Genomic DNA, 144,179 nt, shown 5'->3' with positions numbered 1-144,179 from the left:
TCTAGGCTGAGCAAAGTATCCCTCCATAGGGAATAGATTCCAAACAGCCAGTTCACACACTAGGGTTAAATAAATACTGGACCCACTGCCAGTGGACCCACAAAACTGACCAAACCATATGACTCTCACTCACATTCAGAGGGCTTAGTTTCGTCCTGTGGCAGTTCCCTAGTTGCCAATCAAGAGCCAGTGAGCTCCCACAACCTTGGGTCAGCCATTTGTAATGGAAACTGGCAATTGGTTAAGTAGGGGATACAAACAGAGTGAGCTCTTCTGCTTGCTTTACAAATGGATAACAACTAGCTAGTTACCTTGAACCATCTAAATTCAACATTAGGAGAGACAGGGGCAGACTTGACATAATTATTACACTTAATAAAACCATTAGTAACTGTAATTTTAATATTGTCAGAACCAAACTCAAATGCTCTTTCTTTTAAGCCTAATCCAACTTGGTTTCTAAATTAATATTAGCTATTATATATGATCAAAGTGAGTCATTGGTCAAGGGAGGTCTTAGCAGGGAGACAGATCTCAAGTGATTTTAATAAACAGACATTCAGTTGCCAGACATCTTCCAAGATTTCAGTCAAAATCATTAGCATATAAATTGACAATGATTAATACAAATGTAAATTTTAGACTAATGTCGAAATTTTAGGCTGATACAGAAAGTAAATGGTACTGTAATGAGTGTGGCAACCATGGAGTTTTCCCCTTGGCGTGAAGGGACCAACATCTTGGATACGCAAAGGATTAGAATACAAACCACAATATACAAACCACAATATCACTAACAGAAATGAGATCTTAGCATATTCTTGAGTCAAAATAAAGCAAAAGGGCAGTTGTTTCTATGCTTCAAAGATGTGACTGAAATAAAAACAGACATCACTTTTACAATGTTAGATTTGCATAAAACCATATTAATACACGAGTTTTCCAGAACCCATTACCTGGTGATTGCAGTGTAATGAGTATAAAATCACCACCTGATCTAGATAATGTCAGTTCCCCAGGCTAACAGAATACTAGGCAGAAGTCTTCATGAAGAGCTACAGTCAGACATGCTGATAAATGACACAGGCTTCAAAGGCACAAAGATGATGCTTAGCTTAGGAGAAAGAAAAAGCTCACATCACAATGAGTTTTTCTCCATTTTCATTCTGAACTGATAAAAACCAATCTCTACCTCTATCTCTGTTTTCTCTCCTCTCTCTCTCTCTCTCACACGCACATCTTTTCATTAAAAAGCTAAAACACACACAGAGACACAGACACACACACACACATATGCCAGCAGTTCAGAGCCCTTAAATTGCAATCCTATTGATCTGAGTTCCATCCCAGAGAACACAACAAACAACAAGTGTCTCACATACGTAATCTCAACACCCCTAAATCCAGATTGGAGACTGAGAGAGTAGAACAGCTCTGAAACCTACAAACCAGCCAGACTGGAACACACAGAGGCACAGAAACATTGAGAGACCATGTCTCACCCAGTGAAAGCAGAGAGCCACCTCCTGAAGGTTATCCTCTGCCCTTCACACACACACACACACACACACATGCATGCATGCACGTATACACACACGCACTAGCATAAGACAAACTGGCATATTAATTCAAGCACACAAGCAAACACACACTCCAATAGTAATTTTTAAGATGATACAAAATTGATTAGTCAGATAATAAATCATGTCTATATATTCATGTGTACTCTGTTGTGTAACTAACATATAAGGAAAATATTTCCAGGGTCTTCTCAGTCATCTTCAGTGTTTCTAATTTCCATGTGACATGTGTCCTGGAAAACTATACTTGTACCATGTGGCCCTTTCATTCCCTTTTTATAACTGGCTTAAGCATATTTAGTTAATGATGAAGCAATGAGTGAAACATACGGCGTGTGAAAATGTGTCTAAAGCTCACAAATCTTGAGCTTTGATGTGTTCACGGTCATCATTCTCAAGGAAACCAATGAACTGAACATTTTCACATGATGCCCTTAAGCAGTTTGGACACACATGTAGTATGTGTACTTTCTCATTTGTTTTCCTTTACAAACAATGCTTCTCAAGCTATTTTGTTTATCATCTGCACGTTACATTGTTTGATCATGTTGGGTAAGCTTTGGAATGTTTGAGTTTTACACATAAGTAGCACAAATCCTCCTCAAACCTGGTACAGAAAGGTAAACATAGACTACTAAGTTAGGAATCTCCCTGAGATGTCATGAATGATTAAGGCCTAGCATCATTATTTGTAATTAGAATAAAAGTTGGGGAGGCTCCCCTCTGACAAACAGCATCAAATACATTTTCAAAACTGTCACTTCCTAAATGTATCTGATTAAATCAGGTGGTGTTCTTTGTATCCTATCTAAGCAAACATGGAATTGTCTCAACTCTTTTGGCATAATCCACTGTGAAATACCCCTTCATCCCTTCAAATGCATCCTTCAGGCTCTGTCTATGTCATTGGATGATGGTTAGATTATTTTCTATTGCTATAATAAAACACCATGCCCCAAGCAACATCTAGAAGGAAGGGTTTATTCAGAGTGTGGCACATGGTTCCAATGGGATACATACAATTTTATCACCACCATGATTCAGACCGGCAGGCATGGTGCTGTAGCAGCAGCTGAGAGTTACATTTAACTCTATACAAGAAACCAAGGGCTCACTAGAAATGGCACCAGTCTTCTGAAACCCAAGACCACACAACTCCTTCAACAAGGCCACACCTCCTAACTTTCCCCCCAAATAGTTCCACTACCTGGAAACCAACATTCAAATATATGAGCCCATGAGTCTGTTCTTATTCAAGCCACCACAGAGATGCTGGAACAGGCCATTGCATTCATCAGCCATATATAAAAACAGTCATAGCTAAGGAGTAAGAGTTTGGATGGCATCTCCCAGAACCCTTCCTTCAGCCCCAGAGTTTCCATCTGCTGTGGGTAGTGGCACACTTTATTCATGCATTTCAAAAGTCACCCTCACTATTCTGTTACCCGGGGAACCTAATGGGCAATTGTGAAAGCCATGGGGAAAGCAGTAGTGTGGTGCAGAAGAGCGAGGTTCTTTTTGTTTCCAAAGCCCCCAATTGTCACATTCTCTTAATCTGGATGGAATGTAAAATCATTGTCATAAAGACAGAAGAGGACACATTGTGTCTTTTTTTTCTGTCTTCCCATTATAGAGAGGTAGCAAAGAACAGAAGAAAAGAAGGCATAAAGCTGAGCAGGTCCTCTTTTAAGATTCTCAAACTCTGGGCCTTTGACTAAACCAGAATGGAAGCAAAAGTTTCAGGATATCAGCGATTATAATGATAAAATTAGCCTGAGAAAACAAACATTTGGGAACTCTAAATCAAGACATTAACAGATAAGCTCTAAAATGAACAAAAATAAGTGAAGTTTTCAATGAAATCTAACATCTCAAAATTTCCTTAAAGGTTGAAACAAAGAAGGGAGAAGGTTTCCTTCCTCCATCCAATATGCATGACATCGTGCCCCAGCCTCCTGCCCATGCCGATGTGACATCAACTTCTCATGTTAGTGAAAGAAGTGACAATCGTCAGTCATGTGAGGATACTACTGTTAACACCACCAGCGTTAGTGAAAGAGGTAACAATCTTCAGTCATCTGAGGAAAGTAGTATTAACACCACCAGCGTTAGTAAAAGAGGTGACAATCTTCAGTCATCTGAGGAAACTACTGTTAACAACACCAACATGGATCACACATCTTCTCTAAGTACTTATACTGGGCATGCAAGGGGGAGAACACATGCTATCCCTGAGCTTGCTCCTGGTAGCCACACTGGTGACACCATGGACCCTGTGCAACATTCTGACCCTGTTCTTGATACCTGCTTAGAAGAGAACACAGTGTCTTAGCTTCACTACTGACCAGGAATCTGCTCTTGTTTGTATCCCAGCTGACGCGTTGGACCCTCAGAATGCTTGTATGCGGGTTACTGCTTCAAGTACTGCTGACTGCACCAGCTATGCAGGAAATACTCGCTCCAAGGCGTTTTCAATTTGGGCAGTAACCACATCCTTGCTCCTCCTAACATCGTTAATGTGGTTGCTGCAGTTGGTGGCTTTGATGATGACGTGGGTATGGAACCTAATTTAGAAATCCTGCACAGTTAAAGTTACAAGGAGCTTAACAAGGTAAGTTAGACCACACCAATGGATTAAAATAGATAAACATTTCTGTGCAGGAAATCCAATTCTCTTTGGCTCTAATATGCATGATGATAAATAAATTTCATACTTTGTATAGGACTCTTTAGATATTACCTATAACTAGAAAAAATGATTATCTTTTCTAGTCATATTGACAATGCATCACATAAAATTAACAAAATCAGTTTAGTCCAACCAAACTGATCAAGTAAAGTTGGTAAGCACACAGTTGTCTTTCATGCTGAAATGAGGAAATGATTTTCACCCTTAATGTGAAACTTGTATTTTCTGAATGGCTAAGCAGGGAAATATAACTGTTAGATATTAGTTGTTATTTTTCTGTGTCCATACACTGTGACTTATGTGGACAGCAGTGTTTTGGAAACAAACACCCCAAAAGAAACAACCTCTGAGAATAAAACTAATGAAACAAGACTCCACATTCTCACCGTTCTCAAATACAATGATCCTCATTGTGACATGACACTACATAGGATTCTACGGGTGATGCCTCTGTTACTGCTTATCTTGACGATGCCACCAATGATGTTCTTGATACTACTGATAATTCTTCCTTTTCTTTTTAGTTTCTGCTGAACAACCTATGAGGAGCTCCTGTCATCAAGTGACAATTTGTCAGAAATATTTTTTGAAGTTTTCTTTCATTTTATTGTTTGAAGAATATTTTCAGTTTACTCTTTGACATTTTAATGTATGTAGTTCAGATCATCCATGTTGCTCAGATCTTCCCCATCTCTGTCCTCAGCCTCCATCCCATCCCCTAACTTGTCCTCATCCCATTTTTTATCATTTATCTTAAGGAATAAGACTTCCAGTAGGATTCCCCACAGCCAAGTGCATGTGGACATTATCAGTTGGACTAATTGAGTTATTAAAAAAGGGAGAGAGACATAACATCCATCTTTCACCACTTTTGCAGATAAATTACATATAGTGTTTTGTTCCTTGAATTACTGGCCAGGCATTAAAACATTAAATCTTATCTGATTCTACAGACCTTATTATGCTTTCAGAACATGTAAAGCTTGCTAAACTTTCATTCACCTATTTAAAGATGTACTGAACCTGCATCTCCAGAGAGATGACACAACTCAAGGGGATACACAATTCAATAGGAATTTGACTTTATCTAGTGGAACATACTGATAAATTCTGAAAGATAAACAAAAACACTTTGCTACTTGGACTTTCTCCCTTAGTCCTTGATCAGAGGTCTTCTAGTTGTGCAGAATTCTAAGGAGATTAAAGAGCTGTAATGGAGAGTTGAAAGGAACAAAGGGTCAAAAATATTTCCAAGAGGTCAATAAATTCATTATTCTGCCATCCGATAAAATATTGAAATCAATTTCTTTCTAGAATGAATTTTATGAGATTTCCAGAAAATGAGTAGAGTTGCTCATTTGTAACAAAAGATGACAAATATTAGATGCCGAGTTTGCCACATCTTTATGAATACAAATACAGATATGTATGGATTCCTTGGCACCCTATTGTTCAACATTCTGGAATTAAAAATTCCACTGAGAATTGTTGAAGCTAAGAGGCCCAGCTAGGGCTAGAATATAAAAATCAACATGGCATATGTCTGTGGGGGTTTATATATGTACAATTAAAATACCTGGTCTTTTAAATGAGCTCAAATTTATTCAGAATGCATGATTTTAAAACTGTGTTTTTGAGGAAGCATGTGGAATATACTGCAGGGGAGGAAAGAATACTATCAAAATATGTCATAAAAATAAATTATAATGTATTTCTGGTAGCATATAATAATTTAGTTAGTTCCTTTTTAGTCCACCTCCTTTTGTACTATTCTAAAAAAAAACTATTAACCTGTTGTACATTATTTTGAAAGATTAAAGATATAAGACACCTATAAAATGATGTTATTATGATGTTATTACATTGGCTTTCAAGTGACAATCTGTCAGAAATATTGTATAAAATTTAGAAAATTTCCTCATTTGGACTTTGGGAGCTCAGTCCAGTGCTCCAATGTGGGTCTCTGTCTCTATCTCCATCCATCGCCAGATGAAGGTTCTATGGTGATATGCAAGATATTCATCAGTGTGGCTATAAGATAGGACCAGTTCAGGCACCCACTCCTCAGCTGATCAAGGAACAAACTGGGGACATCTCCTTGGACACCTGGGAACCTCTCTAGATTCCAGTCTCTTGCCAACCCTAAAATGGCTCCCTTAATTAAGATATATAATTCCCTGCTCCCATATCCACTCTTCCTCAATCCCAACCGTTTTATTCCCCCAAGCTTTCCCCACCCTTCCCTTCTCACTCTCTCTCCCCCTCTCCCCTTACCACCACCTAACCCCCACCCCCAAGCTCTCAATTTTTGCCTGGCTATCTGTCTACTTCCAATATCCAGGAGGATAACTACATGTTTTTCTTTGGGTTCACCTTCCTATTTAGCTTCTCTAGGATCACGAAGTATAGGCTCAATGTCCTTTATTTATGGCTAGAATCCACTAATGAGTGAGTCCATACCATATTCATCTTTTTGGGTCTGGGTTGCCTCAGTCAGAATAGTGTGTTCTATTTCCATCCATTTGCATGCAAAATTCAAGATGCCATTGTTTTTTACCACTGAGGAGAGAGAACATGAGCAAGGAAGTCAGGACTGTGAGGGGTGCACCCACCCCCTGTGATGGTGGGACTGATCTAATGGGAACTCACCAAGGCCAGCTGGACTGGGACTGATGGAACATGTGATCAAACCAGACTCTCTGAACATGGCTGACAAGGAGGGCTGACTGAGAAGCCAAGGATAATGGCACTGGGTTTTGATCCTATTGCATGTACTGGCTTTGTGGGAACCTAGTCTATTTGGATGCACACCTTCCTAGACCTGGATGGAGTGGGGAGGACCTTGGACTTCCCACAGGGCAGGGAACCCTGACTGCTCTTTGGACTGGAGAGGCAGGGGGAGGGAGGATGAGGGGAGGATGAGGGGAATGGGAGGAGGGTAGAAGGTGAAATTTTTAATAATAATAATAAAAATAATAATAAATAAATAAATAAATAAAATCCATACTTATTCTCAGAAAAAATAGAAATTTTAATGTTAAATATTTCTCTGAAAATTGATACATTGAATTTTGTATATAAGTTTTTAGTAGCTTTTCATTAAAATGTGCTATGAAAATATTTTAAACTGCTTCTTTGTATTGTACAAGCTAATGGCATGACCTCTTGGTGACATGTTTAAGGAGAAAGCTTCTAGTATAGCTATCAGAGATAGAATAGACAGCGGCATATCAAATTACACAGAGCAAAAATAGATGTTGGCTGAACATAGTCAACTGCACCTGCCTATGATAGAAGCAGAAGCAGAGCAGAGAGGCAGATGGAGAGAGACAGAAGAGGAGACACAGAAAGACGGAGAGCAACATAGAGACAGGAGGAGACAGAGAAATAGGTTTAGAAAGAGAATGAGAAGCTGGGATAGGGATGCTTCTGAACTGGAGGGAGTTTAGGGTAGGGAGCAGGGTAGAAGACATAGAACACGAGCATGGACTCTGACATGTACAGTGGGTACTAGTTCTACTGAAGGAGCCTGGAGGCTAGTCTGTACCTTATTATAGTAATAGCCACCACAGATAGTCAACTTTTCCTACTGCCAGTGATAAGAGAAATGACCCCTTTGAGAAGAGGAAGTAGCTTCACAAGAATGTTGGATTTATCTATGCTCCAGAAATCTTCCAAAAGTCCAGGTTGAGCCCATTTCTGGGTATCTGGGCCTGCAATTGCAGTTTTGGAAACTGGAGTTCAATAAATTTTAGTGGATTTTCCAAGGCACAAACCAGTCATGTTGAGGTTTCCATTCTCACACTGCTCTCACATGAGTAAAAACACCACCCGAACTACTCTATTGGCCTTAACATCCATAGAGGTAAACTGTGGCTGCTTACCTGCATTCCCTCTTTACTTTTTATGACATTTCATCACCAGCACATATTAAGTGAGCAAAGTCCCTCACTGAGGGTGGAGCCTTATGAGCCCCTTCCTGTGTATGATTATCATTGTGTCCTGGACATCATTTCACAGAAACAATCTACAACCTCTGCCTCTCTCTTCCAAAGTGGTCCCTGAGCCTTGCAGTGTGTTGTAATTCAGATGTCCTGCTGAGGTCTGAGAACTGCACAATTAGGTATTCTCTAAATTTTGGCCAGGTGTGAGTCTGTACAGTCAGCAGAGTCCACTTCCTAAAGAAGCCTCTCTCATTAGGGATCACAGTTGCTCAAATGTATAGGTGTCAGGGAGAGTACGTAGAAGGCAGCTTGATGCCATGTAATTTTAACAAAACAACAACAGAGGGCCTATTGTGTGGATTCACCACATCAGTGATTAACTCAGAGTCACCACTACTGCATCAGCATGGCAGCAATGACTTCCACTGGGAGTCATTTCCAGGTTTGAATTTTCTCCATGTTCCCTGTCTTCCCTCCAAATCTGTGCCTTTCTGAAGAAGTGTGTCTGTCCCTTTGTCTGGTTTTGTGTGTGTGTGTCTGAGTCTTTGTCTGTCCCTCTGTCTGTCTGTCCCTACATTTGTCCCTATGTGTGAATTTGTGTGTCTGCCCCTTTCTTGCTCTCTCTTTTATTGAATTTCCCCCATAAGAATCACATGGGGAAGGAGTGGGGTACTTTACAGAAATCATTCATGGAGTCTTACAAGGGATTAAGGTAGTGAGCACAACTAAACCCAATTCATCCAGACATAAAAAAAAAATTACAAATACCATGATTGCCCAGTAATGCTGCTGTGCCCAACTGTTTTGGTGGATACTCATTTAGAAGTGTTTTCAACCTCTATGTTTGCTCTTTTATACAAATGATATACATGAATTGTTCTGGATCAGGGGCACAGAAGAAGACATAATTTAACATTACAATTAAGTATTAGTTTAGTTTGTAAAAGGCGGCTATTATGAAGACCAAGGAAAGTGGTGGTAATTGTTACATTTTTCTCTTAAAAGTTGGATAAACAATCAATTTGAGTACACAGTAGGATAGCAGCCTTATGTTTTAAGTGACCTCAAGATGTGTTATGAACTCTGGCTGTGATGTCAAGCAAATGTTCCAGTCTCTAGAATAAGACATATTTTCATATTACATCACCATGGCCTCAGTCATTGGGCTCTTAACCAAGTTTATAGAACCAGCCAAGAGTTCCCTACTGTGTGGTAGACCTAAAATCAAATCACAAATTTCATTGTTCCTATAAGAGTCAACACACAGAGAATATCTTGCCAGGCAAGTTGTCACACGCAGGGTCACACGCAGATGGGTAGAGTCATTGCCAACTTCCCTCATCCAGTAGCTTGCACAGAAGTTCTAGTACTGTGAAAGCTAGCCAGCATGGACATAACATGACTTCTAAATATCCTCTATCCCAAGTGTGTAGTGTGTTCAAAAGAGTCCTACAATCTAAGTCTCATGTGTAAATGAGGACATTGGCAAGAGCTTGTAATGTTTGACAGGAGCCCCTCCTTGCTTCACAGCTCAGAGGGAACTATCCTATAGTATTGGGGTCTTTGTTTAATAAACTTAATCTTCTGGGAGGAACATTATCCATGCATGCGGGGCTCCTTCATTCAGTTGTTTTACTTAGGCTTCCAAGGATGAAGCTTCATTCATTAGGCTTGGTGACAAACCACGGTCCATGTATGGAGGTCAGAGAATCATTTTCTGGGTCATTTTCTTATCTTTTACTATGTGACTTCCCAACATCAAACTTAACATTATATGGTTGGCATCAAGAACCTTAACATGCTAAACTTAAACAACTTAAAATGTAATATTTGTCCAAAAGGATTTTTTCCTCCATGCATACTTTTGGTTACCCCTTTCCCCAACACCACACTTCTTCCATCCCTGGTTAAACCTTTCCACTTGCAACATTCCCTCACCCCGTCCACAGTGCATTTCTTCTGCCATCCCACTCCCCTCAAGGCCTGTTCTCCTCTAAGGATCCATTTCATGCTTTCTGGCTTTAACAGGTATTCTAAATTAAAAACATTAATCTGAGAATTCAAAGCTTGGAACCACATGTAAAACAGAAGGGACACAGAAACATTCAGTCCATACAAAGAACCAGGGACATCATTGGCAGCGTGACAGATCCCTAATTACCAAGGCATCTGGGGCAAGCTTAAATTCAAGGGCATTTGAGCCACACCCTCATCTCATTTGACCTAGGACAATCCTTACCACAAACAATCCAGGACCACAGCATGGCATGAAGCAAGACAAGGACCCGTTTTAATGACCAAGCAACATGGCCATGCCTTAATACAAAGAATGTATAGGGTGCTCCAGATCTTATCGTGACATCAGATATTTTTTTGCCAAATAAGATGCTATATTGCTTGAAATTTTTTTTGGATATCTAAGCTGTGAAGAACAAAGAAACTTTGGAGCATCAGAGGAAAACAACATGAGAGAAGGTGTTAAAATGGACTAGAAGAATAAATCTTGCATGAGAGAATTAGGAGTGAAACATCAAGAGTAAAGACAGAGTTAGAATGAGAGATGGATAAAGCAGGGAGGGTAACAAAGGGGCATCATGAAAGCACCATGAAAGAATAAAGAAGGAATCCCTCAGAATAGGTCTGAGTGTACATTTCCTAAGCCCTCAGATAAAAAAGTTTCAGTTTGTGCTACACTGTCGACTTTCCTTTCGGCACTGTCACCAGCCTGGAAGCTGGTTCTTTCAGACTGTTACAGGCATCTTGCAGTGCACGCGCCATGCTTGCTGGTACAAGTGTCAGTCTCACACAGGATATGCACCATGAGTGCTGCTGCAGTTGTGTCAGCCTCCTGCAGTACATGCAATGGAAGTGCTGGGCTACTGGTTTGCATTTGGGGCAGTGCATTCACAGTGAGTGGTGAGACATAGACATGAACTTCTGACAGTACCTGCCCCATGAGTGATAGGTTAGCTATGTGAGTCTCCATCCATACATAAACCATTGGTTCTTCAGTCTTGCTCAGTACATTCACATTATTGCTGGAGTTTAGGCATGATCCTCCCCCAGCACATGCATCATGAGTACTGTGAGACTCATCTAAGTCTCCCACAGTACATACACATTCAGTGCTGGTTTCCACCCATAAGCCCACAATAATTCCTGAACAATGAATTCTTGGTTTTAAGTAAGAGCTTCCAGCAGGACATGAACCATGAGTGCTAGATACAACCATGATCCCAGCACATTAAAGGGAAGCTCATGCTTAAAATCCAGCACTCATTGTGAATGTTATGTGTGAGACTCAAACCAGTAACTGAGCACAAGTCATGTGTATACAGCAAGAGCCTCATGCCTATATCCAAGCCTTCATGGTACAAGCACTATCGTGGGCTCGTGGTTGTATCCCAACACTCACTGTGCATGTACTGTGGAGGGCTTACACGTTTTCAAACACACATGGTGGTGTACTGTGACAGGGTCATAATACATCCCAGCATATACTGTGGTGCTGTTATGTCTAGCTCTCAGCATTAATAGTGCATTTACAATGGGAACTGGGCAGCTGTATTGCAGCACTTATGCTGACTCAAACCATCAATCCATCATTCTTATTGAAAATAGTGTAGTGGACTTGTGTCCTCAACCATGTTCTCATTGGGAATGTACTGTGCCATAATGAACTCCAAACTCAAGCTGCATGCACTGTGGGTGGATCATGCCAATAACCTGGCATCCGTTGTGCATATACAATGGTAGGCTTATAGCTATAACCCAGAACTGATACTGTATGTACTTTTGGAACGGATTTTCTATTACCCAGCATTCATGGCATAGGTACTGTTGTGGGCACATGGCTGTAACCCAGCTCTCATGGTACATACTGTGGGATGTAACAGCGTAAACGAATGCAGATAGATTGTAAAAATATATACAGCTTTAATGGGGAAATAGACTTACAGAACCACTGTTCTCACGGAGACCAGGAAAGCAGAAGTGATGGCTGGGAGCACGCTGGCCAGATTTATAGGTAAACATTAGCCTGAGGCAAAAATGCCCCCTAAGGGGTGGGACTTATCCCTACATCTCCCCTTTTTGTCTAAATAAGACAGAACTAAACCAAATACAACTATATACAATAATAACAAATAATAAATATAACAAACAATATTGAGAACAAAAGTTTTGCTAAACATTCTATCTCAAGGAGTCTAAATAATGTAGAGAGTAACTACAATTATATAATCTTCAACTCCGTCAAAGATCTGAGAAGGGAATAAACACTACTCAACAAATGAGATATATCCAAAATGTGCAACAATTGACAGAGACAACTGACTACCTGGGCAATCACCCAAAGTCTCGTTTGCAATGTTGAGTCAACCAACTTTGTCTAAGGCCTAACATAACTGACATACCATTATTAAAGGCAAGGAACTTTCTTAGAACTATCCTACCCTGTCTTGGCAGGATAAGACAATCCTGTTTCATTGTCATAAGTTGAGGTATGGGCTTTTCTTAACCCAAAGGCCAGTTCTGCCAAGAAGACAAGCTCCCAGTGGAGTGTCTTTAATGCTCAACGTTCTCTCGGGAGTAGAGTGGCATTGTCAGGAGTAATTGTGTCTCATTGGCACAGAATTCTAGGTTAGATTAAAGGCCATTTTCTACAGCTCTTCGAAGAGGCTGAAGATTATACTATCTATCTTGAAGACTAAAAGAATAAAAAACTGCAATATATGAAGACAATGATCTTCAACTGTAAACAATGTCATTACATATCAAATGTAAACAATGTTATTATATAAATAGTATCAGAGGTAGAAATGTACGTTGTAATATGGTAGATGTATCAATACAATGTAGACAAAGTTATAAGCATACTCTTATACAAAAATAGAGGTAGGAACACTCACATTCAATATTCAATATATCAATATACAGGAAATAATACCAATACAATTTTCTATAAACAGTAATTTACAAATACCAATCATCCCATCAAACCAGTTAATCCCCCCCTTTTTTTGAAAATACCCCTAATTCCATATAATATCTCCCCATCCCCTCAACCCTAAACTAACCACTAAAAGATGTCCCTAACCCTGAGGGCAAACTCTGTTGGGAGAGGGGACATCGTCCTCTAAAGTTTCTTCTACCTGACATGGGAACGACTTACTTCTTAGGGGCTCCTGTGAAAACAAATGATGGTAAAATTCCCAAATCGATGTTTTTAAAATTGCAAATACTCTCTGAGTATTTTGTGCAGGTCTGGCCAAAATGTTGTATAAGATGTGCACCATTTCAGCTAATCAAGTTGGAACTGTCTTGTGCAGATGGTACCCAAAGCAGGTCTTGTAGTAGTGTTATCAGTATCATGACGTCATATCAACCAGGTGGAGTTGTTGTTATGGGGTCCCATCTTCATCTTGGAAACTTTAAAGGTTACTGTAGGGAAAGTTGTTGTTTGTTATGGGAAATTTAAACATTAACAACAAGGACATATGCTGACATATAAAGAAAGACACAGATATGAGGGAAAGCAAAGGAAGTTTATCAAGTACATAATTATTCTTATTCTGTCCCATTTCATGGCTCCTGACCTGAGACAGAAACTCTGAAATATCTCTTATCAACAGGCTTGGGATTGAAGAGGGACTGAGCCATAGTCCAACTCCAAAACCAGCTCTACATATTTATAAAGAAATGTTTAATAAGACATATATATATATAAAATTAATACCTACAAAATGTGTCCATCCATCAGTAATTAAATATTCAGGGTCCCTTAATTTCTTTGAAGATGAGTATTTTCCTGTGGAGATAAGAAAAGAACCCTGCCCCCAACCTATCTGTATTTCTTGCCATCAGTATGCTCGCCATCCTTGTGAATGAATTGTTATTTATCTTTTCCAAGTGGCTTCTCTACTTCAAACCGAACCTTTATTAATTTTGATGGTATCCACAATTTTTCCTTACCTGTGGAGATAAGAGCAAAATGCCTTCCCCAATGCAGCACTTCTCCTGGCTTCCATTGTGAGGTCAGCACATCCTTGAAATAAACTGCTTGATTTAGTTCAGTAGACTTTTCCATTATCCAATGTCTTCCTGCAGCCGTTGTTCCCTTCTCATTAGCGCTGAGAAAATTCAAGGTTAACAAAGCATTATGTAATCTATTTCTGGGGGTGTTTTCCACCCCTTTCTGTTTGTTCAACATATCCTTTATAGTTTGATTTGATCTTTCTATGACTGCTTGACCTGTAGGATTGTATGGTATACCTGTAACATGCTTGATATTGTAATAGTCAAAAAAACAGTTTCATTTTCCTAGAGACATAAGCAGGACCATTATCTGTCTTTATTTGTGTAGGTATACCCATGATAGCCATGACTTCTAATAAATGAGTGATTACTGAATCAGCTTTTTCTGAACTTGAAGCAGTTGCCCACTGAAAGCCTGAATAAGTGTCAATGGTGTGATGAACATATTTTAATTTGCCAAATTCTGCAAAGTGGAACACATCCATCTGCCAGATATCATTCCTTTGGATGCCCTTTGGATTAGCCCCTGCAGGCAGTGGCGTTTGGTTATAGAAAGAGCAAGTAGGGAATTTCTTTACAATCTCCTTAGCTTGTTGCCATGTAATAGAAAACTCTTTCTTCAAACCTTTGCTATTAACGTGATGTTTTTTATGAAATTCAGAGGCTTGCAGTACACTACCAATCAGTAATTGATCAATTTGTGTATTACCTTGTGCTAGAGGACCTGCCAGACACATATGGGATCGGATGTGTGTTATGTACATAGGGCAAAGCCTGTTCCTGATCAAATCTTGAACCTGGAGAAACAATGAGGTTAGTTCTGTATCATCAGGTATAAATTCAGCAGTTTCAATATGTAAAATAACTTTCTGTGTATTGTGAATCAGTAACTATATTAATAGGTTCTTTAAATTCCTTAGCACCATAAGAATGGCATATAATTCTGCCTTCTGGACAGAATCATAAGGACTTTGTTCCACCTTACCCAAGTCTTCTGATTTGTAACCTGCCTTCCCTGATTTATTGGCATAAGTATAGAATGTACGGGCTCCAGTTATTGGAGCATCACAGATGATTCGAGGAAGGATCCAAGAAGTTCTCTTTATGAAGTTAAGCCTCTTGCTTTTTGGATAGTTGTTATTAATGTCTCCCAAAAAATTAGCACAAGCTCTTTGCCATGGTTCATTATCTTCCCATAATTTCTTTAGTTCATCAGCAGTGAAAGGCACTATAATTTCTGCTGGGTCCATGCTTGCTAGTTGACGAAGTCTCAGCTTGCCTTTTATAATTAACTCAGAGACTTTTTCCACATAAGTTTTCAGTTTCTTACTTGGTTTATGTGGTAAAAAGATCCATTCCAAGATAATATCATCTCTCTGCATTAAAATTCCTATAGGAGAAATTTTTGATGGTAATATGACGAGAATACAATCGAGCTCTGGATTCACCCTGTCCACATGTGCCTCTTGTAATTTCTCTTCAATCATTGTCAGTTCCTTTTCTTCTTCAGCTGTTAATTCTCTGGGACTGTTTAAATCTTTATCACCATCCAAGGTTTTGTTCAAATGAATTATTAGATCAGGTGTTATCCCAATAGCTGGTCATAGACTGGAAATGTCTCCTAACAGTCTTTGAAAGTCATTAAGAGTCCGTAGGCGATCTCTCCTAATTTGTGCCTTTTGTGTCTTGATTTTTTGCAAACCTATTTTATAACCTAAATAATTAACAGAATCTCCCTTCTGAATCTTTTCAGGAGCAATTTGCAATCCCCATTTAGGTAAAAGTATCTTTATTTCTTCAAACAGTCTGTTCAAGTTATCCATGTTTGAATCGGATAACAAAATGTCGTCCATGTAATGATATATTATCGATTTGGGAAATTTCTTGCAGATCATTTGCAATGGTTGATTCACAAAATATTGGCACAAGGAGGGGCTATTTAACATACCCTGGGGGAGGACGGCCCAGTGGTACCTCCTTGAAGGTTGAGAATTATTATAAGTAGGCACTGTGAAGGCAAATTTTTCTCTATCTTCTTTTTGTAAAGGTATAGTGAAAAAACAATCCTTTAAATTAATAACTATGAGAGGCCATCCTTTTGGTAATAAAGAGGGCAAAGGGAGTCCAGATTACAGAGGGCCCATAGGTTGAATAACCTTGTTGATAGCTCTGAGATCTGTCACCATTCTCCATTTACCTGATTTTTTCTTAACCACAAATACAGGAGAATTCCAAGGGCTGGTAGATTCTTATATATGTCCAGCATCTAATTGCTCTTGTACCAGCTGTTCTAAAGCCTGTAACTTTTCCTCAGCTCAAGGCCATTGCTTTGTCCATATTGGTTTCTCAGTCAACCATTTTAGAGGCAAGGCTGTTGGTATCTCTGAAGGGACATCAATTGCTTGTTCTTGAACAGCCTGAATGGCCGGTTTTCTCCGTTTGTAATATCTTTTAATATTATTCTCAGAAATATAGGCTCTAGAAGTAGCAGGAATGTTAATTTTGGTATTCCATTGTTGTAATCGGTCACGACCCCATAAATTCATTGCAATATTGGCTACATATGGCCTTAATTTTCCTATTTGTCCCTCTGGCCCTATACATTCAACCCATCTCATGCTCTGCCTTACTCAAGATAGGGTTCCAATTCCCAGGAGCTGAGCATTTACATTCTGAAGAGGCCAATACAGATGCCAAGATTCTGGGGTAATGATACTTACATCAGCACCTGTGTCCAGCAGGCCAGTAATAAAATGCCATTTACACACACTCTCAGCTTAGGTCTTTGATCATTTATAGAAGTTTGCCAAAACACACGTAACTCATCTTTCTGATCATTATTGCTTGTAACAGTGGGCATGGGGCTTCCTAATTGTCCTGACAAGGCCGTTCTCTGCAGTAACTGGAAATGACTGAACCATGTTTGCCATGGGGGCCTGTGAGGCCCCCCTCACGTTTCCCATCTGTATCAGGTTGCCTCGTCTATCTCTTGTAAATCTACATTCATTCATCCAATGTCTGCCTTTTCCACATCTTCAACATAACCCTGAAGGCTGAGTCCTCCTATTTCTGTTATTTCTAGAAGATGCATTATTATTATTTCTGAAAATCCGTTGTCTACAATTCCTTTTCATATGACCCATTTTGCCACAATTAAAACATTTGGTATTCTGGTGTTTCCTTATACCATTGGAAATTGCTTCTTCTACCCATGCTTCTGTGCCATAGTCAAATGTATCAACATTCAGTGTATGCAAGACCCATTCTTCCAAGGGCGCTGATCTGAACTTTAAAGGCCCCAAAATCTTTTTGCATTCCACATTTTCATTTTCATAAGCCAAAGACTCAATCATTATACATCTTGCTTCTGGATCAGATATTCCTATTTATACAGCCTTAGTTAGTCTTTGTAAAAAGTCACAAAAGGGTTCTCTCTGACCCTGTTTAACTCTGACAAATGATTCCATTCTCTGTCCTGGGTCTTGTACCCTGTCCCAAGCCCTTAAGGCTACTGTAGTACACATGGAGAGTGTGTTTTCATCCAAATTAGCTTGTTCCTGAGGGTCGGAAAAGAGCCCTTCACCTAGAATTTTATCTAGGGAAATGTCAATTCTTTTCACTTTTTCCTGCTGTTCTAAAAGTCTAGCCTCTTGCCTGAATAAGCATTTCTATTTCAATTGCGGTCCACTCTCAAGTACCGCAGAGCTCAGCTGAAGCCAGTCCAAGGGGGTTGCTCTGCTTGTTGTGGCCCAAGATTTTAGCATCTCTTTAACAAAAGAGGCGCGCATCCCAAAAGTCATGAAGCCTGTTTAATTTCTTTGAGGTCATTCATACGGACAGGCTCCCATGTATCCTCCTTGATGAGGACAGGCTCCCATGTATCTTCCTAGGGTTTCTGGAACCAATCGCCTTCTCTGTTGTTATTACTGGAAAGGCAGGTAGAGCTGTAGGTAGAGCTTTGTGGAAATTGTCCCGGAGGGATTTACCCACAAATGTCATTAAAATTTGCCTTTCTACCCTTTGCTCTTCTTCATCAGAATTTAGAAATTCCTCAATCTTTTCAATTCTATTCACTATTGCCTTCTGCAATGTCTGTGTCTCCTGTCCAGAATTATGTTCCAAAGCCTTCATTGAGGATTCTAAAGTATGAAGTTTGTCCATTAGAGATAACTTCTCATCTTCGGACATAATTTTTATGGCATAAAACGTGCCTTCTTGTATTGACAATCTTTCCACCAATCTGTCATAAGCTTTAGACAAAATTTGATTGTCACATTCAGCAGTTTTGATTCTCTCAGTTAATGTTTCAGTTCCTACAGAAAGGACTGCTGAAGCTTACGATCCAAATTCCATAGTATTGAATTTCTCCTTAACATCAGCCTGTACCTTTTCTAAATTTTGCTCAGTTAACCGAGTCATGTTAAACAAAGATCTGTTCTCTTCCTGGAGAACTTCAAACTGATTCTTGAGAAGATTGTTGTCATTCTCAATAGTTTTTAAACATTCAACCTCTGCCTTAAGAATCTTGGATTCATCTCGTAAAGACTTTATCATAATTCTATTATCAAACCTCATAGTACCAAGGAAAACTACGAATCCCAGAAAGATCCATAGATGTGGGGTGCTAGACACCTCTTGTAAAATCTTCCACATGGTACACTCAAAAAGGCTGTTAAAGTCCTGAATTGTAATGTTTTCAGACATTTTATTTATAAAAGAATTTTTTTTACCTGCAATGACCGGTTCCTGCCAGTGGTGGCGAAAGAGTCCACTTGAGTCCACGTGGAGAGCCAGTGTGAAACAACTCAAAACCAAAATTTATTGTTCTGCCTGAGGAGTTAGAGTGGTTGCGGAAGGGGTCACTTTGAATCAGACCAAATCTGCCGCTGTGGCGGCTTTTGTTCCAAAACCGCAGGTACTTGAGCTCCCGGGGTTCCGCTCCAAACGCCAAGGCAGGCAGGGAGGGGTTAATTGCTCCTTCGAGCAGGTGGGGTGGAATGGGTGTGTGTGGCCGAGTGTATCTCAGACTCGGCACTGGGACCCGAGTCACAAATCACAAACTAAAAAGCGGCACCCAGGAGCGTGCTGTGTTAGCTAGCGGGCTAAGCGCTTGGAAGGTGCTTCCTGAGCTCCAGTAGCTAATCTTGCTCTCAAAGGCGAGCTTGCGCCCCTGTTCCAGGGCGGGGGCAAGATTGCCCGATGTTGGACGCCAAAATGTAACCGCGTAAATGAATGCAAACAGATTGTAAAATATATACACAGCTTTAATGGGAAAATTAGACTTACAGTACCACGGTTCCCGCGGAGAACAGGAAGCAGAAGGGGCGGCAGATTTATAGGTAAACATTCACCTGAGGCAGACACGCCCCCTAAGGCTGGGTTTAACTCTACGTATACTTTTAGCTCCTTTATCGAAAATCAGGTGTCCATAGGTTTGTGGGTTAAAAGGACTGCTTCTTAAAATGCTAAGCACTTCTTAAAAACCTAAGCTGCAGCATTGTTATGGCAAATACGGCCCTGCCTGTTTGTTCTTCCCAGTCCATCATAGTGGAAGTCCATTCACTGCCTCTGAGACTGCAGGTGGAAGCCATGCTCTGTTGCGGGAGGTCCTCCCACTCCTCCAGCCAATAGCCGCTGAGATACCAGCCCATTGGGGCGTGGTCTCTCTCCCTTTCAAAAAGCAGCCACTTCCCTCTCCTCTCTCTCTTCACTTCCTGCTCCCCTGGTGACTAGACTCCTGATTGCGTAGAGGGCTGTTGCCTGGGACAGTGATCTGTAACTTTTTTCCCCTTTAAATAAATATCACCCTATTAATCATAATCCCAAATTGGTGTGGCATTGTTTGTGACTTACGCCTTCATTTTGGCACCCAATGTTTGGTTTTAGAACCTCTCCCGGCTCGCAGCCGCGAGTTCGGCTTGGCGGCCGGAAGTTCGGCTTGGCGGGCGCTAGTTCGGCTTGGCGGGACCCCTTGCTTCCTCAGCTGCTGCCTGTGCTCTTCTCTACCCCTGGATTCTGGGTTTCTGGTTCCGTCTCTGGAATTGATTTAATTACATTTACTTTGTTGAGAAACTTGTGTTTTCCAGTTTTTAACATCTACTAAGGCACTGAAACAGGACCATGTTTTCATCGCGATTCTGCAACAGCGCCACCTGCTGGATAATAGGTAATATGGCAATTTTCGTTTCTAACGCAAATTTTACTGCTTTGTTTTCACTAATACAATGGATTAGTAATTTTATATTTACTAATACAATGAATTACATCATACAAGGTTTATATGATTATGGGAATACCTTAATTTCCTTGTTACTAGGCTTCAGTTTTCTTTTCCATATTCTATCATTAAGGAAGAATATGGCACTCCTAAGAATGATAGAATCTTTACGAACTAATAATGAACAACTAATTGGCAGGATTAAAATTATTGAAAATCAGATGTTATCTGAACAAGTGGATACTATGACAGACAAAATTGATTCCATATCCAAGGGTATTAGAAAGTTACCTGAAAGGGTGCAGGCTGTTGAATTTGACCTTTAGACTTTATCACAAAGTTTTGATAAGGTAACAGACAGAATGTACCTCCAAGATGGGAATCTACATGATATACAAGAAAAGTTTAAGGAGGACATGTTATCTTTGAAGGAAAAAATTAAAGCTTTGGAATCACAGGTGCAGAATGGGGACCAAAAAATCGATACCTCAGTGAAATCACTGGAAATATATACAGGTCAGGAGATTCAGGATTTAAGAGAGACAATGATAAAAAGGTTTGAAAAGATTGGAGAAATTATTGCAGCTGGTGAACAGAGTAAGGAGGCACAAGGACAGGATACAATGCCTCCACCAGCTATTAGAACTGGCTTACCCAGGGTTCTAGCGACATACCCTATACTTAATTCTGACAAAGCGTCAACTTCTAAAGGCTCAAAGGGAGTCAGAGAAGCTAGATGGACACCAATAGCAATGAATGATCTGAAAGAAATTAAGCAAGCTGTTGTTAATTTTGGCTTGCACAATGCATATGTAAAGGAAATGATAAAGACTTGGGCTTCTAATGCTAGAGCGACCCCCCATGATTTCCATCAGTTAGTGTCTGCAGTTTTAGATAATGGACCTTCCTTGATGTTTGGAATTTATTTCAGAGAAGAATCCAAACATATGGAACAGCAAGGAAAAGCAAAAGGTATTGAGGTTTCCCAAGATCAAATTCTTGGTGCAGGAGAATATGCTGATCCACAGGTCCAAGCTCTTTATGACGATGAAGTACTGTGTCTATGTCACCAAGCAGCTTTAAATGCTTGGAATAGGATACAAGATCCAGCAAAAAGGGTTGAATCATATACCAGAATTAGGCAGGGACAGAGAGAACCCTTTATTGACTTTTTGCAAAGATTAATTAAGGCTCTGGACATAGGGGTAACAGACCCAGAAGCTAGACGAGTACTTCTTGAATCTCTAGCTTTTGAGAATGCAAACATAGAATGCAAAAAGATAATTGGGCCTTTAAAGTCTAGATCAGCACCTAGATGAATGGATTCAGCATACGATGAATGTTGAGACGTTTAGCTATAATGATGAATCTTGGGTAGGAGAAATGATTTCCAAAGCAATGAGGAGACATCAAACTGCCAGGTGTTTTAATTGTGGTAAATTAGGACATTTGCAAAGGGATTGCAGGCAAAGAATTTCTAGGAATAATATCTCTTCTGGGAATGACAAAAATAGGAGACCTCGGCCTTCAGGGATATGTAGGAGATGCGGTAAAGGCAGGCATTGGTCCAACGAATGTAGGTCAACAACAGATAGACGGGGCAATCCGATATCATCGGGAAACTCCTTGGGGGGCCTCTCGCAGGCCCCCAAGCCAACAGTGGCCCAGTCATTCCCAGTCACAGTGGAGAACGTGCCTCACCAAGAAAATTAAAAGCTCCAATTTCTGCTGTAAAAAGTAATACTGGTCTAAATGATGAATTACGTGTGGAGGATGAGTCAAAAAACCCAGTAGGACAGAGTAAACGTATATTTTGGCAGACTTCTATTAATGATCAAAGACCAAAGCTAAGAGTTTGTATAAATGGCGCTTTTATTGAAGGCTTATTAGACACAGGTGCGGATGTAAGTATCATTACCCCAGAATCTTGGCATCCGAATTGGCCTCTTCAAGAGGTAGATGTTCAGTTCCTAGGAATTGGAACCCTATCTCGTGTAAAACAAAGCACAAGATGGGTTGAATGCATAGGGCCCGAAGGACAAATAGGAAGACTAAGACCATATATAGCCAATATTGCCATAAATTTATGGGGCCGTGACCTGCTACAGCAATGGAATACCCAGATTAACATTCCTGTATTTCCAGGAATTCATAATTCTGGGAAGGATATGATGAGGTATTATGGAAAAAGATCACCAGCCATTCAGGCTGTACAAGAACATACAGCAAATACCAAACCTTTAGAGATACCAACAGCCCTACCTTTAAAATGGCTAACTGAGAAGCCAATATGGATCAAACAGTGGCCTCTAGCTGAAGATAAACTACAGGCATTGGAACAGCTGGTGCAAGAGCAACTAGATGCTCACCATATTGAAGAATCAACCAGCCCTTGGAATTCTCCTGTGTTTGTTGTAAAAAAGAAATCTGGTAAATGGAGAATGGTGACAGATCTAAGAGCCTATCAAAGTAATTCAACCTATGGGCCCACTACAATCTGGAATTCCTTTGCCTTCTCTGTTACCAAAAGGATGGCCTCTTGTAGTTATTGATTTGAAAGATTGTTTTTTCACTATACCGTTACAAGAAAAGGATAGAGAAAAATTTGCCTTCACAGTGCCTACTTATAATAATTCTCAGCCTAATAAGAGATATCAGTGGACTGTCCTCCCACAGGGTATGCTCAATAATCCTACACTGTGCCAATATTTTGTAAGTAAGCCATTGGAAATAATTTGTAAACAATTCCCCAAGTCCATCATTTATCATTACATGGATGACATCTTGTTATCTGATTCAAATAAAGATACTTTAGAAAGGATGTTTGAAGAAGTAAAAAAAGTCTTGCCTAGGTTGGGATTACAAATTGCCCCTGAAAAGATTCAAAGAGGAAACTCTATTAATTACCTAGGTTACAGAATAGGGTTAGAGAAAATTAAAACGCAAAAGGCACAAATCAGGAGAGATCGCTTAGACTCTTAATGACTTCCAAAGATTGCTAGGAGACATTTCCAGTCTACGACCAGCTGTTGGGATAACACCTGATCTAATAGTTCATTTAAACAAAACCTTAGATGGTGATAAAGATTTGAATAGTCCAAGAGAACTGACAGCTGAAGCAGAAAAGGAACTGACAATGATTGAGGAAAAAATTACAGGAGGCACATGTGGATAGGGTGAACCCAAATCTTAGCTGCATCCTAGTCATATTGCCTTCCAGAATTTCTCCTACAGGGATTCTAATGCAGAGGGAAGATATTATTTTAGAGTGGATATTTATACCTAATAAACCAAGTAAAAAATTAAAAACTTATGTGGAAAAAGTCTCTGAATTAATTATAAAAGGTAAGCTGAGACTTCATCAACTAGCAGGTATAGACCCAGCAGAAATTATAGTGCCTTTTACTACTGAAGAAATAAAAAAGTTATGGGAAGACAATGAACCATGGCAACGAGCTTGTGCTAATTTTTTGGGAGAAATTAATAGCAACTATCCCAAAAGTGGTAGACTTTACCTCATAAAAAGAACTTCTTGGATTCTTCCTTGAATTGTACATGATGCTCCAATAACTGGAGCCCGTACTTTCTATACTGATGCAAATAAATCAGGGAAAGCAGGTTACAAGTCAGATGAATTGAGTAAGGTGGAACAAAGTCCTTATAATTCTGTCCAGAAGGCAGAATTATATGCCATTCTTATGGTGCTAAGGGATTTTAAAGAACCTCTTAATATAGTTACAGATTCACAATATGCAGAAAGAGTTATCTTGCATATTGAGACAGCTGAATTTATACCAGATGACACAGAGTTGACTTCATTGTTTATCCAGGTACAAGACATAATCAGGAACAGGCTTTGTCCAATATACATAACACACATCCGGTCCCATACAGGTCTGCCTGGTCCTCTAGCCCAAGGCAATGCTGAGATTGATCAATTATTGATTGGAAGTGTGTTGCAGGCCTCAGAATTTCATAAGAAGCATCATGTCAATAGTAAAGGCCTAAAGAAAGAATTTTCCATTACTTGGCAACAAGCTAAGGACATTATAAAGAGATGTCCTACTTGTTCTTTCTATAATCAAACACCGTTGCCTGCAGGGAGTAACCCAAAAGGTACTAAGAGAAATGAAATCTGGCAGATGGATGTGTTCCACTTTATGGAATTTGGTAAATTAAAATATGTACACCACACCATAGACACGTATTCAGGTTTTCAATGGGCTACTGCCCTGAGCTCAGAAAAGGCTGATTCAGTAATCACACATTTATTGGAAGTTATGGCCATCATGGGTATACCTGCACAAATAAAGACAGATAATGGTCCAGCATATGTATCTAAGAAAATGAAATGCTTTTTTGATTATTACAATATAAAACACATTACAGGTATACCAAATAATCCTACAGGTCAGGCAGTTATAGAAAGATCAAATCGTACTATAAAGGATATGCTGAACAAACAGAAAGGGACCAAAAATACCCCCAGTAATAGATTACATAATGCTTTATTAACCTTGAATTTTCTTAACGCTAATGAGAAAGGAACGACAGCAGCAGAGAGACATTGGATAATGGAAAAGTCTGCTGAACTAAATCAACCGATTTATTTCAAAGATGTGCTGACCTCTCAATGGAAGCCAGGAGATGTGCTACGTTGGGGAAGGGGTTTTGCTCTTATTTCCACAGGAGAAGAAAAATTGTGGATACCATCAAAATTAATAAAGTTTCGATTTGAAGAGGAGAAACCTCTTGGAAAGGAGAAATGACAACTTATCCACAATGATGATATTCATACAGGTGGTAAGAAAAACATATAGAATGGGGGCAGGGTTCTGTTCTTATCTCCACAGGAAAACACTCATCTTTGAAAAATTCAAGGGACCCTGGATATTTGGATACTGACAGATGGAAAAATACCTGCCCAATAGGAAATATCAAGAAAACTGAAAGGGTTGTGTAAGTAATATTAAACTATATTTCTAAATTTATAAAGCTGGTTTTGAAGTTGGACTCTGGCTCAGTCCCTCTCCAATTCCAAGCCTGTTGGTAAGAGAAAAACCCAGAATTTCTGGAGTCTCTGTCTCATGTCAAGAGCCATGATATGGGACAGAAAGAAATATGAGTTTAGAAAACATCTTTGCTTTTCTTCATATCTATCATACTTTTCACTGAATATATCTATCATGCCTTTTATTGAATATATATATGTATGTATATATAGGTCTATATGATTAATGTTTAAGTTTTTCACAATGAACAATGAGTTTTTCCTGAAGTGACATTTGAAGTTTCCAGGAAGAAGATGGGGACCCACAACAACAACTCTACCTGGTTGATATGACGTCATGATACTGATAGTGCTACTACAAGACCTGCTTTGAGTACCAGCTGCACAAGACAGTTCCAACTTGGTTAGCTGAAATGGTGCACATCTTATACAACATTTTGGCCAGACCTGCACAAAATATTCAGAGACTATTGGCAATTTTAAAAGACATTGATCTTGAAATTTAACCATCATTTTACTTTCACAGGATCCCCCAGAAAGAACGTCGCCCCTATGACAGCTGGAAGTAATTCTAGAGGACGACGTCCCCTCTCCCAGTAAAGTTTGCCCTTGGGTTTAGGGACATCATTTAGGGGTTGATTATAATTAGTATATGATTGAGGGTTGGGGGAGGAATTTTATAAGCTCAGGGATCTTTTTGAAAAAAAAAAGAGGGATGATGGGATAATAGATTTGTAATTGTGAGTTACTGTTTTTAGACAAATATATTGATATAGATTCTTGTATATTGATACAAAGTTAAATTATATTGACTATTGTATGCATTCATGTTTCTATCTCTGTTTAAAACATTTTTTATGTATTGACATATATTGTATTGATATATATATATATTGTATATATTTACCATATTGCAGTGTACATTTCTACCTCTGATTAAGATACTTATATAATGTTTGTATTGATATATATTTACCTACTGCAATGCATATTTGTACATTGTTTATATTTGGAGGTCATTGTCCTCATTTGTTTCACAGTCGATTATTGTCTTAGTCTTTAAGTTAGATAGATATTGAGAATTATATAGACTAATAGTCATCTAAGTTTGTCATTTATAATTAGACTAATCAGGTTCTTTAGATATATAGAGATTATACTGAGAATAGATAGATAATCTTCAACTTCTTCAAAGAGCTGTAGAAAATGGCCTTTAATCTAACTCAGAGTTTTGTGGTAGTGAGACACATTTGCTCCTGGCAACACCACTCTATTCCCAAGAGAATGTTGAGCACCAAAGACACTCCACCTGGAGCCTTTCTTTTTGGCAGAACTGGCCTTGGGGCAAAGAAATGCCCATACCTCAACCACCGACAAAGATACAGAGCATGCATCAATGGATAAAACAGGGCTGTCTTATCCTGCCAAGACAGGGTAAGATAGTTTTGAAAAGTTGCTTGCCTTTGAAAATGGTGTGTCAGTTATGTTAGACCTTAGCCAAAGTTGGTTGCTTCAACGCTGCTAATGTGACTTTGGGTGATTGCCTAGGTAGCTAGTTGTCTCTGTGATTTGTTGCATGTTTTGGAAGTTGTTTTACTGAACTTCTTAATTACCCAGGTAACCTTATTTCCCTTCTCAGATCTTTGATGGGGTTGAAGACTATATAAATGTAGTTACTTTCTCTGATGACTTGGCCAAGTTATTTATTATACAAGACCTAAGCTAGTTAGAATAGGATATTTGTACTTATTGTATATAATTTCATAGTAGGTTTAGAACTCTCTTATTTAAACAGAAGGGGGAGGTGTTGCGGGAGGTCCTCCCACTCCTCCAGCCAATAGCCGCTGAGATACCAGCCCATTGGGGCGTGGTCTCTCTCCCTTTCAAAAAGCAGCCACTTCCCTCTCCTCTCTCTCTTCACTTCCTGCTCCCCTGGCGACTAGACTCCTGATTGCGTAGAGGGCTGTTGCCTGGGACAGTGATCTGTAACTTTTTTCCCCTTTAAATAAATATCACCCTATTAATCATAATCCCAAATTGGTGTGGCATTGTTTGTGACTTACGCCTTCAATGCTCATCACCTCAGCTCTGGTAACCAGTTGGCCCACGCTGCTAGCAAGTAACTTGCTGCACACTGCCCACAGACCCCATTTAAGTGCTCAGCCTCCTGAGAGAGCCAGAGTTCACACTGGAAGAATGGCCCATTTCAAAATTGCATGGCTTTTTTCTGCTACTGTTGAATCAGGAAAACCTCTCATAAAGGAGCCACTGTGTTAAGCCATGCTTAACTCTGTTGTTTTGTGTCTATAAATCTTTTTTAAGCTTTCTCAGGTTTTACGTTGGTGTGCCAAAAATTCTAGACACAGAAGAACTGAATTAAGCATGGCTTCTTGGTAGCAGCATTTTCTCAGGTGGGCTCTGTTTGCTAGAGGCAAGTGTGTCTCATTTAAGAGGGGCTTCCTGGTTGTTTTAGCTGCAAAAACCTTGCAGATGTTTTAAGAACACCTACCAGCAAACATTTAAATGGCATTTATGAATAGTCAACAGCATGCTTCTTGGTTGTGGCTTGGACCTTGAACTCCATAGATTTCTGGCAATAAACATGGTTCCAGCCAATACCTCCACCAAAAGGCTAGACTCTCAGCAAGCCAAGGGATGGGGTGGATCCATCCATCAAAGTCACAGCACTAATCCTAGCCATATTTCTTAGCAAATTAATGACTCATGTGGTTAGAAAATGAAAGATAAACAGTAAGGTTAGATTCAGACAAAGAAAAGCTCTAAATGATTTAGAGTATGTTTTAAAATATATGTAGTCTTGAGAGAGAAAATAAAAGGATAATGTCCCCTAAAAAAGAGAGGGACAGAGAGAAGTTGGGTGTGGTGGCACACAGTTTAAATCCCAGAATTTGGGAGGCAGAGGCAGGCAGATCTTTGTGAGTTCAAAAACAGCCTGGTCTACAGAGTGAATTCCAGGACAGCCAAAGATACACAGAGAAGCCTAGCTAGTATCAAAAGACCAAAAATTAAAAATAAAAAATAGAGTTTTAAAAAAAGAAATAGAGTTCAAAATAAAGCCACATAAAGATAGAAAATACACAGAGAGTCTGGTACTCTTTATTATTGTGTTGTCTTTGAATTGTTTGACTGCTGAGGAAGGAGCAACAGCTGCTAAAAGACATTTAATTATAAATGCTGCTGGATTAATCCAACCTATATATGTTGAAAATGTTTTGACTTCAAACTTTAAGTCAAAAGATATGTCACTTTGGAGGAGAGGTTTTCCTTTTGTTTCCACAGGAAATGAGAGGCTGTGGATTCATTATGGGTTAAGAAAAAATAGGTTTGATCAAGTAAGACCACCTGAGAAATCTCCAATAGTAGCAGATAGCCCAGATATCTGAGTTCTACATCAAGAACAGTCTCAGTAGTCTTCGGGTTTTATGTGGTTTCCCACAAGGACTGGGTGTAGTAATAGGAGTGGCGGGGCTGCGTCCCCAACACCCCAGCTGCCTGCTAGCTTATGCCTGAAATAACAACACACAAACTGTATTCATTTAAACACTGCTTGCCCCATTTCTATCTAGCCTCTTCTAGGCTAATTCTCACATATTAATTTAGCCCATTTCTAAACATCTGTGTAGCACCAGTCTTACTGGGAAGATTCTAGCCTACGTCCATCCTGGGTCGGAGCTTCATCACTTGCATCTTCCAGGGAGCTGGGAGCATGGCGTCTCTCTGAGGCATCTGCCTCCGATAGGAGAGCTGTCGAGTCTGAGCTCACTTCCTCTTCCTCCCAGCATTCTGTTTTGCTTACTCCACCCACCTATGTTCTAACCTATGAGGGCCAGCCAAGCAGTTTCTTTATTTTTTTAACCAATGACCTTCCTCCATCAGACTGGGCAGGACAGAAACCCCAGTCAACACCTTGCCATGCTCCCAGCCACCCAAGAGCACTTCAGTAAATGTAGGCATCTTTTATTTGGTCTAATATGGTCTGATTAGAATATTTGCATCAGCAGAGAGGCTCATCTTAAAATTATTTCTAATATATGGAGGTTTCCCACCAAGGGGTCTGTTTTCCCATGGGCTTAGTGCCACTTGCTGCAAAACACCCTTCTTGCACACTCTCCACCAGGCTAACATCAGCTTTGACTCAGTGGGTTCCCCTTTTGGAGTACATGGCCTCTAGGGTTAGGGGACCCATCGCTATTCAGGCTTTCCAATGAAGTCGTGGCTGTGCTGGAAGTCTGACCCATGTGGCTAAATAGGGCTTAGCTGAGATGAGACGTGGGTTATTGGAGACATCTGCCACTCATTTCTTGTGTATGTGTACCCGTTTTGGTTCAAGAGTTGTCCCAGTGGATACACTGTGATAGACTTGAGTCCCAATAGGCATGGGCTTTTAGATGGGTTCCTGCCATTCAAAGCCAATTACTCAAATGCCCGTCAGTGAGCTTTAACAAAAATCATTTCAAATTGGGGCTATCTGGCATCTAACGCAAAGCAAACAAAGCTCCAAAAGCCCATGGTTTCTGCTGCATGCTCCCACCCCACTTCCCCCGGCTTCCCCCCACTTCTATGTCCTGCTCCCCTCCCTGTTTCTCCTTCCCTGCTTCTTTGCGGCCTGTGGTTTCTAAATGTGTGCTCCTGTCCCCCTTTCTCTGCTCTCCTTCCCCACTCCTCCTCCCTGCCTCTAGCTGTTTAAAGATTCTCTAAACCAAATCTCTTTACCTCTGTCCTTCCACTCTCCTGGCTTCTGCCACCTAACTATGCCAGGATTTTAAGTTGGTCAGCTGACACAGGTTCCCCTTAGAGTGTCTGCTAAACTACACCAGGATTTTAAGTTGGTCAGCTGACACAGGTTCCCCTTACAGTGTCTGCTAAACTACACCAGGATTTTAAGTTGGTCAGCTGACACAGGTTCCCCTTACAGTGTCTGGTAAACTACACCAGGATTTTAAGTTGGTCAGCTGACACAGGTTCCCCTTACAGTGTCTGGTAAACTACACCAGGATTTTAAGTTGGTCAGCTGACACAGGTTCCCCTTACAGTGTCTGGTAAACTACACCAGGATTTTAAGTTGGTCAGCTGACACAGGTTTCCCTTACAGTGTCTGGTAAACTACACCAGGATTTTAAGTTGGTCAGCTGACACAGGTTTCCCTTATAGTGTCTGCTAAACTACACCAGGATTTTAAGTTGGTCAGCTGACACAGGTTCCCCTTACAGTGTCTGGTAAACTACACCAGGATTTTAAGTTGGTCAGCTGACACAGGTTTCCCTTACAGTGTCTGGTAAACTACACCAGGATTTTAAGTTGGTCAGCTGACACAGGTTTCCCTTACAGTGTCTGGTAAACTACACCAGGATTTTAAGTTGGTCAGCTGACACAGGTTCCCCTTACAGTGTCTGGTAAACTACACCAGGATTTTAAGTTGGTCAGCTGACACAGGTTCCCCTTACAGTGTCTGCTAAACTACACCAGGATTTTAAGTTGGTCAGCTGACACAGGTTCCCCTTACAGTGTCTGCTAAACTACACCAGGATTTTAAGTTGGTCAGCTGACACAGGTTCCCCTTACAGTGTCTGGTAAACTACACCAGGATTTTAAGTTGGTCAGCTGACACAGGTTCCCCTTACAGTGTCTGCTAAACTACACCAGGATTTTAAGTTGGTCAGCTGACACAGGTTCCCCTTACAGTGTCTGCTAAACTACACCAGGATTTTAAGCGGTCAGCTGACACAGGTTTCTAAACGTGTTTTGTTTGTCTGTCTGTTAGAATAATGGGGCACAGTATACTTGTGTAAGCTTGTAAATTTATGTTCCTGTGTGCATGTGTACTCATTTTAAGATAACTCCAGACTAAAACAGCTCTGAAGAAATACAAACACATGGGTAACCACCGTTTTGAACCCACCACCACCTTGGGTAAGAGTATCCACGTGTGCTAGCATTCTTTGACTTTTAAAATATCCCTTTTTATCTCCTTACAGTTACTAGCATGAGTAAGCTGTAACTAATTGGATAAGATACACATCTAAATTTAGCTTATATGCCCAGTAGCTTATATGGTCAGGAAGAAAGCTAAACAAAGGAGATTTGATTCAGATTTCTTGTTTTGAAAAAAAGGGGGTTGTTATGGGACAATGATCTTGTACCCTGTAAAGATTTATCAGTTGCATTGCTTTAATAAAATGCTGATTGGCCAGCAGCCAGGCAAAAAGTAGGGGTGGGGCAACAAGAGGAAAGGCTGAGTCTACAGTCATCACCCAGACACAGAGAAAGAAAGATGAGAATGCCTCATTGATAAAAGGTACCAAACCACATAGCTAACACAAATAAGAATTATGGGTTAATGAAGTTATAAGAGTTAATAAGAAGCCTGAGCTAATAGGTCAATCAATTTATAATTAATGTAGACCTCTGTGTGTTTCTCTGGGACTGAATGACTGCAGGACCCAGGCAGGACAGAAACCTCATTGGATTGCTGCCATCCTTCAGATACCAACTCCAAAGACCAAGAGACAGGTTCCAGAGTTCCTAGGTGCAGCCAGATATTGCTGCTTCTGGAAACCAGAGTCTGTGAAAACAGTAAGGCCTCTATACACTGGCACAAAAGAGGGGGCACTAAGCCCCTAATCTGGTTTATTCTAAACAAAAGGTATTTAAGGCTTTAAAAACAGTACTGACTTCCACTCCAGCCCTAGAATTTCCAGATGTCTCAAAACCTTTTCATCTGTTTCTCCATGAAACAAAAGACAAAAGGGGTTTTAACCCAGATTTGGGGCCAGGAAAATGCTCTATGACATACCTGTGCTAACGACTGGACCCTGTAGTCACACAAGGGTCCACCTGTGTAAGAGTTGTGGCAGCTGCTACTAGTTCAATGAAAGAAAGCAAACAAGTTAACTATGGGTCAAGTTCTTATACTCACTGCACCCCACAGCAAGGTTGATGTCCTCCTCTGAGGAGCATCAGAATGCTGACTGGCTAGTGACTGTGTGACCCAGTACCAGTCCCTACTGCTGGCTCACTCTCAAATCTGGTTTAAGAAACCCACTGCCATCGATTAGGCTACCCTCTTGCCTGATGACACAGGTGCTCATCCCTGACAGAAGATGGAAGATGAAACCAGGAACATGGGAGCTGCAATAGTTTCTGTGACCAAAATGATTTGGGCCCAAGCCAGGCACCTCAGCCCAGATAGCAGATCTGACCCAAGCTCTCAGATGGAGAACCATCATATACATGAACCATCAGTTGGTACAATTTTATGTGCTTAAAAGCTCCTGAGAAAGGCTCCGGGCTACAGTGGAAACCTGAACACTCAGTGTATAATAAAGTTATACAAAGACTTTCTCTTGGCTTAAACCCATATCTAAGCAGTCTTCTTTGGTGAATAATGTACAACAAAGGGGTTGCAGGAAATCCTGAATCTACCTTGTCATTGCTCTCAAGAAACTAATGTTAGCAAGATAGGTGGTAGTACGTAATTGTAACAAAGCATAGAGGCAGGAGAATCGTGGTTTGGGGGTCAGTTTGAGCTCTGTGGACCTCATCTAAATATCCAAACAAATAACTAACCGTCTAATAACTATAATTATAACTATAACTAATAACTATAAAAACAAATAACTAATACCTCAGAGTAGGGGTTCCTGGAGCAGATACGTCTGTCATGGGACTATCCTGTGCAGTGCAGGGTGTTGAGCGCCATCTCTACCTTCAGCCACTAGATAGCATCAGGAGTTCCCCATGGTCATAATCAAAAACATCTTAAGATGTCAAGTCACTCCAGTATGAGAATCAACATTCCAAAGTGATATGAGCCTGGATTCAGCTCCCTGTTGTGGGCTAGCTCAGAGCCTGGACCTTTCACGTGGTAGGAACATCTTGGCAGACTGAGCATAACCCACTGCATCTGGATGAGATTTAAATGCACTCTTTAGTGTTTATTTAAAAATGGCCCATGTTAGACTGACTAATAGATGATCTTTATCACAGGGTGCTTTCCAAGGATCACTTTGACTCTGTGTCATTTTCATCTGAGGCTTTAATTTTGGAATGTGGGGAGCAGGAGCATCATTATAGTGACTCTACTGCTCCTGGGATTCCAATAAAGACTAGTGGGGTTCAGTGTATTGTGAACATGCAGGCTGGAGAAGGGAACTGAGTGAGACTACAATGTAAAGAACACATGCATGGAACTTCCATATCCATAGTGTGTGAAGATAAAGTTTGGGATTCTGTAATAAAAAGACCAAGAAGATGGTGCCTTCAGGAAGATGGGCATTTATTCCTGTCTTATGTAATATTCCCACGTTGCAAAATCCCAAGATAGCCCCAATAATTCTGTACAATAAAGGAACTTCTGCAGGCAACACAATCACTAACTTCAAACTCTACTACAGAGCTACAGTACTGAAAACAGCCTGGCATTGGCATAAAAACAGACATGAAAGCCAATGAAACCAAATTGAAGACCTGGATATCAATCCACATACCTATGAACACCTGATTTTTGACAAAGAAGCAAAAAATATCAAATGGAAAAAAGAAAACATATTCAACAAATGGTGCTGGCACAACTGGATATCAACATATAGAAGATTGAAAATAGATCCATATCTGTCACCATGCATAAAACTCAAGTCCAAATGGATCAAAGACCTCAACATAAAACCAACCACACTGAACCTCATAGAACAGAAAGTGGGAAGTACACTTGAATGCATTGCCACAGAGAACAACTTCCTAAATATAACCCCAGTAGCACAGACACTGATAAAAAACAATTAATAAACAAATGGGACCTCCTGAAACTGAGAAGCTTCTGTAAAGCAAAGGACATGGTGGTCAACAAGACAAAATGGCAGCCTACAGAATGGGAAAAGATCTTCTCCAACCCCACAGCAGACAGAGGGCTGATCTCTAAAATATACAAGGAACTCAAGAAATTAGTCATCAACAGAACAAATAATCTAATAAAAAAAATGAAGTATAGACCTAAACAGAGAACTCTCAACAGAGGAATCTAAAATGGCTGAAAGACATTTAAAGAAATGCTCAACATCCTTAGTCATCAGAAAAATGCAAATCAAAACAACTCTGAGATTCCATCTTATACCTGTAAGAATGGCCAAGATCAAAAACACTGATGACAACTTATGCTGGAGAGGATGTGGGGTAAAGGGAACACTCCTGCACTGCTGGTGGGAGTGTACACTGGTACAGCCTTTTTTGTATATCAATATGACAATTTCTCAGAAAGTTAGGAAACAACCTACCTCAAGACCCAGTAATACCACTCTTGGGTATATACCCAAGGATTCTCAATCATACCACAAGAACATGTGCTCAACTTTGTTCACAGCAACATTATTTGTCATATCCAGAACCTGGAAACAACCTAAATGCCCCTTGATCAAAGAATGGATAAGGAGAATGTGGTACATTCACACAAGGGAGTACTACAGAGCAGAAAAAAATAATGACATCTTGAAATTTGCGGGCAGATTGATGGATCTAAAAAACATCATATTGAGTGAGGTAACTCAGGCTCGAAAGACAAATATAATATGTACTCACTCATAAGTGATTGTTAGACATAAAGCAAAGGAAAACCAGCCTACAATTCACAAATTCCAGAGAACCTAGACAACAAAGAGAGTCATAAAAGAATGTAGCCTACATGGTAAGTAGAAAATGACAAGATCTCCTGAGTATATTGGGAACATGGGGATCATGGGAGAAGGTGTGAGAGGGATGTGGAAGGGAGTGGAGAAAAATATATAGCTCAATAAAAACAAATTTTTTTTTAAAAAAATTGTGCTGTTGAACACCCAGGAAAGTGAGGAGAATGTCTCAAGGAAGGAGACTGATGTCTACTAAATGGGAAATTCACATTCCAAAGGAATCAATCACCCCTGCATCAGGAAAGGAGCTAATACATTTTAAAATAATCTATAAATGGTACAAGATTTCTTCAAGCCTTCCATTCAGTCCTAGACTTTGGGTCAGGCTGTTCAGAATCTTCTGTAGGAATCCTGAGCCATCCTGAGGTGACCCACCTCAGGGTGAGATTCTTTGGAAGCAGAGTTGAGTATTTCCTTCTTTAAGAAGCCGTGAGGAGCCTCCAGGAAATGCAAGGAGTGACTGGAAGTGGATCACATGTGGTGTGTGGCACAGAGACTAACAGACTGAGGCTGCTTCCTCAACTCTCCCTGTAAGATGGAGCTGACTCTATGTACCCAAGGCTGATGAAAACAGGAAAAATCCAAATGGATACAGCCTTGAAGCACCTTAGGAATATGTGTCTCTATCCATAGATAAGCTGCCACTCCCAGCCCTGCTCCGAAACCCTCACTTTCCGGTGAACACAAATGAACTGGAGAGGCCCACGACTGTACAAAGTGCTGAAAACAAGTGACAGCTGAGTGCTTAGTCATCAAGAAGCCATTGGTGTTATCCCCTTCCGGGCTCCAGGAGCACAGAGGGGGCACCCACAGCCAGGCATGGGTGGAGGAGGGGCTCAGCGGTCTTGGACCGACCACCATTGTTGAACTATCTCCTAGAGAGACAGAGAAAGGGGAAGTCACTGATTCCAGTTGAGACCTTCCCAGGCTCCAGTGGATAATCTCAGTCCAGTGAGAACTGAAGGCCCCAATTAAACCAAATGGGTCACCCAACAAAGCCAAAGGGCAAGAAACTGCCAGGGAGGTGTGTGTATGTGTGTGTGTGTGTGTGTGTGTGTGTGTGTGTGTGTGAAGAGATAACCAGAATGCATTAGACACCTGTAGAAAATTGTCAACTACCTGTTAGAAACCAAACAGAGCCTCTCTTTGCTCTGGGTTTTGGTTCAGGCTCCTGGGCAAAGTCCTGAATGAGATCCAGGTCTGGGAAGGTCTAGAGAAGGGAACAATGTTTGGGCTGCCTACCTCCTGGACGACCCTGGGAAGGAAATTTCTTTAAAAAAGGAAGGGGGACAGAGGACAGGTCAGAGTGGAGATGGGGAGGGAGTTGAATCCAAACATCTGAGAGCAATACAGCCCTTCCTGAGGCTCATGTTCCCCAGGAGTGAAGCTGGCCTGGCGTACATCCAAGCACAGCCAGGTCTCTAGTACCTGTGCCTCACTTCAGTTAGATGTCCCTTAGCCTTCTAACCCTCTTCACACAGCCAGTGTCCCATCCCTGCTTCCAGAAGTGCCACAAATAGTGAGAGCTGTCTTGGTCATATGACCCTTGCCCCAACCATGGGTTTGAGAAAAGAGTAGATTAAAAATACAGCCAGGGCTCCCTAAACCCTCTGTATGTAGAATCTCTGCTTAGCACAAGCAAATGACATGCAGAATTTCCCATGTTTTACAGCTTTCCATGATTCTAGAAAGGTTCTCTGGGCTGGATCTTATATATCCCAGAAAGATCAATGGGTCTGATCCACATGTGGTGTGTTCTTGGAGAGTGTGGGACCTCTAGTGGAGTCTGGGAGAGGTCTTAGGTCAAGAAAGGGCTGGGTCATTGAAGGAGATTGGGGGACCCCACCCTTCCTCCCCCCTCAGCTTCCTTGCTGTGAGGTGAATAATGTATTCCACCACAGGAGCTGCAAGTCACCTTTTCTTTTTGAAGTTGGTCATCCGGCATCTGTTACAGTCTGAGAAAACCGGCTGCCACTGAAGGGATGCTTCTATGCAGCAGCTGTCGCCTCTGTGGAGAACCAGCAAAGACTGGGATTTGTCCTCATCAACCCAGGAGCAGAAACTCTGAATCAGCATGAACAGGAATGCAGCCTTTTGAAGGTACATCGGGGCCAGGACCAGGATGTCTTCCTCTCCCTCCCAGATGGCTAAGGGAAGTCTCAGGACAGAAGATGTGATGAGGAAGGCCATCTGCAAGCTGTCCACCTGCAGGTCGGCTATCTAAAAGCTGAGTATTAGAATCTCTATAAAGGATTCCTGGGCTGTCTATCTGGCTTCTAGAGAAATGTGATTTCATGTTATTCTTACAAAAGTAAAAATGGCATGTCTGGCCCCACCTTTGTTGAACATCCCTCTGTGTGTGCCCACTTCTGCTCCAGCATGAAGGGCCATTCAGCCAGTAGTGCAGACATTTCTGGTGGGAGAGCACCGGTACTATGCCCTGGGCTCTGTGGGAGGGTCAGTCATTACTCCTCCATGGCTCATCTTTTTCTCAGCAGCACAGCACAAGGGCCACCTCCACCTTGGAGGATCCAGTTCTCCCAACTAGAGGCCCCCACTCACTCACCACATCCTCCCTGAGAAATGCTAGCCCCAGCCTGAACAAAAAAGCTGCTCGTCACAAGCCCAGGACACAAGAGCAGACTTGAGCCAGCTCGCCTGCTCCAGGCTTCCTGAAGCTCACAGAGGTGTGTACTGATTGGGAGCTTTGGGTTGAGAAGTAGGCTCACGATTGCAAAGACCTCTTGAGGCTTGAGGACCCTGATTTGTGACCCTGAGGCTCCCTTGCATATTGCCAGTAGATACTGGGCCTGGGCCTTAGCTGCAATGGGGGTGCTGGACAGCTAGGAGAGCCACTATAGAGTTAACAAGTAGCAAAAATAATAGTGGGTGCACACACTCTCTCACACACACGTACCCCTCACCACAAACATTCAGAATACACAGACAAGATGTGCAGCACACACAGCTTCCAGGTGTGCAGGACAAGTTCCTGGGACACACAATCTTTACACACAGTAGACAAGCACAGTCTTCACTCTAAACCCTACACCCTGCGCTTCTGAGGGACATTACCAAGCATTTTCAAGAACTAACCAGCAGGGGACAGCATTGCAAAGGCTTTAAAGACCGTCTTAATACCCACAGGTAATAGGCAGGAAGGGTTAGCTACATTCATGATGACATTCATGGCCTACTGCATGCTAGGCACTGTGTCTGACAGCTTCTAGTGATAAAGAAAGCAGAAATAGTCTTGTTTTCCATGATTAAATTTCTGTCTTGGTAGAGCGGTACAAGCCTGTAATGCCAGCACTCTGGAGGTCAAGACCAGACAATTTAAAGTTCTAGGTCAACCAGGGCCATAGTAAGACCCTGTCTCAGAAGGCCAATACTTGGACTAGTAAGATGACTTCGTGATGATAAAGATGACTAAGGTGCTTTTCACCAAGCTTCACAACCTGAGTTTGATTTCTGGCATCCACAAGGTAGAACCTATGGCCTCAAGTTGTCCCATGACCTTGCTGTGGCTCACACATGCAATGCATACAAATTAAATATGGAATAAATAAAAATGTTAAGATTCAAAACTAAAATTATCCAATCAAGAGGAAAGAAGACTTCATCCAGAGTTCTGTGTAGCCACGTCCTACTTGGGGTCTTCTCTCTAGCCGTACCACTGTCCTGGGCTGTATGGCTCTAGCCCTTTTCTGTCACATGATGTCCCTCCCGAGCAATATAGTACATTAGAACCAGCGTGTGCTGCAAAGAGAGTCACACAAGCGGCTAAGCCCTCTAGCAATGCCATTCAGAGAAATCGATTCAATGACAGACATTAGGTGCAGTGTAAACGTGGGAGCCAGTTTACATCCCTTCTTCCTGCGAAGTGGCCCCAGGACTGTCTGCACAGTCAGCACAGTTCCAGCGGGGATGGCCACACTGCAGAGTCCGGGGAGGACAGCCATTACCACTTTGTGTGCTTCAGAACTGGAATCCCAACCTCAAATTCCAGTCTGTTAGCATCATCTTGAGGAGCTGTTTAAAAGTGACCTAAGCAAGGACTGGAGAGAAGGCTGAGTAGACAACGTGCCTGCTGCTGCCCTTGTGGCAAGTGTGAGGACGTGAGTTCAAATCCCCAGAACCCATTGAGAAGTTGAGCAGGATAGTGTGTATCAGTAATCCTAGAACTCTTGTGGTGAGATGGGGGACAGAGACAGGAGGATCTCTGGGAGCTTGAAGACTGGATATCCTGGTGTATGCAACAGAGACCCTGTGTCAAACAAGGTGGAAGATGAAAACTGACCCCTAAGGTGTCCTCTGACACCTATCTACATGTGCATCGTGGCATGTGCATGTATACATGCGTGCGTGCTCACGCGCATGCACACACACACGCAGAGCAGTCTGAAGTTAGAATCTTCTGCACGGAGTCTCTTTTATTACTAAACATGGGCAGTGAGATGGGACAGTCGTGACAGTCTGACCCCAGCTCATCGGTCCCTGTTGTCCTCTGTGCCCAGGACATTTGCATCCCTTAGGAGGTTCTTGTCATTTTGTTCCCCGCCTCCACTGCTGTCCCTCCAGGGCAGCGCTTTCAGTGTGAACACTGGGAGATGAACTCCTGTAGTCCTCCTGTATGAGCAGAACAGAGCCAGCCTCACTGTTCCCTGCACTCGCAGAGCAAACTCCTGGGTCAGGGCACACACTAGAGTGGTTTGGTTTGTGAGACAGCACTCCTGAATGGCGCCAAGAGCAGTACCACAAGTTTAGACAAGGTTAGCCCCCATGACCTTACTCCCAGCCTCCTGAAGTCACCTCTTAAGGTTCTACAGTACATTCCAACAGCACCGGCTGGGGACCAGGCTTTTGCCACGTGGTTCTTCAGGGGCAACGCAGGCAAACAACAGCAAACCTCTTGTCCTGGTTAGCAGGATGACTACTGGCTAGCACTGTGCATTTGCCGGGGGCACACTGTGCTAAGCCCCTCCCATGCAGCCTGTCAATCCCCAGATCACAAGGTGCCACTTGCTGCAGACTCTGTCTGGCTATAAGGCACACTTCCCAGGCCGGAGTCCAAGAACAGACCCCTAAGAGCCTCTTTTTTGTGCGAGACTGTTGTGGCCAACTGCCTCACAGGACTGGGATCTCCAGCCAGGCCACAAGTGCCTCTCGCCCGAGCTCCTTCCTGGCACAAGCATACACTGCCCTCTAGTGTTTCGGTGACGCAGGCCACCTCCCCTATGTTGAGTGCTCAAGGTGTCTGTCCTCCTCCTCTCCTCAAGGGCTGCAGGGACCTAGGACCATCTAACTCTGAAGAACTCTCTGTTTCTCAGAGGCCTCTCCTACATGGCAAGGGCCCCTCGTGAATAATTTGGCTTCCATGTGCTGCCCAGGACTGCCATGCCCCTTCAGCAATTCTGCTTTTCAGATGGCACGTTTCCTCTGGGGACGGTTTTGGGCATCATTCCTCTGTATTTATCATATTAAATAATTATTAAATTATTAGAGAAGAGGGAACTGCAGTAGAGGAAATGCCTCCACCAGATTGCCCTAAGGACAAACCTGTGGGCCATTTTCTTACATAATGTTTGATGAGGGAGGGCCTAGGTCACTGAGGGCAGTGCCACCCCAGGGCAGGTTATCCTAGGGTGTGTAAGGAAGCAGGACGAGCAAGCCATAAACAGCATTCCACCGTGACTTTTCTCAATGGACTATAAACTAAGAAATGTGAGCCAAATAACCCATTGCTCCTGTGTAGGGTGGTGGCGGCACATGCCTTTAATCCCAATACTGGGGTTACAGAGGCAGGCAGACCTCTGTGCGTTCAAGGCCAGCTGGTCTACAGAGCTAGATCCAGGACAGCCGGACAGTCAGGTCAGTTGTTACACAGAATAACTCTGTCTTAAAAAAACCAAACCAAAACAAAACAAAACAACAAACCAAACAAACAAACAAACCAAAAAAAAAAAAAACCCTTTCCTCCGCAAGTTGCTTTCTGGCCATGATTTATCACAGCAACAGAAACCTTCAAGATAGCAGGTACCATAGTGGTCATCTGTCTTGGTAATCCAGAGGGCTAAGGGTCCATCACCATCCTGGCAGGGACACAGGGCAGCAAGTAGCAGGCATGGCTACAAGTATAACTCAAATGACAAGCAGGAAGCCAGGAGAACAAACTCAAATGGCACAAATCTTTAAGTTCTCAAAACCTGCCCCCAGCACCATAGTTCCTCCAGCAACACCACACCTCCTAAGTCTTCCCCAAACAGGGCCACCAACCAAGGGACATGCACTTAAATGATAGAGATTGGGTATTTATCATTTCAACCACACACTCTCTATACATCGACATGTGGCTGCATTTTCAACTTACATTTCACAAACTCCAATGCATGTCCTGGTCTCCATCTTTATAGTAACCAAATAGTTTATAATGCTGGGTATAATGCACTCATGTTATGGCGGAACTCAAGAGGCTGAGGCAGGATGGCCTTGAGTTTGAGGCCAGCCTTGGCTATATAACAAGACTTTGTCACAAAGCATGTATGTGTATGTGTTCAGAAGCAACCCATTGGATAGCATCTCTCTCTCAAGCCAATGGTAACGGAAGAATCACAGATCATGAGCAAGGTGGTCAAGGTGTATTCGTGAGCCCCACTTGGCCATGCAGATGTATGTGCTCGGGTGACACTCCTTCAGTGTGTGGTGCGTGACCCTTTCACTAAGCAACAGCTCTGTCTGTCATTTGAACTGTTGCTTCAGAGGTAAGTGAAGCCACTGAGGTGTGCTTTGGAAGTACGTAACTCAGTCATTGTAAAAAGGAAATGAAGCATTCTACAGAGGTTAGCTTTTTCTCACAGTATGTCCCTGCGTGCATGGGATGGGTGCAATTACAGCTGTCAAGCTGTCCTCAGGGAGACACACCTCTGCAGGGAAGAGCCACTCTAAAATTCTGGCGGGCGTGAACTCTGCAGCCCTGTGTTCATCCACCTAAGTTCACGCATAAAAGGCCTCTCCCAAAGACAGAGGTCAGAGGTCACACCTCACCAGTCCCTCGCTGTTCTTCCCTAGTTCAAGAGAGAAAGGGTGGATCATCGGCATGCGTGTTCTTCAGGGCAACTCAGGTGGCGGCTCAGTGATGGGTGCTTGCCCAGTGTAGGGCTTGGGATCCCAGAGAAAGAGATAGGAAGTGCCAGGGAGGAGGAAAGCCCATGTGAGGCCCTGCAGTGACTAGGTTCTATACTTATTCTCTCAACAGCAGCGACGAGTTTTCCTTTGGTTTTCTAACTTTCTCAGATTCGAGGTCCAACATCATAAATACAGTTTCCACTTTGCTAAACACAGCAGTTTAAAAACAGCGAATCTTCCGATTAAGTCGCCATCACACTTAGGCCGCTCATCATTTAACAGCACAGGTGGCATCTAGTATCCACATTGCTCTGGGAGTGGGGTGGGGCTGTGGTTTGGAGGCCACCGTCCTGCAGTGGCATCCAACATGTGACTTGTTATGTGAAGGTCTGTCCGGGGCTGGTGTGGGTCCCCACGGGACTGCGTGGGAGTCTTTGGGCAGCTGCCTTCCCTTAGCTTGACGTTCTGCCGTGAGCAGGGTGGAAGTGTTTTGTTTTTTTTTGTTTTGTTTTGTTTTTTAAATCATGCTTTGCCTTTAGAGTTCACACGCCATTGTTTTGTGACTCGCTCGTCACTTGCGAAGTTTGGCTTTGTTCACTGTTCCCAGTAACCAGGTCAGGGACCAGCCTAGGTGTCCATTAGTGGCTGCACGGATAAAATGAGGTATATCTCCACAATGGAGTATTGTTCAGCCGTAAAGAAGAATAAGGCCCTGTTGTTTAAATCAAGCTGTATGGGATTTCATCATAAGTGAAATAAATATGAATAAAATGAATAAAGATGAATAAGTATTACAGGCTGTATTTCGTATGAATAAAAGAAGACAGGAGGTCAGACACTGTGGTACACATCTCTAATCCCAACAGTCTGGAGGCAGAGGTAGACAGATCTCTGTGAGTTTGAAGCCAACCTGGTCTAACTAGTACATTCCATTCTAGCCAAGACTAAACAGTAAGACCTGCCTCAAAAAAAATAACAAATAAACAAAAAGACTTGAGGCAGAAGAGGGGCGACTGGAGAAGTATAGAGAAAAACCAGGAAGGGCAAGGAAGATAGGTGAATGATGGGGGTTGGTGGTGCCCACCTGCAACCCCAGCTCGGGAGGCTGGGGAGGGAACACAGAGGCAGGGCCAGCATGGCCTAGAGAGTGAGATTTTTTTTGTATTGACCCTCTCACCTCCTAAAACCTTAATGATTTTCTGTTATCAAGGATTTATATAGACTTTAGTGGCTTAAGGGAACTCATGTAAACTAGATTTACAAAACTAGGTTTTGTCTCTAAGTCAGTTAAAAAGCCTCACCCCACACTGGAAGAACCCTGAGCCACTATTGCAGGAGCAAGGACTCATGCAAACTCCTGCGGACTCAGCAGTGTTTGAGGGGAAGAGGTCTGCGCCTCCAGGGAGTGGATGGGAATAGGGGCTGTGTTGTAGGATATTTGCACACCATGTAGGCATATTGTTGTGACTGGTGTAATAAAAAGCTGAATGGCCAATAGGTAGGCAGGGCTTCCAGGCAGAGAGAGTATCTTTGGAGGAAGAAAGGCGGAGTTGCCAGCCAGACACAGAGGAAGCAGGACGGGCAGTGCACGCCACATGAAAGAATGTAGATTAGGAGATATGGGTTAAGTTGTAAGAACTAGTTAGGAAAAAGCTTAAGGTAAGGCTGACCTTTCACAATTAATAATAAGTAAGCATGTCATTATTTGTGAGCTGACGGTCTGAAGAAAAATCAGTCTACAGGGCTGTGTGCGCTCTGCTGGTTTTCTCCACCCCTAGATTCGTTCTCTGGCCAATACACCCAGTCCACATGTGTCCCGGGATCTGTAAATGTGTCATACAGTCCCTGTAGACTGCCCCTTTCACCCATGGCTGGTCCTTGGTGCCAGTGAAACACTCCTGAAAGTGCCCTTGTCTCTGAGCATGCTCAGTTTTTGATGAGATGGATCTTCAGTGTGCTTGGGTGGAAAAATCCTGTCTCAACAACTTTTCCCAAAATCTGGCACACACATGCTTGATGTGGGATGTCCTTCTGTATATGTGTTGCTTTTACTGATTGATGAGTAAAGCTCTTTCTGTCAATGGCTTAGCAGAGTAAAGGCAGGCAGGAAATCTGAACAGGGAGAGAGAGAATAGGCAGATTCGAGGCTACACCATGTAGCCACCAAAGAAGGAAGATGTCAGAACATTACCAGTAAGCCACAGCCTCGTGGTGATACATAGATGAATAGAAATGGGTTAATTTAAGATGTAAGAGCTAGCTAGAAATATGCCTAATTCATTGGTCAAACAGTGTTGTAATTAATACAGTGTCTCTGTGAGTATTCAAGTCTGGGCAGCTCAGTCTCCAGTCACACATGCTCCTCTGCCTGACCAGGTCCGTCTGGCCCAGGGAAAGAATGCCAAACCTCCTGGATGCCAGGCAATACCTATGGCCACTGCCTCTAATGGCGTTCACTTCCATAGGTAAGTCTCTGGACCTCCTTGGAGCTAGTTTGACCATTTGACTTCTTAGAAATGGAGTATGTGTTTATAAATGTACGACCTCCTGGAAAATTCTTCCAAGGGAATGAATTTGTCTGGGGGAAAATTTTTCTCGATAGCTATGTAGCAAGTGCTGGTGAAAGCTGGCACTCCAACACCCGTCTTGGTCCATGGGGTTCCTTTAGGATGGAAGCAACTACATGAAGATTCTGGGACAGAATCTCCATTTTACAAAGAGGCCAGGCCTGGACTGCCTACTTCTATGTTCATTCAAATGGTGATAAAAAAAATAAGCTCCCAACTTGCTTAAACAAGTTGAATGCTGTACTGGAATGGATAACTGCACCATGGTCACAAACATGCAGTATTGTAAGAACTCTACCTTCGTAGTTTCTAATTAAATAGGGTTCTCTTATCTTGTCAGGAAATAGGAGGCTAAGATGAGCAGCATGCACATGGCTGAAGAAACGGCTTGGATCCTGGATGGCTGCAAATGATGTGCCCAAGCAGTCACTCACCCTCCCTCAGCCCGCTTGGTGCCCATTAGACTAGTCAACACAAACAAGATGTGGCACAGATAATGCTTGTTTCTGTCTTCATGTTGTGTGTTTGGAGTGCCCCAAACAAATGCTAAGTAAAGAAAGGCACAGTATCTCTCCACAAATATAAGCTCAGAGTATTCCAGCAGGGCTGAGCTGGGCAGAAACAGTAGCAGTCAAGGCTGCAGGAAGCACAGGACAGAGTCAGTGAAGAAAAGAAATAGCAAATGGAGGGTCTGGACTCTGTTTAAACTCAAACTATAGTTGGGCTCTCCAGCTGAAACCAAAGCAGTGGCCACCGGACCCATGGACCAACACTGGTCCCCACGGAATGCTGTCTCCCGATCCCTGCATTATTGTAAATCCAATAATTTACAGCCTGCAGACGACTGACTGAATACCCAGAAAAAAGGTCACATGTGGGTTCTAAGCAAACCTGACAGGAGCAACTCGGCTGCTGAGAGCATGTGAAGACCTCAAACTCCACACTGCAGGACAGGCCATCTGCAGGGACCACTGACTGCTGTGCTGAGGGCTGCAGTCAGGCTCATAAACACCCCATGTCCTGCCCCCAAATTCAGTACCACCAGCCCTGAGTGGATGCAGAGTTACAATGAGGCAAGAGAAGTGGGAAGAGGACCACCCTGGGAGGTAACAATAGCAGGGCTCCAGTCCTCACGTCCGGATTCAGACCCACATAGCCACAACTTCCAACTATCTTACTTTCTTCCCTGCAGGCAGGGCAAAGATATCTATGAATTCCAGGCTTGCCAAAAACTAGTCACCGAATCCCAAGCTGGAAAAAAGATCATAGAAAGTTCAAACCCCTTTTCCCATTCCAGGGTGGGTGACCAATTAAAGGCTGGTTAAGAGCAGAGTCAGTTCTAGGGTGGGACCACCAGGCCTAGGAATTGTGTTTAATTTTACAGTGTTGCTTTGGTGAGGAGACTTTTCATTTGTACCTTAATCTGTGAATTAAATTATCAACCAAGTGGGAGAAAGTTCTTACTTTGAAACTGACATCTTAATGTGAACTGAAATTTTGGATGGCCTCCAAGGTCCCAAACAAGCAAGCCTGAGCCACACACACATGCCATCTTGGCAGAGAGGAGACCAGCCTATAAAAGTCAACGGAGGAGACAGAATTTCCAGCTGGAAGGAAGGATGCATTTCTGTTTAAAGTTGTGTGTGTGTGTGTGTGTGTGTGTGTGTGTGTGTGTGTGCAAGAAGTTTTCTGTGGATTCACTGATGTATGTGTTGTGTGCATCTGTCTCATAGCACACACGTGGGAAGCAGAAGTCAGCCCTCTCCTTTCACCATCTTGGTCATCAGGCTTATGGCCAAGCACCTTTACCCACAGAGCCATTTCACTGGCCAGTTTTTAAAAAGCCAAGAATAGCAGCTTGGTTTACTATTCTAATTAGCAGCAACAGCAAGCCAAGAGCATGATGGGACATGGAGTTCCTCTGAGCTTACAAAACAGTCATGATGGACAAGCAGAGCCCCTGGAAAACAAGGATCCTGTAGCAGAAGCCTGCAAAGTTGTTGACAGAGATCAAAGAAATACACAGAGGTCTAAATTAATCATAGACTGGTTGGCCTATTAGCTCAGGCTTCTTATTAATGAATTCTTACATCCTACATTAACCTATAATTCTTGTCTATGTCAGCTACATGGCTTGGGATCTTTTATCAGTGAGGCATTCTTATCTTGCTTTCTCTGTGTCTGGCTTCCTCTCTGATGACTGCCAACTCTTTCCTCTTCCCAGAATTCTCCTGTTCTGGTTGCCCCACCTCTCCCTCCTGTCTGGTCATCCTGCCTCTACTTCCTGCCTGGCTACTGGCCAATCAGCATTTTATTAAAGCAATATACCTGATAAACCTGTACAGGGTACAAGATTATTGTCCCATAACACTTCCCCCACTTTTTTTTTTCAAAACAGTAACTTTGAATTAAATTTCCTTTGTTTAGCTTTCTTCCTGACCATTATCCATAACAACTTGTAACCAACATTCTAAACAAAGAAAAACATCCATAATCCATTTTTTGGAGAATGTGGGCATAGTTTTCTAGGCTACTTCCTGCTGATTGGGGGCACTGATAATCTTATGGGGACCTAAAGAAAATTGAGAATTATGATCAACCCTGACCGGAGTATTCTGTGAAGCTTGATCAACTCAGTCAGCAGTCTTGAAACTGTTCTGGATATAGAACTCAGACATCTAGGCCATCTGCTACTATTGGAGATTTCTCAGGGGGTCATCCTTGATCAAACCTGATTTTCCTTAACCCAGAATGAATCCACAGCCTCTCATTTCCTGTGGAAATAAAGTAAAAACCTCTTCTTCAAAGTAACATATTTTTTGAGTTAAATTTTGAAGGCAAGGCATTTTCAAAATACATATGTTGGATTAATCCAGTAGCATTTATAGTCAAATGTTTTTAGCAGCTGTTGCTCCTTTCTAAGAAGTCATATAATTCAAAGACAACACAGTAATATACAGTATCCAGACTCTCTGTGTATTTTCCATCTTTGCATGGATTTATTTTAAACTCATTTTTTTCTTTTTAATTTTTATTTTTTTGAGACAGTGTTTCTCTGTGTATCTTTGGCTGTCCTGGAACTCACTCTGTAGACCAGACTGTCTTTGAACTCACAAAGATCTGCCTGCCTCTGCCTTCCAAGTGCTGGGATTAAAGGTGTGCGCCACCACATTCAACTTCTCTCTACCGTTTTTAAAGGACTCTATCCTTTTTCTTTTCTCTTCCAAGCCTACATATATTTTAAAACACACTTTAAACCATTTAGAGTTTTTTTTAAATCTGAATCTATTTTTACTGTATATCTTTATTTTCTGACCACATGAGTCTTTAATTTGCTAAGCAATATGGGTAGGATTAGAGCTGTGACTGTGATAGCTGGATCCACCCCATTCCTTAGCTTTCTGGGAGTCTAGCCTTAGGCGGAAGTACTGGCCAGAGCCTTGTTTATTACCACAACTCTATGGAGTTTCAAGGTCCCTGCCACCACCAAGAAGCATGCTGTCAGCTATTCATCAACACCATTGAAGTGTTTTGTGGCAGAGCCTCTTAAAAGAGAACCGCAAGGTTTTTGCAGCTAAAGCTGAGTCAGAAAGTCTCTCTTACACGAGAGCACTTGCCTCTAGCACACAGAGCTCACCTGAGAAAATGCTGCTACCAAGCTGTGTTTAATTCTGCTCTTCTGTGTCTGAATTACTTCCTGAGCTCTCAGATTTTATGTGAATGTAGTTGTACATGTTGGTGCCATTGTTGTAAGGAGGCTGCTTATTTATTCCCAGCTGCCCAGACTCCCAAAATAACCATTCAGAAACTGTATTAAATCACTTCTTGGCTCTAGCTTCTTATTGTCTCTTACATATTAATTTAAGCCATTTCTATTAATCTGTGTATCTCCACGTAGCTGTGGCTTACCAGTAAGGTTCGGGCATGTTTGTTCCCAGTAGCAGATAAATGGCATCTCCTGACTCCACCTTCTTTCTTTCAGCATTCAGCTTAGTTTTCCCCCAACTAGCTCTATTGTACCCTATCACAGGCCAAGGCAGATTCTTTATTCATTAACTGATAAAAGCAACACATATACAGAAGGACCTTCCACACCACAAAGTGCCCTAGCAGAACTTTCTCCACTATGTCAAGCTTGGCTGCATTCTCCATGCTTTGGGTACCCATTCATGCAAGGGTCATTTCTCTATGTCAGATGGCTCTATCCTTGCAAGAGAGGTAGATAAGGAAGCCAAGAACTGATAGTGATCCAGGAGTGAGTAGGAATTTTTACCCAGTCCTTGGAATGATCCATAAGTTACTCATCAGTGAGTCCCTGTGGAAGACGTCACACTCAGAACCTTAAACCCTAATGAGTCCTGGTGAAGAGCAAAGGTGCCTTGTCGTCACCTGTGCCTGCAGCACCATACCCTGAGCCACTGCACTTGGTATACAGGCAGCTTCTGTACCAGTCAGATCGTAGACACACACGGCTTTGTGAAAGTTATCCAGAGCACAGGTTAGCCATCCTGAGATGCTGTAGAGAGAAGCATGCTCTTTGGAGGCCTCCCTCCTGCCATTCCACCTGCTGCTTTGCTGTTTTGCTTTGCTCGGTGTGACCCTTTCTCACCTGCCTTGACCTCCCATTACTCAAGAGTCTCCTGGACTGCCCCATTTGGAGGTGACCACAGGGCAGTCTCCAGAACCCTTTCCACTTGCCTTAAGAGCTAAGGAAGCTGGGCAAAAGGGTGAGCATGCACGGTTCTTCTGGGTTCCAGGGCCTTACCACATTTTATGATTTTTGGCATGCTCAGTTTGCCTGACAGGCCTCAGGGGAAGCTGGAGTGGCAGCTGACCCAGATGGTAAGTTATTCATGGATGTTTACCATCTGGATAGAGGTCACAGGTTTCCCTGACTCTGACATGTGCTCTTCATTGCCTGGTTCTGCTTCTTGCCCTGAACTTGCCTTGGTCTCCCTCTTGTTTAGTGTCACCTGGGCTCTGCTGTGAGGTGTGGGTGCAGAGAGGAGGACAGGGTAGAGGCTGTAGCAGCAGGACAGCTCTGTCCTATGAGAAGGCTTGCAGCCTCCTGAGCCCCTCCCTCACCTCTATTACATTAATAATTCCAGTTGAGATAGATGCTCTCAAAGTCAAGGCCACCAACGGCAGTAGTTCAGGCTGCCTTTCACGATGCCGCTGAAGCCTGGATTGTTGTAGTGAGCAGGCAGTCACACCACAGGGACCTTTTCAAGGGGCTGCGGTCTGAATTTATAGACTTGACCTCACCATTCTTCTTTTAACAAAACATACAGGCTGGGAGCAGTCTTTCTATGGTGGTATTTGATCATTTCCCCCTTCTTCCAATTGAGGGTCACAGAGTGAACCAACCCACGGTCTGGGACAAGGACCCTCCACCATTCAGGCTCTTCAAGGGCTATTTGGGATGTGTCTCTTAGATCCTGTCCTCCCACACACAGACGTGCAGGAGGTACAGTCAAAAACAAAGCAGAAAGCAGATGACCCCCTGCTCTAACAGCTTTGGCAGTGCCTCACCCTGACTCCAGGTGCCCCCCACAGCCAATCCCACAGCCGGTGCACCCCAACACTAACAACTGCTCACAAGATGTCTACTCCCCTGGTAACTCTGGAGGAGGTGTTGGGCTGTCAGTGATGTATTTGTTACTTAGTCATTTCAAACGAACAGTGAACAGTTCACTTGGGCAGACACACTCTGGGCGCCACAGGCTGACGGCCAGCAATTCTTCCCCGGCTTTCTGCTCCGTCAGAACCCAGTAAGGGAGCCACACTACCAAAGGTGATGCACATTACCTTTATTAATAAAGGAAATAAATGTCTATAATTATGGAAATAATTCTGATGGTCCCATCCAGGGACTGGCTGCATCCCTAGAGGGTTTCCTGGGATTACAGAAACACAATTGAATATGGTAAAGGCTACTTCATCTTCAATCTTTCAGAAAGTTTTCCCCAAAGAGGCCAAAGACCACCATTTCCCCCTCCCTTCTGCAATTCCAGAAACAACACAGGCACAATCCCTGCTATAATTTTTAGATAAAATGGTCAAAATTATAACTTTTAATTTTATAAGCTCCAAATTATGTGTAAGAGAAAAACAATTGACAAACACAGAATACGAAAAACTTTCAACCAACGGTCATGGGCATGCGTGGAGTTTACATAGGGAATCATGGTCAGTATTGAACTCAAGACCTCAGCAAAACAATTTTTGACCAGATATTCATTACCTTGGATACGAAAAGTTAAAGGTCAAATTTTCAAGTTACTAAGTTCAATGTTACCACTTTCTTCCAAAAATAAAAAAAACATTTCATATGGGCTTAAATCTGGAAAATACTGAGGTTAAAGTATAAATATTTGCTATTTTGACTGATGGCTACAGGAAAGCATGACATATATGACTTCGAACAAGACAAAATGGAAGAGCATCCCATTCTAGACTGAGATACGTAAGGCACGACAGCTTTCCTTCAGGATCCTTCTATTTCTCCTAAACAGTCTTTAGATGGTATCGGGTCATTTGACGGGAAGTCAGTACAGCACCAGTGTGTACACGGACATGCCCTGGGGTCTGCATGTGTGGGCATTGCACATCACCAACCTGCTAGCCTGCTGCCCCAGGGAGACCTAGTCCCATATCGGCTTCAGGAGCAATGGTATGGACTTGGATTCTGCTCTGTGTGGTCCAGCCAGAACACGTGAAGTTCTTAGGAAATAAAATAATATTATGTAGATACAAGGCCATGAAAGTCTGTCTCGGGGCCAGAGGACAGACCAGCCATGGACTCACACTGGAAAAATCTGACGCGTCTGAAAACTGATTAACAAAATGTCTCAAAACTTAATATAAAGAGGGAAACAAAAAAGAGGAAAGGAGAGAGAGAGGGGGAGGGAGGGAGGGAGGAGGGAAGGAGGGAGGGAAGGGATAAAACCTTTGGAAAATGTTAGCTAGCAAGAATACGTTCCTCAGACAGAAGGGCGAAATGCATGAAGTATGCAGGCAGATGCGGGAGTGGAACCCTGGGCCTCCTGACCCTTCCATCATGGCATATGCATGGAGAATGCTGCCTAGGTACGGTTTCTAAGCACTTGTTAGAATATGCAAGATTAGTTCATCAGGATCATTCTAGACAAAAATATATCTTTCTGTAAAGGAGCAAGGTGGCGGGCAAGAGAAAAGTTTCTTTCTGGGGCAGATTCCCCACAGAAATACAAGATGAAACTATGGAGTTTTGGCAAGTCATGGCTGCAAAACGTCCAGGAAGTTGTTGGTCACCTGGAGAGGAGTGACTTGAAGTGTAAGCCCACAGCTCCATCTGCGAAAACATCTTTGTGAGTCTGACGAGCTTGAGATCAGTCCTCACTAACACTGTGAAACTGAGTCGCAAGGAACAGAGCTGAGGGTGGAGCAGGGATACGGCTTTAGAGCCACGGTGGGTCCTTTTGGGTCCCTCATATACACAGGTATAGACTCTTAAATAAAATAGCACTTCCTTAAAAATCTGCCACCTAAGAACTGTTTATACATCATAGAAAAATAGCAACTTTATAAAAAGAAATATAGTTACTTTGTTACCATGGTCTGTTTTAAACCAGCAATTATTTTTCATATAAAGAATATCTAAACATTCACACAGAAAGTAAAACCTAGGGAAGACTGAGTGCAAAGCAGAGCGCGGCATGTTTGCTTCAGTGCCAAGTGAATCACTTCTGGGTGAGTTACAGCCTGAGTGTGACCCTAGGAACACAAAGAAGCTGCTGGTAGCAGTTACTTAAAGTTACCCCACGCTGCTGAAGGTCGAGTAATAAAAATGGGTCATACACACTCACTCACATTCCCCTTAAACCGTATGTGTCCAAATACCACGCAGTTGCCCAGGACACTTCTAAACATGAGCATGGGCTGGGCAGATGCGGCAGGGAACGAGTGACATTATGGTCCAATCAAAATCACCCACCATATTTGATTTTTCACATAAAACTGGATTAACACCAAGCTATTTACCCACTTGGCCTAATCCACCAGGAAGGGGAACTGATGTGAAAACTCTTTTCTAAATATAGGAATTATGTATCCATGCTATAAAGCCATATGATGTCAGCACCCCAATGCTTTAGCTCCACAACAATTCTGCAGGGATGGCCGATTTTCCACTGATGGGGAAGGAGGAGTTGAGACACTGAAAACCCACAGCTTCCAGCTTAGCCTGGACGAGACACCAGAGTTCACAGAGAACACTCCGTTAGCCAAGGTGGTAGGGGCTACAGCAGCATCCGTCACACCCTCTCCACTCGGCTAGGATCATACGAATCTGAAAACAAGAACGAAGGAAGGTCAGAGGGACATTCACCTGCCATATTTTATGTTTAAATTCTCCAACTCTACATAAATTGGAGAACAAAACTCACAAGTATAGAAAACTGATTTGTAGACACTTCAGCAAACTTTGTTCACCAGGGAGTAAAAGACTATGGCTGAAACGTGTAGTTATTCAGTATACTGATGGCCCTCCCTGGTGCTCATAGTACAATATAAATATAAATATAAATAATACACTCACCGGCCCTTTACCATCAGCAACGTCCTAGCCTAAGGCTGAATCTTTCTGCTGTTTTCTTTGTGTGTGTTCCTATGTGTGCACCCAAGTGTGCACAGAGGCCAGAGGTTGATATTGGAGGTCTTCCTCAATTGCTTTCCACTTTGTGCCCACGTTATTTTTAAGGTAATGTCTCTCGCTGAACCTGGAGCTCACTGGCCTGATCTCAGCATTGAGAGTACAGGCATGCTGCTACGGCTGGCTCTTCTGTTATAGAGATGTGAACTCTGACCCTTGCATGCCTATCCCTCCTTGAGAGGAAATGAAAGCATCTTTATGGACAAATCCTTTTTTTCCAGGCTTGGGGAACCTGAAATGTCAAATGCATGGCCAGAAGGAAGAGATTTCCTATCTCTAGCTGCTCCAGCCAGCAGGCAGGACTGGGACGGTTGCTTGTCCGTCAGCACACCTTCTAGACCTTCCACAGCCTGCACTGGAAAGTCTCACGTTGAGCTCTGGTGACCTGGCTCTCCCTAATGGAGCAGGTACCGTGGGACAGTAAGCCCAGCTGCCATGGATTGGGAAACACGTGCTGCTGAGCAGAGCTCTGGAAGCCAGGCCCACCGTGTGCTTCCTGAGCTCAGAGTTCCTGCCTTAGCATTCTTAAATTTTTATATAAAAAAGGTGGCTAAATCTCTAAGAGTACAAGATAGCTATTAAAACAGAGATTCCTCAAAACATAAAGCAAAAGTAGAAGTCCTCTATGATTCAGCAATGCCACTACTGGGAAAGGAAATCAAAATGACCGCACATCCATGCTCTCTGTTCCGCTTCTACAGCACTGCTCATGCCAAGAACAACCCATGTGTCCGACAGCAGATGAACAAGTAAAGAAAATTTTTGTCTATACATAAATATACACACAGTGGAACATCATTCAGTCTCAAAAAGGGGGTAGGGACCTTGTCAGTTAAAATGACACATGATGAACCTTGGGGACATTATGCTAAGCTGAGAAAGCACAACACTGCATGCCACATGTAGAATTTTTTTAAGTGACAACTGTATTCCAGGAGCTGGGGTTGGGGAAGGGAGGAGGCACTGGAAGAGTATAAACTGCAACTGTAAGATGCACAGGTGCCTGAGGTCAGCACATCAGGGTGGATGCAGTGCACAGCGCACGGATTCTTGACTCCATCAAGAGGCGGCTGGATGGTGGATATGCTAATGAACTTGATCATCTGACTTAGCATACACTATATGGTCACTCACACACAATGTGCATCTTAAAGATGCTCTTAATGTCAATACCTCAACAGGGATAGAGAAAAAGTAACAGCAAGGCTTACCATAGCCTAGACGGTGATTTGTAAAAGCCTGCAGGATGGCACGATTTTATAGAAAACAATTAGGAAAGAAAGCTCCGAAATGCACCTGGAGAAAGATGCCATGTGAAGGGCCTCCTCCCACCGCCTGCAGCCTAAAGCCACACCACGTCCTGTCCCTGACTGGCACACACTTGCATGCCAGGTACTGTGCTGGAAGCACACTGCAGGTGCCACATGCTAGAGAGACAGGCTAGCACTCGGGGAAGACACTCGAGCCTGCTCATGTGACAGAGCGCCCCAAGGCCACCTGGCTAAAGGAAGTAGAGTTCCCACAACTTAACACCTCTTGACCCTGCCTTAGAAACACCACATGACCACACTAGAGGAGAGTTATTGCTCAGTACTATATGTGGGGTTCAAGGTATCTGATTCTGAGGATACAGTGGAGTTGCTAATGACGGAGAATGTGAAGCGCCTCACCCCTAACCAGGGAGAGGGAGGCCTGGGAGGGACCAAGCCTCAAATCACACAGGCACTGGGCACTAAACTGCTCCCTTCAGTTTCTGGTACACAATGTACCCGTATCCTAAGACGGACTCAATGGAGTCATGGAAAGAATTCTCTAGAACAATAAGTTCTTTAGCTCACAGACAGTCTAGGTCCAACAAAAACAGTGTGGGCCATGTAATGTTATTTTACAGTTTCTGATAACCACATTAAAACAAAAAGAAGCAGGTGAAATTATCTTTAATAACATACTTTATTTCACCAAATATACCTAAAATATATTATATTAATCATTCCAGAATATTATCATTCAACATGTAACATTTCAGTGTAAAAGTATTAAGGTATTCCAGGTTCTTCCGTATGGAGACTTTGACAGCTCCGTGTGTATTTTATATCTCTACAACTGTCTGGCACTTCAGTTTCAGGGGATCTGATGCCCTCTTCTGGCCTCTGTTGGCAGACAGATCTTCGTGAGTGGAGGCCAGTCTTTCTACAAAGACAGACCTCATCTCAAAACAACAACAAAAAGTAAAATAACAAGCTGACAAAGAGCCATCGGCAGGGCCACTGGCAGGAAACAAGCGCACAAACGTTCCGGATCCAGCATGTGGCCCTGCGCTGCGGCGGCCAGGCTGGAGCGCTCCATCCTCAGAAGCTGTTTACAAGGACAATTTCATGTGATGTGTTCTTAGCCAACTAAAACAATAATATAATCATTCAGAATACAGGACAAGATCTTGATTCTTAATTGAGAAAGCTTCTGGGTAAACTCATTATTTAAAAATGAGTTTGATTGATTTTTCATGTATTCATTATTCTTGTGCATGTCTGCAGACCCCTGACTCTATGAGCTGGGTTCTCTCCTGGCTTTTACCTGGGGCTCAGAGATGCATGTAGCCCTGACTGGCCTTCAAGCCTTCAAGTTCTTTCCATATCAGTGTCCTAGGTGCTGGGACGGCAAGCGTGTGCCACCACCCTAGCAAGAAGGATCTCTCTATGGAACCATTGCCAGCATTGAGCCTAGGATACCCAGGGAGCTTAGGACACCCAGGAACTAGTCATGCTACTCATGGTCACATGGCTGCACAAGCACCCACTCTCCAGCCCAACTCCTCACCTGCACACCACAAGTCCTGATCAGACAGCTTCTTCCTTAGCACTTCTGGATGCCCATTTTCTTCTTGCGGGATGACACCCTGAGAGACATGACTCTTGGTGGCCTTTAGGTGGTCGGGCTCCTCCGTGGAGTCCGCACTCCTGGAGCTCAGACACCTCATCCGAGACAAGGAGCTGATCTCCCTCATTCTCACCAAGCGATCTGTGTCTGCCCTCCTTGGGGGTGACCCCAGTTTCTCCTGCAAACTCTCGATAACTTTGGAAGGGCTTCGGAGCCTCTTTTCGGAGCCTACCGCGCCTGCAGTCTTCTCCATGAAGTGGAACAGAGTGGACTTGAGGGGTGCCTTTGCCTCCTCGTCCTTTTTCTCAGGCTCAGGACTGGTGGCATGGCTTCCCGGGAACCCGTCTACATCTGAGCACACAGAAGCCTGGGGGGCCCTTTCCCCTACAAAGAGGGGACTCTCAGTCCAGCCACACTTTCTCCTGCCATAGAAGGCGTCAGTGCTCACGGAGGAGCCCCCGGATGGTGCCAAGTTGGGAGATGAGTCCTCTCTGGACGACTCTGGGCTGCAGGCACTTGCACCGTGCTCAGGGAGCTGCCTCTGTCCTCCTCTCCCGGCACCTGGCAGGAGGGACTCCACAGCTACTTCAATGCCCAGGATCCTCTCCGCCCTCTCCTGCAGAGACTCACTTGGGAAGACTTCCACTGTACTCTCTATACTCAGAGGTTCTGGTTTGGAGACCCTCTGCTCTTGTCCCAGTGGGAGCCCCAAAGACCACAAGTCTGGGGTTGAGAGGCCTCGGTACTTGTCAGCGAGAGGCAGGAGGACCTCCGTGTCTCTTTCCTCACCAGTATTCACCTTTGGAGGGGTCTCTCTGTCCAGCTGCACGGACCCTAAAGCATCACTGACTTTGGTGAGTTCTTGACTTCCTCTCAGTTCTGCCAGATAGAAAAAGGGGGCTGTTTCTGTGTCACTGGGAGCCATCCTGCTTAGAGGACTCACGCTAATGTCCCGCTCATATACCCCATTCGGAACCTCCCGGCTTCGCTGCTCTGCAACCAGGTTTTCATCTGCCCACTGGACAAGCACGCCTCTGCTGTCTTCCTCCCGTGACTGGCCCAGGGACTGAGGATGGGCACTTGGGGAGCCAGGTTTTGGTTCCTCTCTCCAGCTCTCTGCCTGGAACCCTGCCTCGAGCGCTGGTGCTGCAGGCTGGGGCTCTGTTCTCTTTTCCTGGCTGGTTTCACAGCTCCGGGTCTTGGCTCTGGAGTCAGGACTATCCTGGGGCTGTTCGGCCTCGCTGCCCTCATTACTGCTCCCACCGCTAGCACCATGGCTTTCTTCCTCTTCCTGAAGCTCCTTGTTAAAGCTTTCTAACTGACTTATCAGATCCCAGGGCCTGCGGCTAACTGGTTTCAAGAGAAACTGACCGAAGAGCTGTGTGCTGTTACACTGGCCTGCTGTAGGCTCCCCCTTCACCACCTCTGGCTTGGGTGCAGGGCTGGCCCTAGGAGGCTGACCAGAGGCCCCTTTTGGCACAGATGCCTGGTTTGAGGCTGAGGAAGTCCTTGAGAAAGCACTGTTTCGAGATGGGCTGAGGGACATCTGGCCTCGGAGGTGAGGTCCACTGGGCTTTTGATTTTGGTCGCTAGATGCTGAGGCTGCATGCACACGTACTTCGGAAGCAGTGGGCTCTGGGCATGTTGGGGTCAGGGCTGCATTGCCGGGCTCTCCCGGTTTTATGGCAAGGGGGAGAAGTGAGCTCTTGGTGTCTTCAGGGAAACTGGTTTGGGTCTGCTGATCTCTGCACTGGTAGCCTGGCCATGAGCCAGGAGGCTGGAGCTGGCTGGGTTTGGTGAGGTGGAGGATTCTGAGGTCATCAGTTTGACTCAAGTCGTCTGGCTCCCCCATACCTTGCCTTGGGGATGTTCTTCTCCAAGCCATGTTTCCCATTAGGGCTTGCAGCTCCAGGTCAGTGGAAGACATACTCAGCAGACTCTGCTCTTCCAGGGCTGCACCCTGACACAGTCTATGTGTCTTATCGGCCCCCAGCTTCAAGTCATTGTTGTTCGTATCCGTGTCTGGCAGAAGTGACTCAGATTTAACTGGGACAGAAACCAAACAAAATATGGTTGCGTTGGTTTTCTTCTTTGAACTTTTCTTGGTCTGAATCCCAGTTTCAAACTTTCTAAGCTTAGTGTAGGTTTTGCAGGTACCCTCATTCTGTGGCTGTGGGGAGGAGGCATGACTTTCTGCCGGACTGTCTCTTACATCAGCCCCTAGTTCTCTCATGACACGCTCTTCTGCTTGGCTGGGGAAACCTCCATGTTCAGCATCCATGGGGACATGGCCATGCAGCCACCGCGGACTGGAGCGGGCAAAGGCTGAGCTCTGCTCACTGACTGACAGGGGTGCTGGCTCCTGGGCAGCAAGGCGAGAGCTGTAGGGTCTGTCGTCAAGCTTCGCCCCCTCGTAGAGTTCCGGCGGCTGAGCAAGCTTGATGTGTCGGATCCGCGGGTCATCAAATGGGATGTACTGAACAGAAGCCCCTTGGGTGGCAACATAGGGGTGTGGAGGACGACCTTGACGGGGAGAGCCAGGCGTGGCACTGTAGAGGTTCCTAGCTGCAAGGGAGCCAGAAGGAAGTGGACAACTGGCCTCAGCCTTCTCAGGCGGTCGCTGCTGTTGACTCTGGCTGCTGCTCAGATGCCTGGGCACAGGATCTTCAAGGTAGGGGTTGGGAATGTGCTGGGGGGGTGACTTGTATGAAGGTGGAGGCACATACACTGGAGGCTCCAAGCCAGTATCCAGCATACCCGGCTCAAGCCTGGAATCCTTACTTCTTGTTCGGTAGGAGCCACGTGGCTCCCTGTGCTGGGGGTCCTGAAATCCATCTTCTCCCTTGGGCTGTGGCTGAGAGCGGTGACACTGGGTCTTAAGGGGTTTCCCAAACTTAGGCCTAGGAAAAGGGCCTGAAGAACTAGACTTTTCAAGGTTCTTTGTGGGTTCCAAAGGTGCTGGGCAGCTGGGAGTGTATGGTGGCGCTTTGGGGATACCTGTTAAGTGCCCATCACGCAGTGGAACAGGAATTTCTGTGAAACTCAGGCTCTCAGGAGAAAGAACTCGAGGCAATGACTGGGATTTTTTTTTGCTCTGAGATATGGGCATGTGGTCTCCTTGAACGAACTGGTACAGATCCCGGAACATTTTCTCTCTCTCACCATCAGACACTTGCCTCCCTAACTTCCTTGGCTGCTGCCAGGTTTCTGGGCACACATTCTGCCACTTGGCAGGAGCTGGCATCCGTAGCTCTTCTTCCCAAACAGCCTTTCTCATCACATGCTCTGTCCTTCCTGCGACTTCCCATGGACTCTCTCTCACATGGATGGGTAGACTGTGCGCCTGAGCCATTCCTCTGATTTCTACGTCTTCTCGGTCCCTGGAACCCTCCTGCCTTCCTCTGCTCCTGTAGGTGTGGTCACTACCAATATGAGGCTGAGAGGACCATGCTAAAGAGGGTTGATTTAAAAACCTAAAAAACAGAGAGGCAGATGTTATGTGAGGCAAAACACACCCTTGTCGACTTCAATGATGGACACTGAAGGTCAGGCTTGGGTTACCCCCACCTTTGAAAAACTGGTCTCTGCAGTAGTTTGAATAAGGCCCCCATAGGCTTAGTCACCAAGGAGTGGGACTATGTGAAATGATTAGAAGGATTAGGAGGTGTGGCCTTGGTAGAGGAAGTGTGTCACTGGGGGTGGGCTTTGAGATTTCAAAAGCCCATGAGTAGCCCAGAGTCTCTCTCTGCCTGTGGATCATGATGTAGCTCTCAGCTACTGCTCCAGTGCTGACTTGCCAGCATGCTCCCTGCCATAATGATGATGGACTAAACCTCTGAAAATGTAAGCCAGCCCCCAATTAAAGGCTTTCCTTTCTAAGAGTCCTGGTGTCTCTTCACAACAGTAGGACAGTGATTAGGACAGTCCCCAGTCACAGGACTTTGCCAACTGTAAACAGGAAACCTGTGTGTTGTCACCAAGGGCCAAGTGGCAGGAGCAAGCTATCCACAGGAACACCAGGGATTCTGGCTGTACTAGAGAGGACACAAATCTCACAACTTCCGAACCCTTGGATTAAGGGAGCACCCCAGAGGAGCAGCCTAGATCACTTGCAGCGCAGGCCAGGCATAGCCCAGATCAACTGAGCAATCTGAGGAGTCTGCTCTTCAAAGCACTGCACCACAGCACGTGAGAGAACCATTGAGGGACACCTATGAGGCACTCCGCCAGGTTCCAGGGTACCTTTCCTGTCTAGCTCAGTGCTACTGGATAAGATACCATACTATACATGGGTTATGTATACTGTCCTCTCAGCCCCGTATTGGTAGCGACCACACCTACAGGAGCAGAGGAAGGCAGGAGGGTTCCAGGGACCGAGAAGACATGGAAATCAGACTGTTGTCTTGGGAACTTACTTTGCCAGGGATTGCACATTTGAATCCAGGGGATTTTAAAATCCTAGTGCCCAGGAGTATCTTAGTATATTATGGAATACTGTTTATCCAGAGAAATGAAAGGAGAAAGCCCAGGCAATTGGCCACTGTGTTCTGTTTTATTCATTTGAGTTTTTCTATTGCTGTTTTATTAATTTGTTGATGCAAGGTCTCAGGTAGCACAGGCTGGCCTTGAATGCCCAATCCTTATGCCTCTTCCTCCCAAGTGCTAGGATTACAGGTACACACCACCAAGTCCACTAGCACTTGATGTAAGTCTCAGTTCATTGAGAATAAAGTTTTACAAAAGGAATGAGTAGATCCTGGAACACGCTGTCAAATTCACCTTAGATAAACAACTCCAATTTATAGTCGCCCTGGTATGTAGAGGACAGACAGGCTTGCAGAACTGTCTTGGCTCTGCTTATAATCACTTTTTTCCTCATAAGATAAGTGAAATCAACCTCTCACTATTTTAACTTCTATCATTTTGATTGCTGGTAAATCCCGCCCCCCACACCACCATGTGCTCTCCCACCCCTTGTCTGGAGGTGTAGCTGCAGAGTGATGACCCGAAAGCCACCAGTTCTGCGTGACTACAGCACACCAGCACATAAAGGTCTGGGAATGGACCGGGCAGAACACAGCTGCTATGCATGGGGTCCTTGGTGAAGTTATATGTTACTCTGACCATTGCTGTTCTTCCTTTGAAGTTATTGACTTCCCTCAAAGACAGAGTAGGCGTCCAAACAACAGGCGGAACAGCCGCTGTCTGCAAACCTTCATCAGTGCTGGAGGTTGAGTGTGCCTCGCTGAGAGGTCTACTGCTTCTGCGCTTGCTGCCTGGATAAGCCATCAATCTTTCGCTGCCTTCTCAAGTTTTTCTCATTAGCTTCTGAATCCTCAACAGAGAACTGCCTAGATTAGGGTCTATATGACTCGTCACTCTGGAAGCTATTGCCAGTGGTTTCCTTGAACACCACCTACCCATGCAGGTAAGCCAGCCTGGTAGTTCTAGAGCCTGCAATAGACAGCCAGTTCAGTCCAGTGACCCTGACTGGAGGGCAGCAGTCTCACTTCTGGCAGCAAGTGTGCTCTGTCTCCTACCATTCTCACCCTCAGTGGTCTGCCCACTTTATATGGGGCTTGCTGACTTTTTAGAGGACGTCACAGTGTGGGTCTGGCTTCATGGTGAGCAGGCTTAGGGAGGAAGCTGAAAACCCAAGGTGCTGTTTGTGCATGCATATGCCATGACCATGACCAGAAACAGACAAAAATGACATAAACAGGGTGAGAATATCAACAGAGTGTGACAGTTTTATGCTCAGTGCAGAAAAAATGTTATCATCTTCACTTTGTCAAAAGTAATCAAAATCACTAAGTATCCCGGGTTAAATTCCAAGTTACAGAAAATCCAGATCCATCTGGGGTATTTAAAACAAACTATTTTCTTTTTATAATTTTATTTATGTGTACATTTACTTGTGTGCATGCATGCCAAGAGTACAAGTGTCCATGGGACAGAAGAGGGTGTTGGATCCCCTGGAGCAAGGCAATTGTGAGTAGCTTAATATGACTGCTAGGAACAGATTTAGGTCACGGGTGCTCTGACTGTGGAACCATCTCCCAGCCCCATAAATAATCTATTTTAAATATCAGTCCATATAATACAGAAAACTGTGATGCATTCCTAGACATAGCAGAGCACACCTAGAACCCCAACACTTGGGAGTTTCAGGTAAGATATAACTACATAGTGAGACCCTGCCTCAAAACACCAAACAAGGGGCAGGAACGTCTTAGTAAGAAAAGGTGCTTGCTGCCAAGCTTGATGGTCTAAGTTCCATTCCTAAAACCCACATGGTGGAAGCAAAGTTCCAACTCCTGAAGGTTGGACTCAATTTCACACCCTCCCCACTCCCACCCCACACGCACGCACGTGTACACACACACACACACACACACACACACACACACACACACAATCAGCAGAACCCACACAGGGCATGTTCTGTAAGATCTCCTTCAGACAAATCACCATAAGCATATTCTCATGAGTCAAGTGCTGCCTCACTGCACTTTCAAAGCCACAGGGATGTTCACTAAGGCTTTTGAAAACAGACAAGGGGAGATCAAATTTCTCTTTAACAAAAAACAAGAAACTAAAGATTTAACACAGATATTGTTGACAATGGACTCGACACAAGCGTGCTGGGCACACTGCTACAGGGTGGGAGAGAGCTGAGACGGCGCGGTGTGAGTCCAGGTGACACCCGCATACACAAACACACACGCGCACACACACACACACACACACACACACACACACACACACACACACACACACACACACAGGGCTACGCCGAGTTCCCAGAGGACAGGATGGGGAGGAGGCAGAGCAAGCCTTGCTACCAGTCCGACATTATCATGGGCCAGAGTGATGAAGCCAACAGAGTAACTGATAAACTGCCTGGGAAGTATCTGAAATACAAACATTAGAAAAATAACACATCTCAAGGAAATTAGCAGACCTACTCCCTGGTTCTGTAAGGTAACTAAGAGAAAAGTTAGGAGGAATCTGTGCTCCATCACAAGACTCTTTTCTCAACCAGAGAAAAGACTGGGTTGTTTTTTTTTTTAATTTTTACCTTGTTGTTTTCTGCAGTGTCTAGGATCAGACCTACAGTGTTACACATGCATGGCAGCACTGAGCCCGAGCTCCGCCCAGTCATGTAAGATGTTTTATTCTGTGTGACTGTTTTGGGGGGATGCACATGGAACAGTGCATATGTGAGAGTCACTTTTCTCCCTCTACCATGTATGTGTCTGCGCTTAAACTCAAGTCAGAGGGCTTGGTGACATGGATCTCTACCCTTGACCCACTGAGTCATCTTGCTGGGGCACCCTGCCTTTTTTAAAAGCAAGTCTAGAGGTTAGGAAAACAAGATGGCATCTAGGTAAAGCTCGGGCTGAGTGAGCGCTAGGACTAGTTACACACATAGTTCAGGATGGGTGTGGCAGCCCACCTGCAACCCCACAGGTCGGGTGGCAGAGGCAATGCACAGGGCAAGCTGGCTATCAGACTAGAGAGTCAGCGAGCTCTGAGTTCCCAGGGAGAGCAATCAAAGATGACACATGATATCACCCTCTAGCTTCTCCACACACATGTATATGCACCCTCATACACATGCCTCCACATACATACACACATTCACACACACACCACATACACAAGCTAAAAACAAAAAGATAAGTCTAGTACTCAGAATGGAAAGCACTGGTTTTAACTGTTGTCACATGCTCTGCCGGGATTATCTCCTCAGTGCATTCCAGGGTCATTATGACTAACTTGTGACCATCTGGGCACAGGATGTATGTGTGGTCTAGTAAAACAGCCAAGAAGCAGAGTGCGGCCTGCAGACAGACCTGGGCTCTGTGCAAAGGGAAACACAGGCTGCAGGGGCAGCAGTCTAGCAGGAAATGCTACCACTGACTCTTTATCACTGAGCCCGCTTTTCACTATGTCACCAATGGCTGCTATCAGAGTACATGATGGTATTTTCAAGAATTTATTGTTTTTTAATTGTATATATTTGGACTTTGAAAATATGCTAAATGGAGACATTAAATGAGGAGTGAGGGAAGTCTACCCAGGGACTCAGGTAGTCAGTGTGCACAGTGGCAACTTTGGGAAACACAGGTTGCTAATACCTATACAAAAGCCTATGAAGTCAGTGAGCAGCATCAACCTGTGGAGTCCTGCACAGGGGCTTGGGCTCCACCAACAGAAGCTCATACTAGGAAGAAAACGGGCATCTGGAAGCCATCCCTGTCACGGTGTTGTAGGGCCACAATGTCTCTTCCACGCTGAGGTAGCCCTGGGCTTCAGCTGCTCCCACATGAATGCCAAGATTCTTCTGAATCACCTCACTGCCTACTGGTGCAGTAACAAGGAAAGGACAATCTTGGGCCAGTGTGATGGCTCAGTGGGTAAAGATACTTGCTGCTGAGCCTAGCCACCTGACTTGGTGCCTGGGCCCTCACATGGTGAAGGAATGGAACTGACAGGCTGTTCTGACTTCTACTCATATGCCATGACATGTAGTGTTGAGACACTACAAATAAACATATTTTTAATATAGAAAGATAGAGGAGCAGTAGGGAGGCAGGAAAACGGGCACAAAAAGGACCTAAGACCTGAGTGGCAGCAAAATAAAAACAATTTGGAGGGGCAGGCCACCAGAGCCCAGTGGCTGCTGTGCAGGGTGGGCTTCAGTGCACATGTGTTTCATATGTCTTCCTGAGAACGCATGCTCCACCTCCGAGTCATGTAAGATGTTCATAGGAGTTCCCCTCATCTTACTGATTAAGTGACAAGGTCATACTGATGACGTTGGAGTGAGCAGGAAGGAGACACTTTTCAGACTCTGTGAGGACCTGTGTCTAGGCTCCTGTGCCCACCGGCATGCTAATGGCAGATCACCTTCTCACTCTCGGGGAGCAATAAACCCCACAGTATAACCAGTCTCAGGGCATCTTTTCAGGGAGAGAGAGAGGCATCAGAGCATTGACTCCCCAGTCACACCAGCAAGGAACTAGCAGGGCAGAGGCTGTTCCTCGTGTGGCGTGGCCTTTCACATCTGGTGCTGGTAGTAGCACCCAAAGCAACGTTTACTGGCACCTCTCTGACTTAGCTTTAGGGAGGTGAGCAGACAGGAAACCAAGACAACGATGCCAGGAGTGTGAGCACTTCCACCCTGGCTTAGAAGGGCAGCATGGGTTTTAAGTGTCAACAGCACAACTTGCTGACTGTGCACACCTCCTGCTGAGTCCTTAACCTCCCTATCGCCAATGCCTCACTTCTACAGTAGGGTCAATAACAATTCTGCCTTCGGGAGTTTGTTGGGAGAGAAATGGTGAAATAATACAAAATGCTTTGCGTGGTACTGAACATGGAGAATATTGTTTTTGCTATTGCTAACAAGTTATGACAAGTTCTTGGTGGGCAGGAAATGTCAACATTCTTTCTTCCCATCCAAGGGAAAGGGGCCCAGGCAAGCGCAGAGGAAAGCAGCAAATCAGAAAGCCTGTCAAGATGCGATGGCTATTTGAGTACACATTTTCTTTTTTCTAGGCTGTAATCCACAGACTTGACAATAGCAGGAACTGATGATCCCGCTGAGTGTCCTAACAAGATGCTGTCCCTCCCAGCACAGCTGCTCGCTAAGGAAGAAGCTACACCCATTTCCACAGGACAATGCAGAACAGACCAGTGTTTGGTTTATTAAAACCAAACAGGAAGGGCAGCATCCACCCATCTGCTCCCATGCACATCTCACAGGTAAGGCAGGCTATTCTAGGGGACCCTACTTCCTCTAATGGGAACTAATTCATTTTTACCAGGTTCAGTCCGCCCAGTGCCACTGAAGCCACGAAAGAACATGCTCAGCTAGCTCCCCACTTCCCACTCCCGTTTAGACCAGACCCCTGGCTTCCATGAATTTGATCACTCAAACCATGTGTCTGGCCCACTGCTCTCTAGCAGCTGAGCTTACACTGGAGATGCTCACACAGACCTGAGGGACATCCCAGAAGCCACCTATGGCCACTACTGAGCTGCACGCATGGGTTTTTCTTTGCTTCTCCTAAAGGATTTAGGACATTCCTCGTGGAGGCAAAGCAGTGATGCACAGGGATCCACTCAGTTCTTGCTCAGCCTCCTGTTTCCTGCTCAGACTGTCCAGTGGATTCCCTACCTCTCAGACTCACTCAGATCTCTAGCTAAAGACAAGTCTTGTCATGAACAAGCCTTTTGGTGATGCCACGGCTGCCAAGACACAGGAAGGTCTCTGGAAGTCCTTCCTCACCACTATGCTTCTGTTCTGAGGAGCTACCTGGCCTCTTGCTGAAGCAAACTCTGCAGCAGAAGGCAACGTGGTATACTTCACAGGAGACACTGGGGACCTAGGTGCGCCGGAACAAGAACAAGTGCCTTGGAGGAGAGGGAAGGAGAGGCCTGGGGCTTTGCTTGCTCAGGAATCTGCATCATCTCCTATGACGAGGCCAAGCCACAGTACCCTGTTTTGAGGATATAAACCAAGCCCCAAAGATAAATAAAGTGTGTGGGCTTAGAACTGTGGAAAGAGAAAGGGATACAGAAACTGATGTCAAATTTAAGCATTTACACACTCCTTATTTTAGAAAACCATTATAAATAGGGTATGATTTGAGAGAAGTTGAAAAAAAAAAAACAAATGAACTGTTTACCATAGCCAGTAGCACCGTTGAGAAGGGATGTTTATCCACCTGATAGAAACCACCCAGGATGAGAGCCTGGAGCCACCACATCAGAGGCTCCTCAGCTTCTCAGTCTCTAATCAGTCACGATGCTGCTACTGATGGATAATTACAAGTTAGCCCCAAAGTTAACTGACAAGACCAGAAGAAAAAAACAACCCGGATTCCCTGGGTGAGGCAGAGCGGAGCCTATTGTGGTGACTTCCAGATCCGAGCCTCAGTGCTGCTGAGTTACTTTACAGCTTCCTCTGATTACGCCAGCCCACAGGAAGCACATTAAGGAAGCCCGTGAAGGCTGATAAAGCTCTCCACATATTTTAATGGGAGCTAAGGATCAACCTCACGAGAAGCATGCAGCTCCCTCCACAGAGTCCCATCTACTTTCTCTGCGTGTTCATGTGCGCGCACTCATGCATGCATGTGCCCATATGTGTGGACTGTATGTGTGTGCTTATACGTGTGTGCTTGTATGTATGTGCTCATGTGTTCTCATGCACATGTACGCTTGCATATTTACCATGTTTGTGCTCACATGTACATGTTCCTGCACATGTGTGATCATTCATGTGGGTGATGGCAAGCAAGCGTTGGATGTGGCCTGTTGATTTTTCTGTCCTGTGTAAGTGAATTTCATGTGGAACCCGCTGCCAGTTTCACAGTCTAAGGCCACTGGGGGACCCTAAGCCTCCAGGCCAGCTCTCTGAGGGGGCTGCTGATGTAAACAGGGAAAGGCTAGGCTTGTGAAGAGTGGTGGATGCTCATGTCTGGGCTGCGCTCTCACTTTCTCACCACTCACGACAGGATGTTTGGCAACAGCCACTTGGAAGCCACAAAGCTCTCCCAGGTCAGCATTTCATTGTGGGGAAGGCATAAGAGCATTCAGAGTGGCAGCAGGGGCATGAGGTGGCTTGCTCTGATCTCAGAGGCTGACCAGGAAGCAGAGACTCCAGGCTAGAAGCATCAGACTGTAATTCCCAAGGCCCTTTCGAATATGGGATTCCCCTCCATATGCTGTGAATAAGTTTTATTACTATTGCTTAATAAAGAAGCAGCTTCGGCCTATGGCAGGACAGAATACAACCAGGCTGGGGGCGGGGGGTAGAGTCAGGGAGACACCATGTAGCTGCCAAAGGAGGCAGATGCCATTTAACTGGCCAAGAAGCAAGAGATAACAAAATATGAGCCTTGTGGTAAAACACAAAATAATTGAAATGGGTTAATATAAGAGCTAGTTAGAAATACACCTGAGTGTTGTAATTAGTATAGTTTCTGTGTGACTATTTGAGTCTGGGCAGCCAGGAAACAGACGAGCAGCTTCCATGGTGCCAGCATGGGCAACTGCATCCACATAGAACCTGAGAGAGCTTGAGAAGGGAGTTTAGACATAAAAGAACAGAGTTAAGCACAACTTCTTGGTGGCAGCATCTTTTTTTTCAGATAGACTTTGCAGACTGCAAGCAGAGGCGCCTTTAAGCAATGGCGGCTTCCTGGTTCATGCTAGGGTTTGTGAGCATAGTGAAAGGGCAGTGTCCACTTATACCTCTCCCCAGGGGCCCACACCCCAAATAGATTCCACCAATGAGAAGTCCAGGACCCCACAGAGCAGTATCTCAACCTAGGGACTGAGAGCTCAGCTCCTGAGTCTGGAGAGGACATTCCACATTCAAAGCACAGCAGGGCCGGATGCTCAAAATCTCACGGCCCAGAAGCTGCCTTAATGCACAACCCTCTATGGGGAGCTACAACATCCATGGCTCACCAGCTGTGCAGGAGACACACCCTGAGGCACATGCTGCTGTGTCAGAACTTCGGAGAGATGGGGAAGGGCAGCAGGGTGCTCTGCTGTTAAACCTCTGTCAGAGTTAGCTTCAGCCGTCAATCTGAAACAGACCTAGAGTCACCTGGGAAGGAGCCGCCTCACCTGAGGAACTACCTCCATCACAATGCACTGTGGACATGTCTATGTGACAGATTTTTTTGATCATTGATTGATGCAAAAAGGTCTGGCCCACTGTGGGCTGTGCCACCCCTGAGCAGGTAGGCCAAGGCTGTACAAGAAGGAAGCTGAGACATGGGCTTGGGAGCAAGCCAGTCAGCAGTGCTCTTCTGTGGTCTCTGCCTCAGTTCCTGCCTCCAGGGTCTGCACTGAGCCAGTCCTGCCTCCTTTGATGATGTAACGAGCCCTTTCCTCCCCAAATTGTTTTTGTCATGGAGTTGTATCACAGGATCAGAAAGCAAACTATGACAATATCATGAAAGAGAAGAATACGATTGTCCTGAACCTCTTTCTGGGTCATAGTCACTGTCCACACAGGGAAAGGGCTGTCCAGCACACAAAAGAGTCAAGACCACTCACAAGAAAAAAAAACAGGGTGAATTATTCCTCTACTAAGGTTCTACCACTTCAGAAGGTGAAGCCTAGCTAGCAGACAACTGTTAGGATTTATTGAAGGCTAGACTTATTCCAGGTTCTGGCCTGGTCTCTCTGCACACTACCCAACACGATGTGAAATGCTCCCACTGCCATGGACCAGACTTTCCCTCCATGCCTTCTCCACCATGTAAACCTGCGATCTCTGGAACTGTGGCCTACAATAAGCCCGTTCTCCTTAAGCTGCGCTGGCACAGGTGTGAGGAAAGCGGTCAGTTCAGCTTATCAAGCAGGCCAACACTCCTCTCCCTCACCATGGAACCTTTCCCCAGCCAACCCAAGGCTGCCAAGACCTTCACCACTCCCAGAACCTGGCACATTGAAATACTTAGTACTTCCACAAATGCCTGGGTGCCAGACTGGCACAGTGAGTTTATTAAAGAATGAATACTTAACAAAGTGAAAGTGCTGGCAACTGGAATTAGCTGAGTAGCGGATATATCAGTAAGGTATCAGATTTCAGGACATGGCAACCCCAGAGGCCAAGAGAACGTGCTAGAGAATTCAGGGACAGGAACTCCCATGGGGTAGACCTGCAGTGGTGGTGCTAAGAAGGCAGGGTCACCAGACGGACAACTGGAGACCCTGGAGACAGACCTGGGGATGGGGTGGATCACTGGCAGCAGTTAAGGCAGACTGGTCAGGCACAGGTGGTGCCCTGCAGGGCCTGCTATGAAACCAGGTAATGACACAGGCAAGAGAAGAAAGCTAGGCCCTTGGGAGTGGTCACACAGTCGGGCTCAGAGCCTATCGTCTGTGCTGTCCAGCCATAGAGTGTCTGCAGACATAGAGATCCAGAGAGCAAGTTCTCTCTAGTCATTAATTTAATAAACTGTATACAAGTGAGAAGTGACTCTTGGTCCCATCTCTGCCATTCGAGCACTCATGATTTTAGCAAGTTCTCACATTTCTCCACCTCTGTTTCTCTGGAACTGCTAATCACTCTTGTCTTGGCTGCTCAGCAGCATTTGATCTAATGATGGTGAGAGCCCTGGGCAATGTCTTCAAGGTTAGGAAACAAGTACCTTGCATGCTTGCTAATACTTCAAAAGAACTCTGGGCTGATGTTCCAGCCAAGCACCAGGGCATGGGCAACTATTCCTTGCATTTATATGTAACTGAACAATGGCCACAGAAGAGCAAGCTGCACACATTATCTAATATATGCAGTGTGGTGTGGTGTGGTGTGGTGTGATGTGGTGTGGTGTGGTGTGGTAGCATGCATTCCTTCAGTGTCTCCTCTGACAGAAGAGGGTGGAGGACATGAGGTAAAGACAGCCCAGTGCTTGGCAGCTGGAGGAAGAGCTCACCAGCTGCAAGTGTGGCCAGAACTTTTGCTACTGTGGGGAGGCAGCTAGATGCTTGGCTTCTGGCCAAGCTAGGTTCCCTCCACTGCCACCCACAGTAGCCTTAGCAAAGCCACCAACACTCTCTGGACCTTAAGTCTTCCTCTAGGAAACATTACTATCTCTCCAACCTGCCAGAATAAAACAAGCACCTTCCCACTTGCTACAGGCTTTCCACTCGCACCGACCTTCACCTTTCCCAGAATGAGAGACCTCACTGAAGGAGCCTTGCGATTTGCCTAGTCTCCTCATAGTTTGGAGTAGGACATTCTGAGCCCCAGGTGCCCTGCACACCTGGAGACCAGGCCACCAGAGGCCACTGTTGGGACAGGATGTGCTATAAGCCCATAGCTGCACTGGTCAAGGAACCAAAGGCTGCAAGCTGGCAGAACACCACTTACTCATTCCGAGCCAGGATTCGCATATGCTGGGGTGTGCTTGGTTTCACCTTAGGCTGAACTGTTTGAGCTGTTCACACTGACACCTGTTTGTCTCCCCCAGAGCAAGTTCTCCTGAGGGGAAATAGTTCCCTTCATGCCTGCCTCCTAGAGATGACCTTCTCGCTTCAAGTGTCATTTTGCTGTCAAAGGAAGAAAGTGCCTTTCCCCGTCATTCAGAGAATACCTGTACATGGCCCCCAGGCTTAGGCACTGGCATGGATTTCTGCAACCAGGTATGTCTTCTCTTTCTACTCTGTAAGCTACCCTTTCTACCCAAAAGCCACTATCTGCTATCAGCAAATCTCAAAATCACACAGAAGAGGCATCTTTGTTATCCATATGAAAACATGTCTGTGTCACACAGTCACTCATCTGAACACTCAGTCATGACACAAGGCGAGGCAGCAGCTTGTATGAAACTGAGGCAGGGCTACCTGCTGGATCTCAGGGGCCTGATCCTACACATGGGATAGAAAGCCCGAGTCCAGGGTTCAAAGGCATTTCTATATATCCAACAAGCACCGGGTATAGGGTTCAAACTCTGTAGGAAACACCGAAGAAACAAGGATGGGGCCAACCTTGCTGTCTTGTGATCTAAGCGGAAAGAAAGATAGAAGCAGCACAAAAACAAGAGGAGAAAATCATCCCACGCTTGCCGGCCAGCAGCGTTCTCATAACCCTCAACCGACTTGTCTGCTATGAGAAGGCTTCTGGGGGGTCGTGGCTGACAAGCCTAAGAAGTAGCATGAATTCTGAAGGGCTTCCTGCCTTCAGCATGGAGTCCCCCCTGAGCCCAGCCCCAGTGGTGAAGCGACTAGGAAAGAAAGCTCAGCGTTACGGCACAAGGCAAGAAGAACCCACCACATTTTGTCATTGCCCGACATTCAAGGTACTGAATGCCCTTTAGAGTCCTTCCACTGCTGTCTGAAAGCTGGAGACAAGCCAGCTCTTCTCTGGAAAGTTGACCTACGACTACAGAAAGCTAGTTCTTGCCCGTTCTCTTAGTCCAACATTGTTTATTTCTTTGGACACCAGCTTCACCTGTCTCTTTATCCCCTCTGGCTGGTTATAGCCAGTTTCACAGCATACTGTCCACCTAGAGCTCTGCTTTCTATAGACTTTCCCTGTCCCAAGATAAGCCCAGCTTGATGGAGGGATGGCGTGAACTAAAATTGTTTGGAAGGGTTTGGGGGCTCATTCTCATGTTCACTAAGATTCCTATTTTCACCACCCAGGCAACCCACCCTCCTATTCTATCCTAAGGAACCCCCACAGGTAGACCTGTGTTCAGATAGGACAACCACTGAAGGACAGCATAGGTGTAAATCCAAGTTGGGCCAAATATAGGGAGTACACACCCCTTTCCAACTCCCTGAATCTACAAACCACTGAACTACATCATGAGGAAGCCAATCATCCTGGAGTGTGGGGTGGGCATGAATGAGCTCTACAGGGTTCCAGGATGCTCCTTCTACAGCTAACCACTTCACAGAGAAGAAAAGCAGAGCCAGGAGATGTGCTGCTGGCCTTGGTGACTCTGTTTACACACCAAGGGGAATGAAGGTCTGCACCCAGCCCCGGGCTGACTACAGCCATAAATCAGACCCCAAATGCAGCCCAAGCAAAATGTCTTTGACATCCCTTCCCCAACCCAATCAATCAGGAATAGCTGATTTACTTACATATAATGCCAAACTCCCAAGTCAAAAGAAAGCACTGGGCCAACAGGACGCTTACCCTGCCTCAGGAGCTCTGGAAGCAGAAGTGCTCTGGCGCTCCCCGTGGCCTCTTGGCTTGCTGCTGCGGCTCTCAGAGCTCCTCACATTCCCTGTCCCCAGGGATGTCCTACTGTGGGCATGGGCTGTAGGGCCATCCTCATATCCATTCAACAGGCGCTGGTCAGCTCGGGTTCTTGTCCTCGTTGGCCGGCATCCCTCTGATTTGTCCTCACGCAGTGCTGAGACATCTCGGGCTGGCTTGTATCCATGAGAAATCAGGAGATCTTCCACACTGTACATGGCGCAGTGTCATCAGAGCTCACGCAGCTGAACCATCATGGCGGCAGGACCCATCACTGGAAGGGCAACCAAGAGCTGCCTTTATGAGTGCCCACACCAAAGCAGACACCATCCTCCCCAGGCCTCCACTGGTGAAGGGAAACTCACTGTGGCCACAGAAGCAATTGTTAGGAAACATATCTGGCAAGCATGCAGATGTGATGAAGTTGCCTGCTCCTGCCAATGGGAATTCTCCCTGGATCCCACACTGTTCTGCTGACCACTGGGTACATGCCCTTAGAACACACGGACAGAGATATCTCTGTGGTCAGCTTGGGGGTGATCACACTTTGTAGGTCTGTAACTGTGCATGGTGTCCGTCTAGATTGCAGAAAGCCGGAAAGGGCGTTAGTGACCTCAGAGAAAATTTCCTGTCACCATTCCTGACACTACTTCGTGACGTTCATGGATTCACAGATGGGATGTTCACGTATACAATCAGGAAAGATTCAAGGAAGAAGTATTTGTTCAAGTCAACTTAGCAAGGACCTTGGCTAAGAACAAGAGAAAAGAGGTTGCAGCACAACTCGGGGCTGTGTGAATGTGGAAGGCGGCTATTTAGCCAGGGGTTTTGCTGGCTACATCCCCAGCATCCAGAAATTAATATACATTCTGGAAATACTTGTAGAATGGATGCATGAATGAGAGAAGAAGCACCGGGGCAACATTTTGAAGACTAGTTAGAAGCTGGATAGATACACTGCATTTGTCAATACAGAAGTGGGAAACTGGGCATTTAAAATGGACTCTGGGCATGATGACCTCAGGAGTAAAACCATGTCTTAGAGACAGACTCCTGGTGATCCAGGGTAAAGGGTCCTTACCTATGAGTATGTGTCTTCATACAGAGATGGTTATATGTATCCCTTCCTCAAGAAATATCCATGTGGGCCACTGTCCCACTGGGGTTTGGTAAATAAACCCAACATCCCTATGTGCCCACAATTCAGAAAAAAACTTCAATGGGCTAACAACCCATGCCAAGGCATATGTGTCTTTTAGAAGAGCTCCAGCTTTCAAAGTGACCTAGGATGACTGAGGTCAAGGAATCTCTGATGTTGAAAGTCTTACCTGTTTTACTCTCTGGGGCCTGCAACACACAGGTAGGAGTAGAGTCTGGCTTCAGTGCTCAGGGCTGAGCCCCCAGCTGACCCATAGGCCTTACCCATAACCCCAAATGCCAAGTGGACCCTTCACCTTTACCCAGCGTGGCCTCTGCTGTTTCCACATCCACGTGAGGCACGGACCCTTCTCCTACAGGTCCCTGTGCACTGTTATTCTAACACCTATGTTTGGTTTGATTCTGTGAAGTTGCTTTCCATTTAAAAAGGAATGGGCTGCCTCAAGAGGTAGCAGTTTACTCCAGACACATTAACTGCAGTGGCCGCAAGATGGACCAATGAGGCGAACCCATGGGGCCCGGGAAGTGAAGTACACCTTCCACGCTGCCGTTCTCACTCTAGGCGTCTGCTGGAGGAGGCCACCAGGAATCTCTGTGTGTTTGCATCTAGTGAGCTTTTCTGTTGTTCCCACATTCTTCCAGGGTCTGCACCCTAACAGGAGCTAACCACTTAGTGAAGGGACTTGTGTCCCAGAGGGTTCTGTCACTGGGAAGAGGAGTCTAACAGAAGCTATTGCAGATGGTCTGCCCCAGTAGCCGAGGTGGAGGGCGGATATGAAGTGGCTGTGACATCACGAAGACCCGTGTTTTCCTTAATAGCAAGCCCATTTTCTCATATGCATACGGATCTGCTACTTACCCCAAGAGAGGCTAGGTGACCCAAGCAGGACGCTGCTGACTTAACTGCTGCTAGATTTCATGGCACCCTGTGAAGATCACAGGACTCAAGGGTAACCCGGCAAGCTGATCCAGGGAATGCCTCATGGGGCCTTCCGTCACAAGCTCTTCCCTAGTTTGGTCTTGTACAACTTGGACTAAGCCAAACAAGTCTTTTCATTAAAACAAACTTTGTAAGGCAGCATACACAAAGAAGAAAAACTGGGTCTATAAAAATTCTCTTTTCTTGTATAAAAGGTTTTATGCTGAGCATGTAATTAACATTCTAAGAATAGTTAAGATAATGCAAACTCTGGGAATTTCATTCCTGTCTTCTAAACATTTAAAGGCAGGTGAAGTGCGCTGGAGTGCTGCTTGCTCTTCCGGAGGACCTGACACTGCACACACACGTGCCAAACACACGTGCATAGAAAACAGCCTAAAAAAATAAAGGCAGGAGTGGAACTCTCAAAATTTGGGAAACAGAAGTGAAAGGATCTGTGCATGTTCAAGGTCAACTAGAGAGAGAGAGAGAGAGAGAGAGAGAGAGAGAGAGAGAGAGAACAAGCAAAAATCCCAGAGAACAAACATTACATTTCAATGAAAAAAAAAAAAGCCAGAAATCAAACACAACACTGAGTGGGAAGGAAGGTCAGGTTCAACCCCAAATACCCTTTGTTTACCTCTATTGGTCTGGTTTAAATTATGCTTTCATGAGATGGGACCAAAAAAGAAATGCTTATTAGCATGCAGGCTCTCATTTAGGTGGAGAAGGAGGTAAACCAGAGCAGCAAGAGGGCTGAGGAGTCAAGGTTTTCTCTCTGGGCTTTGTGACTCACGTAGAGATCTAGTTTCTATCTTACTATCCCACTGTTCCCCTTGGGAATGCTTGTGACCAGCTAGGAACTGTTCAAAACACCCTCCTGTAGGTCCACAAAACATTTCTATTCATAGTTAATTTATTCTTTACTCTCCTTGCCCTTTAACCCCAATAAACTCTCTCTACAAATCACAAGAAAACCTTGCTTTATGTGGCTCGAGAAATGGCCCAATAATCAGAAGCGTTACTGTTCTTTCAGAGGATCCGAGTTTGCTTCCTGGCACCCCATCAGGAGGCTGCAAGGAACTCCAGCTCCAGGAAGTCTGACAGTCTCTTTTAGACACATGAGCACATGCGCGTGCGCACACAGACACACACATTAAAAAATAATAAATCTTTAGAGGAAGAGAGAGATGGCTCACTAGTTACACGGGCGCTTACTGACTTTCCAGAAGACCTGAGTTCAGTCCCCAGGATCCATGTTAGGTGGTTCACAACTGTCTGTAACTCCAGCTCCTGGGGATCTAACACCTCTGGCTTCCAAGGGTATCTGCACTTACATGCATATACCCATCCACACAAACAAACATGCATACACATAGTTAAAAAACAGACACACTTTTAAAAATAGTAATAAATCTGAGAGGGGCGAGAGAGAGGGGGAGAGAGAGAGAGAGCGATGAGAGAGAGAGAGAGAGAGAGAGAGAGAGAGAGAGAGAGAGAGAGAGAGAGATTGATTTGCATTGTAAGTAAGTGTGCAATCTCGGACACCTAAGGGATAGAGTGGACAGCCTGTGTGTATCTGCCAGGTGACAGAGGCTGCACTAGCTGCCTGGGAAACTTATTTCCCTTTGAATTCCCAGGAAGAACCTGATGCAGGCAAGGCTATTTCCACTTCACAGATGAGAGTACCGAGGTTGCACATCCAAGGTTGCACAAAGTCTAAATGGCAGCCCTTACGTCTGCACAGGTCTGTCTAGGATGGCAGTCCCGGCGACTCGTTTAGATCCCTCCATAAATATCTCTCTCTCCTCCCGATTAACTAGCTTCCTGGTTTACAAAATAATGCATAAACACAAACAAGGAAAGAAAAAGATGTGGGGGCCTCAAGTTTACACCTAAGTGTTTAACAAGAAATCCTGATTTACTGTTTAGGTGAAGGTGGCTTTGCCGCTCTTTACACACGTCGTTCCTCCTTTGACTGAGTACTCCACGGCAATACTAGTGTTAATTTTTAGACAAGTGACAAAGTGAGTTACTCAGAAACACACCACTCAACTGTATGGTGACCTTCACAGGCCGCTAAGTCACTGTGGGTTTTGGTTCTTCCTAAGTAGCCCATTATGTAAAACCAAAAAGCAGATAGGCCAGGAGAACATCCAAACCAAATGAGCAAGGGGCAGCAACAAAGACCTTGCATTCCTAAAGGAAAAGAAAACAACTGCTACCTGCTACGCTGACAATCTGGACTCTGCACAGATACTGGGAACTGCAAGTGGCCTGGGGAAGGATAGAGTGTTCTTTGGTGGACCTGATAGGAAGAGCAGAGGAAGAGTTAGAAAGTCCTCTGATGTGCAGGGGAGCTGGCAGAGAAAAGGATGGGAAAGAGGGCACGGAAGTAAGCTTCTGAAAAAATGCCAGGTATGACTTGGTGTGACTAGGACAACAGTCAACCCATTTGTAGAAAGTATTTCTGTTTCAGAAGACAACAAATAATTTGATTTTGATGCAGCCCACCTTTCTTGGCTAGTTGTATGTCAACTTGACACAAGCTAGAGTCATCAGATAAGAGGAAGTCTCAATTGAGAAAATGCCTCCTTAAGGTTGGGTTGTATCAAGCCTGTAGGGCATTTCCTTAATTGGTAATTGATGATGGAGTCCATTGTGGATGAGCCATCCCTGGGCTGGTGGTCCTGGGGCTCAGATTTTTAAAAAAGGAAAAGAAAGCAGGCTGAGCAAGTCATGGAGGGCAAGACAGTAAGTAGTACTCCTCCATGGCCTCCGCATAAGCTCCTGCCTCCAGGTCCCACGCCACTTGAGTCCCTGCCCTCACTACTTTAGCTGATGCACTGGGAATGAAGTAAGTTTCTTCCAGTCAAGGTGTTTCATCACAGCAATAGTAACCCTGACTAAGGCACCACCCATTCACCACAATTTCCTTTTCCTCTCAAATCACTATGTATTATTATTATTATTATTTATCAAAAGACCAGTTTTGTCCCTTTCAAAGAACCTGAGTGAAGCCACTTAGACAAGTCAGTCATTCTTCTATGGGTCACAACTCCTATGGGGTGGCATATCAGTTCATTAACAGTACACAGTTCATAACAGTAGAAAAATTAGTTATAAAGTAGCAACAAAGTAATTTTATGGTTGGGTGATCACTACAGCATGAGGAACTGTATTAAAGGGTGGAAGCATTAGAAAGGCTGAGAACCATTGACTTAGACCAACTTACTGTGCCAGATTTCTGAGTTCTATATCACCTGTGTCCTTAATATTCAAATGACTGAATTATAAAATCAGAAGCCGTTGTTAACAATGCCCTTGCATTAGGATGGAGCTGTGCTTCCCAATCCCACTGTCCCTGAGCATGCAGTGGGGTGTGGGTAAAATGAGGGAGAGAGAGAGAGAGAGAGAGAGAGAGAGAGAGAGAGAGAGAGAGAGAGAGACTGCATGCCAGTGTGTGAGCTGTGTATCAGAGTGTATGTGTGAGACAGAGTCTGTATAAGAGAGTGTGTCTGTGTTTAAGAGTTGCTTTTCTGTGTTTGGCTTGTATGCGTTTGGTTTGTTAGAGAGAGTTGTATGTGTATGAGTTGGGTGTTTTGCCTGTGTGAGTTGTGTTTGAGTTGTATGTATATGTGTGAGATGCATGTGTCCAGATGGAGCCTGAAAAGCAGAGCTTTGGATCCCTAACAGAGCACACTGGACAAGCAAGCTGTTGTACTGAGGTTCTTCACAGCTCTGGAAAGCTCGACCCCCCTCCAGCCTGTCTCTCATATGACCACAGAAAAGTAGGGAAAAAAAGAATAGCTAAATAGGTCATGTGCAGCTAAAATCTCTGACCTTGGCCTCATTAGCACCCATGCAGAGGCCACCCAAGAGAACAGAGGCAACGGCCACACAGTGAACAGAACATTGTTTCTACAACCAGCAATTCTTCATTCCAAATAGCACACTTGTTCCAGCCCTTATTCCTCAAGGTCTGTGTTTAGCAGTGGGTATGAAGGACACTGGAGAATATAGAGACAAACCCACGTGGTCACACCCTCCACGGTGATGGTATTATTTCCAGTATGCTAAGTCCCATCACTTGCAGGAGAGTGGTAAACAGATGCCATTTAATTGTTATCAATTTCTTCTCCCTTCTCATTTGTAAAAATAACATTTTTTATTTTTGTATTTGTAGTCCTAAATCTTCCCACGATAGTAAGGGGAGTGAAATATCAATAAACTCATTGCCAAAACAAGAGCCTTTCTTTTAAAAGTTTGCTTAGAACATGACTTGAACATGAACATGAAGAGACAAATACCCAAATACAAATCTGAGAGAAATTCACTCATCTGAAATCAAAGAAACCAAACCAAATTGCTAAAAATATAAAAAATTAAACCAAATTGTGACCATTCACACCCCAGATTAGCAAAATTTGAAAGTACATATTTTTATTTAGGTGTATGTGTGTTTAGAGCACCAGATGGGGCTGTCAAGTAGTTGCAAGTCACCTGTTAGGGTGCAGGGGACTGACCTCAACTCTGGGTTCTCCGCAAGAGCAAGACAGTCTTTGGACCACTGAGCCATCTCTCTAGCACCAAACATTTGTGAAAGTATATTTGCTACTGCTGAGAGCACAGTAATCTGTGTGTTTTGAGTGTGTGGGAGGGGTGTGTGCTTAGGAGCCCCACCGGATGGTACCTGCCTTTAATCACAGCAGTGCGAAGCTGAGCCAAGAGGTTTGACAAGTCAACCTAGACCACACAGCTAGATTCTATCCCAGGAAAGCAAAACAAAGAAATGATGAGATAAGAAGTAGTAAGAGCTCTGAAATTCTATGGACTGATAGTTTCACTTCTTGGGACCCATCCTAATGACATAAGCAGAGGCCCATACATATAAATCTAATGCTATTTATATAGTTTTACTCATGATAACATGTTGAATTAGATGTTTGTTTGATGAGACATTAAGTACATTGGGGGTTGAAGTTTGCACAAACAAACATGAATAAAATTTTTTCCAGGTATTTGAGGCACAGAGAAATGTCACATCTGACATGGGTGTGGAGAACTGAACTTGGATCATCAGCAAGAACAGTAAGTATTCTTAACTACAAAGCCATCTCTCCAGCCCAATATACTACTTTATCATTAATCAGCACTCATGAGCAGTTATCACACTCATTACATTGTAACTTAAATTTTATCAATATAAGCTATTAGTTTAATATATTGTCAACAAGTAATAATGGAATTCCTAAGGCAGCTTACCCCTGACAAAGCTTTAATAACCTGGTAAGTGAATGGTTGTTTGTCTCTTTCTAGTAATCTTTGGTTTGTATTCTAGTTTAAACCCTTTTCAAGCAAAGGCTGTCTTAGGTAGAATTGTGCAGGTAGGCACCTTTGAAAACACAGTTCCCGTCAGGGAGAATCAATGGCCATCAAAGGAATGTTGAAGGAGGAATGAAGGAATGGTAAATGACATGAGGCTCTGGTCCCACCTGCTCCTGAAGCCTCAGTCCCACGCTCTGATGATGGGATCCATTCTAACGGCTCCTTAGACGATGCTGCTCTCTAACGCTCCCCCAAACTCCACAGCTGGATCCACTGACATCCCCCGCTCCAGGTGTCACTGGCCCCTTAAACTACCGGCAGCTCAGTGCAAGTATTTGCTGCACTGACCATGTCTAGGTCTAATGTTATGATCAATAGATAACAAAGTGCCTTCTTTAAATAAGGGGTAAACAGCCAAGCCAGAAAACAAGCCAGAAAGGCCTATGTTGTTAGTGGCGTGTGCATGTGTAGAGCTTTCTCCCCGTGGAAGAACTGTGTGTTTTATCACGAACAATGGGCCATCATTTCCCTCTCTAATCTTAATTATTAAATAACTGCACAGCTCCAGTTGAAGTCCTGAGACAAGAAGTTCTCACGAACTTGTTCCCATGTTGCTCACTTGTGGAAGCCATGAAGAGCATATGCAATCTGTGAAGTGATCGCTTTGGTAAGACAAGCATCACTGACCTGACTTTTCTTCAGGTAACAAGGGCAACAAAACAGGCGGGAAACCAGGCGAAAAAAGCAAGCGGTCTTGGCACACTGTTAATGGTGGGTCAGAGAGTGGCAGGGGGAACACAGTGTCAGATGCCACGTGCTTTAGGGTTTAAACAAGCATTGCCTCTCCTAACCCCATTTCCTTTATCTCCACTAGGGTCGGGGACACACACACCTCCAAATTCTGTGTCACACGATCAAAACTTTGGTTACTCCACTGCATTTTTATGAGACTCTAAGTACCTCATTGACATTTCTGTATGATTACAAGTTATTAAGAAAAGATAAAAACCAAGTAAGATTTTTCTTTTTAATATTCTGTTTGAGGGGGAATGTAAAATCTGCAATAGTTTGAAGCTTTCTAATTTTATCCCATTAGCATAAGCCAACTGTCCCAGGAGAAGCTTCTATTAAACTTATTGTTATTATTATTACTTTTTTAAAATTTAAAATACCTTTAGAATAAAAAGTCAACATATTCTAAAAATGTGAAGGCTCAAATTATTTCATGTAACTTTTACTTACTAAGAGTCATGAAGTTATTTCAAAAGTAAACATTACAAAATTAAGTGATTTGGTAAAAGAAAGAAAAGGTTCCTGGTGACTTTGCGGTGATAATGGAGCGGCTGATGTCCCACCTCCCCCAGAATACGCTCGCTTCCATTCTTTCTTCTTGACTTCTTCAGCCAGCGAGTACCTTAGTGCCTGCTCACAACGGTATGACGGCGCAGAAGAGCCAAGCTTTGTCAGTTATACTATACAGGCAGAGCCAACCACAGCCAAAGACTCCCAAGAAAGTGGTCTGACAATAAATCTTTGTGTATCTAAATCACATCCTCTAAAAGTCATCAGAAAATATAGTTATAGAAAGTAAAGGTAATAAATACATTTTAAGTAAGATCCTCCAAACACAAATTAATAAAAAGGGGGTAGGGGGTTGTGTTTAAAGTATGTAGTAGAGTCAGAAGGTGGGTCTTCCTTTCCCTGACCTCTGGCTTTAAGAAACTAGTATCACCCAGCATTCATCACGCTAGCCAGGCTCTGGAAGCCAAGGCTCCACTAGGAAGATAACCCTTCCCACCCAAGAGGTGAAAACTAACATCTGTTACAACCAAGAGAAACTGCAGCAAGGATTTGGCCACAGTCTGGGGGAGGGGGGGTTTCAGAGATAAAGTCTTGGCTTATCAAGTAAAACCCACACAGAACAATCGTTTCAGCCCAGCACTATGTTCTGAACTCTCCAGATTAGTTACCGTCAAGTCTCGCCAAGCTCATTAATGCAGACAGAGACTGGCCTCGGACCATGCTCCCTGTCTGCTGCTTCCAAAGGAGAGGACTCTCCCAGCAACGACAGGGGACCTGCAGGAGCCACTAACTCCTGGGCTTTGGTGCTAACAGTAAAGATCGGGTTTATTTTTAAATTGCCTGCCACAAAACAGATTTCTAGTATCTTTTCAGATTTGCTTTTTTTTTAACTGAAAAATTGACCCATTATCTATTTTCTTTGCATATCTCCAAAGGCTAGTTAACCTTTCCTAGTGAGGGAACAACATCCAGCAGGCCTCTGGAAGCCACGACCTCTCAGATGAGTTACCAGATAACTCGGATGAGCCTGTCAAGCCCTCCAGAGCTTGGGGCTGCTCAGGCATGGCCCATGTTCCAAGAGGTTGGAAAAACAAACTTTCCTCTCCCTACAACTGAGTTCCCTCACTACCCTATCTCCCTAAGTCCCTAGCGCCCTCTGGACCCTCACCTCCCAGTCTTGGCAGCAGAGGGTTTGCAGCAGGAAGGTCCCACAGATTAAAGGCCTCTGTTCAACAAATATTTGCTTGCCCACTGCAGTAGGAGTGAAAGCTTGCCCCACGATGGTCTGCCTAGCATAACTGGGAGAGACCTTCAGGAAGTTTGCCCAAGCGATGAGGAAGATTAGACCTACTATCAAGGTACGTCCAAAGATATAGAACATTGTGGAAAAACCAAAGAAAAATTTCAAACTCCCAATTTTACAGAAAAAGTCCAACACAACTCCCATGAAAAGAAACCTTCACAAGACTCCCAAAGTCCTTTCTGTAGGTGTTCCTGTTATATTAGATGGCCTCGGTCCACCTGACAAAAGACTGGTTTCCTGAGTTTTAGTTACTTGGGCTGAATATACTCTACTTTTATCTTTTCTATCCTCTATGCAAAGCATTTCAGGATGCCAGAATCCCACTACTCACCTCCCTCTCAGGGCTCCTCCCATCTTCTAAAGCTCACTCCCAATCCCTAGATATCTTTCCTTTCCGAGTCTGAAAAGACAAAATTCCAAAGAAAGAAAACACGAATCTGTAGGAGAAACAGATTAACTGTCCCGGACAGGAAAAGCCTGGAAGTTGTGTGGTCCAGCCAGAGCCAGCCACGCAGACTTGGGCAGACAGACCACAGTGGAGCACAGATGAGACCCGGCTGGGGCACCGCCAGGCTGAGCTGGCTGAAGTTCCCCGCTAGATATTTTCCTCTCTAAGAAGAACCCAAGGCTCTCAGCCTCTTCGGCCAGAGACCGGAGGCGGGAGGGGGGCGGGGGGGGTGCGTGGAGGCCGGAGTCCCGGGTCACCGGCTGCGGGCGGGGGGCGGGGGGGGGGTGCGAGGAGACTGTGGCTGGCTGGTCTGGGCGTGGGGACGCGGGCGGCTCCGTCCCGTTGAGCGGCTTAGCGGACTGCCAGCCACTCCCCGGCGGGTGGCGGGGCCGGGCGGGGACCCGAGCGGGCGCGGCCACTCCCGATGTCCCACCGCCGGTCCCGCGGGCCAGGGCGTCGTGGGAACCGGGACTGTCAGTCCTGGGATGGAGGGTCCGCCAGATCGCGGCACGGGACGAGAAAGAGGCCCACGCGAGACCCGCGCCCCACGAGAGCCAACGCCACCCTGGCCTCCTCCCCGCGCCGGGCACCTGAACGGGGACCTCAGTCCGCGGGACGTGGGGCCGGGCTGCCACCCGCGGCGCGGACGTCCCTTCACGCCGAGGCAGGGACCCAACAATGTCCGGGCTAGAGAAGTTGGGGGCGCGCGCGGGAGGCTGAGGTGGGGCCCGTGGGACGCCAGGGGAGTGAGCCGAACGCACAGCTGCCAGGACTTACCGAGCGGTCCCCGCATACTGTCCCGCGCCGCAGCCGCTGCCGCTTCGGCCGGCCGGGGACCAGCACGAGCCGCCCCGCCTGCTACTACCCGGCGGAGCATGCTCGGAGAACAGCCGCACGCCCCGCCCGCCGCCCCACATCGCTCCGCCCACCGCCCAGCATCGCTCCGCCCACCGCCCGACCCGGCTAGGTCCACTGGGAGAACAGGCTTAGGGAGAAGGCTGCACCTGGACCCAGGCTGCGTGAGCTTCAGAGACAGAGTTAGAGAACAGAGCAGCAGCATTCTTACCCCTCGTGTTTGGACCATGTCAACCCTAGGAAAATGTATACACACAACACACACACACACACACACCATGGCACGATGGTGGAAAGCACTGATAAGAAAGCAGAATAGTCTTTTACAGACTAGGAGCCCTGGAGATCCACTGCTCCATCCTCTCCTGGGGGAGGTGAGGAGGGCAAGGATGGGGGTAGCGTGTGCAGGGAAGGATTTGCCACATGCAGGGTGTGGACATAGAAGCCAGACCCCACTGAACACTCCCGACACCAGCCTGGCCCCCCTTTTCACTCTTGCAACAGCAGGACAGAGAGCTCAAACTGCTGTACGGACGTGCTGAAGTTCAGGCTCTGGAGGGCACAAAGAGGACATAAAATGGTAAACTTTGCCGAGGAGTGGGAAAGAGTTCAGGAACATTGGCTAACCCAGAGACCATTGTGTTGACACGTCTGTCTAGAGCCATCATACAGGGACGAGTTTCTTCCGTGGTATATGCCACTGCCAACTCACTGAACAAACAAACTTTTGTTGTGGGACACTGCATGAGTCAGGGTCTGTAAAGGTACCTGATAAACCAATATATATTTGGTTTCTTTCACGCTGTGACCCAAGTAGTCCAACAATGACTGTTTCCTGACTGAAAGGTTCTGGTGAAGACTGGCTGTCTCCGCAGCCCCACTGTGATGACGGTCTTCCAGGGAGGTCCTCACCAGCTTCAAATTTCTGGTCTGCACTGGAATCCTGAAGAAGTGGGTTCTAACACCAGCAAAGAAATAGATCAAGAACAGAACAGAGAACTGCCCAGTGAGAGGGAGGGTAAGCATGAGAAGAGCAGAACCCTCCTTCCTCTGTGGCCTTTGTTCTGCCTGCTACCAGAAGCTGTGTCCAGATTCAGGGTGGGCCTTCTGACCGCTAGTGATCCAATCAAGAAGAATCCCTCACAGGTGTGTCAGCTGCTTGAGGTTTAGTCAAGTTGACAACCAAGATTAGCCTTTGAAGATACCCATAAGTACCTCTTTTCTAAGATACAATCACATAGACTCCATTTCCATAGACTCCACGTATCTGTGTCCTTGTATGCTTACCCACAGGCAGCCAAACATTCCTGCAATCAGCTTTTGAACTGAGATTAAAATGTGTCTGCCCACAGAACAATGTCATGTTGTGGAGTTTTGGGATCAATCACACCAAAGTTCCATAACGAAACTAGGATGCCATACAGCTTCAGCAGAAAGAAACACTGATGAGATACTAAGAAACTGGACAAAAAAAAAAAAAAGAAGAAGAAATAATAATGTTTTAGCAAAAAAAAAATAGGCAAGACAGAATTAATCAGGAAAAGGAATGATACTGAAATTCTTCCATTCAAAAGAAGGCAACTTTGCAATTTCGAGAATTTTTCTGTTTCCTCCACCCCTATCTAAGTGTTGGGTCTCCCCTTTGTTCGGGATTGGTGTAGCATGCACCTGGCTCCAGCGCATTTTAGCAATACCTAAGGCTCGGTTTCACACAAGAAACAGAGGCAAACTATTGGGAAAGGAGACTGTAGTAGCACAGGTAGGGGTTGGAGCTACAGGGAGAGGGTCAGGAACAGAGGTGGGGAGATTTTGAAGATCTGAGAACTGGAAAGTAAGGTTCAAATGAACAGATGAACGTGATCACCTGGACAACAGGTGTAAGAAGACAGGTGGAGGTAAAATGTAGTGGGGAAAGTCACTTGTCAGATACTTGTCACCACTGTGCAGACATGTTGTGAAAACAGGCACACATCAATCAGTAAGGATCTAGAGCCTGTATCCCAGCACCCAGGAGGCTGAGATAGGAGGATGAAAAGTTCATGTCAGCCTGCTACATAACAAGATCCTGTTACAAAGATAAATAAACACATAAATACAGAATAAGTAAAATGTAAACAGTCTGTGAAAACATTTATAAAAGTACGCATATATGCATGCAGTCTACTTGATATGCACATTTATATACATACACATGTTTATAATTATGGATTCATATTAGAGAACATTTCTTCATAAGGCAGGCTGTGGCAATACAGAAAACACCTGTATATATTTTAATTTGACCATAGAGGAATAGCATGCCTTCTCCAACCTACCAGGCTCACAGTCGCCATGCGCTCTCCAGAAATCTTCAGTTCTTTTCCTCTCATCCACTGATGTTGAAGGGTTAAATTGTGGGGAAAATACCCATTGGTTATGTATTGTAAAATATGCAATATGGTGGAAAACAACTTTCGTCACAATAATGTTAGAAACATAAGCTGGAGAGGACATGCCGGGTCCCAGCCCGGATGCTCAGTGTCCCCACCTTCCTCTGAATCCTGGACAAGAGATTTCACAGACTCAGGAAGGAACTTAGATTATTGAGTCATGGGGCAGATGTGCAAATGACTAGGGAAAGAATACTTAACAGTCTGCTTAAGGAAATTAAAATAAAAAAGACGAAGCCCTGGCTTCTTTAACTTGATGCCTTTTCAAAGCTCCAGAGCAACCCGTGTGCACCCTTCCTTCAGTTCCATCTCCGATGACCACAAAGCGTCCTTTGGTTAATTTAGATAGTCTCTGATTTTTTTTGTCTTTAGTCTGTAAAACGTTCCCATTTGTCATCTTTGTTTAAAAAGATGAATGTTCTTGATAAAAGCTTGTTTCCCGCTTGTTGACTTGTTGTGGAAAGGCAACGGTGGCTATGTACAGAAAAGAAAGGGCCTTGGGTCAACAGGGCCATAACGCTTGATTAGGTATTGCTACGTGTCCCAGCCATCCGGACGCTGGACTCCCTCGTTAGTTTGCCATAAACTAGACATCAGTTTTCCTGAAGTGTTCTCGAGTCCAGGAGCCATGGAAAGAGTTTGGCTAGTAGCTTCCTGGCTTTATTAACAAACTACATGATCAGAGTTCTCATTGTGTGTGTGAGTTTCTGAAATCTGCCCTCCAAATGTCCAGACCATTTCTGAACACAGCAAACTTTGAGAGACAAGGACCAGATCAAGCACAAAAACTGGAAATACCTACCATGTGTAGAGTACCTAGGTTCAATGTGCAGAGCCAGAAAAAAAAATGTACTGGAAATTGAAAAGTTTCTGCATCCTGATAAACCTCTCCACCGATGCAATAATCCGAATTAGATCAAATCAAACCAATTTAGAAAAGGCCCAGGTTTAATGGCTACCAATGCTCCTGGGTGACTTTCCAGTCCCCCCAAGAGGAGCCAGGGAAGAAGACTGGAAAACCATGTGGTTATTCTCCGGGGTGCAGCTTAAATACCCAGTGGGGGTGGTCTTAAGCATCTCTGGTTCTCTGGTGAGGGGTCATTGTTTGGTGGGCTTTCTCAGGAGGGGGGGTGGAGTCTGAACTGAGGCAATGCCCAGGGGAGGAGACTGGGGATGGAACTTCCACCTGAACATCCCAGACTCTGATATATGGATGCGAGGTGCTGGGGTGACACTTCCAACCAAACAGAAGTAAGCTGTGCTGAGAGTCTAGAGTGATTGGCATTTAACACACACACTGGGAATGCAGTAGCCATTGGCATCACTGTGTGAACAAGCAGAGTCTACAGCACTGTCTTCCATGATGGCTTAGACTTAACACGGAAACATATTTCACAAATGTTGAGACTAAGAAAAGGTAAACACTTTTCAATTACACTTAAAAAAAATCCACATGGTTACTGCAGGAGGGGAAAAGCCATTTTTAATTTTTAATAATTGGCTATCTATGTGTCAGATTTTTCCCATGTAGGGCTACACAGGAGAACAGCTACTCCCCATCTCCCAGACTGTGTCAGCTCTCACCACGGCAGAGCTGCTGGTCGCTGGTGGTGGGAGCCACAGTCCAAGCACCCCTGGCCTGCATTCAGTCATGCCTTGCCAGACTCTTAAGGAAAACTCTTGAGTGCTGGTCTCTCCTGGGAATGGTTGGGTCTGGCTGGTGTCTCCCTAGGACAGAGAGATGCCAGGGTAGATTTTAGCAGACCGAGGTATGACCAACAGTAGAGGGGAACCTCAGGCTCCCTCTTTCCTTTCTAACACCAGTCAATCAAGAATCAATCAAAATTAGCTCAGTACTTTTTAACTCCACCTGACTTTATTTTTGACATGGGAAATATGTGGGAGTCTGCAAGATGACTCAGTAGGTGAGGTTCCTGCTGTCAATCTTGACAACCTGGTTCTGATCCTAGAACTCCAGTGGTGGAAGGAGTGAACTGACTTCAGTAAGTTGCCCTCTGATCTCAATGTGTACACTATGGCATGCATGTGCACACACACACACACACACACACAACCAGGTAAACAAATGTAAATACAGCCGGGCGGTGGTGGCGCATGCCTTTAATCCCAGCACTTGGGAGGCAGAGGCAGGCGGATCTTTGTGAGTTCGAGACCAGCCTGGTCTACAAGAGCTAGTTCCAGGACAGGCTCCAAAACCACAGAGAAACCCTGTCTCGAAAAACCAAAAAAAAAAAAAAATGTAAATACAATTAAAACGGGAATTATGTGACAACTGAAGGGGTGGGGGTGCAGAGGTGAAATACCTACTTAGTATTCTTGTGACCCCAGTACTGCAAACAAGCAAAAATAAGCTGTTTACCAAATATTATAGTAAGAACGCCCCAGGGCTGGGAATGCTGTTCCGTTCACAGAGACCTTACCCCGGATTCCATCTACAGCCCTGCGTGCAACTTGTAATTCTGGATGTGGAGATTGGAAGATTAGAAGTTCAAGGTTATCCCAGGGCTAGTTTTTACTACATACTGAATTTGAGGCTATCCTGGGCTGCATGAGGCTCCATGTCAAAAATAAAATAAGGTAAAAGCTTCTGTTAATAAGAGAATATGAGGCATATTTTGTTAAATCTGTGACATAAAGCAAGACAAAATGACATTAAGGTGGAGAGAGGCAGGAGGATTAGTTTTCTGTAGACATAATTAAGGAGACCCACAGGAGCCTGGGATAAAGGTAACAACTATTTATTAATTTGGGGGATAAACTCACAATAAGGGCAGAGAGCTGTGGTCCTCTGTGGCTGCTAGAAACAGCAAACAGAACTCTGACCACCAACCAAGCGGGTGTACAAGCTTTCTGTCTGCACTTGTAATACCTCAGACCACGCCCTAATGGGCTGGTATCCAAAAGGCTATTGGCTGAATGAATTCCCGCAACACTTTATCTTTAGTCTTTCTCATTGGCCAGACTCTTTCCTTCCATATTCATGAGGGTAGAATGCTTATGGAGTTGTTTGATTTTGAAGTAATTATTCTATTTGTGTTGGAAAGGAGATAATCTTTCAGAAGAAACTTTTATCCCATTACTAACCTTCCCCTCAAAATCTTCTACAGCATTTACCAGCTTTCTTTCAACCACTGTTACAAAACCACCCATGACAATCACCTTATACACAAGGAAGTTTTTCTCTGCTGTGGTTTCAACTCATTATCCGCTGGTTCCATTGCTTCTTAACCCTTAGTAACATAGAATATCGTGAAGACTGGTGCACCCTGAAGCAAACCTAACCTCTTCATGGTTACTAGAGGTCAAAAGAGAGAGGAGGGGTCAGGCCTAAATATCCCCCACAAAGTCCTGCTCTTAATGACTGTGGTGGTTGGAAAGAAAATGGCCCCCATAGGGAGTTGTGCTATTAGGAGGTGTGGCCTTGTTGGAGGAAGTGTGTCACTGTGGGAGTGGACTTTGAGATCTTCTTTGCCCAAGCTATGCTCCGTGTGGCATAGAGTTGCTTCTGCTGCCTGTGGATCAAGATATAGAACTCTCAGCTTTTTCTCCAGACTCATGTCTGCCTACATGCTGCCATAAAGATAGTGGACTAAACCTCCGAGACTGTAAGCCAGCCTAAACTAATTGTTTTCCTTTATAAGAGTTGCCATGGTCATGGTGTCTCTTCACAGCAATAGAAACTCTTACTAAGACAATACCCCAAATTTTTTTCTCCCAGGCCTTATCTGCAAAAGGTTTTACCTTGTCCCAAAAGCACCATTGGCTGGTAGCCAATTCTTTAACACATGAGCCTTTGGGGCATATTTAAGGTCCAAGCATAACAAGCCACTAGCATTTCAGGATAACAACTTTTGATTTTCCTTTTTTTATTTCTTTCCCATTTTTGTGTAAATGTATATGTATGCATGTGTGTGGCCACGTATGTGATGGTGCATGATCACATGTGTACATGTTTGCATATGGAGACCTGAGTGTGCTGGTTGGTTTTTGTCAACTTGACACAAACTTGGACAAATCTGGGAAGAGTAACCTCAACTTAGAAAAATGCTTCCATCAGATTGCCTATAGGCAAGTCTGTAGGGCATTTTATTGATTAATGATTGATGTGGGAGGGCCCAGCCCACCACAGGTGGTGCCATGCCTGGACAGGTGGCCCTGGTGGTTTAAGAAAACAAGCTGGGCAAGCCAGCAAGCATTACTCCTCCATGGCCTCTACTTAGTTCCTGCCTGCAGTGTCCTGCCTTGAGTCACTGCTCTGGCTTCCCTCCGTGGTGGTCTATAAAGCATATGCCCCAATGAGTGCCTTCTACCCAAGTTGCTTTGGGTTGTGATTTTATTACCGCAATTGACTGAGGTTGAAGTTGGAAGTCATTCCTGATGACTCGTCCATCTTATTTGTTGAAGCAGGAGTCTCTCGATGGAACCCCAAGCTTACCTTTTAGCTAGTTTTACTAGCTGGCTTGCTCTGGGCAGTCCCTGTTTGGGTTGTCAGAATTATAAGTGAGCTGCTATGCCCACTGGACTCTTCTGTGCATTTCTGGAGAGCTACACTCCAGTCCTTGGGCTTTTCTTGGAAGCATTTTAACCTAGTCCCGGATTTTCTTAATTGTCATAAATGCTTGACTGAGCTGTTAACATCTGGGTTCCCCGAAGAAAGGAAAGTACTTTAAATCCTCCGTGCTTGTGTTTGGGTCTGTATCTTTTTGGCAGCGATTAGTCATAGATCAAACCAAAAGCACAAAGTCGGTTACATCTGCCTGTGGTTGACCAGTACCCAAACTCTGAGACATGTCTTGTTCTGACCTGCACACTCTGCCTGGCCGAGGATTTCCCTGCAGTAAATCAAGCTAGTCAGGTACCAGACATCTCAGGGTAACTAAGTCAGCTGCAAATCTCTCTGAAATGGAGCTGACTAGCCATCAGGGAGTCATGCCCTGCCTGGCTAGGCCTCTTAGGAGGAAGCCCCAATAAAAGTGGATGATGAGGTCATCCTCCAGAACTCTACCTTCTAACTGATCCAGAGTTCCCCCATGACCCTGCATGACTCACTCTGCCTGTCACCTGAATCCTTTCTTTCTGTGACATTAACCTCTTGGTATCAACATCACTCACCTTCATAATACACGACCCGGGGCTGAAAGTATAAGAACACATGATTGCTATGTGAGGCCCTGGATTCAATCTCCAGTATAAAACCAGGGAAAAACAACCAAAATAAGCAGGTAAATAAAAAAAAAAAGACAATAACAAACATTCTTAAGGTACTACCTAGCCACCAACCAGGTTACTTAAGCAAAAGCCCCAAATAACCAGCACTTTCAGAAATGTTTAGATTTTGACTTCTTTGTCCACTCGCTTTAAATCTTTGGCGGTGGTGGCAGAGGCTCAGTGGTTACACACATCTACTGCTCTTTCAGAGGACCCAAGTTCAATTCCCAGCACACACATCAAAGGGCTCACAACCACCTGTACCTCCAGCTCTCAGGGCAGTTGCACCCCTGGACTCTGTGGGAACCTGCAGTTGTGTGCAGGTACCCACACACAGACATATGCACATAATTTAAAGTAAAAATAAATTTAAGCAAATCTGTGGGGTTGTGTTCTGCTTTAAGCCAGTCAAATGTCTTCTTCTTAGCTTTTTGTGAGCCTGGGTACTCTGTATATCAACAGACCACATGCCAGTGTTCTGTTTAATATAACAACAACAAATCACATTCTCTAAAGAAAATACTGCATGAATAAGAGATGATTAGCAGTTTGTAGAAAGGTAGCTGATTTGTATGGAATATGACTGGGCAAGAGTGATAGATTAAATGAAAAGGTACTCTCACTGTTGGATTAAAAGTAAGTCTTTTCTTGCTGAAACCATATCTTTGAGTTCCTGCTAGCTGTGGCAATGTATCCTTTGCTATGTGCCCTCCCTCTTCCTGACCACTGGCTGCATTCTTCCCAATCAGCAACTGATAAGCTCCTACTGGGTGCCTCCTCTCTGCACTCAGCCTTCATCTTGACAGAGATACCTGTAGCAACTTCCTGAAAGGATGCTTTGAGAGCAAGTCCCAGGTCAGCAAGAGCTGCCAGCACTTCTTGCTTTACCCTGACCGATGTGTGCATTCATTCTTTGGTCTATGAAGTTTTAGAGCCTTCCCTAAAGTTTTTGATGCCTGGAATGTGAATTAGGACTTTTGCTGAAACCACCAAATACCTAGAGTTTACCATAACTAATGAGCCACAGATGTGGTGTTAAACCCGGTGCCACCTCTCTTCCCTCGCTAGGCACCAGACTGTGAAGCCATCATAGGATGTGACCTTGGACGTAGCACAGCCAAACAGATACCTTTTCTGTGGCTATTCCCGCTTTATTTAGTCAGTGGGCTCATCTAAATTTGAGGTTATCATAAATTTTATATTTTAAAGACTTATCTATTATTTAAAAAAACATGTGTGTTGGAGGTCTAAGTGGGATAGATGAGGGTTCCAGAAGCCTTTGGGTTTTATATTTTAAAGGTTTACTTGAAGTATAATGAATTTCCTAGTTACTAATTCTTGCAGCTACCGTACAGCCTTGGGTTCCCTTTCCAGCAACAACAATAATAGTAGCAAAAATTAAAATCCAGATTTATTTTCCTTCCCTGAAAGTTTTTAATTTACATTTATTTGTTTACTGTGGGTGTGGGTATTGATGTATGTGCCGTGGCACATACAAGTAGGTGAGAGGACAAGCTGGGGAAGTCAGTTCTTCCTTCCACCATATGGGTCCCCGGGGATCAAATCAAGTTTTCAAGGCTGTGCAGCAAGTACCTTTACCTGCTGAGCCATTTTGCTGATCCAAGACAGGTCAGCTCTTACATGTAACTTTAGACACTAAAATAAACACAACAAAAGGAACCCCACAAACACTAACTTGACTGCTTTGTGAAAACAAAATCTCCTCTTTTCTATAAAGACAGATAACCTGCCGCTGGTATTAAAAGTGCCCACCTTATCCAGCGTTTAAAAAAAAATATCATGAAACATCTTTAACCTGGCAGTTAATGACCACTGCTCCTCAATAAGACTTAAGCATTTAGCCTTCCCATTTTTCAGTAATGTGCTCCATCTGTGTCCCTGCCACCACAGACACTTTTGCTGTAAGATTTGACACAAGCACGTGCGCCCTGCAAATGTTCTCCAAAGCACAAGACCTCCCTTGCTGTCTGGCCTGAGCATCCTAAGGACATCCTGACTTTGCATGGTAAGCTGCTGAAAAAGGTCCTGGGAAGGGCTCACGAGGCCCCACCCCTAACTGAGGAGCCCTTGGTAGATGGTGGCTGCTGGGAAAGAGAAGTGGTTTTTCTTGAGTGGGTCAGCCATTGTAAGTTGTCTGTGAAGTAGCAGACAACCTGCATCCATGCTCATGCCAGTAGCCACAGCCAAGCTTCACTTGGGGTGAAGGCAAGAAGTAGAGTAGTTTACTAGGGAGAAGAAGGGGTTTAGAGGGAGTGGGAGGTAGATAAGAGGTGTCAATGGGGGGAATATGATCTATTTATTTAAATATATGAAAATATCAACAAGTGTCTGTTTAAAGGTGCTGCCTGCAATTCCTTTCAGTATATGCCGGCAGAGGAACTTCTGGATCATATGGTAATTCTATGTTTAACTTTCTGAAGCAGCTGCACCCCTTTACAGCCCCATCAGCCCTGGAGGGTTCCAGTCGCCCACATTCCTGCCAGCGCTGTTGTCTCGTATTCTGTCCTTTAAACAGCCAATGGGATGGGTGGGAAGGAGAGCTAGGTGGGGTTTAATTTTCATCGCCATACTTTTTATGATTGAATCATTAAGGATAAGGCTGCATTTTCCTCAGCTCCTGGGAGCTCCCCTGGCACAAGGTGTGGGTGCAGCCCATTTCCTGACAAGTCTCAGGGCTGCAGTGCTGCGACGTCAACTTGTAACCATCATGCCCAGAACCACACAAAGAGGGAGTGGGACAGAAGCAAGGCAGACACTTAATCGAGAGGGCACCCTGCCCTCAATTACAAGACAGGATGAAGGGGTACCCTCCTTTTTCAATATAGCAGCTTCAGAAAGTTGTCCCAGTGCAGACGGGCAATTCTCCCATCAAGCCTGTGGAGGTAGCAGAGGCAGACAATCTCATGACTGTCTGAACGGAGGGACAAAAGCACCCACTTAGGCCATGAGCCTTTTGAAGAAGCAGCTGATTGCTCTGAGCTGACAGCAAGATCAGTAAATTACACCTAGGGTACTAGAAAGAGATGGATCTGGAGGCATCAATCACACGAGCCCTTCCTGTAATGACTGGCCCATGGCAACAGGCCTCCTTTATGCTTTGACATAGAAAGGCCATGGAGCAGACTGCATTTCTCTTTAGAATGAACTATAATGGAGCTGTTGCCGCCATCACTCCTCGATGATGCTCCAGAGGAGGGTACCTCTGATTCTGGGGCTGATACTGGCAGCCTTCAGAAGGGAAAGGTCGCAGCCCATGCTCTTAAGTACTTCCCTAAAAGATGCCCGGATGTCTCGGGCCTGTGCACGCATGCTCCTGAAACTGTGAGATTTATTTGATGCCATGGAGGTAGAGGAAGAAAATCAATAGAGGCAAAGGTTCCTCAAAGCTGGCTTGAGGCTTCACGTCTTATACAAACTCAGACCAACAGCAATGAAACTGTGCTTTACCTGCTGTGTTGGCCCAGGTTCCAGATCTACCTTGTCAGTGGGTCAGGAAGAGTGATATTTACAAAGACCACAAAGGTAAAATCCAACTTTGAGTCACAGAGAGGACAATATCACCTTTGAAAGCCCACCACTAGGAACTAGGATTGGGTGTGGTAGAACACTCCACAGATAGATAGATAGATAGATAGATAGATAGATAGATAGATAGATAGATAGATAGATAGAGATGGATAGATAGATAAATAGATACATAGAGGCTTTTTTTAAAAAAGCTTATTCTTAATGACCCACTTCCATCAGCCAGCTCCTATCTCCTAAATGTTCCACAGCCCTCAAAGTAACACCGCAAGTTGAAGACAGAGCATGAAAATACTAGCCCAAGCAGGATAATTCACATCCAAACCATCATGGTCTCTAACAAGAGCTAAAATACAGATGGTCTGCTTAATTGCCATCATTTTTGTCTTCACCAAACTTCCCCGAGAACTTCTTCCAGGCTGCTGCTCACCGATACAAACAGTACTTCAAAATCTGAGAGACAGCATCTTCGCAGACGAGAATTCTGAAGGGGCAAAACTGACTTTTCCTCCCGTTCAGTGAGTGTTCAAGCAAACCACTAGGCAGCGTCAGGATTCATTCTGTCTTGCCTTGATCTAGGAATCAGCCAGCAGTTCCGAGAACTCCTTGAGGAGCCCCTTTACACCTTTGTTTTCTGCCAAGAGTTTTATGAAGATGTCCTTTCTCATTCTTGCTCTCTCTTTGGGGCTATTTAAAAAGTTAAATAACCAATGAATGGTGATGGTGTCAAATTTGAACTCAATTGTTTTCATTACCTATTCTCATAAGCTGTAGAAACATTTTTAAATTTTAGGAAGTGGGGCAGACATGAAATCCAGTGTGGTCTGGCTTTCATAAGTCCATGGAAACAGAAGCATATCACAGCCATCCATCATAGACGTGATACTCAGTCTGCCCAGCTGCCCTCTTCTCTTTCATGTTATGTTTCATGTGACCCAAGGACACCACTTCTGAGACTTCCAGCTTTGAGGCAAATTCAGCCCTCATCCTCCTGCTGTCTCCTCTTCTCACAGCCAGAAAAGGCGAAATCCGGTGTCTACATTCTTCCAACCGCCTCTTCCTACACATCCCTGCAACTTTGGCAATACTTTCCCATCTGGAAGTTGCTCTTCATTCCTCCTGACTTGATCTTATAATTCCTGCAGTGTTGAGTCTGTCTGATGGAAATCTTGTTCTGAACCACCCGCTGCTCAGCAAATTAACAGAGAGACTTTGTCCATCCACGTTTCCAGCTCCCAAGAGTCCTGGAGTGAAGTTCTTGACCCAAGGCCGCACAGATGATCAGCCCCTTCCTTCTCAGAGGACAGCCCACCTCTCTGTAATCATTCAGTGCCCCCCACAGACTCTTCCTCTCTGCACCACTCTGCTGGACTCCCTCCAATTGTCTAGCATGAGGTCCCAGCATGCTCTCCTCCGGCTGGCTGCCCAGCCATGGAAGCACCAGCAACTCTTTGCCCTTGGTGCCTGATGCTCCGCTGGCTTCCCAAGTGCCATTTCATGTGATACAGGAGTCTTGCTCTCGGCTCAGGAAAAGAGGAGAACAGGTTCTTTCTAGCAGAGCAGCCCCATGTCAAATCCCTGGAGAACGATGGGCCACCAGCCTATCAGAGGTTTCTTACTGCTGCGCACCCTGGCTTCCCCTGGTGAAGGTAGCTGCACTCCTACACTCTGAGGTCAAGCTTAATTTGAGGGCATCAGTGTCACTCAGGAGTAATAAACCATTACGGGAACCACATGAGCCCATACTATGACTAGGTGAGCTGGAGAACAAAGAGCAAAGAAACTCAACAAAAGGCAGCTAGTTTTTGATATTTTCTATATAGTAAGCAGGCAAGATGTCTACAAATGACAAAACTGATTTAAGTTACCTTGGTTGAATATTTAATTGGATCATCGAACTGAAGGAGTTGAAGAGACAAGCCAGGTAAACAAAGGCACAGAGCTAGTGGAGGCCAAGATTCAAGTACCCCAAGACTTCCCCTGAAGACTCTGTGTCCATCTGGAACGCAGTGGCTTCCATATCGAGTGGGCACACATTCAGAAGCTATGATCATGTGATCACCCCAGCATTGCCTATGGCTCTGCTGCAGTAAGGCAATCTTCTGTTTACAGAGGCGGTAACTGTGTGCCTAGCTGCAGGGTCAGTATGTATAGGAATTGCTTCTTTTGCTGAAATTTAAACTTAGCTACAGTCTTAAATATTATCTCTTTGTGTTTAACTGTCATTGTGCTTTTACCTTTTTTTCTTGGAAATGAGTAATTATGAATAGATATTTATGTATCTCACATATAATAGAAATGATAGAAACCTTAAAAGGTACCCTGGAAACAGATGGTAGTTTTAGAACAAAACAGATCCATTAGTTGTCAAATCCAGCTTTCCGTAGGATGAAAAATAGAGTGGGTTCTCAGGTGGCGCTAAGAAAAGCTTCCACTTATTCTAATACCTCAGAGTACAGGTACTCCTGTTTAAAAAAAAATGGCATGGAGGCCTATGATGGCTCACAATTAATGACTGTCATAAACTACAAAAAAAGAAAAGAAAAGAAAATGTTTATCTGATCAAATCATGTGAAACTTAATTCAAACAACGTATTTCAAAGTGGTATACTTGACTTGGGACCAAATGGCACAAGTTTCCAGATAAGTATAGTTTTCCTGTCTCCGTTCACAAAAGGGAGGCTGAGCTCTCATTTTATTAGAGTCTTTTTGTGATGAGAGAAGGTTTTATCATCTCTACAGATAAAGGAAATGGGTTTTCCAAGGCCAGACAACTGTTTCAACTAAGAGCAGGAACTGGGAGTCAAGTCCCTGATCTGCTTCCTTTCTCACCTCCACCGACGCTGAGCAGCCGTTTCCCAGCAGGCTGCATGCACCGAGACTGCCATCAGACCTTACATGTGTGTGTGTGTGCATGCGTGTGTGCACATTAGAGGTTGATGTAATATGTACTCTTCCTTCATCTAGTCTCTGATGTTGACCTCTGGCTTCCTCATGTACAGTAACACGTGTGCATGCACTCACACACACCTATAGTGTATATACACATATACACACTCTCAAGGAAGAGGAAACGTAAACACAGAACAGCCATGAATCATACCAGGAGAAACAGCTAGGACTAGAACTAGCTTTCTACCAGACTCTTCATGTGATTTGAGCCTTTCCTCCCTCGAGGCTGGTGGACAAGTTGGTGTGATTGACAAAAGGAGCAGAGCACTCCTCAGAGCAGGAACCAGTGTCTGCTCCTGAGCTTGGAGTGAACTGTACTGCATGGCCCAACTGAAAGCTTGGGTCTGTCTGTTTGTGGATGTGTCCAGGATATTAGTGGGCCCAGAATGAAGCTCTGTCTGTCTGGAGTATACCAATATCCTTAACTTGAGGTTTCAATGGTGCATTTTACTTGTCAGATCTGTGTCCCTGGTCTTGTGATGTCCTATGTGAAAATCCAACTACAGTGTAGAAGTCGCTTTGTTCCAATTGATTGCTTTTGTAAACAGGGAACCATCTGTCTCTTGTATGCTGCGTGAAGCAATTGTGAGGTCATGAGAATACTCGCATGACCCTGAAAGACAAACTGGATGAACCTGAGAATCAGTGTTATGGGTGAGTTATACATTTTCATCTCTCTGTTTTCAAGTCGCACAGCAGATCCCTGCTGTCAAAATAACAGTGGGATAAGGGTAACACAATGACTCTCAGGTTTTTTAAAGTGGGGCTGGGATGGCCATGTTTCAGATAGAATTTGATTGTGTCCCCCCAGTCTTCATGTATTGACATCAAATCTCCATTGTGAGGCATTAAGAGCGTGAAAACATAATCCGGCTGTGGTGTTCAGAGGTGAGACCTCTGGAAATTGGCTGGGGTTAGATAAGGTCATTAGGATAGGTCCCTCATGATTGAATCATATTGGCTTTATAAGAAGACATATACATACACAGGCAAAGATCTCTGCCATGAAATGCTCTTTGGGACTCTGCCAGCAAGGATACCAGCACCAGATGAGAGCATTTGAAATTCTGGAATGCTGAGTTATGTGAACCTCTTCTCTATATAAAGTTTGCTTGTCTCAGGTATTTCATGACAGCAATGGAAAGCTGACTAATAGAGCCTTGGGGAGGATCCTAGCTCTTCCCATGAAGAACAGCATACTGCAGCGGAGAAATGTCTCAGACTTCTCTCCACTACTTCTATTTTTGGCAAGGGGGCCAGTGGCACCTGATTGACAAGTCTGAGACAAAGAGCTAAACATACTCAGCCAGCATCATCCTGTTCCCTTTCTTTGAACACGTACTTGGCCAATTCTCCAGAACCATGCAGCATTTCTCTTGTTGTTGGCTAGGAAAACCTATCTAATTGAGGAGTAGGATGGTTAGCATTAATTGCCAAATTGACAGACTCTAGAATCACCCGGGAGAAGGGTATCTAGCACACCTGTGGGGGATTACCTAGATTAAGCTATCCTCTGAGAATGTCTTGAAGAATTATCTTCATTATGTTCATTGACTAGGAAAACATATCTCAATTGTCAGCAGGGCTATTCCTGGGTTATGTAAAGTGGAGAAAGTGAGCCAGGCACCTGCAGGCTTTCGTGGCCTCTGCTTCTTGCCTTTCATGCCAGATGATCAGCTCCCTCAGGCTCCTGCTTCTGTGACTGCCCTGCCACAGTAGACTATAACCTGGAACCATAAGCCAGACAAGCCCTTTCTCCCTGTTGCCAGGGTACCTAACAGAGCAACAGAAAAAAAGACACACAGACAAGAAATAAGCATATTGGTTTTTTGTTTGCTTTTGCTTTTTCTGAGACAGGGTCTCAACTGTGTATCTCTGACTGACCCGAGACTCTCTGTGTAGACCAGGCTGGCCTTGAACTCACAGACATCTGCCTGCCTCTGCCTCCCAAGTGCTGGGATTAAAGTGTATAGCACCCTGCCTTCCTCAAAGCCCACTTTTTAAAGTAGACTTAAATGTCATTCTCCATTTCATTATACTGGTGGCTGCAAAAGCATTTCTAATTTAGGAACACAGTAACAGAAACCTTGGCACTTGGCATCATTCTATCAGAAATACAATTTCTTTACTCATTTTTTTCTGAATGTGAGAAAGGAAAAATAGGGGTAGGGAGGTTGGAGGGATTATTTATTCATCCACAGTGGAAAAGGATCAATTTAGTGCCTTGAACATTTTCCAGATTTTACTTAAAGTTGATGAAGGTTGAGAATGGTTCTAATGAAAATAGTCAAAGTAACCTGGGTACAAAATTATACATAGAACGGCTATTTTAGAGTTGATCCCTCTTCAGACTCCCAAAGAGATCGTTAGTGTTCAAACAGTAAACCTGGCAGCCATGCTCACCTCCAGAAGTTGAAGGAGGAGCCACTGTTAGGGCTTCCAGAACACACTAGCCTTCCCAGTCTGCAGGCCTTCTGACTCGCCCCTTAGCAGAGCGAGTCCAGTAGCCAGCCAGCCCAGCCTTGGGTTCTAAAAGCTAGTTTCAGAGACAGCAAGATAAAGGCCCTGATTCAATTTCAGCCTCTTTTTCTTTTAAGCATAATAAAATTCAGAAATACAATGCACCAAAGTCAGAACCTGGGTGAAGTCCATTTGTTTTTCAGACATCCATGGGAAGACGAGAAGACAAGCCTGGAAGATAAGCTTCTGCCCAAGGAGGTCTGCAATGTACGAAGCAGGCTGTCAGTACCAGGGGATTGAAACGCTCAGTCTACATGGGAAATCTGTCAAGCCTTGGCTGGCAGTTCTTGACTCTCTTTTGGGTTCTGTGGTGAACACAATGAATTGGGATGTGTGAAACTTTGAGCACTGGGCTGAGCTGAGGCTTCCATGTACTTGAAAAAAAAATCCCCTTCTGTTTGTATAGCAAGAGGGACAGGGGCCTGGGCGGACTTTTTCCATCCATGCTGAGTGTGGTACTGTTCCGTCCAACAGTAGATCTGAACTATGGAGTGGTATTGAAGACTCCCTGCTAGGAAGCAGAGCTCATTGGTGAGCCTCATCCTCCAGCATCCTGGAGTACCTCTTTCCTCCCCACCTGCTCAGGCTGCCCCATTTGGCAGCCACGTTCCCAGTGACTGCTGTGCTCCCATCTGCCGTGTCCCTGCAGAACATCAGGGGAGAGATGTGCTCGGTGGATGCTTCTTCCACCTTTGTTTCTTCTGTTTTTTACTAATGACGCCTAGGGACAGAAATACTGGGAGACCTTTCAGGAAATCCCTTCTGAATACTTGAAAGCATCCAGGTTCACTAGCTGCTGCTTAGGACAGCCAAGGGTTACCATTATTCTCTTAGCCAGTGTTGTCTGATTTATTCAAAGTGGGGAGAACTCACTGCAGATGAGTTAATCACTTGGAATAGAACAGCAGATGCCAGACATCTAGTGAACAGCAAGGCTTTTCTGTATTTTGAGGCTTTTAAAGTGCATGAATGCTCACACACACAGACACACACACACACACACACACACACAACTCACACACACACACACACGTAAAAGTTTGCTGTATAAAGTTTATCCACAGCACACAAAGAAATAATTATTTCAAAATGCATTCAAAATGGCTACTTCCTTTTATTTTGACTTTTGTTTATGAAAACAGCCAAAAAGACTGCATTTATAACGTGCTGAATTTTCAGCGAAAATGAGAGAATATGTTCACAGTTTCTTCTCATCTTAACTGGGAATTATTTAGGTAAGTGTTAATATCTATAGTTTAGGATGAGATATGCTTTTTAAAGCTGCGAAGGCCAGCAGTATAGTGAATGATGTTCTGTTTAGTCCTTTGTGTCAAAAGCTAGTAGTACCCCAAATGCCCCGGAGTCCATAAAGGTCTCGAACAGTTTCTCCTTACTTTCAGTGTGCTTGGAGAACTTTTTATGGTAGAGTATTTTCAGAATTGATAGAGAGCTGCCTGGGGATGAGTAAGTAGAGGTGATTAGGAGAAGGAAATGTATTTCTCCTGCATTTCCTTCTCATCTCCTCCCAAATCCTTTTCCACATTCAGTCAAAGGTCTGAATTCATTCTAGAAACTGAACACTATCAGGCAAGGGAAACACACCTATAGTCCCAATTCTTTGGGAGCCTAAGGCAGGAGGATTGAGAATTTGAGGTAAATCAGGACTACCTAAGACTATCCCCGCAAAGAGACAAACAAAACTATCAAAATTCAGTATGGTAAATATAATAAGCCTTTGTGACTGAAGAGATGGGTACAAGCCAGCATCTACATACAAGTTGAGTGTGATTATGCATGCCTATAGCCCCAACATTGGAAAGTGGAAACATCTGGATCCTGGAGGTTTGGTGACCAGCCAGCATAGACAAAGCAGAGGGCTTCAGACTCAATGAGAGACCCTGCTTCAATACTTAAGGGAGAGAATACTAGAGAAAAATATTTAACATATTTCCATGGCCTCCCCATGGCCATGGGTTTATATCCCCACCCCAACATATATTCAAAATAACTTCAGCAGCACCCCCCCCCCCAAGACTCAGTGAGGAAAATGTAAATCTTTGTGATATAGCTATCCCCACAAGATGGGAGGATAGACTCTTACCAGCTCAAAGTTGACTTCTGCCTTAATGAACATATTATTGATAAAAATTGGTAGAGGGCAGAGGAGAAAACTGGAGGCAAACCCTATGGCAAGATTAGAGATGCTAGCCTGGTGCAGGTGCCACCATGAAAGACACAGAGCGTGGAGCTGGATCCTGGTTCAGCCAATCTCACGAATCTCTCAGGTCTGTTGACTTATTCAGACCATGGGTGTGCAAGCTTGTCCTGACCTTCCATTCTAACTCTGGAGGAGTAACAATAGGGTGAGTTAGAGATGGGGTGGGGTGGGGGTGGTGCTGGCGAAGAACTCAGCAATGTGATGTCTGACAGTTGTCTGGCATGATTAAAAATCCTTAAACAGAGCTAAGCGAGGGGACGTCAAAAATAGCTGTGCTTCTGACGAAATTCTAATAGTATACCGTAGTTTCTGCTTTCGTTTCTCTTTAAAGGAAGCTGCTGTCAAAAGTTGGGCTGAGATTTGGTTAAAGATAGGTGGCAGAGACACATGCAGCTGACGTCAGAGTTGCTCTGAGGGCTGTAGGAGGTCAGAGCGTGGAAAGACGCAAAGACGTGATCACCTGCTTGAATTTCCCCCACGACAGCTATAGTGATATTTTTAACTCTATTCAAGTTGTTAAAAGTCAATTTAATTTGGGGGTGAAATCAAAACACGAATGCTCTGCCACACACAGGAAACCCCTAGAAGGATAAAGAAGAATAGAGAGGGCACGGAGAAGCTGGTAGGGAATTCAGCCACTCTTCTGTACCCGCAACAGCTCTAGAGTGAGGGTGTGGGTGCCAAGGCAGCCAGCCACTTATTCCTGTGTAGCCAAAGCTTGTGGAGTTCAGTATCAAGACAGCAGAGCTCTGGGAGTGTCTATGGGAGCCAAGGCTGTAAGAATTATATCTGCTCAACCATCAAACCCCAAACTCTGCTGAGAGTAGCCAGTGTGGTTCCTGTAACCTAGTCACAGTTGGAAGCAGAACCTTGGCATTTGAAGACTTACCAGTTCAGGCTTTGACTGTCTCTGAACAACCCCTTGTGACATGTCATCACTGAGGCCCAAGCATCGAGATTGTGAGAGCCACGCTTGGGAAGGACAGCGAGTGATTAAGCCTGGCATTGTGGTGCTGCTTTTCTGCTCAGTCGTCCTTGCTGAGAAATAGGATGCCATGTGGGGGTAAACACGTTCCCACCACTCTTCATAGATGTCTGTGGCTGGAGACTCAGTTCCCGGAATGGTAATGTTGAAGTCTTGGGACCTTTAAGGGGTAAAGCCTACTGGAGGGATAGGGGCAGTGACTGGGTCATGGACACTTTTGTGCTGGGATAGTGCTGGTCTCAGAAGAAGTGAGAATGGGTTAGATTCTTCGACTGGGTTATGGTAGAACAACATGAGCCTACCCTATGGTGTCTCCCACCCTCTATGATGTAGCTGGTGGTCCTCATCAGAGTGGACCACCCAACCGTAGACTTTCAGACTTCTAAACCGTGAACTAAATAAACCTCTTTTCTGATCAAATAGTCAAACTCTGTTACAGTGATACAAATGGGCTGAGTCCCTAAAGAAAACTTAAGCTAATTTTGGAAGTGAAAAGAATGCAAAATGTTCTCAGCCAGAGGTTTTGCCAGAAAATAGATACTTTACATACTTTTAAAAATAATGTCCTAAGTATAATTACCTTTTTTCTATTTATTATTATTATTATGTGTGTGCACATGTCCCGTGGCACACATGTGTAAAGCCAAGGACGGCTTCCTCAAGCTGTTTCTCTCCTTCCACCTTTATGGGGGCTACAGAGATTGAACTCGGGTTATCAGGCTTACGTGGAACATGCCCTTAGCTGAGGAGTGATTTCTCTGACCCCTTAAGTATAACTTAAAAACTTGTAGAGCTGGGAGGAGTTGATAGAGGGGTGGAAAACAAGCAAACACTGCCTTGGAAAGACTAGCCTCGGATATTGAATCTATGGGCCTGTTCACTTAGAGGCATGATAGAGCCATGCCCAGTGTACGTACCAAGATCACACACAGCAGGAGTCTATCTGTCTTTGAGTGGTTTTAAATGCTGATAAGCAAACAGTTGTCTACTGGATTTTCTAAGTAGATTCTTATAGTATATTAATGCTTTGACAACTGTTGCTGTCGTCCATGAATTATTTATGCTTCTAGTATTAGCTGCATTTAAGGTACTCTCCGGATTTTGGTTCTGAAGACTTAGAACTGCTATACCAAAGAAATGGTGGCATGTTCACCTGCCTATAAAGAGGAGAAAATCACCCCCAAGCTGGCCCCGTTGAGACCACAAAAATGCAGAGAAAGAAGCTGGAGTCTGGTTTATAGGGATGCTCAATGTCTTCCATTCACCAGCTCCTACAGCTACATCCTGAGCTGTAGCCACTGGGCTGTAACAGTTAGCATTTCAGTGATGCTCTGATGTGTAGGGTTGTGCTCTGACTGCTGGCACCAAAGTCAAGGGAACCCTGAAGACGGAGCACAAATTCAGCAAGTATTCGGACATCCATGCTCCACAAAATCACCCCTGGAATTAGGTGTTGTGGTTGCAATCCCAACACTCAGGAGGTTGAGGCACGAGGATTATGAGCTTGTTACCACTGTCTAGCAAGACCCTGTCTCAAAACAAAAACAAGCCATGCTCAAGGCCGCAAAAAGCCTGGCTCCTGGGCACTGAATTGCAGAGCACTTTGCTAAGCCCGCAAGTCACTGAGTGTGGCACAACTGCTCCCCTCTGAAAGGAAAGAATGCTGTGCTTTCAAGTCTCTTAAGAGCTTTCTCATTACCACATTGAAAGCAAGAGGAAATTCACTAATGGAAACAGGGTAGGATAGCCCACTCCGGTACTTAGAAGGCAGAGGCAGGACAGAGCCTGGGCTCACAGTGAGTCTGTCTGTCAGAAAAGAGAGAGGAAGACTTCATGAAGTGCCTGGGGCAGGGATGCTAATGTTCTGTGGACAGACAGTCACCTTCTTGGGAGCAGAGGATTTCTTTTGTGGTCTGTGTTTGCCCTGTGCAGTCTGGGTCCTGCTGGCTGGTAGATGAAAAGCCAGCATTCCTAACACTCTGGACTAAGGCATGGTCTTGCCATGTAAACGCCAACCACTCTACTTCTCTTCCTTCCCATGAGTTTCCATATGTAGTCTGCCCCTTCTCTGCCATTTTAAGCCCCCACCTCACACTCAGGGAGGTGTGGGCATTTCCTATCATTGCCTCCTCTATCTTTGCACATGGCAGCCTCATCTGGAGGAGAACGTCTGTTTCCCAGCAGAAGCAATTCCATTCTAACCATCCATGTAGGTTGCTGGCCCCAAGAGATTTGGATTTAAGTTAAATCAGGGTGAATTTGAGCTGCTGCCTGGCAGCCCTGATGTGATTCTGGGAGCCGCTCTCCCAGCATTCCTTTGGTCCTGACACCTACTCTAAGCCCTTGCCTGGCTGGTCCCACCATTTTTTTCTCCTTCACTCAACTTAGAGTTCTCAATTTGGCCCCATGGGTGACATCTTTTCTCTTGAAGTTATTCTCTGATTATTTACCCACTGTTTTTCTTCTACGCAATTTGGTAGATAGGTAGATTATTAAAATCAATTTGTCCTGGGGGCATAAGTCCTGTTTTTTTTTAAATAAGGTAATTTTTGGGCCAGTTCTGTGGCCTTGATAATAGATGTCACTGCCCCAGCCTTGGGAACTTGGTATGTGTGCTACACAGGAGCCCAGTATCCTACCTCATCTCTCTATGTGTGCTACACAGGAGCCCAGTATCTGCCTCATCTCTGTATGTGTGCTACACAGGAGCCCAGTATCCGCCTCATCTCTCTATGTGGTCTACACAGGAGCCCAGTATCCGCCTCATCTCTCTATGTGGGCTACACAGGAGCCCAGTATCCGCCTCATCTCTCTATGTGGGCTACACAGGAGCCCAGTATCCGCCTCATCTTTTGTATGATTTTTGTATGTTTATATTTGCACCAGACCTGGTGTGACTTTAACCTTGATTGAAGGAATGTATTTCATCTTCTACCTAGTTGCACCTCATGTGTCCTTCCTGGTATCTAAAAATTTACCTTGATGTGTTTTCTGTTCTTGCTTGATGGTGTCTGTGCTGATTAGCGCCAACTGTCAGCTTGACTCAAATCACCTGGGAAGACGGTCTAAAAGACAGATTGTTTACACTGTGTGAGCCTGCGGGCATGCTTGTGTCAGATGCTCTTAAGTTAATTGATATGAAAAGACACAGCCCACGGTGGGTGGCACCATTCCCTAAGCAAAGGATCCTGAATTGTATAAAAACAGAGAACTTGAGCTGAGCACAAATGAGCAAGAAGGTCCGCATGCCTTCCCTTCTCTCTGCTGTGGACTATGGATGCCACGTGACTAGTCCGCATGCCTTTCTTTTTCTCTGCTGTGGACTATGGATGCCACGTGACTAGTCCACATGCCTTTCTTTTTCTCTGCTGTGGACTATGGATGCCACGTGACTAGTCCGCATGCCTTTCTTTTTCTCTGCTGTGGACTATGGATGCCACGTGACTAGTCCGCATGCCTTTCTTTTTCTCTGCTGTGGACTATGGATGCCACGTGACTAGTCCGCATGCCTTTCTTTTTCTCTGCTGTGGACTGTGGATGCCATGTGACTAGTCTACATGGCTTCCCTTCTCTCTGCTGTGGACTATGGATGCCACGTGACTAGTCCACATGCCTTCCTTTCTCTCTGCTGTGGACTGTGGATGCCATGTGACTAGTCCACATGGCTTCCCTTCTCTCTGCTGTGGACTGTGGATGCCACGTGACTAGTCCACATGGCCTCCCTTCTCTCTGCTGTGGACTGTGTACGCCATGTGACTAGTCCGCATGCCTTCCTTTCTCTCTGCTGTGGACTGTGGATGCCATGTGACTAGTCTACATGGCTTCCCTTCTCTCTGCTGTGGACTATGGATGCCACGTGACTAGTCCACATGGCTTCCCTTCTCTCTGCTGTGGACTATGGATGCCACGTGACTAGTCCACATGCCTTCCCTTCTCTCTGCTGTGGACTGTGTACGCCATGTGACTAGTCCACATGGCTTCCCTTCTCTCTGCTGTGGACTATGGATGCCACGTGACTAGTCCACATGGCTTCCCTTCTCTCTGCTGTGGACTATGGATGCCACGTGACTAGTCAACATGGCTTCCCTTCTCTCTGCTGTGGACTATGGATGCCACATGACTAGTCCACATGCCTTCCTTTCTCTCTGCTGTGGACTGTGGATGCCACGTGACTAGTCCACATGGCTTCCCTTCTCTCTGCTGTAGACTATGGATGCCACGTGACTAGTCCACATGCCTTCCTTTCTCTCTGCTGTGGACTGTGGATGCCACGTGACTAGTCCACATGGCTTCCCTTCTCTCTGCTGTGGACTGTGTACGCCATGTGACTAGTCCGCATGCCTTCCTTTCTCTCTGCTGTGGACTGTGGATGCCATGTGACTAGTCTACATGGCTTCCCTTCTCTCTGCTGTGGACTATGGATGCCACGTGACTAGTCCACATGCCTTCCCTTCTCTCTGCTGTGGACTATGGATGCCACGTGACTAGTCCACATGCCTTCCCTTCTCTCTGCTGTGGACTATGGATGCCACGTGACTAGTCCGCATGCCTTCCTTTCTCTCTGCTGTGGACTATGGATGCCACGTGACTAGTCCACATGGCTTCCCTTCTCTCTGCTGTGGACTGTGTACGCCATGTGACTAGTCCACATGGCTTCCCTTCTCTCTGCTGTGGACTATGGATGCCACGTGACTAGTCGACATGGCTTCCCTTCTCTCTGCTGTGGACTATGGATGCCACGTGACTAGTCAACATGGCTTCCCTTCTCTCTGCTGTGGACTATGGATGCCACATGACTAGTCCACATGCCTTCCTTTCTCTCTGCTGTGGACTGTGGATGCCACGTGACTAGTCCACATGGCTTCCCTTCTCTCTGCTGTAGACTATGGATGCCACGTGACTAGTCCACATGCCTTCCTTTCTCTCTGCTGTGGACTGTGGATGCCACGTGACTAGTCCACATGCCTTCATTTCTCTCTGCTGTGGACTGTGGACGCCACGTGACTAGTCCACATGCCTTCCTTTCTCTCTGCTGTGGACTGTGGACACCACGTGACTAGCTGCTTGAAATTTCGACTTTGACCTCCCACACACAGCAATGAACTGTGACTTGAAATTCTAAGATGAAATAACTTTTTCTCTCTCCAAGTTGCTTTTTTGTCAGTACATTTTCTCACACAAAGAAATGAGACTAGAACCGCATCCCAGGTCAGAATACCAGTTTCTCCCAGGCAAGACCCAAATCTTCTCATCTCTGGTTCACGAAAGCCTGGAGCATAAAAGATGCCCAGAAAGTCTTAGTGGCACTTTTTTTGTGCAGCTAAGTTCTGCAGGGAGAAACCTTGCAGCACCCTAGAGCCCAGCCTTGCCCTGGATGAGACTGTGTTCCTAGAGCAGGGTAATGCAAAATGATCAAGATAGAAAGACATCATTGGATGTCTTCATTCCGCAGCGCCTGAATACAGCTTTTGTCTTTCTCATTGTATCTGCTTTATTTTTCTAGATAAAGTGGACCTTACCTCTTAAGATTATGATAGATCTTATGTGAACTGACCACAGTTCAGAAAATCAGACAAGACAAGCCGATGTTCTACTTTTTCTCTTGCTGTCAGTCAAAGGCAGGATTCAGTACACATAAGTCATGTAGATGCCACGGGAGCTGCTGCATGGATGCCCTGCTGGGTCCACTGGGATCTGGGCTCCTGATGTATGAGCATCCACAACTCTGGACCCCAGTTTCCTCATGTGTCAGGTGTGAGCTGTAAAGGCCTTCACTGACAGAGTTATGACACGGCTCAGTACAGGCGGCAGGCAAACCCCATGCTTAGGGTGGTGATGGGGGTCTAGGCAGGGGTCTTATTCTTAAGCTGGTACTTAACAACAGTCAAGCAATCACTAATGTGCTATTCCTGGCACCTCGCATGACTTTCAAATAACATTCAGCTGGAACAGCTTCCTTCTATGTGTTCTCATTTGCTATTCTGGGCTCAGAGCGGAGAATGAATTTTCTCTAGAAAAATGAAAACAAAAAACCCTCTCGAACCAGGTCCTCCTGCATGGACCTGGCCCGCTAAGGCTGACGGGTGAGTGGACAAACGTTTGGGTGGGCCATGGAAGTTCTCAAGCCGTCAGGGCTGCAGGCATGGATGTGACTTGCTGCTATTTGGAGATGCTGTGGGAAGGTGAGTCAGGCAAGAGCTCTGATTTTTCAGTGAGCAAATGTAGAATTTTAATTAGCTTCGAGTCCATTCTCTGCTGGAAATAGCAGAACTCTGAACATTTCTTCAATAGCAGTACAGTAGTTATAACAGTTCTGCAAGGAATAATTTACAGGATGTATTTTTGTTAGCTTAGTGGAACAAGAAAGGCCACATCCAGTTCTAAACTTGATTCAGGCCTAGACTGGCTGTCAAGAGAGTGGTTAGCAGGACCGGTGTCAGGAGCAAGGATCATCTGGCTCGTGTTTACCGCAACATGCGACAACAGGACGTCCACCTAGACGCTCCACACACACTAAAATGTGCGTCCCGAGCAGCCTGTCACAGGGGCTGTTGCCACACGTGGTCAACCAGAACTTGAAATGGGGTTAGTTGTAACCAAATCTGAATTCTTAGCAGCATTCATAATTTTTTACTGCATTCAGATATAATGAACTGAAATTTACAGAGCCACATGGCTACTTTCACGGGACACATATCAGTGAGATTGCAAGTGGGGCCCCCTCAAGCCACCCCACTGTCTGGAGAACCAGCCAGGACTAGAGGAACCTGCATGTTTGCTCCCCCAAACCCTGTTTCTTGGCATAACTAAGCAATGAGTTTAGTCCGATGGCAGGGTGGAAACGTCCATTTAGAAACAGGGATGGGCAGTGTCAACAGCCCCAAAGGAAAACATCTGAGAACAGACTTGAGAGGGGACATGAGGACTAGGGGCCTTCATATTTTAAAAAGAGAGCATTTGGTGTTGTGGACCACCAGTAGAATGTGGATTTAGGGATGGATGCTTCAGTCAGAAGATGGAGACAATGATCAAGCCTAATTCAGACCCATCAAAGCAGCAAGCAGTGACTATGTGGGTTTGCCTTATCTGGAACACATACCTTCCCGTCCCATCTTATCTCCCTAAGTGGAAACTGAAGCACTCCATCATGTCCCATTGCTCTTGGGGGTAGAATCTCACATACCTGCATCTGCCTGAGGTAGCTAATTTACTATCTATATCTCAGTTTACCTGGTTGTTCTCCAGCTCTACAGCTTATCCTGTTTTCTGAAGATATAACCACCCATCTTCCATGTAACTTCTATTAGCGGATTCTTGCACCTACCCTAGGCCTCTCCCCTGGCTGCCTTCCAGACGCCCTCAGATCTCAGGTTTGGGAAGCAACTAGAGCCCCCATATGCAGACCTGGTCCCCTCATTAGTCCTGTCTCCCTCTGAACTGTCACCCCCAGTCTCTGCTGAACACATCTTCACTGTGAGCTTTGCTCACTTGTTTTCCCAAACAAGCTGAATTGGGTCTGGCCTGATTCATTCATCTTTATATTCCCTGAGCCTGAACAGTGCCCAATAAAGCTAGGTGAAAGTGAATGAATTCTATTTCCTAACACTTCCACATCTTTTAAAAGCCTCTTCAGTCTCCGAGGTGACTCATATTCTCTCCAAGCACCATTCCAAAGTTCTTACTGTCCAATAATGGATTGTCATGAAAGCCTCAACTTGAAACTCCACCTACGTCTTCCTTCTCCCCTCCACTTACCACACAGTCTCAGAATCATCCCATTTCCCTAAAGTTAAGCCCAGAGAGATGGTGTTGGCAGACTGGCGTGCATCTGTGACCTGTTCTTGGCAATGCTGCTGGCTTTCTGTTTCCACTGTCCCCCATGGTCCTGTCCTTGACAATGTGGCCATCTTTGTGCTTTCACAGCCTCTTCTCTCCAACCTCCTGGGAGCCCTTGGCCTCCTCACCTACTTTATCTTGGACCCGTCTATTGTCTTCTTCTAAACTCCCAATTTCATTTTGTTTTTTTTTATTAAAAAAAATCTTTGAAAATGGAAATAAAACATAAACTCATTCCAAGCTCTCCTCAGTCCTAATCCACCTGAAACAAGAAACACCATCACAAGGAAGGTCTCAGCTGAACACTGCCAATACTTCAGAGCAAACCTCCCAGATCCACATTTCCTGTTTCGTTCCACTTTCCCTCTAAAGATCAGGATGAAAACTCACATTGATCCTATTTCTCTTTTGCCAGTCCAAACAGTTGGCACTGCATCAGCTTCTTTTTTCTAGGATGAGTTTCTTTTCCCTATTCTCTCTCTGACCTTCACTTTTGAATAGCCCTTGCTTCTTACCAAATTCTTAATATAAATTGCTCTTCTCCAGCTCAATTTTTTGTTTTTATATTTTGAGATGGCTAAAATCACTTTGTAGTCCAGGCTAGCCTCTACTTATAGTGATCCTTCTGCCTCAGCTTCCCAAGGGCTGGAATTATAGGCCTGAGCCACCAAGCCCAGCTTCACAGTTTTCTTTAGTGTTTCTATTCCCTTACTGTGTGCTGGGCACTGTTCTAGGGACATGGCAATGAGAGAGATTTAAAAAGCCCCCATCCTGGCATAGGCCACATTTGTGTGTGTGGCAGGGGGTTACTGGGGGTTGAACCCAAGTCCTTATGTCCACTAGGCAAGTGCTCTGCAGCTTAGATACAGCCTCATCCCTACAGACTGCATTTTATGAAGAAATAGGTATAATATATACATGATGGTATACATATATATAATAGTTATATAAATAGGTATATGTATATTATATAATTATTTTAATATAGATTATAATAAGTTATATAAATGTTATATAAGAATTTTAAAAGCCTGGCTCTATTCTAGTATAATATTCACTATAGAAATTGTAACTTTGTTTTTTAAAGACAGAGTCCTGTCATGCCATATTAAAAATTCTTATTTCCATTGCATTTTGTTTTAATCAAAGGAAAGGATTACACACGCACTGCTACAGAGACAGCTGTGCAGTCCCACCAAGAACAAGATACTGACACACATTTGAAATTGCAGGGAAGGGAAGAAACCCTTCATTCCCTGATCCTGTTCGTATGTGTTTCTGTCTCTGTCACACACACACACACACACACACACACACACACACACACACACACACTATTATTACCATAAGAACCCACTGACAGTGAACATTTAGGGAATCAATCCATCAATTCAATTCAACAAACCTTCTCTGCTACTTGTTTATATCGTAATAGCTAGCAAATTACTGATATACTCAGCAACGAACAGGATCTGCTTTTAGTTCCAAGGAGTTTGCTGTACAACACAGAAATCACCATTCTGTGTAAGGCGAATCTGAGGTACCACTGAGGTGCCTAGGAACTAGGGACGCACCCAAAGACTGGATTGCCCGGAAGAGGAGACAGAGGAAAGGACATCAGGAATGGGGGAGCTCCAGGAGGAGGGGTTCTGGGGCTGAGAAGGTTGTAGAGAGGGAGGGAGAGGAAAGTAGCCTGGGAGCTGCAGACATGCTGAGGGTCTCCGGCCCACTTGGCCACAGGCTTTAGGAAGAACAACTTAATGAGAAAAAGCTTCTTGTCTATACTCCTGGGAGAAAGAAGCGCAGGCTGTAGCTGCTGCAGAATGGCGGCTGGGCTCTGTTCTCGGGGCTCACCTAGGATCACAGCTTGTAGGGGTTGAACTGCTGAGGGCTTTGCCTGCATTCACTCATGAGGTTGTCACAGTGCTCCTGTGGTGGGGACCTTTGATTCTGCTTATTTAATAGATCGGGAGATTGATGCTTAGAGAAGGGAAGTTAATGCCAAAAGATGAATGAGGAGGGCCACCATTGTTCATGCTATCCCGCTCGCAGGGCTAAGAGGGTCTGTGCTCCTTTGTACAGTGTTCCTTTGGCAGTACCTTCTTGAGGAGGGAACACCTAGAGAGAAGTGACTTTGTGACATTCCCAGTAAACCCTGTATAGAAAAGGGTGAAAGAGAACACAAAACAGAAACTCCTGTGTCACCAGCCCTGCAGCTGTGACTTAAGTCCCTCCTGCTGACCTCTCTCTGCCATTCACAGTCCAAAGTTTCATCTTTAGTTGACACATGCTGAAACAATATGATTTGATATTACTTTGAAACCATACAAATCAGTAAAGCGAGGCTATTATAAAATAATCCACCCAGTGCACGGAAGCCTGGCACCATGCAGTACTGTTTTGTGTCTGCCGACTGCAGCAAGCAGGTTAGCCATGACAGAAGTAGATGGTCACGTTTGCTGTCTGCACACATCAAAGGCGATTTTACAATCTCTGCATCAAGCATCAGCCTAGCAACTGATATCTTACACCTGGAATTCTGTCTAATTCAGCCTTAGCCTGATGGTACTACCTCCTTTAAGTGTTTATTTCTTAGAAGCAACGTCTAGAAAGAATTGGCACTCCCTCAGGACAAAGTGGCCTTTGCTGCTGAGACTCCAAGCCATAGTTTCCGAATAGTAGAACCATAATTAGGAAGGTGTCACTTTAAGGAGACACGGTGACAGGGGCAGGCCAGTACACGCTCTGTGGAATGTTGTCAACACAGCACCCACACAGCCAGAAGGCGACTTGGATGAACACGGATTGTTTGCCTATAGGAGTTCCCCATTCTTGTTCCCCTAGTGAGGCTTGCTAAGGATGGAGCCCAGCCCAAATGCATGGGGACCACAGCTGCGCGCACAGGGCCGGATGGCCGATGGCCCAATGGCCCACCATCCCACTCTTGCCTCTCTGAGCTTCTCTTCTCTGCTTACTGACTGGCTGTCCTGGTGCCCTCAAGAATGCAGACAGGGTCTCGTGTGTCCCTCCCAGCAGTACTGTCTGTGGTCTCCACAAATGATTGTTAACCAAATGAAAACTAATTAGACATTAAATTAAATAAGAAAATACATCTGCTTACCCATGAATAAATATGATTTTATGTTTCATACTTCAGATAAAAATTATATTTAAGTTTTAAACAGTTTTAAACAAAGAAATGCTGTTTTAGTGTATTGTTCAATGAAATTATCCCATTAAATTATACCCTTTCTAAAGCATTTGGTGGATTCCAAGCCTTCTAAGTGTCACTAACATACTTTACACACTGTATTGTCTGTATGTTTGACATGTTTTTCAGAAGTATTTTTCTAGATATAAAATTAAAATAGCTCAGTAAGAATAAAGTAAGGGTAGGGAAAAGGAAGGGATAGGTTGGTGGAAGGGGAACCCCAATATTTCAGAATGAGCAAAATCCTCACATTTGCTTTTGAACTGCTTGAAGTTCAACCTCCAGAAACTTTAACCAATCCAAAGGTGTGCACCTCTACCCCGAAGCGCCACTCTTCTGCCCGTGTAATGAGTGTGCACCCTACCCTGGAGTGCTGCTCTTTTGTCTGGGGCAGCTTAGTAGACAATGTTCCTAAAATATGCTAAGAGCTGTCTTCTGTGAGGTGTCAGGGGATCGGGGTGGCTGTCTCCTGGCTCTCAGAAGACCTCTCTTTATTCCAGTTTGCAGTGAAAAATGTAGATATCCCTGTGTCCTTGAGACCAGGACACCTTTGCTATGGGGAGACGAACACTGTATTAGAGGGAGGCCCAGGCATGGAGCAGTATTCAGAACCCAAGAAGAAGCTTCTGAGGGAAGACTCCCATGACCGCAGAATTCAGCTCCTCATGTGAGCACGTTTTAGTGTCCACAATCAGAGGAAGATGGCTCCCACCAGATTCCTCTAACACTTTTCAATCAGTCCGGGAGAGGAAATGTTGACCACTGAGTGCTCATCCGGAAGGCAACAGTTTCTAGCCAAAACAGCAAACACCTTCTTCCAAAAACTCACATGAAAAAGTGAATTCCCAATGAAGAATAAGGGCCTCTTCCATACACCCAACATGGGGAGGAAAAAGCATCTCTGAGGTGCCTTTGGCAAGTTCCCATGAGTATGCTAGACAGAGAATCTTCTGGGATGGACTTTCTTACAAGACTTCTTGGCTCAAGTTGTCTGACTGCAATGAAGTGAGCTGGAGTGGAAACAGGAAGCCTTGGGGTTGCTCTCCTCTCCCCAACTCCTCGGTGCCACTCCCCACACCCCCAGATCCCCAGATTTCACAACTTAGTTCCCTAGTTCATTCCCCTCAGAGATGCCACAGAATGGAAGAGAACACAGAACACAGAGGCCGCCTTAGGGAGGTGTTGCCAGGAGCGCGCGCTCTCTCTCTCTCTCCTCTCCATCCTTCCCTCCTCCCTTCTCTCTTTTCTCTCTCCTCTCTCTCCCCTACCCGCCTTCCCTCTCTCCTTTTCTCCCTCTCTTCTCAGAATCTTTATTCTTGTCTCCTAACATCCTATGCCTCTATAAGATACAGAGCTACTCCTGACCCACCCCTTTGGCATGAGCCTTTAGGTTTCTTGTCTCCCCTCTTTCCCTTCCCCTAGCCTCCCTTCCACCATCATTTCCCCAGCTCTCTGTGGCAGAAACTCAGAGTTATCTCTGATCCACACTCCCACTTCCTCCAAAGTCTCCTAAACTTGGATTTTTTTCCCCTCAGTGTTCCCCTCTTCCTTTTTTCTTCCCGCTATGCTTTGCTGTCACCTGGGGTGTAGCTCTCCTCACCTCAGATAGCAATAATCTTGGAGTCACCTCTCTGCCGTTGCAACAGAGCGATGGGTGAAGGGTGGAAGGTTGACAGACCCCCCAAGGGAGGGCAGATGAGGACTGTGGGGTGGGCCAGCTCAGACTCTCTCCTCACAGTGCTGCTCAGACTGTGGATCTGCTTTTACAGTCCTAGATCCAGGACTTTGGAATAACCATCTTATATCCCTCTCATTTACCAGAGACTCAACAACACTGAACACTTTCGTAAGTACCAATTTCCAATGATGGCCACAAGGACACACTGGCCTGTGTAGAGCTCATGCCAACCCAGGAGCAGAGAGATCACATCATGTTTATTTAAACAAAGATGTTCACAAAAAAATAAAGCCAAAGAAAGGAAATGAAAGTCAGTGGGACAAGTGGCCAAGAAATACAGGGCAAGATGCTCACTGTCACTGGGAAAATGCCATGCAAATCCACAGCGAGATGCCACTCCACACCCACCAGGAAGGCAGAATTGTGAAAAAGAGAAAGTAAGCATTTACAACAAGGATGTGGAAGAACTGAGTCCTCCCACAGCAGTGGCTGGGATGTGAAGACAGCTTGGCTGGTCCTCAAAAAGATAAACATAGAACTACCATATGATCCTGCATTTCCACGCCTACATGTGTGTCCAAAAGAAGTGAAATATGTGTTCATGTGAAATCTTTCATACCAGTGTTTACAATGCCACTATCCACAATAGCTAACAGGTAGAGACAGCCAAAATCAGAACAAACTGGTGAATGGTTAAACAAAATGTACTGTACCTGTGCCATGGAACACCAGGCAGCATACACCAGCCATACAGCATAGCAACACACTGGCACATACCACATCGTGAATGAAGGTTAGAAATATACTAAGCAGGCTGGGGTGTTGCTTAGTGGTAGGTGGCTTGCCTAACATGTATGAAGCCCAGAGTTCCACCCCAACACCACAGAAATTAAAAATTAAGTAAAATGAATCAGATACAAAAGACATATAATGAAGGATCCCATGCAAAGTAAGAAGAGCTCGGGGAAAGCTCAAGAGGGTCTCCGGCACTGGCGTGAAAATGAGGCAGGGTGACTGGCCGGTGGGCATAAGGTTTCCTTTGGAGGTGATGGAAATGTTCTAGAACCAGATTGTAGCAATGGTTACACAAAATTATAAATGTATTTAATGCCACTAAATCACCCACTTGGAAAACATGACAAATTACACATCCCAAACACTTTAGTGCAAGGTTTAAAGAAAGTTAACTAGAGTGGTTTTAAGGTGTTCTAGAATAGGAGTATCAAAAGCTTAGCTGATGATGTAGGGTTTGGGCAGAGCCCTGAAGAGAGGTCACGAGACTGGCAGTAAGCTAAGAGGCTTCAGAGAAGAAGCAGGCAGCTCTGGTAAGTTTGATCACAGCCTCACTCTGTGTCCCCAGAGTGGTGTCCCCTGTGCCCAGCCCCTTTTCTCTAGAGGTCATTATTTCCCATTTCACCCACACACAACAGGGCAACAACTACTGTACTGCCCCCCAATATCTCAGCTGCTTTTAGCTGTTTCTTCTCTGGCCCTTGGGGTGACCTCTGACCCTTCTAGGCTCAGTCTAGGGACTACTTTGTCTTGAGCAGCTTATGCTATTGTGATCCAGGGAATGATGGTTTCAGGCTGAGGCCCAGAGCCCCAAGATTACCATCCATCTGGACAGGGCCTGGGAAGCTCCTGCTTCCTCACCTGTGAAATGAGACCTGTGGAGGACAGCACTGATGATTTCAGGGTGCTGCCACTGTGGTCCCTTCAACTTCATCTACATTCTGTGCCTTAAAAGTCAGCAAGACATTCTGCACTCCCTGGTCCTCCGTGGTGATTGTCTAAGTGATGTAGGTGGGAGTCAGGTGCATGACGAATACCAGGGCTGGCTCTGATATTCTTAGATAAGCCTTCCCCACCTGTGACATTCCAATACAGTGCGGAGAGTGTGCTTGTTTGACTGACAGCCAGTTGATCGATTGAACTGGGTCTAGCAGCTAATAGGAACGAAATTTTCTTCAAGTGAGAGGCAGGGGGAAGGGTGGGGAAGAGAATGAGGAAAGAGAGATAATGAGCCAACGAATACCTTATTCAGTCATGAGCTGTGGTGACAGATTTCATAGGCAGAGAGGCTTACAAAAGGAGGGGAGTGGATGGTGGCAAGGTTTCCAGAAGAAATGGTCCATCTGGTGGATGAATCATTCTTTTCCTCTCAGAGGAATGTAGTTGGTGGTATTCAGAGAAAAATGTTAACAAGTTACAATAGACCTCAGGAAGATCTTTAATCTATCACTGGAGAAAGGTGTAGGTTTAAAAATGACTCAAATAGAACACACAAGAACAGATTTCACATTTTAAAATGGAATAAGATAAATACAGTAGAGTCCAATTGCTTAAAGAGAAACAGCAAGGGAAAGCAGACTGGTGTCACTCTGTGCAGTGTCTAGGACCACTTCCGAAAGGGCTAGTCATGTGACCAGTCCCTGGGCCACTTCCGAAAGGGCTATTTATGTGACCAGTCCCTGGGCCACTTCCGAAAGGGCTATTTATGTGACCAGTCCCTGGGCCACTTCCGAAAGGGCTAGTTATGTGACCAGTCCCTGGGCCACTTCCGAAAGGGCTAGTCATGTGACTAGTCCCTGGGCCACTTCCGAAAGGGCTAGTCATTTGACCAGTCCCAGGGCCACTTCCGAAAGGGCTAGTTATGTGACCAGTCCCTGGGCCACTTCCGAAAGGGCTAGTTATGTGACCAGTCCCAGGGCCACTCCACCCAGCAGAGGATTATTTGGCCTCCAAGGAAGCTGCATCCTGCCTATGTGGGACCTAGACACCCAGCCCTGTCTCCACAGAGAACGCCCTGCATTTCTCTCCACAGAACTTATGTCTTTGTTCCTCCTTCAGAGAAATAGAAACAAACCCTTTCCTCATAAGAAAGCCAGAGAGCAGAGACTCCTTCTGAACCCTGTTTCCTTAATCAGCTTTTCAACAAAACAAGAAAGAAAGAGGAGGGGAATGTTTACCTGAGGAGATCTCTGGTCCTCTGTGTGAGTCTACCGGTTCTTCCGAAGCCACCCGAAGCCTCTGCTGAGAGTTTTCTAAATCCCAAATCTGCCCTTGGTAGAAAGAAGCTCTGTGTGTGAGCTCAGAATAGAGGCTGTTATTTTACCCACGAGGTCCCCAGACAGCCGGAGGAGGGCTGGGCTGAGGCTCCTTGGCACACAGGTGCCATCCACCTCCAGACAACAGAACACTCCTATTAGATGTGAGGCTAGGCGGGGGATGCAAAGAATCCTCAAGCCCACTTTCCCTAAACGAGAGGTTAAAACAGCCATTTTTATTTTTTTAAAGAGGAGGTAGCACATTGGTATGCCTTGCCAAGTAGTCTATGAAGAAGTCTAGGGCTGAGCTGTGCTTCCGGAATGTGGAGTCCTGCACTCAGCACAGGGAAAGTCAAGCCTGTTGGCTGCTTGTCTGCTCAAAGAAGGAAGCTTTAGTAACAAATAACAAAGGTGCAGTGCTAAGCTACACGTTCAGCGTACAGAGTCCTTGTCCTGTGATCCCCCGGATGCAAAGGTGAGGACAGAGCTACTGTGGCTGTTTTACTAAGGTTGACCTGCAGACGGGCAGGAGTGGCCGAGGGTGCATGTGCACACCTTACCTCCTGAACAGCTCATGCAGCAAGACTGCCTCATTTGGGTCAGTAGGCGCCCTCCGCCTTGGGATTGGGCGAATGCAAACACCGGCTTTGAACTTGAAGGAGGTGATTTATGGCACGGGATCAGCAGAGAGAGCAATGCCTGATGGAATGACCAAGGAACAGCTCCAGGCAGCCCATCCCAAGTGCCAAAGGGGTTTAATTCCACTTTTGGAGAAACCCAGGGTATTCATGTTAAGCAAAGTCATAACTCAGTTTTATATAGAGTCTTTTATCTCAAAGGAGTTGGAGATGCTTTTGTACCAAAATGTAAATTATCAAAGGCACCGTCACCACAGGGTTGAAACATGTCTCCTGTCTAGGAGCAGCTGCCCAGGTCATAGCCAGTCAGTCCAGAGCCAGGGTGAGACAGCAGGATGGGCTGCCAGTGACACCCTGCAAGAGAGCATGGCATCTGTGCTTCTCAGCACATTCTTTCCTCCACAGGCCCTCTCCAGCCTGGGTCTCAACTTCTTCCCCAGTCACTCTGACTTCACCTGGCAACTTCTTTCCAGTCCTACGCTGAGGCCCAGACTCAAATTGTGGCCTCAGAAAGGACCTGGTGAACTAAAAGATACATGAAGAGTCTCAAACACGGACCCTCAGAGCAAGGCTTAGTTGGTGTTTTCTTGGACCACATGCCAACCATAGCCTGCCTTTGTCAATGAAATTTGGTTGGTCAGCGAACACACTCATTCTCAGCTGCTGTCCTCGAGAGGACACCTTGGACCTGTTGAATTAAGCAGATGCTTGCGGCTCTGATGCAGCCATAGCCTCCCACAGCCCTTAATCACATCTGTATAGCATGTAACACCTCACACAAAGCAATGCAATGTGCTAAGAGTTCATACTCACTGCTCACGGAATAGCGGCAGAAAAAGGTGTGGAATATGCTCAGAGGAGATGCAAAGGTTCAAAAATCTTATTACATCTATTCGCTTTATGTACATTGGTTTTGTTTATTTTGTTTTGTTTTGCACATTGTTTGTTTGTTGAGAGAAGGTCTTTAAGCTGCTGTCTTGGAACTGTGTAGCCCAAGCTGGCCTTGGATCTACAGATCTGCCTGCTTCTGCCTCCTGAGTGCTGGGACTAAAGTGCACACCATTCCTCACCTGTGTGTGTACTTTTTAATGCATTATTTTTGTTTCTTGGGGAGAAGAAGAAGGAATAAGAAAGTTTTCTTTTTCTATAATCTCCAAAGATAAGCCTTAACACTAACTCCATGATAGAGCCCTAGGCCTCCAACTTTATTATACCTGTATCTGAGAGCTTATTTTACAGAGATCACTGTCTAGCCACACAGATACAGGCTATTTGACTTCCCACACAAGAAGGTGTGCCCACAGGAGACCACTTCCTACGTATAACCCCAGCAGCACAGACATTAAGGGCAACATTGAATAAATGGGACCTACTAAAAATGAGAAGCTTCTGTAAAGCAAAGGACACTGTCACTAAGACAAAAAGGCAACCCACTGACTGGGATAAGATCTTCACCAACCCCGCAACAGACAAAGGTCTGGTCTCCAAAATATATAAAGAACTCAAGAAACTAGACTGTAAAAGGCTAATCAACCCAATTATAAAATGGGGCATTGAGCTGAACAGAGAATTCTCAACAGAAGAAGTTCAAATGGCCAAAAGACACTTAAGGTCATGCTCAACTTCCTTAGCGATTAGGGAAATACAAATCAAGACAACTTGAAGATACCATCTTACACCTGTCAGAATGGCTAAAATCAAAAACACCAAAGATAGCCTTTGCTGTAGAGGCTGTGGAGGAAGGGGTACACTCATCCATTGCTGGTGGGAATGCAAACATGTGCAACCACTTTGGAAAGCAGTGTGGCAGTTTCTCAGGAAATTCGGGATCAACCTACCCCTGGACCCAGCAATACCACTCTTGGGAATATACCCAAGAGATGCCCTATCATACAACAAAAGTATATGCTCAACTATGTTCATAGCAGCATTGTTTGTAATAGCCAGAACCTGGAAACAACCTAGATGCCCTTCAATGGAAGAATGGATGAAGAAAGTATGGAATATATACATATTAGAGTACTACTCAGCAGTAAAAAACAATGACTTCTTGAATTTTGCATGCAAATGGACGGAAATAGAAAACACTATCCTGAGTGAGGTAAGCCAGACCCAAAAAGAGGAACATGGGATGTACTCACTAATAATTGGCTTCTAGCCATTAATAAAGGACATTGAGCCTATAATTCGTGATCCTAGAGAAGTTAAATAAGAGGGTGAACCCAAAGAAAAACATATAGGCATCCTCCTGAATATTAACCTTCATCAGGTGATGAAAGGAGACAGAGACAGAGACCCACATTGGAGCACCAGACTGAAATCCCAAGGTCCAAATCAGGTACAGAAAGAGAGAGAGCACGAGCAAGGAACTCAGGACCGTGAGAGGTGCACCCACATACTGGGACAATGGGGATGATCTATCAGGAACTCACCAAGGCCAGATAGACTGGGTCTGAATAAGCATGGGATAAAACTGGACTCGCTGAACATAGTGGACAATGAGGACTGCTGAGAAGTCAGGAGCAATGGCACTGGGTTTTGATCCTACTGCACGTACTGGCTTTGTGGGAGCCTAGGCAGTTTGGATGCTCACCTTACTAGACCTGGAAGGATGTGGGAGGTCCTTGGACTTCCCACAGGGTAGGGAACCCTGACTGCTCTTTGGGCTGATGAGGGAGGGGGACTCGATTGGGGGAGGGGGAGGGAAATGGGAGGCGGTGGTGGGGAGGAGGCAGAAATCTTTAATAAATAAATAAATAAATTTAAAAAAAAAAGAAGGTGTGCCCAGAACTCTTACCTTTGAAACCCCTCTCCAATCCACCTTCTTTTGTTCCTGTTTTCCTTGTAGTTCCTCGGTATGCAACACTGTCTACTTCTCTGCTTGCCTTTCTAATTGGACCACCAGATTCCTGAGAGCAGAAACTGGAGGATAATGTGTTCCAGGGAAGCCCAGGTTACCTGGTGAGTTTAAAACCAGTATGAGCTATACAGAAGACTATGTCTTTAAAAGAAGAAGGAAGAGGATGGATAAGAAGAGAGGTGAAAAGAAAGAAGAATCAAGCTCACTGTGCTTACCTTTTTAGCTCTCCTCTCCTCAGAATTCAATACAGTAAAAGGTGAGAAAGGAACTCTTCGTCAACGGTGAACACAGAAATAACCCAGCCAGGCTTGTTCTACAGTAGTCTGCGAGGAAATGAGCTAGAAGGCTTTTCTGATCTTCTCTGAAGAGCTTCATAAAATGGTCTTCCTCATGGGTGAACTTGGATTTCTCTTCCTAGCCCCTACCCCTACATGGTACTGACATTTACACTTTCTTGTGTTAGTTGGTCATCTAATTTTAGAAAAACAAGAGAATCTAACTCATTCATCTACACAGGAGCTTTGAAGGCTGTGGTGTCAGATACAAAGGAGATAGCACACGCTTTGGCTTCACTTATGACTCTAAGGTGTGGACATTCCCCAGGTCCTCTAGCATGACACCACTAGAAGACAACGCTATACCCCATGGCTAAGGAAGGAAGCTTGTCCATCAATCCAGGGCATGAAAGGCAACTCTATCGTGGCAGGTGCCGTTGGTAGGAGACTGCCCTATAGGTGTTATCAATTCCCTTGGTGTTATCCAGAGTCATGAATGCAGCAATACCTGAAAGTGCTGGGCAGTGGGCAAAGGCTGGACATTCATCACATGCAGGGCCACCTGGCACCTAGTGGACAAACAGCTTTCTGTTGGCAAACGTGAACTTCTCCACACTGTCTCCTCCCCCAAGTGGCAGCCAGACTTTATTTCTTACAACCAAGAGTCGCACAGTGACATACATCACAAAAACCACAACTCATTTGAAGTTAGGAGGGGCTAGAAATGGGATTCATTATGGCATTATTTATTTTAAAAGGCCAGGAATCCAAGCCAAAAAAAAAAAAAAGATGCTTCCCCTAATGGTACATTTTACCCCACAGGAAAGCTTACAAGTAGCAGGAAGAACTAGAAACAGAAAAGAACTAGAAACAGAAGATGTGGCAACTTAGGAACTATTAAGAGCCGTGTTGAATAAATGCAGACAGCAGCAGCTGATAGTATACACTTCCATCATAGGCGCTGGAACCTTAGCAGAGGCTAGACGGGTCCTGGAGGAACAGGAGTTGAGAAGGTGAGGGGATGTGGCACTCAGCTGCTCTCTTTGGAGAGTCTTTTTTGCTTCTTTAGCAGTGTCTGCATGATCAATATTCTCCCCTCGCCTTCTCACTCCTCTCCCCTCCCCCTGCCTTCCTCTTTACCCTCTTCTCCCACCCCATCCAGAACTAAGTAGATACTGGGAACGGACAGACAGAAACCCAGGACAGAAAACCATCAAGTTTTGAGACACACAGAAAGGATTAAAAGGGTGGAATGTAGTTTTAAGAAGAAAACAAGCAAGTCTATCAACTACATAATAAAGAACTTATCACTTCTTAGGTTCCATGTAGAGATAGAAACGTGGGGTTCTATTTTATCTTTAAACATTTTTATTAATCCTCTGAGAATTTTATATATCTATACAATGGATTTGATCCCCTCTATCTCCCACTCCTCCTCCAACCTCCTAGAACCTCTTATGTGTCCCTGACAAAACTTCAAGTCCTTTATTAAAAACTCACTGAATCTAATTATGGCTGCTTGTGTGTGCACAGTTGGCACACAGGCAACCTACCAGAAGCTACGTCCCTGGGAAAAACTGACTCTGCCATTTCCAGCAGCCATCAACTGTCAATAACTTCTCAGTTAGGGGTGAGAGTGTGTGTGTCCTTCCCCATTATGCTGGCATGTTGATTGCTTGATCTGTGCAGATCCTGTGTAGTCACAGCTGCTGTGAGTTCCACAAGTATGTTGAGATTTTATTTTGTTATTTATTTATTGATTGATTTTATATGGCTGTATTGATGTTTTAGCACTAGGAATTGAACCTAGTATTTTGCACTTACTATGCAAGTACTCTATCATGGAGCTGTGTCCCCAGCCCAATATTGATTTATTTGGGTTGTTGAGAGGGGAGTTCCCCTGTGTAGACCATGCTGGTCTGGAACTCATACTGTCCCTCCTGCCTTTGCTTCCCTGCAAGTACAGACATGGACCAACACCTTGGGCAGCAGAGCATAGGACTTAAAGTTGCCCTTTGCAGTTTCAATACTTTGAGACACTTTCTGTAGATAGTGGGGCTTCTTTCTTGCCATAGTCAGCAGAGAAAGAGGCTGCAGCTAGGGGATGAAAAATTATCTGCTCAAGGTTGGGCTGGAAGCATCAAGTCAAGTTCTCTGGGGCCTCCATACTAGGTTGGCTTCTAAATAATTAAAACAACATCTTATCAGCTGATTGGAAAGAAGAAGAGAATTAATGGGAGTAGATGGGGACATAGTGGGTATTGGGGGATAAATATGGTTGAAATATATTATGTACATGCAGAAAAATGTCACAATGAAAGTCATTATTATGCATGATTAATATATGCACACAAAAAAAACCACTAAGAAAAAAGATGGCAATTTATCAAAGCCAGTGCCCCAACGTGCAGGCTTGCCTACTGTCCCTCCTGCTGGTGCGGGGTCTCTTATTTGCCATCAGTGAGCCTTCCTGCCCAGAGGCTGCTCACACTCTTCTTTGATTCTCAGGCTGACAGAGACAAGCCAGTGGATTATCCTATCCCCTAGGAAGCACTGCACACAGAATCCGCTGTCTGCAGATGCTACAGTGAAGGGACCTACTCAGAAAGCAGTTGGTGGAGCAAACCAGTGATGTGTGTAGGATTTCCCACAGTGTCTACCATATTTTAAAAACTATATAGTAACATCCTATTAAAGGGAGAAACGAGAATCTCAAGTTCAAGGCTAACCTATGCTACAAAGTATATTTGAAGCCATTCTGAACTACATGGTGGAACTCTATCATAAAAGAAATGATACAAAATAGAAGAAAAAGAAGACCCCGGCTAATAGCAGGGCCAGGATTAGCAGCAGTTAACTAATTGGCTGGGGTTAGAAACAACCCCATAACAAATTCTCCCTTAGAAATTAGAAACAAGAGAATGAGTTTTATCTTTCTCCTCTTCCTCTTCGAAAGTTGCTGCTTCCCCAGTTCTAAGTAATATCTGTGGCTTCTTTTTGGCCTATTCTGCAAAAAGACTCAATTAGTATGTCTTCTTTGAGGGTTTAATTCTTTCCAATCAATAAGTTTCTGGAGGGGGCTTGTACATGGGCTGCTGATCCCTGCTCAGGTCCTCCAGTAAGGTGCAGGCTGGGAGCTGGGCCACTCAAACACTTGGGCATCCTAAACCTGGAGGGCAGTAAAGTTCTGTGGAGAAGTTTCCAGTGAACTGCATGGGTGGGGAGCCATGAAAATAAGAGGCCAGCAGGCTTCCAGGTCATGTGGTAGCTCTGGGAGCAGAGGTTTAGGACTCCCATCATGTTCTAGATAGAAGGCTGGGGTTGGCAGGTCCTGCCTACTGCGGCCCTGCTGGGAACTTCCTAGGCTCAAAGGAAGGAGCCAGAGTCAACATTATGGGGTCTGCAGGGCTCTGCTGGGTGAACTAGAGTAGGAAATTACCCAGGTGGATCACAAGACCATTCAGATGGGATCTTCTGGATTATTCCATGTGGCAGTGGTTCAGCTGTGAAGGCACCTATGCCAGCCCCGAGGCCACCATAACTGTTAGTGCAGTGAGGCTGTGAGCTTGGGGAACAGTTTGAGCCTTCCTCCTACAGCATGAACCCCCTATTATCAGCCGGGATGGAGAATCCAGTAATGTGGACTTGCCAACAGCACACTTGAACTTCCTGGATTCTTCCCCTGGAAGCTGACAATGTTAAAGACAAACTTTGCAGTAAGTTGAACAAGTTGAACATGTGCGTGACTGTGTGACTATGCCCTGCACAGATCTCATCATGATGAGCTGCGATTTAGCAGCAGCCTAAACCAACTCAATGGAGCACCCGCAAGAGGGGAATATAGTAACATTGAATTTTATATATTATGTTTTTATGGAAATGAATGGAAAAAATCTGAAATGACAAAAAATCATACTTTCTGCTCTCTTCTTTAGCCCCCTCTCTTTGTATCTGCCTCCTTGTCTGGGCCTTCTATATATTTGACATCAAATCTGTTTAGGAATGATGTAGATCTAAGCTACTTGATTGCAAAATAAACTCGGTAGTACTACATACAACTTAGGTAATTGAATGCCAACTCCTGCGTCTCTCTCTTACATGGAGAACTGTTAAATTCACACAATGGGTGTTTAACCTATATACAGATGTAGATAGTATCTAATAGTGGTGTTGCTCACTCACTCAGTCATTGCTTACCACGAACACCACCAATGGTGCAAAGGTTCATTTTGAAAAGAAAGTGGAAGAATAGAAGTCTGGCCCAGCCATTAAGAGCACATACTGCTCATCCAGAGGGCCCAAATTCAGATCCCAGCACTCGCATGAGCTGGTTCACAACCTTTCACAAACCCAACTCCAGGTCTCCTGATGCCCTTTTCCAGTTTCTGATGATACACCACCACTACCACCATACATGTGCATGTGGCACACACACACACACACAATAATAATAATAATAGTAATAATAATAATGATAATAATAATAATGAATTTTGAAAGAAAAGGATATGTATCCATCAGTTTCCCAGGTCATTCCCTGGCAACATACTTCTGTTTCTTTGGTGAAGGTTTTGCGTACATGCACATACAATGTGTTCCCTTTTTCTAGTCACAGTCTATGTTACCACACTCAGCTATTTGTTTGTTCATTTGGCGGGTACTTATGGAGTACCTGCTGATACCAAGCGTTGGGACACAGTAAGTTCCTCATGAAGTTCATGTCAAGCCTTCCTATATAGACATGGAGGTCCATGATGGACCATTAATTTAGTAACTGGTACCTCTGTCTAGACTTGTGAATTGCATTCTATGAATGTTTCCTGTCTCTTCTGTCAGAGTCCTCTAAAGGATGGTGATTTTATTTCATTAATCTTTGAGTCGTCAGCATCTACTCAGTACATTGCCCTAAATGTACAAGCTAATCAACAAATGGTTTTTATTGATTTTAGTATCATGTCATTTTAGTAATTCAAAACAGAAGACTATGAAGACGTACCTGAGGACATTAGTGACAGATTAGCAAGGGTGCAGGCAAGTGTCTGAGGGAAGCTGGCTGGGGGGTCCTGCAGCTTTGGATACGCTCCATAAGTAAATTGACACTCCTCTGTCAGTCACTAGAGTGAAGCATGATGGGTATGGTAGTTGTAGTAGTTAGGCTTGCTCCTTCTGAGCACATGCAAGTATAACATAAGGAAAACCATTACGAAGCACTGCTCTGCATAGAAATTGTCCTCTGTGTTAGTCAAGGGAAGGGACTGTCTTTCAAAGGAAGAGAAATGAAAGCTGGTATGTCATCTAGGAGGCATCTTCCGAGGAACTGTCTAGATCAGGATGCCTGTAGGGTAACTGTTTTGGTTACTAATTGATGTGCTAAACTCCAGCCTACTATGGGCAGCAGCGTTTCCTAGGCAGAGGTCCTGCATTCTATCAGAGAGGTGTAATCAAGCAAGCAGGCCCGTGTGCATTCTTTCCCTTCTACTCTTGATTGTAGATTTGACAAGACTAGATGCTGAGCTCCTACCACTTCCAACTGTTGTTATTCGAGCTTGTAACTTGCAATTGTAAGATTGATAATCTTTTCCATCAGACCATTTATCACAGCATCTCAATGAAACTAGAATATGGTCCTGTTTCATTTTTGTCAACTTGACCCAAGGAAGAGAGACTTACTGAAGAATTTTCTCCATTAAATTGGCCTGTGGCTATATCTGTGGGGGCATTTTCTTGATTGTTAATTGGTATAGCAGGGCCTGAGCTCTATAAGAAAAGTAACTGCTGAGCAAGCCAGGGGAAGCAAGTCAATAAGCTGAGTTCATCTATTATCTCTGCTCCAGTTCCTGCCTTCACCTTCCTGTCTTGAACTCCTGCTCCAGCCCCCCTCAGTTATGGACTGTATTGTAACCTGTAAGATAAAATAAACCCCTTATTCCTTAAGTTGCTTTGGTTGTAGGGTTTCTCACAGCAATAGAAACAAAACTAGAATGAATTCCACCCAAAGTCTTGGTTATCTCCATGTAAAATCCGTTAGCCAGCTGGACATTGGGGTGCGCTTCTGCAACACCATCACTAGTGGGGCAGAGCAAGAGGACTGAGTTTGAAGCTAGCTTGGACAGCAAAGTGAGACTCTGTCTCAAAAATCAACTGACTGAACAACAAAATTGATTAGCAATTAGGAATAGAGGTGTTTAATTCGGAGTGGATGTGATGTAATATATAAAAACAAAGAGGTGGTATCTTCTTGTATGGAGCACCAAAGCAACCAAACCTTTTCTCTGACTCTGGTTGTGTGCACTTGGAGTTCTCCTTGGGGAGAAAGCCTTTCTGACTCTAGGTGAGTCTGCTTTCTAAGAGCTGAGACTTTGACTGACCAGCTCTTCCCAGATCGCTCCAGTTGTTCTTCAACTTGACCTCTTTTCACACGTCCCTCCTATAACTGATCTTTAGGATGTATCACTGTTTTCCCTAGAGACATTGATTTTCTGGGAGCTGATGTAGCAGGGCATCCATTAGTCTAAAGAGTTTTTCTAAGATACTGTACCAGAGGTTGGGGGAAGGGAGGCAGCCCTTGGTCCTCCCTTGGGGATTTGTAGTTGAGCCAACAAAACTTGTACATAAAGCAGGGAGAAAGTGATGAGAATCATGGTGGGTTCAGATACTGTTTAGGATGGTCCTGGAAACCAGAGGTATAGAAAGGAGAAAACAGGGTCAACAATGTCCCAGAGATGAGACAGAACGAGCAGAGAAGGGACCAGATGTTTGGAATGGAGAGTCACATACACAAGTTCCTGGAAATAAATCTGAGTTACAGATCACAGAAAATGGCTTCATAATCCTCTTTTAAGAACACTGCTCACAAACTGGAGATTGATGTCATTTAGAACTTAAATCAATAGTTCCCAACCAAGTTGAATTTGGAAGACTCTGTAATTATAGGTTTAATTTCACATTGTCCCACTTCTTTCTTCCCTATATCTTCAAAGGGCTTATCAGGATGGCATCCAGGCCAGAAATATACCAAATTTCCCCTTTGTGTGGCTCTGAACATTTCTAGAGTTTCCAACTCTAAGGTCAGAAAATACTTAAGGTCAAAGATTTCATGAGCCATATTTTTGTGTGGATACTCAAGAGAAGTGCATACAGGCTTTCTGACTGGGCCTGTCTACCTGGAAACTGGGCAGAAAGGGAGCTTATTAAAGGACTTCACCACACCCTATCCTGTGCTCACTGTCCCTGCTGTGGCTTTGATGCCATGTGATGGTGTGGCTGATGTATATTATATGTAACACCCTCCCTCAAGAAGTTCCATTCATTCATAGTGTTTAAGAAGGAGTCAGACTTGGCTGTGAGAATCTAGCACAGTGTGGACAGTTTCAAAAAGCTCTTAATATCAGCTCATGGGAAGAAGTAGGAGAAAATGATGAGGCACTGGAGGAGATCAAGTAGGACCCTTAACTGAGGTGTGGAGTCATTGACTAGTTTTTCATCATAGCTGTGCCGAGAATGACATCTACCCACACCCAGAGAATCAACCAAGATTGTCATCGCTGTGGGTTTTTTTGTTTGTTTGTTTGTTTGAAAAGTGACACACAGAAAGAGAACAATGCAATTAGGTAATAAAACGAGCTCCAGAGAGCTGGGTATGGCATTGCAAGCACCCACCTGTAATTCCAGCACTTGAAGTGGAGGCAGGAGAAGGAGGAGTTGGGAGTTTAAGGTGAGCATGGGGAATATAACCAGACCTTATCTCACAAAACAAAAAGAAGAGGCGGAGCATGGGGATGAAGAGGCCACAGCAGCAGCAGGAAAGACAGATAGATTGGTATATGCTTGCCATGGAGGCATAAGGATCCTTACGAGTTCCAGCTTCAGCACCCAACTAAAGGGGAGGGGAGGAGGAGAAAAGCAGCAATAGAGACCCTGTCTCAGAAAGAATAAGGTGGAGAGAGACCGAGGAAGACATGTGTTGGAGGTCTCTGGCAAGCATACACACAGGGTGTGAGGCAAGAGTGGGGAGAAAGAGAGGGGAGAGAGTGGGTCAGGATGCAGGGCATCTTCAGCAGAGGAGCTGGAGAAGGGGAAAAGAGATGAGTCCCAGAGAAAATGAACTGCTTCCAGTTCTTTCCAGGAGAAAAAATGGGCAGAAATCAAATCTGGGGAAGTGTGTAACGAGAGCTATTATAAAGGGAAGGGGACCTTTGTGAACCATCAAGGCTTCAACAAGACACAACTCTCATTTCCAGAGGGAGGTATATTTACTTTTGTTTTCCAGGGCTAGAGATCAAATGCAGGGCCTTGGGTATACTAGGAAAGTCTCTACCACTAAGCCGCAGCCCAGCCTGTGTCCAGTTGACCCTAAGGAACACTGACTGGTGAGATGGGTGGATTCTCTTCTTCCTGAGACATTCAAGATGAGGACATTCCAGAGGGGAAAGAGAGAGGTGGTGGGAGCATGGCATCCTTGAAGATCTGGTCATTCGGGTTCTCTTGTTCCCTTAGAAACGAAGGGGGTTTACATTAGTGCCAACAGAAGCCAGTCTTTGTTCCTTCCCACTCATACCCTGGGCCCATGTGGACTCTTACCATTCTGTCTAGATCCCCCTCTCATCACAACATCCTCCTGAAGCAAGGTGCCATCTACATGTTCAAGGTTAGTCAGCTGTTTGTACATGGGGAAGGATGGAACTGGTTTAGGGCACTGGAGTCCACTTCTGAGTGCCTTGTTCTAACCCACCAGGAGAGCCTTGCTTCCTTTCCAGCCTGCTGCTGTTTGCTGTGCTGGGAATGGAATGCAGAGCCTTCCACAGGCTAGACAAGCTATCTCCCAGTGAGCCATGTCCCTAGCTTCCATTCCAGATTTTATCTCTCCCATCTCTGACTCATTGTGCTTTAGGGAGGCAGGAAGGGGGTGTTATAGTCCTTTACTTGAGACGTTTCTGTGTGTATTTTTTAAGCTTTATTAAAGTTTAATTGCTAACTATAAATATATTTATAGTCCACAATGAGATGTTTTGATGTATGTACACATTGTGAAATGATTAATCAAGCTAATTAATTTGTCCACTGACTCAGATACTTACTTTGCTTCTGTGGTGAGAACATTTGAGAACATTAACGCTAGTAATCATTTTTAACTCTGTAGTATGCTATATTAACAATAGTCATCAATATAATCAAGCTCTTGGACTTAGTCCTCCTAACAATTTTTTGTCCTCAGCCAATGTCTTCCCAGTCCTCACTGACTTGATGTCCTAGTGGTCTTCTGCATCTGGGAGGTCAACTGCTTAAAATGCCACCTATAAGAAAGAGGATGAGGACTGGAGAGATGCCTCAGTGGTTGAGGGCACTTACTGCCCTTGCAGAGGAGCCAGACTCAGCTCCGAGCCTCCACAATGGTGACTCACAAACACTTGGAACTCCATTTTCCAAAGAACCGATGTCTTCTTCTGGACCGTGTGGGCACCTGCATGCATGCAGTGCACATAAATTCAGGAGGGGACACAAATAAACATGCATTAAAAAATATTTAAAAAGAAAGAAAAAGCTTGAGAGTTTGGGACGATGAAACGGCTGTGTGGCTTCAAAGTTAAAGCTCTGGTCACAAAACCTTACAACCTGAGTTCAGTCCCTGGCCCCAATTACAGGAGGTGAGCATGTGTGAACACGCACACAATAAATAAATGCAATAGAAATACAATGTGAAAGCCAGTTGTGTTGGCTCATACTTGTAATCCCAGAACTCAGGAGGCTGAGGAAGGAGGATTTTGAGTTTGAGTCCAGTCTGTGCTAAACAATGAAGGCCTACTTTAAAAAAAAAAAAGGAAATGAATATTTTCAGGGAGGACTATTTCTTTCCCAGATACCAGCAGTGAGGCCCTAGGCCAGTGCTGTACACTCCAGCACATAGCCTGGGGCAGTAGGCCACAGTGCTGTGTTCCCTGGAGCAGTAGGGTCTGGAGGGTGTGGGCAACTTTCTGGAGCTATCTTATGATCCACTTTGTGTTGTGAGCTAGAAATAAAATTCATTATTAATTTATATCCTTCTGCTGTGTTCCAGAAAAAACTTGAGGTAGTTAAAGGCAGAATTCTTAGTTTCAAGCAAACTAATGCCCCTCCCCTCAAGATCACCGAAAGGCCTACAGATGTGTTCACATTCACTAACAGGTTGCTGCAGCTAACGTTGTCCTTGTCCAATTGTAGAAGTAATCAGGCGAATTGAGTGAAAGAATAACTTACCCTTACTTTGGTGGTGGCTGGGAGGTGTGGTGTTGCTACTCCTGTCATCATTTTGACCAAACACCTAATAAAAAAACAGCTTAAGGGAGGAGGTTTATTTGGCTCATGGTTCAGATGCTAAAGTCCATCATGGTGGGGCAGACATAGGGGATGGTCACACTGCGTCTGAGGGCTGGAAGCAGAGAGGGATAAATGCAGGTCCCAGCTGGCTTCTTTCTTTTGTTCTTATTCAGTCTTCTGCAGCCCATGGGAAGACATGGGCATTCATTGTGGGTCTTTTTACCCTCACACCCCTCTGGAAACACCACAAGGTCACACCCAGAGCCTCAAACCTCATGAGTGCGGCTAATCTTTCTTAATCCATTTCAGGTGGCAGCTGAAACTCGCCAGCATGGATGCCTTTAGTCTACTAAAAAGGGACGTTCTCAGGGTGGGTGCGCTTGGGACAAAAGACATGACAACCAAAGAGCAAGGCCCCCTGACTGTTTGGACAGTTTCCCTCAGCCAATGACAAATGGACTGATGAATGGCAGTGTATTGGCCTCATGGATGGTTCTAGCAAACAGATACAAAAGTGCAGGCGTAACATAGAGGCACCTCTTAGCCAGGGCCAAGACGCCTTGTTTCTAACACTGTGTGATGGTAATTCTCTCTCTCCTTCCCTAATGATGCCTTGTTTCTAACACTGTGTGATCATAATTCTCGCTTTCCTTCCCTACATGAGAGCCATTCAGGAGAAAACTGCTCAAAACATCCGTGGGCCTTTTACTTCAGCACCTTTTGCTCCTTCTGAAGACCCTCACGCAGAGTCAGTGCAAACCACCAGGTCAGGACTAGAGTCTTTGCAGCCTAGCAGAGCACAGACAGAATGATGGACAGGGAGGGAGGACAGAAATGCCTGGGAAAAACATAGTAGTAACTTGTCATCACAGAATATCAAACAAACTGAAGTTTTTCACATTGCTTTCAATTCCTCAGGAATTGCAGAAATGACACAGTTACACACATGCGTGCGCACACACACACGCACACACACATGCACACAACACAACACAAGGTCCAGGGTGGTTTTTTCAGACCCCTGGAAGCCCAGCAGTAGACATGGGAAGGGCAAAGAATCCCTTGTCGTAATACCAGACGTGCTGTCTTCTGGAAGGCAAAGGTCTGGCCCAGGGAGCGCTCCATCTCCACAGACATTTAGGCCTTGCAGCCAGACAGGGGGACGCCATCTGTCTTCAGAGACAGATCTAGCTCAGGTTCTAGTTCACAGCTGACTAGCAGATTAGCTTTTACCCAAAGCTAGTATGAATGACAGTGTCTGGATTATATTGTCGGATTATATTGTAGGCTCCCAGTAAAGCCCCCTCCCACCCTGCCTTAGCACAAGAGTACACGCTCCTGCCCAGGATGTATTAGATGGGCATAGATCGCTATAACGGCTTATCTACTCAGTGATACCAAATGAGATTAAATCACTGGAAGAGCCCAGAAGCAACAGGAACCACAGTGCCCATTCCCAGATGAGGGCTCTCCATCCCTGCATCTGCCTCAAGGCCTGCGCATTGTTTCATGAATGATGTGCACACACACACACACACACACACACACATGCTCACCTTAATGATTGGAAGGGAACCTCGAGTCCAGGGACAATCTCACCTGAATGGAAAATATAAGCAGCTCTGTCCCATGACAAGCCACGTGTGCAGAAATGGTAGTCATCCTGAGACCCTTGTTGCAGCTCCACCTGCCAATTTGCTGGGGAAATAAATTAAAAAGGAAATGTGTTATAATGAGTCTCTTTTACCCAGCTGGAAACCATCTTTCCCATGACACCCTGGTTCCCACATGTCCACATCTCTAACTCCACAAAGATATGGTCACCAAGTCACAGGAATTCCATGCAAACTCTTATGGTTTTTCCCATAGGCATAATTAGACACTGTCCATTTCAAAATATCGACTTGACAGTTTCTAGCAAAATAGCCATGTTTCTCCTGTTCTCTCTTTGTGTCTAATGCTAGGGTGTTGGGAGAGCACTGAAGAAGAGGGAAGTGGAGGAGGACAGAGAACAGAGGGAATTCACAGTGGCTTGTGGGTAGCCCCATTGGTAGAGCACATTCTCGGCCTTCACACGGCTGTGGGGTCCATCCCAGCTCCAGACAAACCAGCAAGTGGATTGCTGGAAAGAAGTGACCAAGTCCCTTTCCACACACTGCCTTCGTGTGGGATACTTGTCTTCTGGTTTCAGGCACTTGGGATTTCTGTACCTCTGGTTTTCCAGTTCCACAATGGACTACAGGCAACTATAAAACAGTGTCGGCCTGGAGCCAACTTAATCTGTCCTACAGTAAGAAGAACCATGCTGCCTGCTGACAGCAGACAAGGCAAGAAGCCAACCCCAATTTGATGACAAACTTTGGCCTTCATAAGGCGCCTGCAAACTGGCCATATGTGCATCTGGGTCCCTCATATGCAGAACATGAAGCTTGCAGCTGGGAGTCGCGGAGGAGCAGGCCCATCATTCTTCTGAAATTCGATTTAGTTCTGAATTGTCACTTTAAGGCAGTTTTATGTGATCTGATTTCCTGCCTTGAAAATAGCTGCAGGTTAGAATCAAGTGAGGGCAAGAGACAAGAAGAGCTTTGTGCTGAGTCTGTCCAGTTACAGCCCTATATCAGGGTATCAATTGGCCAACGTGTCCTTGTGATGCTGGGGCCATCTAGATTTAACGCTCTAGCTGAAGGTCTGAAAGGCCTCCGCACTGCAGACCACAGTCTAAGGATCTGTTGTTCAGGAATGGCTCAGCTGAGCTCAGGTACACCGGGGGCTTACTCTGGAGAGCCATGGAAGGCAAGCACGGGCCAAGTTCATGTGCAGACACTACACATACATGTGAGACTGTAGATTCCCAGGGGCAGATATAGTGGCGGGGCGCTCACAAGGCTATTGTGTGAACCCCACAGCTTCTAAAGACATCTGAAACAAAAGGACAGCCCTGGTTCCTGGACACATCCACCTCATGGTCCTGGGTATGTTAGTAACTTTTCTTTGACTGTGAGAAAAAACCATGAGCAAAAGCAAGTTAGAGGAGAAAAGGATCTATTTTGGCTTCCCGTTCATGATGGTCTAGAGTCCATCGTGATGGGGAAGGCACGGCAGCAGGAGCAGGAAGCTAGCTGACCACATCATCTACACAGGAAGCAGAGGCAGAGGGCGAGTCACCTTGAAAACCTTAAAGTGCACTCTTAGTCTCCTATGTCCTTCATCAAGTCTCCACCTCCTACAGGTTCTATAACCTCCTCAAACGACACCCCTGACTAGGAACCATGTGTCCAGACATGTGCTTCTATGGGAAATAGGTCTCATCCAACCCATCACAATGGACAGGAGAACCAATGCTCTGTCCAGACAAAGGGGGGCAGGCACAGTGTGCTCAGGGAGTGAGTGCCATTGCCTCTTCAAAGCTCAACTCCCTCCCAGAAGCTGGCCTAGGCTCAAAAAACAGGGTACACAGCCATACACTCTTAAGTAAGGGTGGGTTGTGCCAGACAAGGTAGGATAGTATATACAGACAAGTGCCTAGAGATCAGACTTGCTCGGAATACTATAGATGCCATACATGTAGACCATTGAGGTCTATATACACACATCAGATGCTATACCATCTATACCACACACATAAAAGCCCATATGTGGGTGTAATGCTACAACACATGCACATAGAAGAGCATACACACGTCAAACATGAAATCACATATTACACATATCCATGCACACCCATTATACAATTCACATACACCATTTCACATACATGTATACATATACAAATACCACCTACTTCATATACATGCCAGTCACACAGTGTATATATACTACACCAAATGTTCTAGATATGCATGCAAAAGCACATGTCACACACACTACATATGCACACACACATCACACACACTTAAGAATAACAAGTCTAGATTAGGCTGAGATAGGAAGAGCCCAACCTAAACTCTGGAGCCCCAGACTGAACAGAGACACTGCATCCCTGCTGCTCCTGCCGTCATACCTGCTCCGTCACAATCAGACTGTGTCCTCTGGAACCTTGGCCCAAAAGAAACCCTTTGCATAGCACACCTCAGGGGCACACACTACACACGTCACACCCAGCACGTGTCTTCCACACCTCCGATCTGAAGCTGACTTTGAGGCATTCGGTTGTTGCACACTTTTGGTTCATTTCCCATGCACTTCTGGTTAGCAAGCAGTAATATGGATTCCTCAGCAAGAACTGCCTGTCTGATACAGAAGCTGGCAAAGTGCCTCTGCCAGCCTAGAGCCCATGGACGGAAAGCAGGAGGGTACAGAAATAAGCAAGGAGTCTGTGGCCTCAAGTCCCAGCCAGGTGACAGCAGCTGTCACACGGGGAGAGAGAACGTCTGAGGTTGGCAGGCACAGGAAGTCCATCATGATGACATCAATAATTAGCAACCACCTTCTGTGAAAACACACTGCTGTTGTTGTTAAGATTTATCAAAAAAATAAATTAATTAAAAAAAAGATTTATCTTACTTTAGTCATGTGCATGTGTATGGTGTGTGTGTGTGTGTGGAGTATGTGTGTATATATGGTGTGTATGTGGTCTGTGTGTGTATGTGCGTGTATGGTGTGTGTGTGTATGTGTGTGTATGGTGTGCATGTGTGGTGCGTGTGTGTATGTGCGTGTGTGTATGTGTGTGTGTATGGTTGTGTGTATGTGTGTGTATGGTGTGTGTGTGTATGTGTGTGTTTGGCATATGTGTATGTGGTCTGTGTGTATGTGTGTGTATGGTGTGTGTGTGTATGGTATATGTGTGTGTATGGTGTGAGTGTGTTATGTGTGTATGGTGTGTGTGTGGCATGTGTGTATGTGTGTGTATGGTGTGTGTGTGTGGTGCGTGCGTGTATGTGTGTGTATGGTGTGCGTGTGTGGTGCGTGTGTGTATGTGTGTGTATGGTGTATGTGTGCGTGTGTGTGTATGTGTGTGTATTGTGTGTGTATGTGTGTGTATTGTGTGTGTATGGTGTGTGTGTGGTGCGTGCGTGTATGTGTGTGTATGGTGTGCGTGTGTGTGTATGTGTGTGTATGGTGTGTGTATGTGTGTGGTGCGTGCGTGTATGTGTGTGTATGGTGTGTGTGTGTGTGTATGTGTGTGTATTGTGTGTGTATGTGTGTGTATGGTGTGCGTGTGTGGTGCGTGTGTGTATGTGTGTGTATGGTGTGTGTATGTGTGTGGTGCGTGTGTGTATGTGTGTGTATGGTGTATGTGTGCGTGTGTGTGTATGTGTGTGTATTGTGTGTGTATGTGTGTGGTGCATGTGTGTATGTGTGTGTATGGTGTGTGTGTGTGTATATGGTGTTTGTGTGTATGTGTATGGAGTGTGTGTGTTCAAGTAGGCCAGAGGTGTCAGATTCCCTGGAGCTGGAGTTAGGAGTGGCTGGGAACTGCCTGATATGGGTGCTAGACATTGAACCCGAGTCCTCTGGAAAAGCAATATGCACTCTTTAAGCACTCAGCTGCCTCTCTGGAACTCAGCAGATGGTTAACTTTGTCAGCACGACATAATCGAAGTCACCAGGGCAGAGAATCTTAATAAGGGCTTGTCAACTTTGGGTTGGCCCTTGGGCATATCTGTGAGGGATTATCTTGAGTTAATTATTATTTGGGGGTTCACTGTGGGTGGCATCATTTCCTAGGAAGAGTTCCTGAAATGTGTAAGGGTGGGAAGATAAAGCTGAGCACAAGCACGCCGCCTGCGTGAATTTCCCTCTCTCTGCTCTGAAGTGTGCACGGGGTATGACTGGCTGCTGCCAGCTCCGGACACTGTGGCTTCCGCTCGGTGATGGTCTATAGCCTGCAGCTGTGAGCTAAATTAGGACCCTTTCTCCCTAAAGTTACCTTTCCCCAGGATATTTTATCCCAGCCACAGAATGAGATGAGGGCACCTTCCGCTTCCATGTGCCTGTTCACTCGGCCCTTCACAGGCCAGGCACACGGCTAGATGCACTGTAGAGTGCAGCCTCTCATAGACAGGGAAGTAAAGGCACAGTGTGCCCAGTCTGCTGTTGATGGGCAAATGCGCGTGGAAAGTAGGGTGGCACAGCTGTGCCAAGCTCCAGAGCCCTCGTGTTCTCCTCTGAACTGTCCTCCCGTTCTATGGGAAGGGGTTTTACCCTTGGAGAAAAGATCTAGAGAAAGTTATCCCAGTAGAAATCAAGGGGGTGAGATGAAGCAGATGAAAGTGGAGCAAAATTTGTTTCTAATCAAGCCTGACACAAACATTTAAATTGGGAAGTAGAAAAAGACAAAATCTCCTGAGGAAATTGGGAGCATGGGGACCATGGGGGAAGGCTGAAGAGGAGAGGAGAGGCAGAGAGGGGAGCAGAGAAAAATGTAGAGCTCAATAAAAATCAATTAAAAACATTTAAATTGTATTATTATCTGCCGAGTTGCGAAAAAAACAAAATACTTCAACATGCCAGCCACAACCACCAACCTCCGAGAACACACAAAAATGTTGCTGCCTTTGTAGGCATTGGACTGCATTAACTCGGCACTCTGTCCACTGCTCCAGTCAGTAGTGGGAAGCAGTCCCTCCCTGGGGATGTTTGGTCTGAGAGATTTCTGTCTCCTGGGGGCTCTCACTAAGAATGGTTTACAGGAAAGTGCACTATTGCCGCAGCTCCCTGGTAAACCAGTGTCTCCACAGCTGTCACGTCACCAGGGAAGTTCCTCCTCCCCAACTCCCATCTTACGACTGATGCTCTGGTGAGACAACGTGCGCTGATGTGCTAAGATATGTGTCAGTGACTGAGTCTGGGGCTAGGGTCATGCACGGGCTCAGTAGACACCACTCCACATGTCTTCAGTCCATTTTAAACTGTAGGAAGTTCCTTGAAGGAACGCTTTCTTTAAGGAAATTTAAACCAATGAGAACAAAAGCAAAGTCACCAAAGTAAGACCACCTAAGAAGAGACAGCTAGACCTGCAACATTCCTGAACCTGCATCCCTAAATCTTCCTCTCAGGAACCTTGCTCTGGTGTAAATGTCCCACTAAAAGTCACATTGAAGTTGCATGCCCATGGTAAGGTATTACCGTGAATCCAGATTGGACCCTTAGGCCCTGGGCCATGGGAAAGAGCCACCAACATGCCCTGGAGCACTCAATGGATTCTCAAGGGAACAGCTTTGCTATTGTAGTGACCTACCCCTCCCTGGCAAGATCACCCCATGTCCCCCAGGTTTGCTATTGTAGTGAGCTACCCCTCCCTGACAAGATCACCCCACATTTTCCAGGTTTGCTATTGTAGTGACCTACCCCTCCCTGACAAGATCACTTTATTTCCCCAGGCTTGCTGTTGTAGTGAGCTACCCCCCCCCCCAAGATCACTCCATTCTCCCAGGTGATGTCTTCTGCCACATGATGGAGCCAGAAGACCATGCCCGGGGCTACAGAAATGGATCAGTGAGTAAGTATTCACTGCACAAGCATGAGAACCTGAGTTCAAATCCTCAGCACTCACATAAAAACCAGACAGAGTGACATATGCCCGTAGCCCCAGCTCCAGGGTGTAGAGACAGGCCGATCTCAGTGGCTCACTGGGGAGGCAGTCTGGTTAAAACCACAAGCTCTAGATTAAGTGAGAGTCTGTCTCAAAAACCAAGATGGAGATTGATTGAGGAAAACATCCTGCCGACATCCTCTGCCCACCGCACACATATATGCATATACCACATCACACACACACACATACGCGCACACACACACACACACACACACACACACACGCTTAAATTTCCCAGACTTTGGACCAACGAGTTGTGTAAACCTTTATTCATTATAAGTTACTCAGCACATAGCATCAGTTATAGCAACAGAAAACAGACTGAGATGGTTTCCTTTTTAAAACTCTGGCTCAAATATGGAGAAAACTCCCTCCATTTGTTCCCTACACACGGTGCCACCGCTCTGGGACACTTCGCTAAAAGTTGGTGGTCAACGAGAGAGGAAGAAAGTGACAAACGTGCAGTCAGATGGCCTCAAGCCACTGTCATCTCAGTGTCATCTTCCTGGGACCTCTGCTTACTTATCCTGACCTCTTTCAGCCTAGAAGCAAACTCACAGGAAGGTGAAGGGGCACAGCTCTCTACCCAGCACCCTCTCTACCCCACTCAGCCTCTAGGGTATTTATTTCACCAGGCTCTGGAGGCCCTGCTTCGGGTGGCTGCAGGGAGAACCCAACCTCACTCCTGCTCAGCAAGTGCTCGACCACCGACCCAGTGCTCTTGATGTTGCTGCAGTTTTCTCTCTACTTGTGTGGTGTTGCCCAAGAGTGAAGACAGCAAGTTTAACCTGCAGAAATGTTGAGTGCACTTCTGTCTGGGTTGGGTGGGCAACTCTACTTCTGAATATCAACAGTGTAGGAAGAACACTCACACCGTCTGGCAGATTCAATGCTGGTTTCATGTTCCCCACTGCACATGACACCGCAGTCATGTCTGCATCACAGCCAAGTCCTGTGCACATATGGAGGCTCCAGAGGGGCCCCTTCCGCCCTGGCTGCTCTTTGGTGACAGATTACTCTCTGCTGGGATAAATTTATCAGTACTGCAGTGTTGGTGGAGTGTCTCTACTAGTCCAGACAGCCAGGAAGTCTAATCAAGGACCAAGTATTACCAGGTCTCAGTTCAAGCAGGGGCTATGATCAGATCTCACATGGGGCTGGGATGGTCAGACCCAGGCTAGCAAGTGCACTGATGGCTGGAGAGGTTGTAGATGACTCAGAGGAAGGCTGAGCTAGAGGGAGACATCCTCACATCCTCACGTCCATCCCTTTCTACATGTTCCTAAATTCCTAGCTCTGCCCTTGTCCCCTCCCTGACCTCATCTCCTTATCAGAAGAGGTTGTGTAAGTCTGAGGTGTGTCCACCAAGTTCATCAAACAGAAGCAATAGACTGACAGTGTTGCCTTCTTTAGGTTTTACTATATTTATTTATTTGTTCTCTCTCTCTCTTTCTCTCTCTCTCTCTCTCTCTCTCTCTCTCTCTCTCTCTCTCTCTGTGTGTGTGTGTGTGTGTGTGTGTGTGTGTGTGTGTGTGTGTGTGCCCCTGCCACAACATCCCTTCGGAGGTCAGAGGCCATCTCAACGTATGGGACAATTTCTCTCCTTTCACCATGTGGGTCTCAGGGACAGAAGGACTTTGGTTGTCAGATTCGGTGGCAAGCGTCTTCACCCACTGAACCATCATGCTGGCCTTGCATTCTATTTTTAAAGGAAGCTTCTCACATAATAGTGCCTATAAATTTAAAGCACATTCAAGCCTATATTTTTCTGTGTATTCTAGAGTGCACTGTATTTCTTTATCTGGCTGCCAGGAGGGTGATCCCTACTGGGTCCCTAATTACTATTTTTATTACATTTAAGAGACTTTGAAAAAAATCTGGTGATTTGCTTTGCTTTGTAATTAGATGTTGTGAATAAATAAGATTTTTAATGTGATCTTGCAATTTTGTTTAAAAGTCACAAAGACTCAAAAATGAAAAGCTATGTCTGAGGAGGCTGAGGCAGAGAGTGTATTAAGTCCACATGTTCGAGGCCAGCCTGGGCAGCAGAGGGAGACCCCCACCTCAAAACAGCAACGATGACAGTAACAACAAGAAAACAGACACGGATGACCTTAAAAGTATCTCAGTGGCAGGGCACTTACCCACCACGCAGGAGACTCTAGATTCCATCTGTAGCCCCAGGAAAAGCAGCAAGGTGAAGATGTGGGATGTGACCGCTAGCTCACTCTCTAAACACAGTGGTTGTCAAACTCTGGTCCACTCTGTGGAAGCCACAGAGACCTTCTCTGGGAGTCCATGGATTTCTCAATGTTTACGTCTGTGTTGGCATACAAGTACGTGCACCGGTCGGTGCTGAGGTTTACAGGTGAACTGGTCTCCAGATGTTGCTGCTGTTTGGGGAGGTCGAGGAGCCTTTGAGACATGA

The 144,179-nt window shown here is 44.9% G+C and overlaps 1 protein-coding gene across 3 annotated transcripts; it reads right to left on the bottom strand.

Annotated features, from left to right (window-relative positions):
* Positions 1 to 50,910: 50,910 nt before the first annotated feature.
* On the bottom strand, positions 50,911 to 120,202 carry Jcad (junctional cadherin 5 associated). Of its 3 annotated transcripts, XM_075970700.1 has the most exons (5): positions 84,419 to 84,535; positions 83,525 to 83,593; positions 73,121 to 73,457; positions 56,377 to 59,909; positions 50,911 to 53,196 (listed from the first exon to the last, which is right to left on the bottom strand). In XM_075970700.1, exons 3-5 carry the CDS (start codon positions 73,399 to 73,401, stop codon positions 53,162 to 53,164), a joined length of 3,849 nt encoding a protein of 1,282 aa, XP_075826815.1. In that variant the 5' UTR covers positions 73,402 to 73,457; positions 83,525 to 83,593; positions 84,419 to 84,535; the 3' UTR covers positions 50,911 to 53,161. The 3 variants fall into 3 exon arrangements, with proteins under 3 accessions (XP_075826815.1, XP_075826816.1, XP_075826814.1); XM_075970701.1 differs by lacking the exons at positions 83,525 to 83,593; positions 84,419 to 84,535 and adding an exon at positions 120,070 to 120,202; XM_075970699.1 differs by lacking the exon at positions 83,525 to 83,593 and having other exon boundaries at positions 84,419 to 84,550.
* Between the last annotated feature and the right edge of the window lie 23,977 nt (positions 120,203 to 144,179).

The sequence above is a fragment of the Microtus pennsylvanicus genome, chromosome 4 (assembly GCF_037038515.1).
Source record: "Microtus pennsylvanicus isolate mMicPen1 chromosome 4, mMicPen1.hap1, whole genome shotgun sequence".
NCBI classification, from domain to species: Eukaryota; Metazoa; Chordata; class Mammalia; order Rodentia; family Cricetidae; genus Microtus; species Microtus pennsylvanicus.
This window is presented reverse-complemented; position numbering and strand designations above follow the sequence as displayed.

Bases quoted from the DNA above. Each gene is read 5' to 3' on its own strand.
- Jcad (XM_075970701.1), bottom strand. From the start codon at position 73,401: ATGTACAGTGTGGAAGATCTCCTGATTTCTCATGGATACAAGCCAGCC. The intron at 59,910-73,120 runs GTAAGCGTCCTG...TCTGTTTTTTAG, and splicing joins TCCAGAGCTCCTGAGGCAGG to GTTTTTAAATCAACCCTCTT. The intron at 53,197-56,376 runs GTGAGGAGTTGG...TCTTGTTTTCAG, and splicing joins TCAGGACTTGTGGTGTGCAG to ATTCGTATGATCCTAGCCGA.